Below are 144,179 nucleotides of genomic sequence, written 5' to 3' on the forward strand. Positions count from 1 at the left end.
CAGATCTGAACTGGAGTACCATGCACTACACTTCAGCCACATCCGCAGCACTTACAGATTTAATGCTAAACTTCAACCTCAGCCAGGTAATCGACCAGCCAACTCGCTCACAAGGCTCTCTACGAATAACATACGTGATCTCATACTCATAAGTAACCATTTCCCACTTCACGCAATTGAGATGGCAATAGTCGGTGGTATATCGGACCACGACATACCTAAATGTAAGCTCTCGCTTGAAGGCAACATAAAAAAGCTAAACCGAGAGCGTGCTGTACTTGATTTTCGTAGAGCAGCTCATGACTGTATTCTCACTCACCTGGCACACGAGTTTGATGCTTTTCTCCAAGCAGCTTCAGAAACGTGTTGTGACGTCAATACTTTGTGGCATCAATTTAAGTCAATCGTGCTACACTGCACAACAAACTTCATCCCGATGAAACGCTGCAAACCACAAAAGAAAAACCCATGGATATCACGTGAGGTCCTTCAAGCGAAGCGTAAAGTAAAAAGACTTAGGCACACTATTAAAAGAAAAGGGCCGACTCAATCTTTGAAAGACAATCTGACCTCCGCTCTCGCTGGCTTCAAAGGAAAGTTAAAAAATGCGAAACATCACTACTTCAGCACAACATTCCCCGACTACATTACCAACAATCCACACAGGTTTTGGAAATACTTTCGCCCGTGTTTAGGTATGTCACCCGAACGGTCTCTAGAAGAGAAAACGGCTCGAGCAAACACATTCAATAACTTTTTCTTCTCGGTTTTCACTTCAGATAATGGCTTACATGCCTCCCTACCCTGCCCACCTAAAACCATCGATTCATTAAGCATTACCAATGCCGGTATTTTTAATCTATTGCTTAATATCGACATCAAGAAAGCTAAAGGGCCAGACGATATCCCAAATGAATTCTTAAAAACGTATGCAGAATGGCGTAGCCAATACCTAGCCATTATATACCGCAAATAACTCGAGTCCGCGGAACTACCAGATGACTGGAAAAAAGCGAAGGTGATTCCAATACATAAATCCGGCGACAGCAACGAACCTTCTAGCTAAAGGCCAACGTCACTTATCAGCACATCTTGTAAAATATTGGAACATATTATCTGCAAATACATCACTATATTTCTCGAGCAAGAACACATATTAATACCTCAACAACACGGCTTTAGAAGTGGCCTCTCAACGGTCACACAACTAACCGAAGTGGTGCACGACCTTGAGCTCAACCTAAACAACCGAAGCCAGACAGACATGATCCTCCTCGACTTCAGTAAAGCGTTTCATTGTGTAAGCCATGTAAAATTAGTTGCAAAACTGGAGGCGGCGATCGGAGGCGGTCAGATTACTGCATGGATAAAAAACTTCTTATCACATCGAACACAATATGTTATTGTAGATAACACCCCTTCTAGGTCTGTAGCTGTCACCTCCGGTGTTCCCGAAGAGTCAGTATTGGGCCCATTACTATTTTTGATCTTTATTAACGACATTGCTGCTAACATTGAATGTGACATTAAGCTCTTTGCAGATGATTGTATTATTTATAAAGTAATTTTCACTTACGCAGACCACTTATTATTAAACAGAGCACTCGATTTGGTGTCCAATTGGTGTAAAGAATGGCAAATGTCAATTAACACCACTAAATCTGTAGCATGTCCTTTACAACAAAAAAGAAGCCTTCAGAATTTTCTTACGCCCTCGGTGGCACTTGCCTGAATAAAGTAAATAACCACCAATACCTAGGCTTCGCATTCTCTTCTGCCCTTTCATGGAACTTCCATATTGATAATATTACCTCAGTCGCATTACGCAAGCTTTTTTTCCTTAGACGCTGTTTACGCCTTGCACCGAAACACACCAGACTACTAGCCTATACAACTTTTGTTCGCCCCGTCTTAGAATACGCTAACATCATCTGGTTTCCACACACATCAACTAACATGTCAAAACTAGAAAAGGTGCAAAGAAAACCTGTGAGGTTCACTTTTAACAGATACAGTCCCTATGACTCTCCTACAAACCTCTTAGCTGATGCAGGTCTTAAAACACTATCTGTTAGGGCCAGACACGCCCGCTTAAAGTTCATCTACCAACTAATGCACGACTGTTATAAGATACACCGAACTAAGTACGTTACTTTGTCTACATCACGTCTGTCGCGAAAAAATCACCCATTTACATTAAACCAGTACAGTGTTCGCAATGACACGTTCAAGTTTTCACTTTTCCCACGTGCGATCAGCGAATGGAATCTCCTCCACTCAGACATAGTTTCCTCTCCGTCAGTTTCATCGTTCATCAACCTACTAGAGACATCAAACAGAGAAGACGCCAATTAACACACCCACATATCTTAAACTGTAATACTTATTTCTGTGCGTGGAATTTCTGCATTTCAACCCCCAAACTCGCCGCTTCTGCGCGGTTATCTGTTAGCTGTATACGTTCTCTGCTCACAGGGGTCATTCATTCGCTACTTTTTATATAAATTCTAGTAAAACAATATTGTTATATTGTTATACGAACTACATTGTTATATTGTTATTGCCATATTGTTATACCAACCAATAGTATTGTATCATAGGTAATTTCTGCAGTAGTTAAGGAAGCCTTTTCCTTTTTTCTTTCTTTCTCTTAATGTACCATGTAACATGACCTGTTTGTTTCTTTCTGTAAAATCTTGCCCACCTGCTTTGGTCTTAACTGAGACTGGCAGTATTGCAAATAAATAAAATAAATAAACAAACAAATAAATAAATAAATAAATAAGAGTTGTGCGACTGCCCAGGACATCCTTAACGAATGTTACATACCACATTATGAGGTTTTACTTGCCAGAACCACGATTTCATTTTCAGGCACGCCGTAGTGGAGGATTCGGGAATAATTTAGACCACTTGGTATTCTTTAACGTGCGCCTAACCCTAAGTACGCGGGTTTTCGCATTTCACACTCATTGAAATACGTCTGCCGCGGTTGGGATTCGATCCCGAAACCTTGTGATTAGCAGCCGAACCCAATAAAAGCTAAGCAACTTCGGAGAGGAAGGAATGTTGGCAGTTTGAGGAAGGTGACAGCTGGCAAGTAAGAATATTTGTTCCAACCCTCATTGCGCGAGAATCGGTACCAGCCGTCGAAGAATGACACCGTAGAATGCACTGTATTCAACGTGATGCAGTCCGCGTCCAATATTTCAGACCGGAATCATACTGTAACTACTGACGACCAGGCATCTCGCTAATACGTGCAGTCGCTTGACAGCTGCCGAGCGCTGGCGTCGGCCACAGGACCTACTTGACCTTTGTTCAACACTTCCCGACATTCTCGTCTTATTTCGCACCATTGCGTTTCAGCTGAACTGCTTCAATAGCCAATTTATTTGTCCCGAAATTTGGCCACCCTGTCAACGTTATGGTTTTTTATTTTTAAGTCATCTTTTATATTAAGGCTAATGCTGTCCTGAAATTGCCAGCGGTTTCACCTTTCCCAAAATGCCCGCATTTTCGTCGGCCTCTCTTCATATTTTGGAGGATTTTTAATAGACGTGGAAACCATTGCGTGGCCTCCTGACCAAGCTGCTCAAAAAGTCATTTTATATCCCTGAGGTCTTGTGCAAGCTTCTGCCTTCTTGCCGTTCATCAACCTCCTGATTTCCCTGTCAACTGTATCCCATTTTGACGACTCCAATCCCACGGAAGTTGGCAACGATATAAATTCCATGGGATTAAACTTTAAAGCCATTTAAATCAATTCTATTGTGGATACGACAGCCGCTTTTTCTCACTATGAATGGAAATATTGCCTTAATGAGCGCCATTCTTAAGCATTTAAATTGATAGTGAAAACATTATACGGATCCCATGTATGTGCGAATCGATGTAAGCAAAGCTTTCTGTGTTTGTTGTCATTGTCATACGTAATCTCCACAGAGTAGACAGGCACTCTATAATGAAATGCTGTCAATGTTTGCCTGAATGCGCCTGCCATTGTGATGCAAATAAACGTAACTTCAACTCATTTTCTCGGAAATAAACGCTGAATGAAATGCAGACGTCATCATAAACAAGATCAACAAGCGCCGCAGTGCTCGATCTTATGATCTCTCTATTCGTAAGCTTATATTAGTGATTTTTTTTTTTTGGGGGGGGGGGGGGCGATGTGCTCTTGTACCCTAGAAATGTCCCTCCGACGTCTCTCATGTGCTCGTTTTTATTCTCAAGTATCCAATGAAAATTCTCATCGCTGCAACGTCATGATGTCCTGGTGGCAGGCCACCATGGCTTGTCGCGCAAGTATGACCACGCTGATTCATTTGGGTTGACATATACTATTTTGTGCGTCATACTACGCCGCATTCATCTTTCAAACTATGCCGGAGCTCGAAAAGGGCGGCCAACTCACTACGTCCCTTTCCTCTGTTTACTTCCGTAAATTGTGTGTTTATCGCGGTGGTTACCAAATACGCCCAGCGGTATGCTACCACTCAAGCCTTTCTGACGGCTGAGCAACTCAAGTCGCAGGCTTTATTCAACATGTCGTCGACGTTCAATATGGCTATGCTCAATTACTTTTCGCGGACTTCGCTAACAGTCTTCTCCCCAGCGCATGTAGGCTTGCGGCTGCGTGCAGATTGTGGGTCGCCTTAGCTTTATTGCAAATTTGCTTTCACCGACTCTTTTCAGCTATAACTGAAACGTCGGACAAAAATGAGACGTACCGTTGATTATTTTTTTCTTGTTTTCTAGGTTTAAACCGAAAACGCTCATTTACACAAATAGTTATTTTTTTAAGAAATGGCATAAGCATACTATATTTGGAGGTCACGTCGTTGTGTCAATACGGGCCGGCACCACGTATCGACGAAAGGGCATCACAGTGCCGATGCACGCGGCAGTTACTGAATGAAGAAAACAGGAAACGACTGTTTTGCAGTTCTCGCAACATATTATACACAGAACACAAGGCACCCACCACCATGACATTTGATTTTTGACAACATCGACACACAGTGGCGGACTGATATACTTCCTAAAGGGGTTTAATTTTATTATTTCATCGCAGAACCGCAAGCACAGGTTGCGTCGCGCGTATACCGCAGCCACGTACTGTGGCCGCGCTCCTTTTCCTCTAACAATGTGGCCCCCGGCGGCTTCACGCGCTCCCGTAGGTGGCGAATTCGACTGTTACTCCAGAAGTTTAAATACATAACCTCTTTGCATAGAAATGACGGCATGATTGTTAACATATTGTTGGCTTGGATATGCTTGGCACGAGGCCCAAAACCCTGTCTTCTAACGCGTTCTTATGTTTGCGTTCGGGTCTCTGTCTTGAAGGCACGCGCACCCTAACATGCTGCAATGGTGCTTGCGTTGAGCGTATGTAAGGCGAAAAACGCGGTTCTAAAATGTTTGTTCACTAACTTGTGCAGTACACCTATGTTTATAGTATTCGCGCAGTATAGTAGTAGTATAGTAAGAGTCACGAGTATGGCATCCGTAACAGCAAGCGTCACGTTATGGTCGTAACTTGTCGGGACAGCGTAGTTGTAATCCACAGTAGTAAGTAATTGCGAAGATTGGTTTTCAGTAAGGGTTTGTTACCAAGAACGACGGGAGCTTATACTGCCGCAAAGGACGGATGCTGGTCGGTGGCTTTTAATAATTTACTCGACACATCACACATCTACACTGGAATTCAACTGGTTTCGCCAACTCTTGCTTTTATTCTCTCGCCCCTAAGCTGCGACTTCGCCTGCCACCCGGGCCCCAGCTTTTCGTCTTTGTCCCCCGCTTCTTTCCCAATCTGCTGAGACGTGCTTCCACTGATGCTTGCTCCTCCTTTTTCTCAATAAATGAAGGCATTCAGTCATGCATTCCTAAGTTACTGCAGAAAATAGCGTGTCTTTATCTCCATAACCACCCTGTCTCTCACCTGGACTCTTCCATCGCAAAACAAAGTTGCTGTGTTGCAAATGGCTGGGCGTGACATATACAATTTTCTAGCAATGGCCAGTAGCACGGTGGGCAATTTTCGGTGGGTGACGAGACAGTAGATAAAACATCTTCTCTGCCTTATCCACACTCAGTGCTCAGCTTAGTGAGCTACTATTAGCCGCTACGACAAAGTACGAAATGAAAGAAACCTAGCTGGGCTGGTCGCGGGCAGCTTTTTGGATTCGTGATGCGTCGACTTAAAATATATATATTTCTCATCTAAGCCTAAATGACAGCTATATAGGCGAGGTGAGTTACGATAGCTCGTTGGTTTGGACTAACGACGCCCTTCACGCAGCACTTTCGTCTTATGCGTGTTTGCGAACGGGAATGAAAGACAGGACGGTAACACGCCTTCCTGAAATGAAACATTCGGAACAACCCTTTGTTTGGTGGTTGGACATATGTCGAGGGTCCCCGATATGAACCACCTGCAAGTGTGTATCACCTTGCAAGGGGAACTCAGATGAAATGTCGACAAACGGATAGGCTTTTAATTATCATACGTATATCTTTATTGAAATTCCTTACCGTGAGGTGAAAGCCGGCTAATAAACATTTATATTTTCTGTGTTAAAAAAAATTAAATTATGGGTTTTTACGTGCCAAAACCACTTTCTGATTATGAGGCACGCCGTAGTGGAGGACTCCGGAAATTTCGACCACCTGGGGTTCTTTAACGTGCACCTAAATCTAAGTACACGGGTGTTTTCGCATTTCGCCTCCATCGAAATGCGGCCGCCCTGGCCGGGATTCGATCCCGCGACCTCGTGCTCAGCAGCCCAACACCATAGCCACTGAGCAACCACGGCGGGTAATTTTCTGTGTTATTAAAACATCCTGTTAATAAAAGGTTGATGTTCTTTACAGCCCCCTAAATGAAAAAGTAAGTTATGAAAAATAAATTGGTGCGGTAAATGTGTAAACGCAGACGCTAGAAAAGGCCTAGTCCGTTTCCCAGTATTCAATCAATGAAGATGGAGCACCTCTATACTCTCACGTTGTAGTAATGTCAAGAGCAAAACACTTGCAAAAGAGTCAGTCACGAATGTAACTCATTATAAGGTGAGCTTGCGCTGGAAAAGAAAATAACACTCAAACATAACGATCGCTGCGCGAAAAGTGCTTCCTCTTATTCCGATCTGCGGATCAAGGCGTCGGTTCGTCAGAGTGGAATGCTCGTACATTGCAGCGCAATCTCGGGTCGTCATATGTGATGAAGAATGTACGCCAGTATTCGCTTCACGCGCGCAATCTGATAAGATAACGCTCTTTCACTATTCAATCCGTGACAACATACTGGATATTAGAAACACATGCAGGCGCATCTTGAGCTAACTGATAACTTTAGAACTGTGGTTAGACGCTAAAGAAAGCCCCCCTCCCCCCATAAGAAAAAGAATACAGTTGCTTTCAATATTAGCTGAAACATAGTGTTTGTGGTTTAAAAAGGGCCGCCAACACTGCACAGCGGCGCCGACATACAGGAAACTCAAGACATAACCACTTTCCAATTGCTGGTATTTATCAAACCAGCATATCGTGGTTCAATGTAGCCCTGTAGTTCAGGGGCCAGTTACACCATGGGTACTGTATCGGAGCTCATATTTCATGTCAGCATTTATTGTAACAGAATCCCAGTATTTTTTTCTTTAGATCTTGTCATTAGACAGCTAAAATACATCCAGCGAAACCCTCACCTTATTATTTCAATACTTTTCGTTCTAACGTACATATGCGTGCTGATATATATGTTACAAAGCACTAAAAATGTACCCAATGCTTTCCTCCAGGAAGCTGTTTTTATTCCTTATGATGCCAGGAAACCGAGTCTGATGCCACCAACGCTCAGAAACCTAATCGGGAGCGCGCACAATGTTCTCGCACACCTTGTGGGATGTACTGTAGCGCTGAGGTGCTTCTTGTATGATGTATGAGAATCGGTTGTAAAGACAGACGTGCAAGGTTGGGCCACGTGCTTAAACTCATGAAGTTGATTTGTGCCAAGATGACCTGCCCAAGCTTTCACACTTACTTTATAAGAAGTCTACAGCACCATCAGTATGCCGGTGCTTTTAACTGCAGGAAACAAAACTATTGAAACGATACAAACAATGGCATCGCATGGCAAGAACTTCATTTTAGCCCAGAGAAACTAGGGTCCGAGGGCACAAGCCCCCAGGCTAAGTCGATGGCTCCGCCCACGTAGGCACCGGTAGGCTAAAGGCTTTCCCGATGTCGTGAGCTCTCCGGACGGCCAGGAGTCGATCTTGGAGGACTTCGCTGGATATGCGCCGACTCCAGTCCTCCTCACTGTTGAGATCCGAAGCCCTTTGGTTGGGGCACAGCCAGAACATATGATCAAATAGACATGGAGTGTGTCCACAACTTTTAGATTCCGCGGGATAATCCTGGTCAATTTTGTTAAGCACAAAAAGGTGTGGGATAAGATTTAGTTTGAATCATTCTTAATGTGACTGCCTGAGCTCGGTTGAGCTTCTGATGGGGGGGGAGGAAAAGACCTCCTGCCGTCCCTATAGTGTGAGGTGATCTCGTGAAAAGTAGTAAGTGGGTCTTTGTAGGAGCCGCAGTCATCCTGGAGCAGTTCCTGATCTGATGTGCGGCGTCTGAGATCTCGCACAACAGAGTGAGCTTGCTCATTAGGATTGCAGCCATTGGGGCTGACCGAGTGGCCCTGATGAGCCGGAAATTAGACTAGGCGTGAGCTATCCAGTTGGTCGTAATTAAGATTATTAATACTGTGTATAAGTAACTTGTGTGCTTCCACTGAGAAGGAGCCGGCTGAGTAATTCCTAATAGCTGCACGGGAATCGGAGAAAATCGTGGAGCCTCTCTTCATTGTAATTGCAAGTGCTATGCTTGCTTCTCCGGCGGCATGAATGGAGCTCGTTCTTAGTGACGCCGCGCTTATTAATTTACCGCTCTCATCGATCACGGCAATAGCGTAGCGGTTCCCGATCCATAACTAGTTACATCGACAAAAAGAGCTGAGCTGTGTTGTTGGTGCAGTTTACCCAGAATGCATTTGGCCCTTGCGTCCCTTCTGCCCTTGTTGTGGACAGGATGAATATTTCTAGGCATGGGGTCTACAACTAATTGTGTCTCCACCTCCTTGGGTATTTTGAACTAAGAGACGTCTCCTCCTCGAGGCAGTATTCCGGCTTCATCTAGAATTTTACACCCTGGCTTAGTGTTGGAGAGTCTTGCAATTTGTGACATCGAATGTGCCTCAATGCGCTCATCTATAGTGTTATGAAGTCCTAACTTGTTGAGGAGTTCGGTACTCGTTCCGTGCGGGAGTCCCAGAGCCCTTTTGAGTCCGGAACGTATAAGTGCGTTTAGCTTAGCCTTCTCTCCTTTACCCCCGTTCAGGTATGATGCAATGTACGTCACATGACTGATGAAAAATGCATGATATGCTTTGATGAGATTGTCCTCCTTGAGGCCTGCATTTCGATTTGAGACCCTGCCCAGGAGCTTTAAAAGTACTGTTGGCATGACCTGTGAGACGCTTCAGGGCCGTAGCTTTACAGCTCCTTGCGTCAATGAGAAGACCCAGAATTGTAATTTTCTCTACTCTGGGTATGACCCGTCCTGTGTTGTCTGTGATTTTAATTGGCAGAGTTTCTAAAGGCGCAAGGTTTCTAACACCTTGTCTCCCCTGTCTAAAGAGCAGCAGCTCAGATTTACTATGTGATAGCTTGAGTCCCTTAAGGAAGGATTCTGTGGTGTCTGCCGCTGCCTGTAGTGTCTGCTCTAGTGCTGCGAGTGACCCCCTTGGGACCCACACTGTGATATCGTCAGCGTATATGACGTGCCCCAAGCTCGGGATTTTGGGCAATTCCTCCGAGAGCCTGTGCATGGCAATGTTAAAGAGGAGTGGGGACAATACTGAACCTTGTGGTGTGCCGTTGTTGCCTAAATTGTATGGACCGCCTGTGACTGTCCCGAGTTTGACCCGAGCTGTCCGATTAGCTAGAAAGAACGTCACATAATTGTAAAAATTGCTTCCCAGGTTCAAGGTTGAGATTTCATGTAGGATATGCTTATGTGCAACCGTATCAAATGCTTTGATAAGATCCAGACCCAGGAGGCCCTTTACGTCCCTTCTAGGGTCGTCAATAATAGCCCGTTTGATCATGAGCATGGCGTCCTGTGTGGATAATGCCTTCCGAAAGCCTATGAGATTGTGCCTGAAAAGCTCCTTGTTTTCTATGTGTTCTATTATCTTGTTATGAATAGCATGTTCGGCTACTTTGCCAATACAGGATGTAAGTGATATGGGCCTGAGGTTCTCCTTTGTTAGTGGTTTGCCGGGTTTCGGTATAAACGTCACCTTGGCCTCCTTCCATTCCGGTGGGACAGTGCCGGATCTCCAGTGACTATTAATTTTGACCGTGATTATGTCTATGGCATCATCGTGCAGGTTTCGCAAAAGTTTGTTTGTGATGCCATCCGGAACCGGGGCAGATCTCCCATTTAAATTAAAAAGTACATGCCTTATCTCAGCTGCAGTGAAGTCACTGTCCAAGTCCGGTTGCGATATTCCGGAGTAAGGTTCGCTTATTTCTTCTTCGTTTTCATATTCATTTTTAAGTGGCAGGTACATGTGTGCGATGTCATTTGCGACCTCTCTGGCTGTCCGCCCTTTAGCTATCTGTTTATTGACGAGTCTCTTTATGGCGAGGTTTGTAGTACCTCTGGAGAGCTTGTCATTAAGGAGGCTCTTCAATAGATTCCATTTGCCTCCTCTGCGCAATCTACCGTCTGTTTCTGAGCAAGTTTCGTATCATAGTTGACGTGAAAGTTGAGCCGCGTATGTTTCGATATCACGATTAACTTGGGCGATCTTGGCTCTAAGTCTTCTATTGAGTCTGTGACTCTTCCATCTGGTTAGAAGGGAATTTTTCGCTTCCAGCATGTGAGCTAGCTTGGAGTCCATTTTTGGGACTTCGATTTCTGTCGAGACTGCTTTAGTAGCTTTCTTAATCGTTGCCTTTAGTTGATCTAAAAACTCCCCATAAGATTCGTCATCTATGCTGGTTTCCTTACGCAACTTACGAAAGAGATCCCAGTCCACGTACTCATATTTCCTTAGTGGTGGTGGTTGCGTCTGTAAGACGACTTCAATTATGTAATGATCACTTCCTAAATTCTCCTGCAGATTGTCCCATGAGCCTTCAATTCCCCGAAGGAATGTTAGATCCGGGGTTGTATCTCTGGTAGCGGAGGTACCAGTTCTCGTGGGGAAGTTAGCATCTGTAATAAGAGCAAATTTTAATTCACTTGCCGTGGTTGCTAAATTAGTACCCTTGACGCGCTGATGACCATAGCCCCATTCTTTGTTGGGAGCGTTGAAGTCCCCAGCCACTAAGAGTGGGGCTGTGTCTGCCTTACTTGAAATGCGGCCCAAGAGGGTCTTAAAATCCGTTTTCCTATCTTGCGGAGAACTATAAACGTTAGCTACATACACGTTAGCTGCTTTTTTGTTCTTCAGGATGAGTTCGATAATTTGTGCTTCTAGACCAACCTTGTACTTCGGAAGCTCGTGAGTTTCATAGGAGGTACCCTTTCGAACCAAAGTCGCTATTCCCCGACCCCCTGGAATGGTCAAGGTTTCGGAGTTGTAACCCGGTAGAGAGATATCCTCCTTAGCTAGTGTTTCCTGTAAGAGAATAACGTGCGGCTTAACTTCGGCCGAACTAATGAGCTGCTGCAGGGGAGCCTTGCGCCTTCGGAAACTCGCACAATTCCACTACCATATTTTAATGTTATTCTTGTCATTTGAAGCCATTATGATACCATTGGTTGACTACCCGCACCCCTAGAGTCCGCGCTCGGGCTACCGTTTGTGCCTCCGTGCGCTTCCGATGCAGCCGCTGCGCTTGCCTTTGCCTTAACTTTGGGCCTTTCTAGTTTACCCACTCGAGCATCTAGATTGGTGATGAGCCCCATGATTTTCGCCAGAGTCCTGTCTATTATGGCTAACCTTGCGGCTATTCTGACTTTTTTGTGTTTGGGGGGTGCCTCACTCTCTCCCATCTCCTCTGCCTCAGAGGTTTCTAAATCTTCCTCCTCTGTTTCGCTAATGGGAACAGGGTGGGGGCTTTACGTTTAGGTTTGCCGGCCAAGGGTTTTGGAGCCGTTGTCTCCATCTGACTACGGGGTGTTTCGGACCTTTCTTTAAAGGATTTGAAAGCCTCCCTGAGCCCAGACAGTTCTTGCCTTAATTTCCGATTTTCTGATGCTAATGCCAATATTCGGGGATTTGACTCACGTTCCGGCTGTGCCCTACTATTAGTACTCCTAGACCTTGCCCTTGTCGGTTGTCCTGTTTTCCCAAGGCCTCCGTTCTTGACTCGATCGGCCCAGGTTGCTCTTGGGGTCGACTGTGAACGGGACCTCGATCTTGCCCCAGGTACTCGGGGTTTCGGGTCGACACCAGAAGATTCTCCAGAGCTGGTTTGTCCTCTGGATCGAGAACGCCCCCTGGAGCGGGAGCGCCCTCGTGAGCTGGAGCGTCCTCTCGTGCGAGAGCGCAAGTTGGCGTCATTTTCTTGCATGATCCCTTTGCGCTGGGAATCGTCGCTGTCTTCAATGTCGTCGGCCACCTGTGTATAGCGTGCTTGCTGTCGTTGGCGCCTTCGACGCCTTTGTCTCACGATATAAGGCATCTGGAATCTTCGACTGCATTTTCGGTCCCCAGTTGGGTGTGTGCCACCGCAAATAGCGCACTTGGGATCACAATGATGATCTTCAGGTGGGGAAGTGATTCCACAGCTCCTACACTTCCTAACACTTGCCGGATCAGGACACACGTCGAATCTATGTCCGATTTCACCACAGCCGTAGCACACATCTATCTGTCGTCGGTAGAGATAACAGGGCATGAGTACGTTACCACAAATAACGTGGTTTGGCACTCTTTGTCCTTCAAAAAGTACCACCCCCATTGTACTTTGCTTGATCCGACGTACCTCGACGAGGCCCGGATTTCGGTGATTGACGAAAAGGGTTTTCAGTTCCGCGTCGCTAATGTCCAGGTCGATACCGCGAACAACACCCTTACATGTATCTTCTCCTGCTGCTGTGTAGGCCGCCACTTCGAAGGGTCCATCCCTCGCATGGATATTGCGTACCTTGGCGTAAGCTCTCGCGTTTTCTTCCCGCGGAGTCGATACCACCAAAATGTTTTGACAGCCGTTCGGACAGTACATGTCCTCCGTCGTGTGTTCCGGCGCTAAGGCTGCCGCCATGGCCAGCACTCTGGAGAGATGTTCCAGGCTGAACTTTTTAACGTCGAGGCCGCCACGGGGGCGGACAATTATCTTGATGTGATCCCTCGGTAGCATCGGGATCCTAGAGGCGGTAGCGACGCGCTTAAGCACGTTCTGCGATGTGGCCGTGCGGCGACTACCTTTCCCGCCATGGTTGGTATCCTTTATAGCCACGGATTTTCCGCCAGCGGCTAATGCGCGTCTCCTTCGGCGAGTGATGGCTGTTATCCATCCGATATCTTCCTCCGAGGTGATCTCCATGCCTTCAACAGCTAAGCCGGAGGCCATGCCTACACTCCGTCTGGCGTGTGAGGCCTAGGCCTACAGCGCGAGTTAGGGGCTGGCACCTTTTCTACGTGGCACGCAGAAAACAGTTTGCAAAGAGGCGAAAAATGAACCCACCGGCAAAAAATGGGCATCCACGTAATCCTTGTGATACGACACGTCGATCAACACCAGGTTCTCAGGGGTGGCACAAACATTCGGCGCAAAAACATTGATCGAAGCGGGAGCCGATGTTTGCACGACCGCACTAGTCGGCTTCTTCTGCTTCCTCCCCGATACAAACAATGGTAACATCATTTTATCATTCGTGTGTTCAGATTGGTAACCTCTAGATGCGGAGTAAGTTGAGAAGTTGTTTGAGTAATTAACAAAGCTACGTTAATTAAATTTTCAGTAATGGTTCTTACATGGCTAAAGAAAATGAGCAGTTTGGAGCCCGTCCTCGAGATTATGCAGCCAAGCGAAAGAATTTCGACTAAACGTGCTTCTGTAAGAGCCATGCGAACAAAAATTTTCCAAGTAAACACTCTTGGAAGACGTAACTGACGCAGAAAAAGAACATCTGTAAAGTCACAGAAAGAACAGCACTTCACGAGAGGTCACAAAGGAGGAACCACACACAAACTGCGCTAACTTTAAGCGCTGCTCTTTATGTGATAATGAAACAACTAGCCCGTCAGTCATTCCTTCCAAACCTGTAAAGTGAACCTGACCACATCTAGCCTTTTGTGATGCTGTCATCAATAGTATGGCCCAGTGAACATGTTCCCCATGGCCACATAGTCTCGTTCGAGTTCTATTCATGCTGCTTTCTCGAAAGCAAGCATTTTAAAGTTTTAGTGTCAATACGGCAGTGAACATGTGCCGCCGAAAGCTTCCTTGGTCGCAGAAGCGATGCATGACGGAATGATGGTGCAGATTTTGGGGCGTCGCTGGCATCAAGACAATGCGCTGCCGCCGAGGGAAGGAAGATAACGAAAGTGAACAGCTTGGTAGCTGCTCACGGAGCCGTGCCGACGGTGGCGGTGCTGTCATGACGAAATCTGAGGCGGTGATATTGACGGCTGGGGCGTCTTTTTTTCTTCTTTTATTCTTTTATTCCTTTTTTTCCCAGCGAAGTCGTTAGGAGGAAGCTTTAACTCAGGCCCAACTCCGACGCGGCCTATTCAAATAGATGTAAAACGCCGAAACGCTTTTCTGAGATAACCCCTGGGCCGATTTTAATGAACTTTGCTGGACTCAGGAGAGAAGGGTAAATTATAGTGACTATTGGAAGCGGAATTTCTATTTAGGGCTTGAATACTGGTAAAAGAATTTCAAAAATTTGAAAGTGCGAAAAATACAGAAGCACGAAGTTTACAAATTAATAACTCCGCATCAAGAACTGATATCGCGGTTCTGTGAACAGCATCCTTTAGACAATTTAAAGCGGACAAATCCAATATGCCGATTTATATCTTACGTGAAGTCGTTACATTGTGAACCAGGATGCATAATATATCGATTTTATCCGCTTCAGATGTGCTGTTAGATTCAATGTACAGAATTGTGATATCAGTTTTCATTGCCGAAAGTTAGAGTTGTAAACTTGATGGTGTCGTTTTCTGAAAACTTGCGATTTTTTCCAATTTTGAATAAACAAATGGTTACCTAAATCAAAAATTCTCAACGCACAGTCACTAGATTTTAAGTTTTCTTTTAAGTGCAACGAACCTTGTAAAATTTGATGCAGTGGTTGTGGAGAAAAACGAATTCTCCTTTTACATGTATTTAGATAGGACCACCAGATCTCGAGCTAAAGGTTCCTCTTAAAGGCTACATTCCCCACTATCGCGTCCGCGTGTAGAGCAAAATCCCGAAGATAGCGTAATACCGGCCTGACCCGCAGAGGAGGTGAAGCAAGCGTTCAGCTCTCCCCATACGTGGTGCTGATCCCGAATGTAACGCCATGCCAGGCCGACCTGTGGCGGAGGTGAAGCAGGCATTCACACTCCCCATACGTGGGCCGATCCCGAAGACAGTGCAATGCGGGGCCAACATACGGCGGAGGTGCAGTTCGCCATTAAGGGGCCCACATGCACAGTTTTGCTGGTCATCTTTCTTCACAGAGTGGGAGGGCACTGATATTTTTTTTATCAAACATCAGGTTATCGACGTCGAAACCAGGGCCACCAAAGCTGTCCTCGGGCTCGACCTAGAAAGCGCCTTCGACAAAGTGACGGACTCTGCCATCCTCCCGCAGGTATCCCATCTAAACCTAGGCGAGAGGCCGTACGAATATTTCAATGACTTCCTCACCGACAGAACGGCGGAGCTCAGAGCCGGCGACCTGAAGACGGACGAGAAGACATTAGGGAGCCAGGGCACTCCCCAGGGCTCCGTCATCTCACCCATGCTATTTACCTTTGTTATGATTCAAGTTGCCAAAGGACTGTGCCAGCTTGAAGGACTGAAGCACACGATATACGCGGACGACATCACGCTGTGGGTGGACGGGGGCAGTGATGCCCGCATAAAATCCGCACTACAGACGGCCGTCGTATCGATCGAGGAAAGCCTAGAAAGTAAGGGACTGCGCTGCTCCCCAAGTAAGTCGGAGCTCCTGCTCTACCAACCGATCAAAACGCACAGAATCAAGAAGCAAAGTAAACATGATAAGATCAAGATCCGCACCAGGTATAGTAACACAATACCGACGGTCAGCAAGATTCTAGTCCTGGGCATGACGATCGAAGCGCTCGGCAGGAACGGAGACGCCGTAACCCGCATCATGGGTAAGGCGGCCAACGCCCCCAGACTGCTCAAGCGTGTTACCACCAAGAAGGGAGTCATGAAGGAGGAAAACATCATCAGACTTATACACTCCTTCGTACTCTACCACATAGTGTACGTGGCAGCCTTCCACAAGAGGATGAAAAGCGAAAAGAACAAGCTAGACATCCTAATCCGGAGGGCTTACAAAAGACCCCTCGGTCTACACGAAACTACCAACACTCAGCGTCTCCTCCAGCGTGGCATGCACAACACGCTCGACGAGACCGCCGAAGCGCAAAGAGCCGCTCAGTTGGAAAGACTGTCATCAACAAAGATCGGCAGAAAGATCCTGTGCTGTCTAGGCATCGGTTATCACGAACAGCAGGGACCAAAATGCCCCGTCCCCGACCACGTACGAAGGAACGTGCGGGTTGACCCCTTGCCGAGGAACATGCACCGGAATTCAATGAAGGCAGAAGACGCGCTAGAGCCAAGACACTGACGGACCTGCACGCGGAAGACACTGGCACCAGATACGTGGATGCAGCCGAATATGCCGGCCGCAACGGCTTCGCGATCGCGGTGGTCGACTCCAGAGGCAACGTGCGGGCGACCGCCAGTACATCGAGCAAGCAAGTGGAGGAAGCAGAAGAAATAGCCATCGCCCTGGCCATCGTAGACCGAGAATGTCACATGATCCTCAGCGACTCCAGACAGGCGGTGAGAAACTGCGTCAAAGGAAGAATTGCCCCAACGGCGGCACGCGTCCTGCTCCGACAGGCAGACAGCGACAAGAGGACTCGAATCAAGTGGTTCCCGGCGCACGCAGGACAAGCGTCGGAGAAGCATGCCAATCACAACGAAACGGCACACGCCCGAGCGCGAGGACTAACCGACCGCGCCCAAGGCAACGGCTGCCCGCTGTGGTTCAGCGCCAAAGACCGGATGACCAGCTATAACGAACTGACCGAGGCTTTCGGCTGGCCTGCAGACTTCTCCCGCCGCCCTGCAAAGGGCTGAGTAGGTCGCAGGCCGTGCTATTCAGGCAATTACAAACGAGAACGCTTCCAAGCCCGGCGCTATTGCACAGGATGTACCCAGAATCGCACCCCCATGACAAGTGCAGAGCGTGCTGCAGGGAGACGGCCACATTCGAGCAGATGGTATGGGATTGCTCTAAACATCCAAGCGAAGCTAACTCAGGACGTATACCACCGCAGCTTGAGAAAGCAACGCGGAGCGACGGCCAAGAAAAACAACTCCAGGCCGTCCAGCAGGTCATCGAGGCGCTGGCTAGGCAGGAGCCTGGCGAGCCGGCAACGGCGAGCGGGGATCCTCGCAAGACCACCCACCATGATGACGACGTAGGCCATTTCCGAAGCGCGAATTCGCGCTTTACTGCAGGCTCAATAAACGTTTTCCCAATCCAATCCAATTACTTATCCGCGTTTGTACTGCATGCGTCTGCGATGAAAACAAGAAGCAGGTATGCATGGAAAATCTGAGGTGGCGGCGGCAGATGGTAGCGCAGAAGTTAGCATGCCCAGCCCCTGTACGTACTTATATCGGCATTGACATGGGCTCGTGGGAGTGATAGCGACCAAATCTCTACTTTTTCTGCGCGCTCTAGCCATTGTGAAACTAAGGATGTAGTTAGCATGCCCAGTGACTGAATGCAAATTGCAGCAGTTACGAGTGGTGGAATCCCGCTGGGGCTGATTGTGAAGAAGTGAAGAAAACTTCCTTTCTCTGTCCACTCTCGCGATGGTGAAGCTAAAATGAGGAGGAGGCCTGACGGACACAACGTTGATGGTCACCATAACAGAATGGATGGACGACCTGCGGAAAGGACAAAGCACACCAAGTTTTTAGCGCTTGTCCTAAAGTAAAGCGCTAAAATGGCTAGTATGCCCTCATGGGGATGGTAGACCGAACTGCTTCTCACTGCTAACACTGGACTGATACTAAGAATATATTCCGTTCGCAGACACCACGCTACACTGAAATTAGCAAAACAATCTCAGTTTATAACCTGATAGTGTCAATTATCTGGTGTCCTTCTTGTGTGTGTATAGGGCATAAAGGTCCTGGCAATGAAATGGTAGTATCTCTGTTTTTGCTGCAGTTGCACACAAACAAAATTCGTTGAAGTGATCGGACAGCGATCTACCAGCGGAGAAGACCAACCTGCAAATTAAAAATAATTGGTGGTTTCAGATCTTCCAATGTACTTTGCGCTTAGCTACTCTCTGTAATATTTTTTTTTCTCTTTGTGCTCTTATGAAGAGGAAAACTCCTCATTACTACAATATCAACAACACTAGACAATATAGGCTGGCTTTGAAGCTGTGACCACGTACCGCACTTTTGTAAATTCAGCACATGTAGTATTGGGGCAACAGGTTTGAGCAAATTGATTAGGTTTTCGGTCAAAGCACTGTGACAGGCGGGAAGAAATCGTTGTCATGCCCGGTCGAAACAATACCATCTGAAATCTTCTTTACTTATACATATTTTTTTGAAAAATCACTATAACCCTTAATACGTTTGCTTCGTATGAGTTATATACTAGCTTGCCTCGTCAATCTCAATAATGTATTCTCTTTGTGGGAGAAGGCTTTCGTGAAAAAAGACGCAACATAACAGTAAAACATCCAGCAAGCTTCCTATCCAGATGATTGGCGAAATTGTGCACTGAGAACGTGTCGACTAGCGTGCGATTGAAAGTTGAATTATGATCGTTGTAAGCTTGTTTTGCGTCTAGCACGAGCGAGTAGTGTTAGCAATGACATTGGTGTGGAAATGGTCAGCTCGGTCTGCGATAAGTTCTTGTGGATCTCCACATTGAACGTCGCAGTCGTCACGATGAGAGCACTCCTGTGACATTATTAGCTCAGTGGGCTGGGAAGGCTCGAGTGGTAGCTCACCTTGAGGGGTATTGGGTAACAATTATTAATATACGTACTTCGCGATGATACAAAATAGGTAGAAACACCACTGGTGTTGTCTAACTATTCGTAAACAGGCCCCCAGATTTCAATTGCCCCACCCCAAACATTAAGTAGGCCTACCCCCACATTTCAAGTTGGCACACACTCAAATTTAAATTGGCCCACCCCCAAATATAATGTCGGCCACGGCCGATTTTCTTTTTGCCCAACCTTAAGCTTCAAGTTGGCTCAATCCCAAATTTCAATTGGGCCACCCCTAATTTTCAAGCTAGTCTACGCACGAATTTCCATAAATCGTCCTCCAAATTTCGAGTCGACGAACCCCAAAATTTAGGTTGGCCCACCCCCATATCGCCCCCAAATTCAGATTGGCCGACCCCGAGATTGCCCTCACATTTAGGTAGGACCAACCGCATATCACCCCCAAATACACATTGGCCCGCCTCCACAATACCACCAAATTTAGGTTGGCCCACTCCAATACCACCTGCGAATCGAGGTTGACCCACCTCATATCCGCCCAAAACTAACGCTGCCCCACCCCTCGATCACCTCCAATTTAGGATGGCCCACCGCAAATCACCCACCAATTAAGGTTATTCCACCTGTAATAAGATGATTTATTATAAGGCACTAGGCACAGTCTAGTCGCACTGGCAGAAGGCGAACGCTGATCGCGCGCACAGCCGACACGAGAGCGCCTTCTTCGTCTTCCTCTTCACCACAATGGCCCCCGGGAGAGAAGAGGAGCCATCCTGGCGACTTACGGCGTAGGTAGGATGAGGGGGTCATAGTACGGCTTAAGTCGGTTGACATGAACCGTGTCACGCCCGCGATGCCTATGGTCGGGTGAAGGTGTCACAGGTTCTACAATGTAGGTGACAGCGGAGGTACGGTCTACGACGCGGTAGGGGCCATCATAGCATGCAAGGAGTTTGGTCGAAAGGCCAGGGCTGTGAGGCGGGACCCACAACCAAACAAGGGAACCAGTCGGGAAAACTGGTGTAAGCGCTCCACTGTCACGCCGCAGCTTTTGACGACCTTGAGCAGCGGTCGTAAGGGTTCGCGCGAGCTGCCTACAGTCCTCGGCGTATTTGGCGGCTTCAGACACAGGCGTGCATTCGGAAGCGTCGGGTCGGTATGGGAGCATTGTGTCCATAGTACACGAGGGCTCTCGTCCATACAGCAGAAAAAAGGGCGAAAAGCCAGTGGTAGCTTGTGTGGCCGTATTATAGGCATACGTGACGAACGGCAAAACAGTGTCCCAGTTACTGTGATCCGAGGCGACGTATATAGTCAACATGTCACCGAGTGTGCGGTTGAACCTCTCTGTCAAGCCGTTCGTTTGCGGGTTGTAGGCTGTAGACTTGCGGTGAACGATGCTGCATGCAGCAAGAAGGGCTTGGATGACTTCGGACAAGAAGACACGTCCCCTGTCGCTGAGCAGTTCGCGTGGTGCGCCATGTCGAAGAACGAAGTTCCGCAAGATGAAGAACGCAACTTCGCGCGCAGAGGCCGCCGGGAGTGCGGCAGTCTCGGCGTAGCGCGTCAAGTGGTCGACACCTACAATTATCCATCGGTTACCCGAGGAGCTGCAGGGAAGTGGCCCATATAGGTCTATGCCGACGCGATCGAAGGGCCGAGCCGGGCAGGGCAGCGGCTGTAGCTCACCAGCAGGGCGCTGTGGAATTTTACGCGGTTGGCACGCCGTGCAAGCGCGCACGTACTGGCGCACGAAGTGATACATGCCGTGCCAGTAGAAACGCTGCCTTAGCCGAGTATACGTTTTCAGAACACGGGCGTGACCATTATGAGGAGCAGCATGAAAATAAGCGCATATGTCAGAACGCATGTGTCGTGGTATCACCAGGAGCCATTTGCGACCATCAGGCAAATAATTTCTGCGGTAAAGAACGTTGTCGCGGACAGTAAAGTGAGCGGCTTGGCGACGAAGTGTTCGAGAAGAGGGTGTGGCGGATGGGTCGTGGAGGAAATTCAGCATAGTTGAAAGCAGGGGATCCTTACGCTGCTCGTCCGGCATATCAGCGACGTTGAAGGCTGACATGGATGCGAAGAGCGGAGACACTGAAGCCACATCACAAGGTAGCGGCGATCGGGAAAGCGCATCGGCGTCAGAGTGCTTTCTGCCTGATCGGTAGACAACGCGAATATCATATTCTTGTAAGCGGAGTGCCCATCGGCCTAGGCGACCTGACGGATCCTTCAACGAGGACAGCCAGCAAAGTGAATGGTGGTCGGTGACAATGTCAAAAGGGCGACCATATAGGTATGGACGAAATTTGACGAGCGCCCAAATAATGGCCAAGCACTCCTTTTCTGTTACTGAGTAGTTGGCTTCTGCCTTCTTTAAAGTGCGGCTCGCATATGCGACGACGTACTCGTCATAGCCGTCTTTCCGTTGTGCGAGGACTGCACCAAGTCCGATACCGCTGGCGTCCGTATGTACAGTCTTGGTCAAAAAACTTGAACCCGCTGTGAACGGCCGGGGAGCGGCTGCGCTCCGCTATCGCGGCGCTGCCGCCGCCGGCGCGCGCGGCTGCTCGCTTGCGCCGAGGATAAAGAGAACGAGGGCAGCATGTCTGTTACTCTCAAGCATCCTTTGATAACAGCGCTCGTGAAAAACTAGTGCGTCGTTCGTTCTGCAGCTGCGAGGTCGTCTTGTGGTACGGCGCTCCGTGTGAGTAAATGCTAGTAAATGCTGGGGTGACTAAGGTGCCTCGATGTCAGCGCCGTCTCCCGCCGCGCATCGAGGCACCCTAGTAAATGCGCTCGCCTGGGCAAAATTGACCGGCTTCCATGCAGCGCATTATACTATAAAAATGGTCCTAATCATCGAAATTACCCATTACAATTTTATTTTACACATTCAAAGGCGAGAGCCTTCGTATTATGCTTTTAGATAAACATTTCTAATGTGTTTCGGATTGCGATGAAAACAAAAGATAAAATATAAGATGACATCCCTCAGTGCTGTCTAGCGTTGTTCCAGGTTTTATTGTAATATGCGCGCCATTCAATAATCGTTCATTTAGAAAAGACCAGAAGCAGTAATTTCGACTACAAAGGCTCTCTACGGAAAGGGCCTGTAACCACCGTTACAATATTTCAAATACGTTGACCGCACTTCCCCACTAAGGAACGACCACAGAAGTGCGTTTGGCGTTGAAGTTCTTTAATTAAACCTACGATGAAATTATGAAAACTTCTCGGGACTAGAAGACGTTTGCCCTGCCTGAGTAGCCGATTGAGTTAGACCCAGTCCCTCGGCATTTTGGAAAATGCGCACTACCTCGCCTTTTTTTATATCTTCGTGCACAATGCCTCATTGTCATTAGGGTCCATTTTATGCACACATGAGTCCACTGTAAGTTCATTCAGTTTGCATTGGTCACTACGCGTTTGAATATTAGGATTATATATTATAGGCTATAGGATTATCGCATAGTAAAAGCGTCACACCGGCGGTGCTGTCGCTGTCACGGGTTCACTGGAAGTATCGTTCGTCTCTACGAGAAAGGGATTCACAGGCAGTTAAAAAAAAATGGGTTGCACGTAGCGTCCTTTCAACCAGAGACCTTGGCTAGTTTACAGTCAAGCACATGGGCAGGCTGTAATTGTTCGGGGCAACCACAGACCAAGCCACACTCGATGCCTTGAAGGCATGCTCCTCCTGTGATTTCGTCGAGGGATGCAGGTGACACCCTGAAGCGTACGCTTTCTTGATTAATTTGCCACTTGTGACTTTCGTGATTAAAAATACGAGATGCTATTGTGGTGCATTAATATATCATTCAGCTGCGGAAGTCAGATCTTAGCTACGATCCTCGCAAAGTGCCCGTGTTCGAGCATGCGCAGAACTATTCATAGCGTTGTTCCTTTAATTTGGTCCAGAACAACATTAACTGTTGATTACGATACTCGGAATTGCGAAATTTGAGCGTATCGCGTTTGACAGCGGCCGCCAGAGACCCCCGCCCGCTCATCCAGCACACGCTGCAAACGGCATGCTAGCCGGTACCGTCGCGTTCGCGCCGCGCTTGCCACACTAGTTTTTCACGAGCGCTGTTATCAAACGACGCTTAAGAGTAAGAAACATGCTTCCCTCGCCCTCTTTATCCTCGGCGCAAGCGAGCAGCGGCGCGCGCAGGCGGTGGCAGCGCCGCGATAGCGGAGCGCAGCTGCTCCCCGACCGTTCACAGCGGGTTCAAGTTTTTTGACCAAGACTGTACCTCTGTAGGCGCTGTGAGATCGTAGTGTCGAAGAATCGGTGGCGAAGTAAGTAGGCGACGTAGTTGCTGGAAGGCTTCGTCACAGGAAGTTGACCACGTGGAGATGCCGTTGGTAGCGGTAAGCAAATTGGTCAGTGGTGCGATGATAGTGGCGAAATTGCGCACAAAACGCCGAAAGTAAGAGCAGAGCCCTATAAAGCTGCGGAGCGCCTTAAGAGTAGTGGGCGTCGGAAACTCTGCGACCGCGCGAAGCTTGGCTGGGTCAGGAAGCACACCGTCCTTCGATACAACGTGACCCAATATTGTTAACTTGCGAGCAGCAAAACGGCACTTTTTGATGTTAAGTTGGAGGCCAACAGAGGTAAGGCAGGTCAGTATCTCACGCAAGCGAACGAGGTGCGTCGGGAAATCTGGCGAAAACACCACGATATCATCAAGGTAGCACAGACATGTTTTCCACTTGTAGTTGCGAAGGATGGTGTCCATCATACGTTCGAAAGTAGCGGGCGCGTTGCAGAGCCCGAATGGCATTACGGTAAATTCGTACAAGCCATCGGGCGTGATGAAAGCTGTCTTCTCACAGTCATCATCTGCCATCGGCACTTGCCAATATCCTCGAAGATCCAAAGATGATCCAAAGATGAGCGAAGATCCAAAGATGAGAAGTACTCCGCGCCTTGCAAGGAGTCGAGGGCGTCATCTATCAGAGGCAGCGGATAGACATCTTTACGAGTAATCTTATTGAGTCGACGGTAATCCACACAGAAGCGTATTGACCCGTCCTTCTTGCGTACTAATACTACAGGAGACGCCCAAGGACTGTGGGAAGGGCGAATGACGCCACGGTGCAGCATGTCGTCGACCTGCTCGTTAATGATCTGTCGCTCGGCTGTCGACACGCGGTATGGTCGCTGGCGTAAAGGAGGATGGGAACTAGTGTGTACGCTGTGAGTGAGGGTTGCCGTACGCCCCAGAGATAGTTGGTCACAGTCAAACGACGAGCGAAAATTCTGAAGAAGTGCGAGGACTTGCTGGCGATATGGAGGCGGCAAATCGGCGTCTACGACAGATTCAAGAACGTCTGACGACGACGACGACAATGATGATGATGTGCACGGCACGGGAGAAGTGAGGGCGTCGAGTTCATAACAGGCCGTGTCGTCGGAAACATCGAGAATGTGAAGCGGGTCAAGGGGCTGAACACGACCGAGTGATTCGCCGCGCAGTAACGTGACATGTTAGTGAGACGGGTTACACGCAAGCATTGAGGATAATCCAGACACAGTGGTGAGGACGGCAAATGGGAGAGGTAGGGCCTTGCGACGTAGAAAAATCGGCGACGGTGTAAAAAGTACTGTAGCGTCTGGCGCGGTAGAGCAAGAGACGGGCACAAGCACACACATGTCGGGTGGTATGCCCGTATCGGACATAATAGTGAGCTTGGAGGCTTTTTGTTCAGAGGGGTCAGGCAGTGGGGCATCGGCAAGCGGGAAGAGCGCCACTTCGGCCCGGGCACAGTCGATGATGGCACGATGGTGCGACAAGAAGTCCCAGCCGAGAATAATGTCATGTGAACATGATGACAACACGAAAAATTCAACAACATAGACAATGCCGTCGATGACCACCCTTGCAGTACATTGAGCAAGCGGGGCTATATGCTGCGCAGTCGCGGTGCTTAGAAGCATACCAGCTAACGGCGTTGGGACCTTATGGAGGCTGCGACAAAGCTTTTCGTCGATAACAGAAACTGCAGCCCCAGTATCAATAAGCGCAATTGCGGCGGTTCCTTCGACCAAAACGTCCAATAAATTCTGTGGCGACTGTGCAGGCCTTGTAGAAGTCGCGAAGCTTGCAGTTCGTGCCTGCGGAACTGCAGCAACTAGTTTCCCTCGCTAGGTGACTGGCGGCGACGTAAGGGAGAAAGTGAGCGACGACGTGGTGATGGCGAACGATGGGTGCCGACAGGGCGTCGAGGAGGCGGCGAAAACTCGTGGTCGGGAAGCATCGCATGCCCGGTAGTATCGTGGGAATAGGCATATCCAGGCGGTGCGACAGTAGCGTTAGCAGGTGGCATGCGACGATGGCAGAAGCGCGCAACGTGGCGAATGGGTCAACGTGGCAACGTGGCAATGGGTCAACGTGGAGCATATGGGTCGGTTGTCGCGTGTGCGCCAAGGGGTTTGAACTGGGCGTCGAGATGGAATGGGAGGCGACGCGAGAGGAGGTGCAGCTTGAAGTCGCATTGGCGCCGGAAACGAGAACGTCGGCGGCGCAGGTCGCACGGCGACTTTTGCATAGGTCAGAGGTGCAGCCACGGGAGGGCAGGGTTGGGCGAAAGGTAAAGACCCAGCAAGTTCCTCGCGAATGGCCCGCCTAATGGGAGCAGCCAGAGATGTGTCAGGCTGGGGAGGTCCATCGTTGAGAGGCAGCATAGACAATTGGCGCGCCACCTCCTCACGAATGAAATCCTTAATCTCAACAGAGAGCGATGCTGCTGGCGTGGTGTTTGAGCGAAGCGTGAGGCCCGCGAGAGAGTCGCCATGTGCGAGAGCGCTGCGCGCAAGGACCCTTTGTCGACGCAGCTCATCGAAGCTCTGGCAAAGAGTGACGACAGCTGCGACAGAAGTAGGGTTCCGCGCCAGGAGCATTTGAAATGCGTCGTCCTCGATGCCCTTGAGGATGTGCTTCACCTTGTCCTCTTCAGTCATGGTGGAATCGACACGGGCGCAAATATCAACGACATCCTCTATGTAACTAGTATAAGTCTCGCTGGGCTGTTGAGCGCGCTGGCGGAGGCGCTGTTCAGCACGGAGTTTTCGCAAGGCTGGGCGACCGAAGACTTCCGCGAATGCAGTTTTGAAAGCGGACCAGGTTTGCAGTTCCCGTTCGTGATTGTGGAACCAGAGGTTTGCAACGTCAGCAAGATAGAAGATGACGCTACGGAGCTTCGTCGGGTCATCCCACTTGTTGTGTTCACTGACGCGCTCGTAGGTAGAGAGCCAATCTTCTACGTCAGACTCACCTAATCCGCTAAAAACAGGAGGGTCCCGCTGCCGTTGCACGGTGCCGCACGACAGGAGCGGCAGATGCGCCAAGCGGATTGTTGGGAGCGTCGTTCATAGTAGCGGCTGGAGCAGATGTTAAAGTTCGGCTGCGAAGCTCCAGGGTGAGGTCGGGGAGTGCAGCACCTTCCACCAAATGTAATAAGATGATTTATTATAAGCCACTAGGCACAGTCTAGTCGCACTGGCAGTAGGCGAACGCTGATCGCGCGCACAGCCGACACGAGAGCGCCTTCTTCGTCTTCCTCTTCACCACACACCCATATATCACCCCCCAATTCAGCTTGGCCAGCCACACATCACCCCCTTGGTTAGGTTAGCCCGTCCCCATGTCACCCCCAAATTTAGGTTGGCCCACCCCCATATCATCCCCAAATGCAGGCTGGCCCACCCCCATATCAGCCCCAAACTTAGCCTGGCCCACCCCTCTATCACCTCAACTTCAGGACGGCACACCGCAAATCACTCCCAAATTTAGGTTCTCCCACCCCCGTATCACCCCAAATCCAGGCTACCCCACCCCCCATATTCCCCCAGGCTAGCACGAGAAGTGGGCCGGCTACTTGGTGGTCGCGCTGTTGCTTTTTTAGGGTGCCCGCAGGCGCTCAGGAGGTCAGAGTAGATAGTAATGAACAAGGTCCCCTAGGGGAACACCAGAAGAGCATCGCCGTCGCTAACAGAAAAAGGAGGAAAACACGGAAAAGAGCTCCCTATGCAATAGGCTGCATAAACATGCAGGGCGGCAGAAGAAAGAAAAAGTGGGCAGAGATTGAGGAGCAGTAAAACAAAGAACAAATAGGGGTGTATGCGTTTACAGAAACGCACCTTAGAAACTCAGAAGAGCCGCCAGTTATTGAGAATTATGTTTGGGAAGGGTGCAACAGAACTAAGTCGGAAAGAAAGGGAGAGGGAGTCGGAATGGTCATCCATCAGGGAGCCAAAGTAAATTCACAATGTCAAGAGCATCTTTGGTTATCAGGTAGAATGAGTGGGAAAGAAACTTGGCTGGGCGTTACGTATTTGTGGACCGGAAGAAATTGCACAGAGAAGAATAAAGAGTTAGTGGAATGCATAAGCGCTGATATTAAGGGTTTTGGGAGTGGTGCTGAAATAGTCCTATTAGGTGACATGAATGCCCACATACAGGATTTAGATGGCTATACCGACAATAACGGGAAGTCAATGCTGAACCTTTGTGAGCAACATAACCTCGTGATCGTTAACACAGGGCTCAAGTGTGAAGGACAGAACACGTGGGAAGTGGGAAACCGGCAATTGACCATTGATTACTGTCTGATGAAAGAAGGAATTCGTGATAAGTTGAGAGAAATGGTCATCGATGAGGAAGGGTTTAACAGCATAGGGATTGACCATAAACGCATCATTTTGAAAACGGGATATGTAGTTGGGAAAGAGAGCAAGGAGAGCAAAATGGCCAGTCCAAATTTGAACGTTGAACAAATAGCGAATACAGTCACGAGAGTTGAGGAAGAACTTGGCAAATGACCAAGTAAAGAGTGGGAATATGGTGAGCTTCTAAGTGTAATAACGACAGAAATACGGAAAGAGAAACAACATGGTTCGTTGAAAAGGAAAAAAAGAAACCGTAAAGCTGGTGGACCAAGGAGATACGAGAAGCGATCGCCAAACGACAGAAAGCATCTCGAGAACACAGGCAGGCAAAGAAGGCGCAGTTGTCACAGGTAGAAGTAACTAGTAAATGGGAAATATACCGGGAGAAAAAGTCTATGGTTCAAATGCTGGTGCAAGCAAAATTAGAAGGTGAAACTGAACGTTGGTGGTCAGAAATACGTGAGAAAAAGAAGGCCACACCTAGAATATTTTGGAACCATATAAAATTATTAGGCAGGAAGTCAAAAACAATACAACAACATATCCTAGACGAAGATCAAAACAGACTGGAAGGAGAAGCGGCAATAAATTACATCGGAAAAGCAACAGCCGAATCTTTCCAAAGCAATGACGAGGTTGTACTTGATGAAAAAAAGAGCATGAAAGAGACCCAAGTGGAAAAGGAGCTGGTGCTGACAAATTTAAACTGGAAGAAAGCGGAAGAGAAAATTCCTAAGCGCACAGCCACAGGACTAGACGAGGTTCCTGTTAGGCTAAATAATGAACTAGGACCAAAAAGAAAGGAAGCTCTGGTGAAGGCAGTGGAAAAAACTTTAAAAGATAGACGAATACCAGACAGTTGGCGACAAAGTAGAATGAACTTAATTTATAAAGGTAAGGGGGAGAAAGACAGAATTCACTCGCACAGACCGTTGACCATTACATCGGTAATATACAGGCTAGCAATGCAGGCAATCAAATTAAAGCTTTAAGCAAGGGCAGAGAATAATGGCAGTTTGGGAGAGCTTCAGAATGGCTTCAGAATTGGTAGGTGTTTGGATGATAACTTGTTTGTTCTTACTCAGTGTATTGAAATATCAAAAGCAGAAAGCAGACCGTTGTATGTGGCCTTTTTAGACATTACAGGAGCCTACGACAACGTAGACCGCAACATTTTGTGGTATAGTCTGGAAGGGGGAGGCTTAGGTAACGATTGTCTACAGCTATTGAGAGAGATTTACCTAGAAAATACCGTTTGCGTTGAACGGGAAGGGATGAGGAGCGAGGAGAAAATTCATATCAACAAGGGTCTGAGGCAGGGGTGCCCTTTATACCCGCTGCTCTTTATGATGTACATGGTGAGGATGGAGAGGGCGCTAAAAGGAAGTAATATCGGGTTTAGTCTCTCATACAAACAGGCGGGTACAGTAATAGAGCAGCAACTCCCAGGTTTTTTTTTATGCGGACGACATTGTGTTGCTAGCTAACAAGCAAAGTGATTTGCAACGTCTGGCTAATATCTGTGGACAGGAACGCAACAATTTAGGTTTGAAATTTAGTATTAGAAAATTAGGTGTTATGATATTCTATGAAAACAGTGCACAGACAGTGGAGGTACAGGGCCAAGAAATTTTTTATTTTATTTTTTATTTGATACATACTGCCGGCCTGAGTGTCAGGCCTTGGGCAGGAGTGGGTATATATGAAACAATACAGAATGAAGGAATACATTGGTACAAAAATTGCTTATCAGCACCATGCTAACATTGCGCGTAACAGCACTTGAGACTGCGCATAACAAAGTGAGCATTCGATATCACAGCTCACATATATAAAGCAAGAAAGAATACAAGTGAAACAATACAAAAAAAAAATACCTCGGGTAACAGAATATAAATACCTTGGTATATGGATAAACGGAGGCAATGGATATATGGAAACACAGGAAAGAACCATAACAGTAAAGGGAAAGAGAAATGCAGCCATAATGAAGCACTGAGCGCTATGGGGATACAATAGGTACAAGGTCCTCCGAGGTATGTGGAAAGGTGTAATGGTTCCAGGACTTACTTTAGGAAATGCGTTTGTTTGCTATAAAACAAGAGTACAATCAGGACTCGGCGGGAACCAAAGGTCAGTGGGTCGCTTCGCATTGGGCGCTCACGGGAAGACTACAAATGAAGCTGTGCAGGGTGATATTGGCTGGACTAGTTTTGAAGTGAGGGTAGCTCGCAGTAAAATTGAGTATGAAGAACGGCTGAGGAACATGGAAGAAAGTTATGGGCTGGGAGAGTGTTCGGGTATCTGTACAGGAAAAACATTGATTCACAGTGGAGGAAAAGAACTAGGAAGCTTACCAGCAAGTATGCGGCCTGTAGGGTGGACAACACAGCAACAAAGAAGGTCAAGCGGAAAATCAGAGAGGCTGAATTAATCTCATGGGTGGTGGCAATGGAAAAGAAACCTGCCATGAGTAACTACTTAAGAGGAAAAAACGAAATCAGGAAAGAAACCAGTTATGATAACTCAAAGCGAAGCTCATTACTTTTCGAAGCAAGATCGGGATGCCTTAGAACACGCACCTATAAAGCGAGATATAAGAAGGAAGAAGAAGCATGTGCTTGCTGCGGTAAAGCTAGGGAAACGACGGAGCATGTACTATTAGAATGTGAAGACGTCTACCCAGCGGTCGGTTTAGGCACCACTGGCCTTCTTGAAGCCCTTGGGTTCAGCGGGAGCAGGGGTAAAGCAAACAAAGCAAACATGTGCTCAGTAGACATTAGTAAGAGGCGATTGGAGGATTGATGGAAGAAAAGTAGGGAAACGACAAAAGACGCAGTCGTAAACTAGCACAGTTCGCAATAGGGCATCAGAAAATTTGGGCGTGGTAGTCCAGAGTGTTTTTTTTTTTTCTCATTGTTTAACCTGGGTAGGATATTACGCAGTATAGTAGCAAGAGCTTGGTGGCGCAACCCACCGCCCCGTTCCAAAGGGGACGCTCATAATATCGATCCATCCATCCATCCATCCAGTTAGGGTGCCTCGATGCGATTCAATATTTTGTTTACCCTCATCTGCATATTTACAGTAAGGTAAAAGAATGCAAAACAAAATTAAGAATAACTATGGAAGCACTGCTAAACAGAATACGGCCACAAAATAAAATAAAACGTTCACTGAAAGCGCATGCTATATACTCAAGCTAAACATAAAAATGCGCCAGAAATGGTTCATTTCGTACTATTAGTGTGTAATATCCCACAGAACAAATATAAATTACGTTTCGAACTACAATGAAGCAATAAAAGCGGCCCAGATGTATAGGCTCTTTAGTTATCGCGCTCGACTGCTGATCCTGAGGAGGTGGGAGACAATCAGCCGCGGCGGCCGAGTTTCTATAGAGGTTAAGCGCATGCTGCTATGTACTAGTTCGGTATCGGTGCATATGAATAAAACCTCACGTGGTCGAAATTTCGATGCCCTCTACCACGGATCCATCATACCCGATGCTACGAAATAAAGAAAGGCCGCGGATGTGATATTGGTTGAAATATGCGACGTTAAAAAATTCGCGAATGTCAGCACAGGTAAGACAGACAGGTAACACAGACACAAATAAAAAGCTGCCACATTCACTGCAGTTGCCGTGACCCCGAAACAACCATTCAACATTGGTAGAACATTACTCACACACGGCCTCGTTTCAACCGCAGAGTGGTTATTTGACTTTTTACGATCATTGGTTTCTACTCAGCGTTGCAGCATTCAGCCCGTAAATGGGCTAACTGCTGACTGATTCTAAAACAAGATGTGAAAGTAGGGTGTGCGATGACGATTATTCTTTTGTCCCGTGGCGGCACGCGGTTTATTAAACAAATTCGGGTTTTAACTGGCAGCCAAACGGTCTTTACGCTTTGGTTAAAGGCACGAAACTCACACACAGACACAGCGAAAGACGGCGGGACTCGTGCCTGCGTATGTTTCGTGCCTTTAACCAAGGTGAACAGTCACCAGCTAGCCCAACAAGACGTTCTTTTAAGGTCTGCGCGGCTGGCATGGACGGGAGCTTTCTGCTGCGAGCAAGTCCAGTAGGAAATTCCGCTATAAAAATTAAAATGACAGAATATTAAATTGATACCTTCACACTGCTGATGCGAAAATTTCGTGTTCTCGACATATCATTAAAGCAGCACACGCTATCAAAGCGAACTGTACATACAGCTGCGCGACGCCCGTTGACTGCCTACGGAGCGGGCATCATAATGGTGGACGCCGTAGCAGACGACGCGGTTGTCTTCACCCTCCACGGCGGCGGAGGGGAGCGCGCGCATCGAGGCGCCCTAGCGAGAGTTATGCCCCAACCACTGGCACGCGCCGAAAGCTTCGGCGCGCGCTGGCAAGCGAATGCGTCGCTTCGCTTCGGCTGGAGGGAAAGGGCGCGCAACCACTGGAGACAAGCTCCGACGCGTGCCGAAGCTCGCTCCTCGGCTGCGGCGCACTGTTGCTGGACTATTCTGTCTTCATCCGTCAAAGTCCGGCCTAAAACAGCCTGCTGTAAACTAAGCTTGAAACAATAAGTTAGTGATCTGTATGTGCTTTTAGATATAAAAAACACGTTTGAAGAATGAATATACACCTGCCGCAACAGTTTTTTATTTTTGAAGTAACAATAGTGTATAAAATATCGACATCAGCGCTCGCGCGTCGTCTGCCTGGAAGATCGCTTTGCAAACACCTGCACGACGATGCCATATATCAAAAACTGTTGCACCATTTCATTTTTTGGTAGCTTATTGCACAGCCAACTATGTAAGAATTAGGCGTGCAATGTATAACTGAAAAAAATCTGTGTTGGAAATATTGCCACGTAGTAGTGACGGTAAATAAATAGTGCCGGCTCAATCGCAACGATAGCGGCGAGCAATGTCGGCAATCGTAGAAAATCTCATCTGCGGGTCAAGCGCGTCGGTTTGCTTACGGCAGTCGTCGAAAGTTACAGCCTATTCGCTGGTGCCCGCGCGCCTTCCAGAAACTATAACACAATTCGTGTCGCGTATGCAATCAGATTAGCAAGGTTCGTCGACAACAGACAGAACCATCGATAACATTCGCGAAACTTCCGATACGTTCAGGCGCATCGTGCAGCAAGCGATAACGTTTAACATCTTTTAGCCGGTGAAATACGGTAACCGGACACAGATAAAGCATCCGTGTCAATATAATTATGCTTCTTGGTACATGAAAGAACCGTGAAAAAGTGGGTTCTGAGAAAATCAGCACAAACGAATTGAAACACCTGTAGCACTCACAGAAAAAAAAAACTAGAATAGCTAAAATGTATGTAATTCGTATCTTGTCTCCCCCCAATTCTTGATTCTGCCAAATCTAGCCCATGGAGCACCTCTATTATTCTAGGTTGTTTTGATGCATCAACACCGCATCCAGAGGCCTTCACATTGAGTGTGTTGCTACAAAACATTCTCACAGTGTAAGGGCCATGTTCCATTGTAACTGGTTTCCACATATCAAGTTTGCCTTTCTTTACATTAATGAAATGACATACCGTCAGATAATAAAAGCTTGAGAATTAGAGGGTTTTAATAGGAGTCTTTCGTTGCCCTTTGCCAAGTCGTACTATTGAAGCACTTATTCGAATGTATGGTAGCAGCTCATTTGCATAGTATAAGAAATATATAAACAGGTTATTTTCACAATTTATACACTTCGTCAACACAAAAAGAAAAATTGCAGTTTATTGTTTTCAGCCTGCTATGATGTTTTGACTGAGAAAGATATATTCAGTTTGTTCTGCGAGGCACGCAATAATTGCTGTGGCATACTATTTTTTTGCACAACACTGCATACAGTAGCCAGCCATTATTAAAACTCAGAAGAAATTAATAGCACAATGCATATGATCAGGCACATAGCATATTATTGCACTTTCTTAATTCATGCCAGAACGACGACCACAGGCGTCCTTCTCCAACAAGGTCAGCATCCATTGTGCCTCCTTACCATCGGGCTTCACACCCTCAGCACGTTCAACCTCAGCTTTGTGGTGTTTAAAGCAACCTCAAGTGCGTCTTACGGTTCCAGGGATAAGAAAGAAGACCGTCCTGCCTACCTTGGCCTTGAAGCAAGCAGCTCTGGATTATTTGCACACTTTCTACTTTGATCGAGTCCACATATATACGGATGGTTCTTCCACTCAGACCAGCTCCACCAGCGCAGTGGTTATACCATCATGATCACTAAGCATCCAATACAAGATTTCTCACTTGACAACATCGACTAGTTTGGAGCTTGTTGCCCTCCGAGGTGCTGTTGATTATATTAATAACCAACCGGCTAATCGGTGGGCAATATTCTGCGATTCAAAGGCGGCCTTACAACGTCTTCTGTCATCTCTTCGTCGCGGGTCATGTGAACAACTCGTGTCGAAGATACGAGAAATGCACCATCACGTGATCAAGAAAGGACACGACGTCGTGTTTCAGTGGCTGCCTGGTCATTGCGGTATCTCCGGCAATGACCTCGCTGACAAAGCTGCTAGGAAAGCCCACGAAGGAGCAACCCTTGTTTCTATACCTTTATCGCGGACCGACGCAGCCCAACACTTAGGCAAGCTAGCGCACTCTTTTGACATTGGAAAAGTGGCACACACGTGAATTCACTCAACATCGATTGCATTCCCTCGATCTCTCTATGCAACTGCGGCTGTTACCAGGTCTTCTGCGAAATGAGGAAACAGTGCTGTGCCGCTTACGTTTCTCACTCTCTTCTTAATTCATGCCCTTTTTTTAATTGCACGAAAGCTACTGCACTAAAATAGTATACTAGCACAAACTTAAAAAGCACAGTTTTATACTACGATAATAATCAATCATTCAAATTTTTATTGTAGTGCCCAGGAACAGCTAGAGAGCTTTTGTACTGGTGCACTTAACGAGCACTATGTGAGACAAAATGTAGAGAAAACATGAATGTAGTAGACAAAAAAATGGAAGATAGAGAAACAAATAGGGAAAAACGGAAATGCGGAAAAGTAAAAGGGAGTTAATCCTATGTGATTATCTACAGATACACAATACACAGGAAATGAACTCTGAAGTATGTTTTGGAGTCGAGTCTTATTAGCACCATCTTGTAACAAACCCAGGCAACGAATGTGGAATGCTACCTGTTATACTGTTGCGGCACAAACAAATGCATATAATCAAGAAGCTTTAAGGAATGTATAATGTCATGGACCACCTTATACAGGAACAAAAGGTGCGATTAATTAAGACTTGAATCTAGAGGTGCGAGTTGAAGTATATTTGAGAAGGCTCAACTGTGGTCGCCATAATGGCAAACGTGGTGCTTTAAAATAGATATCAATTTATTCTGGATGCGTTCAATGAGGTCAGAATTAGATTTGCTCATTGCACCCCCCTCCTACAGAGGCATACTCTAGTAGTTGGAGGCACACAGCAGAATTTCAGAAACACAACAGGTGAGTGGAAATCATGCAATATACGGCATGCAATTCCAAGAGCGTGAAGGGCATCTTGTGTAATTATCTATGTGAAGAGAAGCTTAGCATTTTGTCGAATTACACACCAAGATCTTTCATTTCATCGACCCTAAGGAGTGGAGCATCACGTAGGGTGTATCAAAATTTCACATGGTGCGTGTTGTGCATATAACTTAATGCCATAGTGTTGGAAGCATTTAAGAGTACTTATTGCTTCTGCACCAGTTTGAGAGTGAAAAAATGTCTTTTTGGAAGTCGATGCAGTGGTGAACACTGTTGACAGTCTGAAATAATCTGAAAGTCTGAAATGTCGGCACACAAAGTCATGCTGTTCATTTATTAAAATGCTCTTAGCACTAACAGAAAGCGAGGAATCCCATATCGATTCGAACACCTGACGCACTGAAGAGGATAGATATAGGTCGGCAGTTAGTAACTGCACATCTAGCACCTGATTTGTGCATGGGCAATGTTCATGCTACCTTCCGAGTGCTAGAAAAGGTACTAGACTTTAGGGAACTATTGAAGATGCTTGTGAGAACGAGGAACAAGTATGCTTCCATACGTCTTAACCCTTTCAGACACTACTTTATCCCGTTGATTGAAAAGTTGCTTTTACCCCATCTCTTGCATCCTCAGAATCGTAGAAAGTGTACAGCTGCAGCAAATATTAAGAATTTTCAATTGTTTAGCGAGTTTTGTCAAGTTTACAAAATTTCGACTCCATGCGAAAACTCACTACAGGAACACAAAATATGAAAACATGTACTATTTCGTGTTTTGAAAAGCTTGAAAAGCACTTATCCAGCCACTTGACAATTATGCCTGGTGCACGACATTGTAAAAAACAATGAAAGAAGTGAACCCGCTGCATACAACATACTGACACAGAGTAACAACACCCAGCCGTCTACCTTCCCACTCATTTTGTTAAAACATTCTGCACATTATTCAAAATTGCAGCACAGTTCCAATAATAAGTGTTTCAAGATGTATGAAACACATTTTAAATACCATTACTTTCATCAGTGCTTTTGCTATTGATGCACGCTCCTGCTGTGCCCAATTGTGTAGACAGCGTCTCAAAGGGTTAAGCTCTGTGGAGGAAATACCATCAACACCACAAGAAAGGGATAGTTTAAGGCACTTCATATACTTGGAAATGAGGTTTTCATTGTCTGTTAGGATACACTGCGCCAGACTGAGAAGGAAGGTTACTTGAAGCATATTTCACACCATATAGCAAACAGAAATCTTCTGCAAAGGCATCAGCAGTGTTCGATACAACACCACTATGTTCATGAAGAAGACGTACATCTTTGGCACTCCTTTTAGAAGAGAGAGCCCACAAAGCTCCAGAAATATTTTGAATTATGTGTCACGCTGGCTTCAACACAATCAATGTGGTCAAAGTGATGATTCTAATAATAATAATAATAATAATAATAATAATAATAATAATAATAATCTTAGTGGTAACTTGGCACACTAGACTAAAAAGAAGGCTGATGCCTGTATGTTAGAGCATCTGATAACCAGCCATCTAAAGCAGGAATTTGCAGGATGCAGAAGACACTTCCTTCCCCTCCACGTGCACACACACTTGCTCAATAACACAGCACGGCACACACGCACACATTCGACAGGTGCACAACACACAGGAGTGCCAATGAAGTCTGGTTCCAAGGAAGGAGAATCCAAATCGCCAGTGGGGTGGAGAGAAAGCTCTGCATGCCAGATATAATCATGGAGTTGTGGTGTCGGGCCATAGAGGCGTCATGAGGGCTCGGGCTGTGCTGACCACTTGTTCAGACGAACTGAAGAAAGATTAGTGCTGTCCAGAGAGACGTCAAACACCCTGCAGTATAGACTAGTGCAATGTTGCGTTGGTATTGCAGGGTGTGCTACTTGAGGGGTTTGAGGCAATCCTCGAAGGCTGGCATGAGCTTGTGACAACCAAAAAGACGGGAGTAAAGGGTGCGTATTGTCCGGCGCTGCACAAGCTTAAGCTTGTTAGCGTCGCGAGTTTGGTACGGGAACTATACTGATGAGCAGTACTCAAGTCGTGACAGAATGATAGAAGTGTAGAGTGCTCGGAAAACCTTAGGTCATCAGGGAAGGGAGACACGGGACACAAACCCAAGAAAGGGCCGGTGCTTACATACAGTGCTGGTGACATATGCGGAAAAGTTGAGAGAACAGCTAAATGCTACACCCAGAATGGGAAGGGACCGAACAGTCTTTATAGAAGTGCCTCCAAGGAAGAAGGTTGGACGTGCAGCACTTTCGTTGTAGCTGATACGCATGGCAGCACTTTTTACGGTGCTACTACAACGTTTGATATTGTAGGCCCAGTCGTTCACCTTTACGAAATGTATTTATTGTAAGCACGTATGCTGTGCATCGGCATATTGTTGTTGTGGAAGCGTTAACTTGTTAATCTAACACATTCTGCGCAGATGCATTAGTAACTTGGTTTTGAGTAGTTCTTTGTCCTGACTACAATTTATAGTATCGCAGCAAGAAACATTTTAGTAGAGGCTTAAGGCATTCCAGCAGTTTAAGCATACTGACTGCACAAAACACTGATGACACCTTTTCACGTTCCCCACAATGCACTCACACCATCTACACTTTCCATAAGCAAAAAGTGAGATAAAAAATCAATTACAGTTTCATTGACTCAGTACTTGCTGCTTCTGAAGCGGGCATCGAAGCAATCGTGGTATACGCTGCTACATGCATAGGTCTTGCATGATGCAGGTCCTGCTATGCACTGCACACAGGGCACACGTTGCAAACAGATAATTTCTCTTTGCAGTGCTCAACTATAACGACACACTGACTCAAACATGACTGCGTTGTCACGTATGCTTCAGTGCGTCAGTGTTCTTGATTGCTTCACGAGCGATTTATGCCCAACTAGCCCAAAAGACGGACGCACTAGAAAGAAGTGAGTGAATGAGTACAGTGAACTTGTACTGAACTGGATTCACATGCCGAATAGAAGAGCGCAGTGTCAGCTGAAACAGGCGGCACGGCTGATTATGTAAGTACTTCCAATAGTTCGGCTACTAGTGTATTTCGCTTTCGGAAGTTATCTTTACCACTGGAAACAGCGCAGAGCTTGCCCGTTAAACTTGAGTCAACCGACACCACACGAAACACGCCGCGGTTGACCAACCCAACTTCCACACGGTTCATTCACCACATCACAGGTCACACGAAGTCAAGAGTGCCATATTTTAAATCACTGCAGCACCAAACGGACCTGAAAATTCATTTCCTTCGACAGAGTTTCTCAGGTGAGTTCGTTCACTCGCCAGTTACGAACTCGATGGACGCGCTAGGCCTACGCGTAACGTAAACAACATCGGCGATAGGCGAGTGTTGATTATCCAGACTTCGGAGCTCGTAAACGTGTTTCCATTCGTTTTGAGCACAACAACATGCACATACAACAAGCACAGACGTTGCGGCAATCGTGATTCGGTTGGCTGTTTTAGCAGACGATCGTACCGAGCTCGGCGGAACCCAGTGGGCAGGTTGGATTAGTCGGCGTCGTTCGAAGTCGCTTCGGATCCACGTCGCACTGCCACAACCCACGGTCGTCGGTCGGTCGTGTCGTTGTCGGCCTACTATTACAACACTGTCTTTCAGGAATACTGTCGCGCGCGTCGTGCGGCCAAAAAACTCGGTCGATCGTCGGTGCCGGCGCCTTCACACGGTCGGCCATTACAGCCCTAGCAGCCGGAGGCTCCGCAGCCTCCGATTGGTTGACGCCTGCGAGGCGTCGCAGCCTCTCATTGGTGCACGCCGGCGCAGCTTCGCCGCGCGCCGGCAAACTTCTAGCATCGGCAGTAGACATAATCGCTGCGCGACGTTCCGCTTCAGCGAGTTCCCGACCGACGCTTTGACGCATTTGACCCTCCGGCGCGCGCCGAAGCTTTCCAGCGCGTGCCAGTGGTTGGGGCATTAGGGTGCCTTGATGTCCTCCTCGCCGCCGCTCCGTTCAGGGTGGAGACATTCTTTGACGGCACTGGTGCCGCCAGAATCGGTTCGTTCTAGCCACCGCTGCCATGTTGATGCCCACCGCGCGCTCTGCACGGTGCAGGCGGTATGACGTTGCTGCGACGAGTTCGCTGGGTGTCGTCGGCACAAAATGACCGGCTGCTGCGTACCGTTGTGCAGTAATCACTTAAGGTGTTTGTGTCAGCCAATTCTTCCACACACCGCCAACGACTAGCTACGATGTTGATGACTCACAGTACCTGATCGACCTGCTGTCGGCAGGTATGCAAAAAGAAGCGGCAGCCGAGATTGAAGCTATCGACGGTGCGGAGATCCCGTTCGTCGAAGAGCTAGCATCAGCTGAGTGCGAGATTTTGTTTCATATCGGTGGGTTTCTTATAAAAGGGATCCTCAAATCTATTGGCCACTGCGAGCAGTGCAAGCCTGCATTGTTAGGCTCAAGCAGCAGTGAGTATGCGTACTTGACGTCCCTCAAGGAGTACGTCTCTGAAGGCAGCAACCTTCATTACCCAAGCGATGCAGTCATGCTAATTCTCAAATCTAGCGAGAAACATTTTAATGGCATCACCACCTGGGTGGAAAGCGTTTTCACCATGAAATCTTCTTTGAAGGCTGTAACCGCAGACTTGACAAAGATGTTGTGGTGGGGCCTAAGGGGCGCCTGTCAGGAACACAAAGAAACAGTGGAAAAGCTCCCTGTGTCAAACTACGCGAGACTGAGGGTGCGTGTGCACATGCGTCAAGCCGCGGCAACGGGACTTGACGGGCATGCAAGCAAGACGTGTGCAGGAGTGAGCCTACAGTGAACACTGAAATTAAATTTTAATGCATATCGCCAGAGTTCAAAAACTCGTTTCATTTGTGTTACTCTCTTAATATAGCTTTCATCCATGTGTTTATTCTTACTTTGCTGTGCGTGCTGATTTTTCGCTTCAAGGGGAGTATGGTAGCGCGATTCAAAGACGGGACAAGAGAAGACACAAAGGGACACACACAGCGCTAACTTCCAACACTGTTTATTGTCGAAAACCAGGTCGTACTTATACACTCAGACCACATGAGTCACAGGCACGTGAACAGATTAACAATCAGAGCGATACATTTTGTGATATGCTAAGCCATGCGCAAAAATGTCAGTTCTTTTTCAGAGAGAGCCAATGATGGTTTGCTGATACATGCATCCCCTAGGGCATCAATCTGCTCGGCTTCTATTATAGGTCTAGTGAGTTCGCACTTGTTTCTACCGGTAATGATTGTTGATTCGAAGAGAGGGGAACACTTATGTTGCTTACAATGAAGGGAGAGAAACCCATCTGATACAAGTTTGTCGACTTTATTTTTGTGTTCGCGCAGTCTATCATTAATGCATCTGCCCGACTGTCCGACGTAATACTTCCCACACGATAAGGGTATACGATAAATAATTGAAGTCTTACATTCTCTGAACTTCTTCCTGTGTTTAACTTGGCAGCTAGGGGCACTTTCTTTCTTTTCTGGTCTTGTCTTCCTGCACAGGCTGATTAGTTTGTTGGGTGCTGAAAAAACCACATCAGTGTTACCTCGGTGGGCAATATTTTTTAGAACTTTTAGACTTGTACATGAAGTCGACATTTGTGCAAAGAAATGACATTGCGTACCTTCAAAAACAAGGGGTCTGTATAGGATCCTGCTTAGCGCCTGTTTTAAGCAACCTGTACTTAGCCAAGCTAGACAGAGACCTGTGCTCACGCATCAATGATACAAAAGTTGTTAAAATATTTCGATTTGTTGATGATTTTTTGGTGTTTGTGAATGTTCAGCCAGACAACTTTGACACAGAGTGTTCAGCTATCAGTAACATTATACGCGAGTGCCTTTGTCCTCTAGAAGTTACGTTCGAAGTGCCTATAGAACAAAAGATCAAATTTCTGGATATTAAATTTACCTTCGGTGATGAACTAACTTGCTGGTGTTACAGTCCCCGGACAAATAAACCGTTGTTGTCATATCATTCAGCCCATTCTAAACTGGTAAAAAGAGGAATTGCGAAAATGTGTTTCACTAACGCACTAACTAAATCATGCCATCATTGCACTGACGAAGCTTTCACACAACAAGCCATGCGGCTACATGAAGCAGGCTATCCCAATCATGTACTGACATCAGTTGCAGAGGGAATACTTCGGCAAGTGCAGCAATCAGGGACTGCTGAACGAGCGGAAAGAGATAGTACCCGAGAGAAAAAAAGACCAACAGTGATACCTTATATCCACCGGTTGTCGCACAACCTAAAGAAAATTGCCCACCGAGGTAACACTGATGTGGTTTTTTCAGCACCCAACAAACTAATCAGCCTGTGCAGGAAGACAAGACCAGAAAAGAAAGAAAGTGCCCCTAGCTGCCAAGTTAAACACAGGAAGAAGTTCAGAGAATGTAAGACTTCAATTATTTATCGTATACCCTTATCGTGTGGGAAGTATTACGTCGGACAGTCGGGCAGATGCATTAATGATAGACTGCGCGAACACAAAAATAAAGTCGACAAACTTGTATCAGATGGGTTTCTCTCCCTTCATTGTAAGCAACATAAGTGTTCCCCTCTCTTCGAATCAACAATCATTACCAGTAGAAACAAGTGCGAACTCACTAGACTTATAATAGAAGCCGAGCAGATTGATGCCCTAGGGGATGCATGTATCAGCAAACCATCATTGGCTCTCTCTGAAAAAGAACTGACATTTTTGCGCATGGCTTAGCATATCACAAAATGTATCGCTCTGATTCTTAATCTGTTCACGTGCCTGTGACTCATGTGGTCTGAGTGTATAAGTACGACCTGGTTTTCGACAATAAACAGTGTTGGAAGTTAGCGCTGTGTGTGTCCCTTTGTGTCTTCTCTTGTCCCGTCTTTGAATCGCGCTACCATACTCCCCTTGAAGATGCACTACCAACAAGCCCACATTGCAACCCTCGTGATTTTTCACCTTGTGTCTGTACAAGTTTACCGCTTTTTTTTCCAACTTATCGAGCTGAGCTGCAAACTGACATTCTAATTTATTTTGCTCAAGTTAATTCAAGGCTTCTTTGTAGTTTCTGGTCGTCGGTCTGAGATCTACGAAAGACCTGTGGCAATTGACACCTCCTGACAGCTCACCATAAAAACCTGCATGGCGACCCAAACGTTGTGGCCCAAATCATGTATCTACTCGTCACTTATTGACCTCTTTTCTTTACCACCGGCATCTTTTTATGCAATAGGAATTTCCAGGGCTGCATACCAACATGCTCACAAGCAACACAGGTTCACGGCGTAACTCTTCGCGAAGAACAGTAATGCTGGCAGCGTAGCAATTTTTGCATTCCTCTATGAACGCTTGTGTTAAACGCATCATTCCCACTGTGTGAGAGAGAGAGAGAGAGAGTAAACTTTAATGAACACCAGCAGTTCTGTCGGCTGGGCCTAGGCCTCCCACGATGGGACGTCGAGGTCTTGCCTCTTCGCCGCTTCGTAGGCCTGCTGGGTCGCCCAGAGTTGGTCGTCGAGATGGGAGCTGCGCAGGGCAGCGTGCCATCTCGACGAGAGGGTCACGGGATTAAGCTCTTGGTATTGATCTTTGCACTCCCATAGCATGTGGGGGAGTGTTGCCGATTCAGTTTTAGAGACCTTGCACGTCTGGCTCGGGTAGATGTCGGGGTATATAGTGTGATAGCGTGTGAGGCAGGGGTATGTATTCGTCTGTAGCAGGCGAAGGGTGGTTGCCTGTGCCCTGTTTAACTTGCGGTGAGGGGTGGGGAAGGTTCTTCTGGCGAGTTAAAATGACTTTACAAGGTCGTTGTATCTTGTAAGGCGGTCGCGCCCTGCGGGTGCGCCTGCACCGTCTCCGGCACGGTTGACTAGTCCTCGTGCTACGGAGTGTGTAACCTCGTTGAGGTTGGTGAGGTGCGGGTGGACAACGCCGGCGTGTGCTGGGATCCAGACGAGGGTGATTTGATTTTCAGACGAATGAGAGAGAGACAGAGAGAATAAACATTTTTATTGGGTGAATGCAGCTTTGGAGAGGCGTCCTCATTCCAAAATGCCTTGAGCTCGGGCCGCGTCCTGGGCGTTCGCAATCAGCCGTTGCTGATACTCGAGGTCGGAGCTGGCCAAAGCTCTCTCCCAAAGCTCGTTAGTGGGGTAAGGGTTCGCAGGATTTAACGGTGTCGCTCTGCAACCTCCTACTATGTGTCTGAGGGACCTGGGCTCTGCGCAGAAGCGGCATTGCGGAGAGAATTGTGTAGGTGCTATGAGGTGATTTCTGGTTGGGTGGGGGAATGTATTAACCTGTAGAGCTCGGAAGAATCGCTCCTGCTCTCTAGGTAGTGACCTGTGTGGGGGTGCATATGTTCTGCGGGTCAGCTTGTAGTGTTCTGTGATGTCTTGGTACGAGATTAAAGGGTGCATGCGCTCAGGTTCAGATTCCTCGGCGTCGGCTCGGTGGGTCAGTTCTCGAGCCACGTGGTTGGCGACCTCGTTGACAGGAATGCATAGATGAGCTGGCGCCCAGATGATCATGACTAATCTCGTTGGTGGCTTTTGATTGATGAACCGGAGCATAGTGGTATGAATTCTGCCGCTAGCAAAGTTGTGGCACGCCTGTTGGGAGTTGGTCACTATGACTTCAACCTCTGTTTGGGAGAGCGCGAGGGCTATGGCCGCTTCCTCGGCTTGGAGGGTATTGTATCGTGTTAGCGAAATGCTGGTCCGATGTTCCTTGTTGACGACTACGGTGGCTGTTGTGGCTGCGCGTCTGGGGTAACAAGCCGCGTCCGTGTTGGCTGTAGAGGGTAAAGTCCCGTATCGCTTGTGTATGGCCAGGGCGCGGGCCTACCTTCGCTCTGCGTGGTGCACTGGGTGCATATTTCGAGGTAGAGGACGTACGGTGATGTTGCTCCGGATGGCATGGGGTAAGCTCGCAGTCTGAGGCGGCGGATGGCTCAGAGGGGCAGAAAGCCCCAGGCGTACGACTGAACTGACTGGATAAATGTGCCGCTATCAGCTCCTCGGCCGTGTTGTGCACACCTAGTCGTAGTAGGCATTCTGTGGACGTACTGATTGGCAGGCCCATCGCATGCTTATATGCATTTCTGATCATTGTGTTGATTTTCTTGAGTTCCGTCGCGTTGAGAAGTGCGTATGGAATAGCGTAAGTTATTAGAGACACGACGAAGGCTTGGACAAGCCGAAGCGTGTCCGCCTCACCCATGCCTCTTGTCTTGGTTGTTATTCGCCGGATCATGTGGGTAACTTGGGCTGTTGTATTCTTAAGCTTTTGAATGATTATTGTATTGGTGCAATCCGATGTGAAAAACCATTCCCAATATCATTACGCTCTGAGACGGAACGGTGGTGCGTCCCTCCAGTTGTATGCTGATAGTGGGCGAGTCGGATGTGTGCTTCTTTCGCGCTGAGACCAGGAATGGCTCCGGCTTTTGGGGGGCGCAGCTGAGCCCGCATGACTTAGCATAGTCGCTCACCACGTCTGCAGCTTCCTGCAAGCGGTTCTCCATTTCCCTGATGGACCCTGTGGACGACCAGATGGTAATGTCGTCCGCATATAGGCCATGCCGGATTCCTGGGATGTTATCGAGGTGCGGCGGTAGGCCTATTAGGGCGATATTGAAAAGGAGCGGGGATAACACTGCGCCCTGTGGTGTGCCGCGCCCACCCAGTAGGAAGGGGTTGGGGGCTTTGTCCCCGACCTTTAGGATGGCTTTTCTATCTGAGAGGAAATCTCTCATGGTAGGAGTACGTCCTGGCCCCACAGCCCAGCGCGTTCAGCCTCTGCAAGATTGCTGTATGCTTGACGTTATCGAACGCCCCTTTAAGATCTAAGGCGAGGATAGCCGTGGGGGAGTTGCGTGTCGCTGGTAAAATCACCTCCTCTTTCAGCTGAAGTAGGATGTCTTGAGTTGAGAGGTGCGGACGGAATCCTATCATCGTTGTTGGAAGTTTCCCCGAGTCCTCCAGGAGTGGTTGTAACCGGTTGAGAACGATGTGCTCTAGGAGCTTTCCTACACACGAAGTAAGGGAGATCGGTCGTAGGTTCTGAATCGCTGGTGGCTTGCCTGGCCACAGTATCAGACGAACCTCGGCCATTTTGCAGTCCTCGGGAGGTTTCCTTCCCTCTATACTTTAAGATGAGCAGTAAGCTCTAGTAGCGAGGGGCTGTCAAGATTTACAAGTCCCTTATTGGTAATTTGGTCTATTCCCGGGGCTGTGTGGCGTCTCAAGCCCATTATCGCTGCTGTTACTTCATGTAAATGAATGTCCTCATCTAGGGGCTCGTAAGGGTGCCGGTGTAGGGTGGCAGAGGCTCCGATGGCTGTGTGGGGAAGTACTGGGCTTTGAGAGTCAAAAGGAGGTCCGCCTCGTTTCCAAAAAATTGGTGAATTACTCGGGTCATATTGTGGTAGGATTCCGTTTTGCTGCTGGCCGGCTTGCTTAAATACCTCAATAACTTCCATGTCTTGGAAGTACTCAGTCTTCCTCTCAAGCTGTCGCAGAGGGATAGCCAATTCTCTCGGCATAGCGTGGTAGCGTATTCCGCAGCCTCTTGTGTGAGTAGTGCTATTCGCCTCTTGAGCTTGCGATTTAATCTTTGCCTAACGCTTCAGCAGGCTACTCCGGGCTTCCCACGTGTGTAGCAAGCGAGCGTTGATGCTAGGAGTGGTGGGGGATGTTTCAAGCATTTTGGTCTGCACCTTCATATCCTGGTGAAGCTGCGTGATCCAGTTCTTAATTGACAGAAGCTGTTGGCTCTGTTCGTTCGCAGCTCTTTCTTCTCTTATCTCCCGCAGCTTGGTCCAATCCATGAGGCGAGCGGTGCCTATCCTGGCTTTGTATTCGAGCCCATGGAGAGTGGTGGCTAGCAGCGCGTGGTCGCTGCCTAGGTACTCCTCCAGATTGGTCCAGCAAGCTTGGGGGATACTTTTGATGAGGGTTAAGTCGGGGTTCGTGTCTCTTTGAACACTTGTGCCGAGCCTCGTGCTATTCCTTGGATCGTTGACGAGTGGGAGATCCATGTCCTCAATAACTTTGTGAAGCATGTTTCCCCTGGGGTTGGTGTACGTATAACCCCAGAGGGGGTGGGCTGCATTAAAGTCGCCGACCGTTAGAAGCGGATGGTTGCCTGCTGCGTGCGTGGCTTGCTCCAAAACCAGTTTGAGGACGGATGGCGCGCTTTTCGGCCGACAGTAGACATTTAGAAGAAACATGGAACCCTTCTTCTTTGTTGCCTGTGGGATGATTTCGAGCAGAATGGCTAGCGGTTCGGATTGCTGGAAATTGTGTTGAACGGCCACTAGCTTCTTACTGACCAGGGTGTGAAGGCTACCTGTCGCCTGTGTCGGTGTCATACGTGGCGTATCCGGGTAGGCGGACGTGTGTGTTCGTTTCTTGCAGGGCGATGATTTCAGGTGGCCTTGTTGATGTATCGATGTATTGTATCAGTGATCCATACTTGTTCTTGTAGCCCCGGCAATTCCACTGCCACACCGTGGTTTCGCCTGGGGAGTACCCGCGCTTACTGCATGTATGCTGAGGAGGAGCCATCTTGGTTATCAAGGGGTAGTGATGCGTGCACAAGATGGGGTTCTGGGGAGCCCAGAGAATCTGGCAATTCTGGTAGGGTGTGATGAGCTGTTTTCTTGGGGCGCCGGCTTTGACGAGCTTCCAGTGCTAGTATGCGCTCCTGTAGTCTCATGATGCGTTCCGCCAACTGAGTGTTAGAGTGTTGTTGTTGAGTTGCGAATTGTTCTTGTGCAGCTGACTGTTGTATAACTGAGTTGTTGCTGCATGGTAGCTTGTAGGGATGTCTGAAGGCTCTGAATTGCATTTGCTACTACCTCTTCTACCGTCTGAAGAGTGGCATATTGAACCGGTATGACTCCCTGCGGTGCTGTGGGTTGCGTGGTTGCTCGTTGCGGTGTCGATTTGAAGTGACTGTGTGAGTTCGCTGCTCTTCCCGTTTGCGCTTCTCTGGGGGGGGAGGTTGAAGTGTTTTGTGTAGTAGCGCTATTTCTTCCAAGCAGTTCATGTTTAAGTGCTACGAATTCTGCGTGTACGCTAGTGATTTCTGCTTTGAGTGTTGCGTTTTCTTCAGTAAGACGCCTAATCTGGGCGTGTGCCTGTGCCAGCTCTGTGTCAACAGGGGGGGGGGGGGGGGGACGAGCTTTGGAAGAAACAACCTGTGCCCAGCTCACCTGCTGCGTGACCTGCGCTGCTCTCTTGCTTCTCCTCCTGCCACTTGCGGAACGACCTCGGCTCGAGCTCCTGCCATGGAATGGCGTCCGTCGTCGCGATGAGCTCCTGCGCCTGGAACGGGAACGCGGCCTGGAACTGCTCCTGCCCTGGACGGCTCCGCGTCTTTTCGGGGACCGCGACTTGCGGGATGCTGAACGCTCGCTACGTGGCCTCGGAGACGGGGAGCCTGCTCTCAGGGCCGGCTGCGGTTTCCGGCGGTTGACGGGCGGCAGGAACCTGTTGGGGCAGGTTTTCGCTGCCGTCGGGTGATTCCCGCCGCACAGAGAGCACCGAGGGTGACACTCGTGCTGCTCCATTGCTAGCGAAGTGCCGCACTCTCTGCACTTGGGTGTGGCGGGGGGGCCGCGGGCAGACGTCCTCTCTGTCGCCTGTCTCGTTGCAGGTTCGGCAGTGTGGCATGGTTCTCTTGTAGAGGTAGCACCGCAGAAGAAGGCCGCAAAATTCGATGTAATATGGTACTGTTTTTCCCAGGAATGTGATCACCATGGTGGTTGTGTTTCCCAGTCTTCTACATGTTAGCGCCTCGTATCCGCGAGATTCAATGCGTTTAAGTAACATTTCGGGCGTGGTATCGTTATCAATGTTGTATACTACCCCTTTGCAAGAGTTATCGGGGGAAATTCCATGTGATGCAATATCATATGTTGTTGCATCAATTGTAACTTTTTGCATCTTGCTTAGTGCTTAGGCCGTAGCTTCTGAGGCAGTGCTCAGAACGAGGATGTTTTGGTCTTCATCGATGCGTATTTTGAATCCGGTGGAGCCAATTTGTAGCTTTGCCTCATTTGTGATGGCGTCTACTAACTACCCTGGGCTCACCTTGTTGAGCTGCAGGCCGTTCCGTGGACGAACCGCCAACTTGTAATCATCGGCAGGAAGGGGGGCTTGTCGGGGCTTGCGCATCGCCGGTCGGCTTTGGCGGAGAGCGGGCTTCGGTGACGTTCGGGTAAGTTTGGGCGTGGTCGAGCGTGTCTGCAGCCGACGACGACGGGCACGACTCGTAACATTGATCCAAGGCTCATTGTCTTCTTCGTTCTCCTCAGCGGCCGGAGGAAGTCCTTGGGATTCGCGAATCTCCATGCCCTCGTCCTCCAGGGCCCCGGTGGACGATTGGTGGGCTTTGTCGGCGTCGGCATTGAACAGCGCGTTCGCCATCTGCAGCGGTGCGGCGGCCGAAGCCTTTGCTAGGCCTCTCCACTAGCGAAGCGGGTTTAGCGGGGCGGCCCTGCTTGGAAATTTGATGTGGCCGTAAAATGCAAAATATAGCACTTACATCCTCAAGTTCGGTGTTGACGTGCTCTGGCTGACTTCAGGCACACGATGATTACGTAGAATCAGGATGCCGAGGTGATTTCGCTGAAAATGTAGCTTCTGTGCAGAGCAGATGTGGAGCCCATCCGACCCGTCGCCACACTTCGTCGTCTTCCATTTCCCCCTGTGAAACAAAGTGATTGTTCTGTATTTACAGTTAATAAACAAAACACGCCAGGCCAATGATCAGTGGTTGCAACGCATTTTACGAGGGTACTTCCAGACGACAGCATTAAAACGACACTAAATAGAAACAGGAATTAGAGCTGGCATAAAAGAGGGGCCTCAGGGAATGCGCACATATGTTTTCGGTGCAAAAATATTTCTTGATAGTAGAGAAATTCGTAATCCAAGTAATCGAAGTAATCAAAAAAGCGCATCGCTTCCATCCCTCATCCACACGCGCGCCAACAACGCGCCGCTCGCAGCGGGCAATAACATGGCAGACGCCGTAGCAGACGACGCACTTGTCTCCACCCTGAACGGAGCGGCGGGCGAGGAGGACATCGAGGCACCCTAGCGAGAGTTATTGCGCTACATGTAAACGGCGTTGCATCGCCTTTCCCAAATGCGCTTGGAAATGCGATGCGCCACTGTCGCATTCATGTAAACGGAGCTACGTATCCACTAAAGCTGGGTATGGTATAAGTGGCATCATCGCATCGTAGACTATGCGCTTCATAATCTGATGTTAGCACTGCGAATTTGTTAGCAATGATATAGGTGTCCGTTTTTAGGGCATAAATAGCTACTTCCTGGCCTCGTCGGTCAGTAAGATTTATAGAATGGTGGATGTAGCCATCTAAGTCAGGCTGATCTTTAGGTGCGTCACACTACGTCTCAGTTAACGTGATTATATAGAATGTACGTAAAAGAAAATTCGCTAACCAGCAAGGCGGAAGTTTTAACACTTATTAGCGAGAAAACGTGCATTCAAGTGAAGTACCGTGCCAACATTCTGCCTGTGCTGGTCGCACACCTTTACATTGTTAGGCGCTACATATTTATGGTAATACATTTTGTCTTGGGAGCACGTTTATCTCTAGGTTATTGCAGCAATGTCATCCGCGCACGAGATCAAAATGACCTCAGCGCCGCCAAATTTTCCTGCGATGATGCTGCAGTTTCGCTTTCAAGCAGACGGCCACTTGTAGTGGGGTTTTCTTCCGATGGCTGTGGGCAGCAGTCGCTTGAGGTTTGCGCGCAAATGCTCGTTGACAAACATCGGCATTTCATTAACAGGTCTGCTTCGCCGGTCGTCTCCCTCATGCCTACGGATCCATTCGTTATGCGCTTCTTAGCCTTCACAAAAAATGCGTCCCTTTTTTGATGACTTTTGAATTTATCGACTATGTTGCTCTGGCCTTCCTTGTGCATAGGTACATGGTGACATACCTCTTTATCCGAGTGACATACAGGTTCACGCAATATGTCTCCCAGCTTGGTTAAAGTTTCTGAAACATCGTCACCCTCTCTGTGTACAACGCCTTTAATTTCAATTTTACATATGCTGTAGTTCATTCCCAGCGTTACTGAAAAGGATGACGTCAACTTCAAAGCGAAGGTTATTGATATATTCGCCGTTGATCGCCACTTTTAATTCTTCTGAACGTGAGAGCTTGAATACTTCTAAGCACGGATTGGAGAGATTGGGCCTCCTTGACTGACCCCTTTCTTCATTAATATTTTCCCGCTTCTACGGAATTAAGGTAGCTGTGGAGTCTTTGTAGATATTTGCCAAGATATTCCCGTCTGCTCCTTGTACGCCCGTATTACACAATTCTCCTTACTTCCTTATTGGAGCGGTGATATACGGGGAAAGTCTCATACGTTGAGTGCAGTTCTGCCATCGCGTATTATCGAAATTCCTTACCGTGTTGGCACCAGAGACGACAACGTCGTGGAGGAACGTGAACATGTCTTTCAGGTCAGCGTTCTGGTTTCTCAGCAAGTGTTGCAGGATAGTGCTGCTCTGGTTGCTCCTTCTTCGTGTCTGAGCCGCGGCCACTGCCTCTTGAGTCATGCGGAAGAGCAGTCTGCGATAGTAGATAGGTGAATTGCGCTGTTGGGCGAAACATGGGGCTCTGTATTTCATTATGGCCTCGTTTCTGGTGCCTTTCCTGATGAGGAGAACTAGGGCAGCAAAAAACATACCCGACAGAAGCGAAGCAGAAGGCAAGCGCTAATTACAACTCTTCAATAGCGGGAAGGTCTTTACATGCGTATCCATGTTCTCACGCATGCGCACCATAAATATACAGCTGTATCACAGGATGAAGGATGTACATCACAGACCCACGCTCAAGAAATCATATTATGAGATGTGCGGTGCAATTGACGGCTTGTCTATGGCTCCCGTTCTGCAGTTGTTGCGCTAATGTCCCTCATGAGACATGCACGACCGACTAGCCCAACAATCATTTTGTCTTTCGCTTGAAGTAATTGTTCATCTTTCCACGTCATTGTCCCCCTTTATAATTAACGTACTATGAACTATCTGTAAGCACCAATCGCCCCACTTCAAGTATTTCAATTCCCTTTATTGTAACCACCTCATCAGGGTTACCATTAAACACTACTAAGCTGGATTTATTTCCACTGAACATAAAGCCTCAATCTTTGCCTTCATCTCCGGAAATATCGGCCAATAGTCGAATATATTCCAATGAAGCCATTCAAGAGAACAGCGTAGTCTTCCTAAATTGCACAGGAAGAACGTTGTTCCACCACCACACAGCCATCTTTATACGAGAAATCTTAATTTTTTAATCGTGTAGGCAATCAAAAGCAAGGAAAGCTTCGCTTTGTGGAGGTCTGCTAATAAGCACGCAACTTATTGTCCCCAAGCGCAGACCAAAACACGCAAACCGACCGATGCTGATCCATTGGCCGCAGATGGTTCCAGCTGGGTCCTGAAAACCCAATAGGTGCGTCGTACCTTTCTTTACATTCTTCGTGTTGTGCGCAACCCTGGGAACATACGATGCGCCTATTGTATTTTCTGCGCCACGAACGCTTGCTGGATTGTGCCGACGCATTTCGGGGCCTCCGAGGAAACCTGCCTGTGAAAAGAAGCACACCAAGGCATACGTCACATGCGCCGTTGGCGTTGTGTACGAGATCCCGCCTATGTGTGGAAAGGTATATATCGGACAAACCGGCAGATGCCTCGACGATCGGGCGCAGTAACATGAGCGCTCTGTAGCTAACAAAGTTTTTCATTTACCTATGCATTGTAGGTCCCGGAACGAATTCTTTCCGGTATTAGAATTCTAGGCAAGAGTCGCAATGCTTTCGCCAGAGAAATCATTGAGGCATACCATATGGTAAAGAAAGTGCCTGTATTAGGCGATACGTCGGTTGTTTTGCGTATCAAAGAAAAGCTGCTTTTAGAAATGATGCCTTAATCTATGCACTCCTTGATATGATGCATTCGTTGGCTTGGTGGGCCATGTGCTTGCGCGATCCTGGTCTGCTGTGTACTTAAGCAGGCGAAGTCTTCAGAATAATATTAAGTTACAAGTTAGCGCTTGTCCTGTGCTTCTGTGTCTATCTTGTGTCCCGTCTTGGAATTGCGCTTACCAGTATTCAGTCGTTAGGCATGAACCAACTAGCCCAGCAACAAATTTTGTTAAAGGACGTGTCTTGCGGCTTGAAGCTAAATATGAAGAGTGTAAGAATGTGGGGTTGTTAGGCGGCTGTGACCAACGCCATGTTGTTTGCCATGTGCTTGAGCAACAGAGAATATTCGCAACCGCAGAGTGAAGAGCATAGCCAGAATGTTCAGTCAAAGTGAGCTGTCTCCTTCAGCTTCAGCAGCTGTTGCTATAACGAACAACTGAGATTCAAATTTGACGAATTAATTGACTGGAGGGCCAGCTTTCTTTCTAACCGCTCACCGTTGGTCAGTTTTTAATTCCCCAGGATCGGCAAAAATTCGTTTCATCCGGTGTCCCCCAGGGTTAAGTTTTAGGTCCTCTGGTGTTCCTCAGCTATATAAATCATCATCATTATTATCATAAACCATTTCATGTCCTCTCCAGGACTAAGGCCTCTACGTGCGATCTCCAGTTACCCCTGTCCTCCGCCAAGTTATTGCAACTTGCCCCTGCTAATTTCCTAATTTCATCACCCCACCTAATTTTCCGCCGTCCTCGACTGCGCTTCCTTTCCCTTGGCAAGAATTCGTTCCAGGACTTACAATGCATAGGTAAATGAAAAACTTTGTTAGCTACAGAGTGCTCATGTTCCTGCGCCCGATCGTCGAGGTATCTGCCGGTTTGTCCGATATATACCTTTCCACACTTAGGCGGGATCTCGTACACAACGCCAACGGCGCATGTGACGTATGCCTTGGTGTGCTTCTTTTCACAGGCAGGTTTCCTCGGAGGCCCCGAAATGCGTCGGCAGTTTACTTCATCGTATCGTGTGAGAAGGACGCCTCGTCTCGCCAAACCAGTGTCTCCCAATACGCGACGTGCGGCAGACGCTGAACGCAAGCGGTGCTCAAGAGAGGCTGAGCGTATACGTCGCATGCATCAGGGCGGCGAGCCACTTCCGACACCACAGAGTCCAGGGACGCGACAGGCCAACGCAGGAGAGGCAATGCGTTTGAAGCGACTCGCTGCTTCACCGGGTACCAAGGTAAATGAAGCTCGGAAGCGCCATGACCGCCATCTTACCGCAACAAGGCCCGCAAGTACAAATAAATCCGTGATGGATGATGAGGATGGCCAACTACACCCTGACACCGCCATGGAAGACGCGTCTCCTCCTGATCCACAAACGGTGCTGCAACAGTTCCAGGCGGCCACAAACTACTTTAACAGACAGTTCGTCCAGAACGACATTGCAGCCTTTTAATAAACAAGCATTCACATAACAGTGTACGAGTTGTGTGCCTCCGTGGTGTTTCCGACGCAACTAATTGCCATTGGCAATGGTGTCAGGATTCCGAAGTTTCACACTTTAGTATCGACAAAGTGTCTTCCGTTTTTTAACTTGTTCTAGAGCTTCTTTGCCAACCTCCATATTTCTGCCCCATAATGTAACACCTGTAGAATACACTGATTGCACACCTTTCTCTTCAATGATAGCTGTAAGCTTCCACTCAGGATGTGGCAATCTCTGCCGTATGCACTTCAACCCATTTTAATTTTTCTGCAGATTCCCTTCTGATGATCAGGGTCGCCTGTGAGTAATTGACATAGGTAAGTGTACTCCTTCACAGACTCTAGAGGCTGACTGGCGATCTTGACCTCTTGTTCACTTGCCAGGCTATTGAGCATTATCTTTGTCTCCTGCATATTGACACAAAGATATGCGGCTCCCGCACCGCCGGACGGCGTGCGCAAAGCTCGGCGCCACGAAAGACGATGAAGTGCGTAAGCTTCATGCTCTGGTTCTGGCCCGCCATTAAAGAGAATGGTGCGACCTCACTGGGATCCATCCACAGGGATGCTTTTCTTGCAATTTACAATATTATTAGAGATAAAAAAAGAGTACCTTGCTGACTTTCCAAAATTATCAATATTTTCTATTATTTCATTTATTTACGTTAACTTATTTCATCAAAATTCTTAACAATACTTTCATCAGACGTCTAAATTACAGTTCAAGTCTCACGCTCCACAATTTAAATCTAGTTTGGCTTTACTTCTAAGCATACGAAAAACTGCCTGCTTCTTGGCCAATCCCCCATAGTGGGTATGCGCCACTGTCTGGGACACAAGACAAGACAAGGGAAGCGGCTATTTTGCAAGACTCCGTCTCCAATCTACGTTACATTTTTCTGGTGGAGGTGCGGGGTACATGCTACCACTCCCAGATCGAACACCGTCTACAAGCCCAGTACGAAGTCCGGTCGAGCTGACTCCTGTGCACGTACGAACAAGCCGCGGACTTCAAGGACTGCTGCTTGAGCACGAGCCTCTACGCAATCAAGTCAGCAGGATGAGTAAATCGGTTCCATCTTCTTCCTCGACCGCGCCAACTGAGGTCGTCCTCAACCCGCCACGAATCCCCACGTCCTTCATGGGGACACCTTCGAGGATGTAGAGGACTGGCTGAATCACTTTGAGCGTGTCGCAGAATTCAACGGCTGGACTCCAGAGCGCAAGCTACGCAACGCCTACTTTGCCCTCGAGGACTATGCGCGAACATGGTTTGAGAACCGTGAGGCGGCCCTATCGACATGGGACAAATTCCGACGGCAGCTAATCGGCATATACGCCAGCCTCGATCGCAAGGAGCTAGCTGAATCTGCAATTCAGGGGAGAGTACAGAGGCCGAACGAAAGCGTCGCAATGTTTGTCGAAGATATGTGCCGATTTTACCGACGCACGGATCCGTCCATGCCGCAAGAAAAGAAGATCAGGAACTTGATGCGCTGCGTCAAGCAAGAGTTATTCGGTGCCCTAATACGCAACCTACCAATGACCGTTGCAGAGTTTCTCGAGGAAGCCGTATGAATAGAAAAGGCACTGCAGCAGTGAACAAGGCAGTACAACCGCGACGTGTCGACCCTATCCCGTGACTCTCTCGCTATGCCCCTGGACAATACCGACGCCTTGCGGGAGCTCATTAGGCTTATCGTTCGAGCAGAGCTCCAAAAGCTTCAGGCGGCTACAGCATCGGTACAGCGACTGTCTCTGGCTTAGATCGTCCGGGAGGAAATCAGGTAGGCAGTCCAAGTCCCAGAGCGAAGCGAGACACCACAGCACGAGGTACGGCAGCCACAACCTCACATGTCGTATGCGGAAGCTGCGCGAAGTTCGTTGTCCACGATTTTTCGCGATGTGAGCGACATCCCGGACTTTCATGCTTTGCGCGTTATTGAACAAGCAACTGGCCATTTCAGGCCTCGCCGCACGCCATTCATGGCTGAAACACGACCACCCCGTAAGAGCGACGTATGGCGCACCGCAGACCGGAGGCCCTTGTGTTTTCATTTCGGTGAAGACGATCACCTCTACAGCCTGCTAGTAACAGCGCAAAATGTAGACAAGAGACGAGACAAGAATACACCACAAGCGCTGTAGCAGGATGGAAAACCACCAAGCCCAAGCTGCTATTCTAGCGAAATACACCTCTACAGAGTGTGTCCTTACCGTCGAGCTGGGCTCCGTGGATTTTAACTGAATGCGCCGTGCCCGCGAAATGGTGAACGCCTCTGGAGATTGAAGCATACCTCGTGAACGCCAGGACCTTGTTTGTCCCACGATTCCTTGAACCCCGGTCGCCGTCACCCACCCGAAACAGGTCTTCCAGCCCCCTATTCACGCCGAGAGCAACAAGGCATCGCTCACCCAGCCCAGCCTCCCGGGAAAACTGAGTCCAGCGACCTGCAGAGGTAAGGTCGTTGAAGTTGCGAACGCTGAAGATCCTCCACTACGGCGACCGCGATATAACGTAATGAGACGCAGGGAAAGGAGTGTAGTTCCGTGTCAGTATCCTGCGACGTACCAGTTACCACAGATAACCACGAAGTCACGGCGTTAATCGACACGGTGCGGACACGTCTGTTATGAACCAGAATATCGCGCGTATACTGAACAAAGTTTCGACGCAATGGACCGGAACTCAGATTAGTACTGCAGGAAGGTATCTCATAACTCCAATGGGCCGGTGCACGGCAAGAGTCAACATTCGGGGCTTCACGTACATCGGCGACTTCGTCATTCTTCCTGAATGTTCAAAGGACCTTATACTCGGCATGGATTTCCTTCAGGAGAGCACGTTGTTGGGCGAGTCTTTCGTACATACTTAAAGAAGGGAATTGCGCTAAAAAAGACACGGACGAGTAAGGACATGGACGGGCGCACCTTCAGGCGAACGGTGCCATCATCGACCTGCAAGGATCCAGAATTAGCTTCGCTACTATGCAAGCCATAGCGAACAGTAATGACAACGACTGTGACATCGCGCTTCGCGTAGCTGACGATAACGTCACGTTGCCACCCAGGAGCAGCGTGCTTACCCTTGTCCGATGCGACATGGAGGACGACGCCGAAGGATTGGCTGAGGCAAACGTGCCCCTGCTTCTTGAGCGCCACATTTGTATAGCCAGAGGGCTTCTTCAGGTGTGAAGCAAATGTTCAGTCGTTTTGCTAACAAACTTTAGCAACGAGTATCGGCATGTACCGCGAGGAACAACAATAGCATTCCTTCGCGAAATCACTGATGTTACTGACATTGCCACATTGCAAACCGCATCGTCTCAGCAATCTGGGTTACCCAGCCTAAAAGAACGGATTCACGTTAATGCCGCTCTGCCAGACCATCAGAAAGATCGTCTGCTGAGTCTCGTGAATGAATTTGCGGACTGCTTTCAACGTCATCCAAAGTGCGGCGCACGTCCATCACAAAACACCGCATTATTACGGACCAGTCCCCATGTCCTGTTCGTCAGCATCCTTACAGAGTGACTCCAGCGGAAAGGGAAGCGATCAAGCATCAGGTGAAAGAGATGCTCCAAGACGACGTGATCCAGCCGTCCACCAGCCCGTGGGCCTCCCCTATAGTGTTAGTCAGAAAGAAAGACAACACACTACGCTTCTGTGTAGATTACAGAAAGTTGAACCGTGTCACCAAGCGCGATGTTTATCCATTGCCACGTATCGACGACGCATTGGATCGTCTACAACATGCCAAGTCTTTTTTCTTCGTTGGAACTTAAATCAGGGTATTAGCAAATCGAAGTTGATGAATAGGATCGTAAAAAAACTGCGTTTGTAACACCTGACGGGCTTTATGGCAAACCTGCCTCGTATACTTGGACAAGGTCGTCGTGTTCTCGGTCTCTGTTCCGCACCTGCCACCTTTCAGAGCAAGATTGATACCGTGCTTGCTGAACTCAAATGGCAAACCTGCCTCGTATACTTGGACGAAGTCGTCGTGTTCTCGAGCATGTTTGACGAACATCTCGCACGACTCGAGAGTGTCCTCGCTGCGATCCATACTGCCGGCCTCACCATCAAGCCTGAAAAATGCTACTTCGGGTTCCAAGAGCTCAAATTTCTTGGCCATGCCGTGGGTCCTCAAGGCATCCGACCAGACCCCGACAAGTCAGCTGCCCTGGCCGAGTGTTCACCACCCACAGACAAGAAGGCTGTCCAACGCTTCCTTGGTTAGTGCGCATATTATAGGTGCTTCGTCGAGGGGTTCTCGAGAATCGCTGAGCCTCTGACACGGCTTACAAGCCACGATGCGCCTTTCATTTGGGCGGACGAGCAGCAGCAGTCGTTCAATGAATTGCGCAATCGTTTGCAAGAGGCCTCAATACTTTCTCATTTTGACAAAGACGCTGACACTGCATGTTGTATTCATATAGGAGGTTGTGGCCAAGTACTGCACCAGGATGGCCAATCCTGCTCTGGTGAGGGAGTGCGTTACCGGTTCTGGTCACCGGAATCAGGCCGCACTCCAGGCCTTGTTTATGCAATTTTATCAACACGCGGATGTTTTTCTTCTTTTTTTTCATCCGGTGGGAAATTGCGCGGCACCGGGATTCAAGCCACGGTCCTCTTGCACGCGAGGCAGATGCTCTACCTCTACGCCACCGCTGCACCTATTCATAACTGACGCCAGCAATGCGGGTCTCGGCGCAGTTCTTGTGCAGTGGCAAGCTGGTGCGGAACGCACCATTGCTTATGCAAGCCGCAGTCTCAACAACGCTGAGAAAAACTACTCAAGCACTGAAAAAGAATGCTTATCGGTTGTGTGGGCAATCGGTAAATTCCGACCCTACTTGTACGGTAGACCCTTTAAGGCTGTCAGCGATCACCACGCCCTGTTCTGGTTTTCCAACCTCAAGGATCCTTTAGACAGACTAGCCCGTTGGAGCCTACTCTTACAACAGTGCGATATTACGGTTGTCTACCGATCTGGAAGGAAGCACAGTGACGCTGACTGTTTGTCACGAGCACCACTCCATACGACGTCATCGGACCCTGACAATGACTTGCCCTTTGTCGGTGTTATCGACGCAATAAACATGGATGAGCACCAGCGCGCTGACGCTGAGCTGCTGCAGCTGATCGAGCATCTCCAAGGAGCTGAAAGTGTTTTACCCCGCTCGCTCCTGCGCGGCTTATCATCATACTACTTGCACAACAACGTCCTTTACAGGAAAAACGGCGGATGCGGTCCCAATACGTACCTCCTTCTCGTGCCGTCGGCGCTACGCCAAGACATCTTGCAAGCCTGCCATGATGAGCCATGCGCGGGACACCTGGGATTCGCTAAGACATTAGCAAGGATACAACAGAAGTATTACTGGCTCCGGATTTATTTTTCTGCGCAAAGGTACGTGAAGACCTGCCGCGATTGTCAGCGCCGCAAGAAACCACCATTTAAACCGGCTGGCTTTCTCCATCCTGTGGACCCTCCGGAAGCACCGTTCCAACAAATAGGAATGGATATACTTGGGCCATTCCCAGTGACGTCTTCGCGCAACAGATGGATAGTCGTCGCTAGCGACTACTAAACCCGGTACGCCGAAACCGAAGTTATTCCGCAAGCAAATTCGTATGAAGTGACCAAGTTCTTTGTACGCCACATCGTCCTACGACATGGTGCACCGTCTGTTCTCATCACTGACCGCGGTACAGCATTTACAGCGGAACTTAGGCAGGACATTCTCCAGCTGACGCATAGCTCTCACCGCAAGAGCACTGCGTATCACCCTCAAACCAATGGATTAACGGAACGTCTGAACAGAACGCTGGCTGATATGCTTTCCATGTATGTCGACGTCGAGCACAAGACGTGGGACGAGATTTTACCCTATGTGACTTTCGCGTATAACACTGCTGTACAGGAGACTACACAGTTCACGCCGTTCGAACTTGTATACGGGCGCCACGTCACGTCAACACTTGACGCCATGCTACCTCTGGCTGATAATAGCCCGACCAGCGAACACGTGGAAGAGTTCGTACAAACAGCCGAAGAGGCATGCCAGCTTGCTCGGCATCGTATCGGGAGCCAACAGCATATCGACACCCTTCGATACAACCAGGGTCGACGCGACGTCCATTACAATACCGGCGCCTGCATGTGGGTCTGGACGCCCGTCCGTCGCCGTGGACACTTGGAAAAGTTGATCCGCCGGTATTTTGATCCCTACAAGGTTACACGCCGCCTCAGTGACATGACCTACGAAGTCGTCCCCTGCAGTTCTGACCCCGGTTCACTCCGTCGTCGTCGTCGCGCTGAAGTTGTTCATGTAGTGAGCATGAAACCATACTATGCGCGTACGTGAACGCCAAGATGCACCTGAGGAGTTCCATTTCTTATGTCGCTGAAAAAACTTTTCGACGTGACCAAGCCGGTCGCTTTTCGCATTGAGGGTAATTGACACAAAGATGTGGGGCTCCCGCACCGCAGGACGGCTGGCGCAAAGGTCGGCGCCACGAAAGACGATGAAATGCGTAAGCTGCACGCTCTGGTTCTGGCCCGCTATTAAAGAAAAGCGGCTATTTTGCAAGACTCCGTCTCCAATCTACGTTACAATATTGTTGCAGGAAGAAAGCAGGCCTACGACTGTAAAATAATGTGTATATACAACTGAGGTTAATGGCGTTCAGACAACTGCCAGACTTCGTCTTCCTCTAGTCCAATCCAACTTCTTCCTTTCCTTCACCGTAACATCACCCTCCCGGCGGAGTAGCTCCATCCCGGTGCAAGCTATAGAGCCTCACTTAATGGGGGGACATAGGGCTTCAGCCTGGCGACGTGAACATCGCTGGTGCCGTTGGGAGGCACTGAAGGCTGACCGACTGGGGCGATCTCGCATGTCACGTCGGACAGTTGGCGTAAGATCTGGTACGGACCAGAATAACGGGAAAGTAATTTTTCTGACAAGCCGACGCGACGTGAAGGCGTCCAGAGAAGGACAAGGGAACCAGGTGAAAAATGGGAGTCTCGGTGCCGCAGGTCGTGGCGTCGCTTTTGAGAAGCTTGCGAGACTGTGAGGCGATGACGGGTGACTTCTCAGGCCTGGGCGGCTAAGTCAATAGCATCGCGAGCGTAACTAGTGCTGGGTGATTGTACTGAGGAAGGTAGCAACGTGTCGAAGGGCAAGGTGGGGCCGCGGCCATACAACAGGTAAAATGGTGAAAACCCGGCAGTGTCGTGACGGGACGAGTTGTATGCGAAAGTGATGTATGGTAAAGCGACGTCCCAGCCGCGGTGATCGTCGAAAACGTACATGGCCAGCATTTCAGTTAGCGTGCGGTTGAGTCGCTCGGTGAGGCCGTTCGTTTGAGCGTGGTACGCGGTAGCAATCTGGTGTTCTGTAGAACAGGAGCGGAGCAGATCATCGACGAGCTTCGATAGGAAGTAGCGGCAGCGATCCATCAGCAACTGGCGAGGGGCGCCGTGGTGCAGGATTATGTCGTATAGTAAGAAGTTGACGACATCTGTAGCGCAGCTGGTTGGTAGCGCTCGTGCGATGGCATATCTCGTGGCATAATCGGTTGCTACATCAATCCATTTGTTCCCTTTGATGGAAATTGGAAACGGGCCAAGGAGGTCTAGGCCAACACGGAAGAAGGGCTCTGTAGGGGCATCAATTGGTTGCAGCAAACCAGCGGGAGGCATAGCAGGTGTCTTCCGGCGCTGACACAGGTCGGGAAAAGCGACATTACGGCGCACAGAGCGATAAATGCCGGGCCAGAAGAAGCGGCGCCGCAGGCGGTCGTATGTACGGGTAATGCCCAGATGTCCAGCAATAGGAGCGTCGTGAAGTTGCTGGAGCGCGGCGAGTCGAAGGTGCTTGGGAACGACTAGGAGGAGCTCCGGGTCGTCAGGATGAACGCTGCGACGGTATAAAGTTCCATCGCGCAAGGTGAACATCCGCAGGGACGGGTCATTGGGCGAGGAGCTTAGGCGTTCCATAAGTGTTCGAAGAACAGGACCTCTTTGCGCTGCTCGTCGCCAATATGGAGGAAGCCGGAGAGGGATAGAACACTGATGGCCGAGTCTGCATCGGTATCGTCCGGTTGATCCACGGGATTGCGGGACAGGCAGTCAGCGTCTTTATGCAGGCGCCCTGACTTATACATAATAGAAAATGTAAATTCCTGTAGACGCAATGCCCAACGTGCAAGTCGTCCAGTTGGGTCCTTCAAAGAGGAGAGCCAGCAGAGGGCGTGATGATCGGTTACGACGCTGAAGCTTCGACTGAAAAGGTACGGCCGAAATTTCGCGACCGCCCATACGAGCGCGAGACATTCTTTCTCAGTAATGGAGTAATTTTGCTCGGGCGTGGAAAGAAGGCGGCTAGCGTAAGCGAGGACACGGTCTTGGCCCTGTTGACGCTGAGCGAGGACAGCGCCAATGCCATGACCACTCGCGTCAGTTTGTACTTCTGTGGGCGCAGAAGGGTCAAAGTGTGACAGAATTGGGGAAGTTGTAAGCCGATCAATCAGGGTAGAGAAGGCTTTCTCCTGCAGTGGTCCCGAAGAGAAAGATACATCTTTCTTAAGAAGGTCAGTGAGAGGGTGAGCGATATCGGCAAAATATTTCACAAATCGCCGGAAATAGTAGCATAAGCCGAGAAAACTACGGACATCGTTTGTTGAACAAGGTACAGGAAAATTTCGCACGGCGTACACTTTCTGTGGATCAGGTTGGATTCCGGTGGCGTTTACGATATGGCCGAGCATGTTAATTTCACGGCGACCGAAATGGCACTTGGAGGAGTTTAGCTGAAGGCCAGGCCTGCGAAACACGGAGAGTATGGTTGTGAGGCGCCGCAGATGGCTCTCAAAGTTCGGCGAAAACACAATCACATCGTCGAGGTAACAGAGGCATGTAGACCACTTCAAGCCGCGCAAGAGAGAGTCCATCATGCACTAGAATGTAGCTGGCTCATTCCATAATACAAAGGGCATGACTTTAAATTAGTACAGACAGTCCGGTATGACGAAGGCGGTTTTCTCGCGGTCCATCTCATCGACGCTTATCTGCCAATAGCCGGAGCGGAGGTCAATTGATGAAAAGTATTGGCATCCGTGAAGGCAGTCAAGAGCGTCATCAATGCGAGGCAGGGGATAAACATCCTTCTTTGTTAACCTGTTGAAGTGACGCTAGTCAACGCAGAAACGCCACGAGTTGTCTTTTTTCTTTACTAAGAGAACCGGTGATGCCCGCGTGCTACTGGAAGGTTCAATGATGTCCTTGTCCATCATCCTGTCTACCTCTTTCTGTATGTTTGCCTTTATATGTCGCGGAGACACGATATGACCGCCTATGAATGGGGCTGGCGTCACCGGTGCTGATGCGATGCGTGACAACAGATGTCTGGCCAAGTGGGCGGTCGTCCAAATCAAAGATGTCCCGATAAGATGACAGGAAGTGACGAAGAGCTGCTGTCTGCTCGGAAGGAAGGTCAGAGGCGATCATCTTAGAAACATCGTCCGCAGGCGTCGAGTAGGGTAGAGTGGGTGACAAAGGTCCGTTGGTACTGAGGAAGGACTGAGAGGTCAAAGAAGAAACCTCAAATTCTTCCAAAGGAGTGACATGTGCTATGGCGATACCATCTGGCAGCAAATGCGACGAAAATCCAAAATTGAGGATGTGCACGCGAGTGAGTTTTCGCGGATCCGGATTAACGTGCTGGGCAGGGCAATATTGCGCGACAAAACTACGTCAGTAAGTGGCAACACGACGTACTCGCCATCAGGTACGCGAGGACAGGGCGTCAGGAGGACATTTGTAGCCGCCTGTGGAGACAGCGTTGCAAACTCAGCAGAACATAAGCGGTGTGAAGCACAAGTTGTTGCGTCGGCAGGAAGCGGCAGATCCAACTGTACAACACCTGCGGAGCAGTCAATTTGGGCGGAGTGTTTAGAAAGGAAGTCGAGGCCGAGAATTAGATAGTGTGGACTGTGTTCAAGGACGATAAATAGAACAACGGTATAATGGCCCCCAATGGTCACACGTGCTGTGCACATTCCAAGAACAAGTGACGTACTCCCGTCGGCGACTCGCACAGTGCACAGCATGGCGGCTGTCAGAGCCTTTTTGAGCCTTTGCCGGAGAGCAGCGCTCATAACTGAAAGCTGCGCTCCTGTATCAACGAGAGATCTAACAGGAACGCCATCAACTTCAATGTTCAGTAGGTTTCGACATGTAGGCAGGGTCAACAGAGGATTTGTGGGCCGGGTCGGAGTTGCAGCTTCACCTCCGGGAGCTGCACCGCCTAGATTCCCGAAGCGACCGGTTGCAGAAGGGGACGAAGAGCGGTGAACGAGAGGCGAACGGGACCTACGACCTTGCGGAGACGGGGAGCGGCTGGATCTTGGTGGAGCACTGTCAGCGTTGATGTTCCTAGTCGGCGTATAGGGCGAGAAAGTACGATTGTCCGGTACTTGGCGGTAGTGACTCGGATACGACCACCGAGGAGGCGACGACCAGTGGTTGCGGCAATGACGGGCGATATGTCCAATACCGGAGCAATTAAAACAGATGGGTATATCATCCGCTGTGCGCCAGTCAGCTGGGTTGCGACGTAATGGTGGAAAGCTTTGCGTCTGGGAGCGAGCGGCCGGAGAAGGTAGGTGTTTCTATGGCGGTCCGAGCAGAGAGATGGAATGCCCAAACTTGCTATTTCCTCCCGAACGACCGCTTGTATAAGGGAGATAGCGGGCACGCTTTCCCGACAGTCGGGACGAACTGGAGCCGAAGCCATGGCCTCAAGCTCACGGCGAACGATGCGTGTGATATCTTCCGGTCCTGCAGGCTGAACGAACCGCGGCGGGTCTTCGCCAGAAGATGTCGCGGTGGTATTGGGCAATCGGTGGAAAGTTTGAGCGACGCGGCGGCCCTTCGCTTGTTCGAAGCGCCGGCACTCCTTTACAATTGCATCCACAGAGGCACAATCCTTACACATCAGGAGATTGAAGGCATCGTCTGCAATACCTTTCAGTATGTGGCCAATCTTGTCTGCCTCGGTCATGTTGTTATCAGCCTTGCGACAGAGGGCCAGCACATCCTGTATGTACATGACATAGGATTCTGTGGACGTCTGAGCGCGGCACGCAAGTTCTTTTTTGCTGCCAGCTGATGACCGATAGGTCTGCCAAACAGGTCTCGCATTTTATGCGAAGCATATTACTAGAGCTCAACCCAGCTCCTCAGGCGCGGCGGTGTCGCCTTCAATGACCTTTAGTGACCCCATGCCATACCACGTGACACCGTGACGTCACGACAGAGGAGAAACGGGGCTCCAACTCGCGCCGTCGCTCGCGGCGTCGCGGCGGTATATAAGCAGCTGCGCTTGTTTCTAGGTGGCTTTGGCTCAACTCTTGCAAGATGGGCTGGGTGGGAATCGAACCAGGGTCTCCGGAGTGTGAGACGGAGACGCTACCACTGAGCCACGAGTACGATGCTTCAAAGCGGTACAAAAGCGCCTCTAGTGAATGCGGTGTTGCCTTAGAAACGAGCTGTTTCTAAGGCTCAGGCGTGCGTCGCTTGCTCAGGCGCACATTTCGTTGCCGCGCCGAACGCTGCGTTGCTCGACGCTCACCGCGTCCAATGCGGGGCGCGTAGTCGCTGCGCCGTAGCCCATTGTCTTACACCCCTTGGCGGGTCGACGGGAACGCTCTCGCGTTCCACTCTTGAAGGCGCAGCAGAGTAACGCATGAGTTGTTTCTTCGTCTAGCAGAACCAAATATAGCCAAGCAACAGCAGTTCACCAGGCTAAACAGTGGTTCAACAACTAAAATAAAGGCTAGTATGCTTCGCATCCTGGGCTTAATCTTAGCTAAGCCACAGCCATTTTTTTTTCATTGCAGACATCCTAGCTCGTTATGTCAGCTTCGTGTGTGTCGTACCATTGCTTCGCAGTTCCTCTTAGACAAAATATCACGTTTGCTAGCATCATTGTTGGATCCCACCTGTTGTTGCCGCACACTCGCTAGTACATCGTAAGCCAGTCCTCGACGTCGGCGTTGTCCGTGCCACAAAATGTCCCTGGGTCCCGCGGATGAGTGAGGATGACCATTGGCACGGGATGCTGAGGCGTTGTCGCTTGCGTCGGTTGATTTGCCATTGTGGCGGCAGGTAGATGGCGTCCGCTGCGAAGTTCCGCGATTGTACCCCGCACCTCCACCAAAATGTTGCAGGAAGAAAGTAGGCCCACGAGTGTAAAATAATGTGTATTTACAACTGAGGTTAATGGCGTTCAGACAACTGCCAGACTTCGTCTTCCTCTAGCCCAATCCAACTTCTTCCTTTCCTTCACCGCAACAATATTACTCTTCAACCCAACTTTTACAGTATCTCTATTAAGGTCCTGAATCATTTGTCAAGATATCAAGTATGCTTCATGTGCTCCTTGATTACGCATTGTCTCTACAATTGTTGATATCACATGTAAGTGACTTGCCATATAACTTGCCCTCTATATTTCGCCTGTACGCCGACGACTATGTCCTTTAGGATGTAAGTGAAGCCCCCGAGGAGGACAACATACCCCTTAACAATTCATTCGCCCGGTATTCAGCCTGGTGTGAGACATGGCAAACGAACCGTAACTTTTCTAAAACCGTTGTTATCTCATTTACAAACAGGACTATACCTTAATTTTTTGACAATTCACACAATAACTCACATATAAACAGTGTATGCAACTATAAATATCTAGGTGCCATCTTCACAAGCACTTCATTATGCAAAAAAGGTGAGGCGTGCAGACAGGATACAAGAGAAAAGTGGACAACACGAACGCCGACTATCAACTGAAGGGAACACTGAGGCGAAAAAAGAAAGAAAACACAAAACTCATGTCCGTAAGCTCTGGAATGGTATCACCACATGTCAGTCGGGTACATGTGCCGGTCTGCGTGAGAGATAACTGTTAAGACACTTAATCTCATCCTTATGTAAATTAATCGAAGACTGACTCACGCACGCACTTCCACCATTATAGATATGCCATGCCTCTACCATAAGACGCGTATCTTCATTCTTGTGCCTGTTATCGCGCATTCATCTAACTCTGGCGTCCAGTTACAATCTTGGTATTGTAGGGAAAGATTAGAAGGCGATTCACCGGTTAACGACCTTTTATGTTCCATTAGCCTCTGATTAGCCTTCTGACGTAGAACTGGCCACAACTAAACGGAATTTTATAAACCACACCCACACGACAGTGAGTAAAACTATCGTTGTTATTGTGCTTCGCAGGACAAATATCTGTTCTTTTGTTGCCTTTTACCTGCTCTTTTTTCCTCTGCACGGCAGCGCATATCTTACCTAGCTTATTGGGAGCTGTGAAAGCAACATTAACATCATATCTACTTGTAACTTTCTTAAGCCTGTGCGATACTGTATGAATGTACGGAATAGCCACTACTCTTCTTTTCTTATATTGCTGCTTTCTGTAGTCACGTCCGTCCCCCTCGAAGCCGACTTCTTTAGGCGTTTAGCCACAGTGGCCACTGCTACGCTGGGATAACCTGCTTCTAATAAACGCTGGCCCTGTGCATTAAAACTGCTGCGGATTTTGTGCATGCAGGAACTGGTGAGAGAAGACTTAAGGCACGACATGGCAATGCCGTATTTTACTGCTTTGGAATGCTTGGACTGAAAGTTTAAGAACGGCTTCGAAGATTTTGTGGAGCACTGCGAACAAACGTGATTTTGTTCGTAGACCAAGGAAATGTCTAGAAACTGAATTACGCGTCGCTGAGGACATTCGTTGGTACACTTTAATCCTCCTCCACAAAGGTTAAATTGCTCACTTACTGAGGTAGCAGCGGAATCGAATTCTTCCCTATTGCAGGAAATCAAGTAATCATCAACGTAACGAAATATCTTGATAACGCTATCACCTAAGGCTTTCTCTAAGCAGCTGTCAACCATACTCAGGTACCTATCGCTAAGAGTAGGCGCAACTTTTGAGCCAATACAAATGCCTGATTTCTGCAGAAACGCGCCATCTCTCCACCCAATCAGCGTCGACTTTAAGTACATTGAAAGAATTTCTAGAAAAGCTCCCGTGGAAGCACCGCATCTGTCAATAATAGCTGACTCTTGCACTTCTTTAATGCACTCATTTACGGGATTTAGCAACTCGTCATGCGGCAAGAAGTAATACAGGTCTTCAATATCCATACTAAAAGCTGTATAATCACCAGGATTTTCCTCTCTCAAATACTGAACTAGTGCCTAAGAATTGCGCAGGCAAAAGGGGTCTGAAAAAACTAGTGAAGCTAAGCAGTTCCGTAGGTTACTAGCGACACAGACCTGCTACATCCCTTTCTCTGACAGCATAGCGCCAAAAGGCTTTTCTTGCTTATGGGTGTTCGCCGAGAAAAATAGTTCTAAGGTGAGGGATTTTGCTTTCTTGACATTAAAGGCAACCCTATCAAGATTATATCTTGACAGGAGGTCAACCGCACATTGCTTAACTGGAATTATTGAATGCGCTTTGTAGACGATCATAAGGAAGAAGACGGGACAGGCGCAAACAAACAAATGAGGTTTCTTCGAGGGAAACACTTAAATATGAGTTCATGCAAGTGCAGGCGCATCAAGGTATCAGCAGCAGATAAGAGGAGAAAAAACTCAAAATCAGAAAAAAACAATGGCGTGGCTCAGCTAATCATATTTTCTAGGAACCGTGCCTCCCTTGCGTAAAGTATGATCGATGTGTCGCTGATGCATGCTCGTCCATTATTTTTTATATAATATGCTTCTAGAAGTTGCCGTGCTTTTTCGTTATCGCACTTATTTATTTATTTATTTTCACAATACTGCGGACATCTGTCCAAGCAGGAGGGGGCTACGTGAGCAAACACAAAAGAAAAAGCAAACATACTAGTATATACAAGGGTTACAGTCAACAACATTCATCAAGTGGGTGGTTGTAACCAGTGGTAACTAGCGACACCCACTTGCGCAGGATCTTAACCTCGTTGAGCAGAGGCACGCATTAATGATCAAGGCAATGCATGGGTAAATTACGTTGCTCCCGGTTTTTTAATAGACCTTTCGTGTTCACGGATTCGCACGTTACTTGTCTCTGAGGTACTTGCCTCGGAGGTGAGATTTTTTCTTTCGCCTATTGTTATTCAAGTAAGACCCGATAGTCGGTGACAATGTTTACCTTGATTGCGAGAAAATTTGTGTAATGCATTTTTTTTTTTGTCAAATCAATATAGGTCTTGCAGGGTGTTAATATTGATTTTTCTGCATTACTCTTGTACCTCTTGGTGAGCAAGAACTACCGGACGTGATGCGCTGCACGAAACCCTCGAAGAACACCGGAGACACGAATGACAGCCAGGTGGTGCGCTCATTGCATAGGGACCCTACCCCACCTCCGCGCGGAAAAGCAGGAGGCTGCATGCACCACACAGTGCATGCAGTCGCAGCTCGAGTGTGGTGGGCGGCAGTGAAGTAGCGCACGCCGCTGCGAGCACAATGCTAACTTTTAGCCGCTGGAGGGGCGCATCAAAATTGGCGCCCTCACAAAGTGACGGAAATGCAAGAACGTCCTTCTTAGAACAGTGGCAGAGGCGACGGCAGCTCCGTGACCACGTATACGGCAACATACGCCGAAGAAATATCCCCTGCCTGCAGGCTTGTCAGGCGCACGCCAAGCACTTGGCAACAAGGCTCGAACCGGTACTGCACTTACACCGGATGTCCCTGGGCGCTGGCGCGCACATAGCTACCACCGGTGCAAACACAGTGGGCAGCGGCGCTGACCATACTGTGGCAGTGCGCCAAGTACGGTGCTAAGATGAAAGCACTCGGGCCAAGTCTTCGAGGAATGGATCTGTCGCTCAGCGGAGGCGTGCGACCGCTGTGCCATTTTGCTGCGGAACGGGGCATCCTTCACATACCGTGCGCGGGAGTATCCTTCGAAAGCTGCCGATACCTTCCGATTCCCAAACTCCGTTGTCCTTACAATACAGATGAGCCATCCACATCTTCTTTATCACCATCATTCCGATAATGTCACGAGCCCGTTGCGAAGCAGAAAGACAATATGTCCCACCATGTCGCGTTTTGAAGTGCAGGATTTTTTTCGCTCTAGGTCTTATGAAAGCCCGCGAATTAGCGCCACAAAACGTATCACGATTCCAACGCCGTGCTTGACACCTCAAAAGCTTTCTCGTTTTTTTTTCTGCTCGCGAAACTGCACGTAAACCTCACAGTCGCAATTCTGATGCGCTGCAACGAGTTTTCAGCAGTGCAAGTCGTGTACTGATTATTAGAGGTGTGCGGATATTCAACATTCCCAACACAAATCACTGTTATTCGATTAGCATTCGGTTCCAAAATTCACTAGTTGATGTTGTTGAATATTCGTTTCTCTCGAACACATAACGAATACTGAGGCGCGGATTCTCCGCTTTCCCACAACCTCGCCGTGGCGCTCTCCGTTGTCGCGTTTATGCTCCGCATAACATCACTCCCCGGCGCACGGAGAAACCCTCAAGGCGCAGATCCCTGTGGAGTGCTGGGACACATGTACCTGGTCCAATTATTTGCAATCAATTACGTTTTCATATTCTTTTTCTAATTCAACGATTACTTTGTTTGCTGAGTAACGCTCACTGTGATTCAATCGCTTTTTTCGGTAACCAATTACATTTACCCAGTTACATTTCGGCGAAACGAACCATAAAGCCGACGCTGCTTTGAGCACTTAAATTTTGCGGGGAGTACCATGCACTACTTACCAAGGAATGAAAGCATGTATACAAAGGTAATTTCTTATACATAAGTGACCTCCTTCCCAACATCAGCACCCTGCAGCTACGCCTTCATCACCTGAGCATGGTAGGCTTACCGACTTCCACACCCCTCTTCCGACCTCTGAGGTCTTTTTTTTCTTGTTATAATAAATTCCTCTCTCTCTCTCTCTCTCTCTCTCCTGGACGTGCTTTTAAGCAACCTTCATAGGGTAAGAGCTTCTGCCCACTTCCTTGCTTAGACGAAATAAAATTCAATGATAGTCAATGATATCGACAGACATTCTTGGCTGTTAAACACATATCTAAATCTGCTACATGACTCATATATACACATATTTGTGCGATTGTAGCATATGAAAATATTTTATACCTGAATAATATGCAGCTTTGTATTGAACTACATCCGAGACTTGGCCACTATTTCAAGAAACTAGAACGTTTACTGGAGTCTGCTTCAATCGAGTTTATTCTAGGTGCCTAACGAGTGATGGTTGCCGGGAGGAGGTCCACTAGATGGCTGAAAAGCGCGCTTCTATGGCTCCACATAGACTGGCACACTGATGCCAGGGAATCTACCGTAGATTATTTTTCAGTTTTTAACTGACCCTATTCAGAGTGCCTTCCCATAGCCCCGCCAACAATTGCGCACTGCGCTTAATAGCGGAGCTAGACTTGGGCATCGAGGCAACGACAACCTTGTGAGCAAGGTACGTTACAATACTGACCTTCTCTACAGCACGCACATCGCCTGAATTTTCATTGTCGGTGCCCCCAGAAATATTCACGAGAGAACAAGCAAAAATTACACACGAGAATTTTTAAAAGTAGTTCTTAATGAAGACAATGCGTAGAGGGCTGCAGAGGACTCATTGAAAGAAGCAAGCCAGCTCGTTGTACGTACTCTATTTGCAGAATAATATTAAAAGCAGAGAGGAAATTAACGTTAAAGTAATTGATCACATTTTACCAATTACTTTATTACTTTCGAGGGGCCGCAATTGGTGATTGCAATAGTCAATTACATTTTTCAATAAAGTAATTGCAGTTGTAATCGGTTACATTCATTTCTTTAACGTGTACTAGTCTGGTTAGCAGATATTTCGCAGCGCTCCCTTGGTTAGCGCTGCCAGTGGCGTTGCAGTAGTCGCATATCAGTCAGTCAGTCAGTCAATCAATCAATCAATCAATTTTATTTCGTCTAGTTTGCAAACAGACAGGAGCAGCGAATAAAAGCTTCCATTCGGCAGCTTGACAAGCCTGCTGCACCCATTACAAGGGCTCAAATCAGTACAGACATATTGATATATACAGATATACTGACACGTCCACGTATTTATCCTTTTCCCGGGGACTGCATTGCACCCACTAACAACTTAAAGTTATCGCTCAGCGCAAGACGCGCACGCATGATTGGAACATACGGGAATCTTATCGGTGGTTCTATGGGTTGTCTGTTGTCACCGAAGCTTCTGCAATCTGATTTTATGCGCGACGCGAATTGTGTAGTACTTTGTGGAAGACGCGCGGGCACCAGCGATTACTGCGATCGACGATCGCCGACTGTATTCGTCGCCATCGTTGTGCTTTAAGTTTAGCCTGTTTTTGCGAGCACAGGTACGCCCAATAAATAGTTAAGCTATGGGGAACCAGCACTGACCTGGAGGCGCTACGGGATTTTGAGTGTGTGACTAAAATATGCTGACATCGTCCGGTAGGGAGGCCACAAGGATGGCACGACAGATATAGCCATTCATGGTAAGGTTCGTAACAGCGCAGCACAAGACAAGGACAAAAGAAGGTATAAAACTGACGACACGGCGCTGTGTCGTCGTTTTATACCCGCTTTTGTCCTTGTGTTGCGCTGTAACGAACCTCACTATGAATCCCAAGGAACTCACCCGACTTGCCGTTTTGATGATATATGGCAATAACGGACGCGTGCCATTATCAATGTTTGCTGAGCCCAGCCAAGTTCTGTCCACGGCCATGCGGGTTGCGAAGAGCGCATGCGCTGTTGCGTTCTAGAACGTCGGTGCTTGGACAGATCAGTTGCTGGACGCTTCAAGATGAGCGGTGAATTTGGCGATGCAAAATCGTAGCATGTGCTACGATTTTGAATCAACTGTGCCCACCGCTTGCTACGCTGTGTGTTACGGCGCTGCAGTTGTCGCGCTAAATTTCAGCGCTGGTTACGCATTGGCACTTTTGCTGCTGTGTTCTTTTTCACCGTCACTACTACGAGACAATATTACAAAAGCATATAAAGAAGAATCACATCAAAATAGGTCACAGCGTTAAAGTAACAAGATTGCAAATATAATCACAATGCACAAAGTATGTATGCTACTAAATTATGCTCTCACATTTAAAACGTTTAAGCGCACTTTAAGCATCAGGAAACAAGTCTACATTAATATAATCATGGTGATGGTGCACGAGAGCCGATTGACGGGAAGCAGTGGGCGCTGGTCAACGTCCCGTGAAATATTAGATAACGTCAGGCTGTCGTTCACTGTTGTGTGCACACACACAACACCATAGAGCTAATGCGAGCAGCAGGAGGAGTACACTGCCCAGGCTCCACCACGGAAGTGATTAAGCTGGGGCAGCCTCCACTTAGCTTCATTTTTATAAAGCCACAGTTTCGCCCGAAAGCCGAAGCACCGATTCCAACAGCAAATTAGCAGATAGCTACACGAAGTAAGGATAGTAGTTTCGTCAGCCGTATCAAGTTGTAAACATTCGCTTACTAACTAAATTAACTATGATATAATGTGTAAGCTCGACTGAACGAGCGCATATAAAGAAACAGACAGACAGAGATAACGCTGCCTCTACTTGTCTGCTTCTTTCTGCGTCCTCGTTTAGTCGCGCTTGCACATTCTATCATGGATTCGAACCAACTAGCCTACCAGCGTGTTTTAACTAAACTAACAAGTACAGTGTCACGCGCGCACAGGTAAACATGAACGCATCTCGCTCGGTGAGCGCGGAAACTCGCGGTCGAAATGCTGCAGTGAGGAATCGCCGCAGCGAGCGAATTGGCCTTTGTGCATTGCTCGCTTCAACGCGAACGAAACGTCGAAAGCACAGCGCATACGAAGCTACCGGTACTACGCGCACTCTGCAAGCATCGCATGTCGCTTTGAAGAGGCCCGCGTCGGCGCGCACTTCGGCCACGTCGCAGATCGCTTTCTAGATAAGGCGCCCACACGACCGCGCCGTGCGCAGCTGCCGCCGGAGAAGAACGCCTTGACTCCCTCGCTTGACCCCCGTGCGCCTTCCTCGCTCGCGCACGGAGATAGAGCGCGTAGAGCCGCGTGCGCCGGCTCAGCCTGGCAAGCTTTTCACTCGCACATACGGCGCGCGGCGACGATTTTATCGCCCTTGGAATTCATACGGAAGCTCACGGCAACGCCGACAACAGGTATGCGCCTGGAGTGTCCATATAATTGCTATCTCAATAAAAAAAACAATGTTTAATGCGAAGCTATGCGAATTTAATGCGAATCTATCTATCTATCTATCTATCTATCTATCTATCTATCTATCTATCTATCTATCTATCTATCTAACCAGCTTCCTACGCCGGGATGCCTACTAACTTAAGTCACTCGTGTTTGCGATGCCGATGTGATCACTGCATCGTCCCCATTCGAGCTCTGTCACCCGCCCCTGATTCTTGACGAGCTGCCTACGCTCCTTGTGGCGCGCGTAAGACCCGGGCGCCTCGGCAATGGATCTGACCGAGCGGTGCTGGCCTCCGCACGATTAAGAAGCAAGTCTTCCAAAAGCGCCCATTTGCGCACACGTATGGCAGCGCACTGCTTCCTCGTTCCTCTTGACGCTCTCACCGGCATTCCACGGACCTGCTCGCCTCTACCAGGCCGCTTAATCGAACACCGGGGCCTCCTGTTTTCTGCGACTAGGACAATGCTGCGCCGAACTCTTCTACCATGGCTGCGTCATCACATCAACTCGGTTCAAGACCCCGTGCGTCCCAACCGGCCCCTGACGCTCACAAAGAATCTCTTGAAAGACGGCAGCTTGAGAGGCGCCGACTATGACGGGGCTCGAGAGACCTATCTCTCGCCCCCCTCACCCTGCCCCGAACTTTCCCGGAGGGGGCCAAGCCCCTCACCGGGCAACGCCGAAGCCCCCGCCCCTCGTCCCTGCCCTCCGCACTTTCCATTTGTCATTGACAGGCTCCTGTCGTCCAGATTTCAGGTGTCTTTTCAGTTCCTACCTTTTCGCTTGTTAATCTTTCAATTGACCTAAAGCTTGTTATAGTAGTGTTGTTGTGGGCGTCCACCGCTTTTTATTTATTCATATTCTCGCTTAATTACTGCGAATGCTGATAACAGGAGGAAAAGCTTGCTAAAGAGGAATTTATTAAAGTAAGGTAAACTTCTAATGGAATGGACAGCTTCTACATATCGAGAAAAACATGTTGCTAAATGTTCACCTCGTTTACGTCATTCCTGTGCAAACTCTTACGGCGAATCGGCTAGTCCGAGTAGAAGCGCTCGAAGACCTTATATGTGTGCATTAACGGTGTCTTGAAAAAACTTCATAATTCACGAAGTTGTGATTTTTAGCTTTATAAGACGCAAACGAGAAACACTATTTTGGCTGCGTCAATTTCTACAATGCCAAAAGACCTACTCCTACTGCGAGACGATGCTTTCTAAGCCAGAAAAGACGCAAGAATGAAACATAGGTGACAACGCTGCCTTGAAATTCCAGCACCAACTGGACCATGATGTCATGGATTTTGTTGGCATCTGCTCGAGCCTAGTTAGATTTTATTGGTAAACATGAACAACATTTTTTCCTAAATGAGCCAGAAATGATTTGAGAATTTTCTCGTTGTCAAAACAGCTCAGATGACGGGAAACACTTTGAAATCCGTGACATTCGACTGACATACCGGCCTTGGAGTTCCTGCGCGAAATAAAGGAAAAAGTTATCTTTGCTGTGCACTTGCTGTGCATTTGCTGTGGTACCGATATGTGGGCGCCGGTGGCACTGAGCAGACGTGCACAGGTATACCGTTCACGTCTACGTTGCTGAGGCTGTGATGTCCAGGTAGTGTGAGCAGAGGAATTTCGGGTAGGGTCGTCGCAGCAGGCTCGCCTTTAGGAGCTGCGCCCGACAGTTTTCAGATGAGCGGCGGGAGTATGAGGGAGAAGGAGAGCGACGACGGAGAGGTGAGTGGCGCAGGTGTCCAGATGGGGAGCGGTTTGATCTTGCTGGCGATGATGGCGGAGTGCGGTCGCCGTCATCAGCCACTCGGGAACTAGCACCTGGATGTTTCGATAGCTTGGCCAAGGCTGTGAGTTCTGAGCACAGCGACAGTGGCGGGAAATGTGTACAACGCGTCCACAACAAAAGCAGATCTGTCATCGGAAGTGCGCCATTCTGCGGAATTCAGATAACGAGGACCAACGGTGGGGTGTCGGTATAACCCAGTTGCAGTGGGCGGGCGGTAGTCAGGTTCGCTGACTGGGCAAAGCGTCTGTAATCCTGCGTTTGCTAATTCTTGACGCACAACGGCTTGGATAAGGGAAATGGTTGCACGGGACTCGTCGGGGTTACGCACCTGAAGGGGAACCGGGAAGGCAGCTTCAATCTCGCGGCGGAGGATGCGCACAATATTCTCGGATGCAGCAGGAACGGGTGGAACGGGTGCGAGACGGAGGTCCTCGCAGGTAGACATTGCAGTCGTCTTCGGAAGACCTCCGAAGTTGGGAGTAACGCGGCTAATTTTCGCTCCTTCATAGCGTCGGCATTCATTGATGATGTCTTGCACTGTGGATTAGTTATTAAAAACCAATAGTGTAAACGCGTCATCCGTGATACCTTTGAGGATATGTGGAACCTTTTCCGTTTCCAGCATTGTGTCATTGACTTTGCGACAAAGCACGAGCACTTCTTGGATGTACGTCACACAGGGCTCGGTGCAAGTGTGAGCTCGGCGTGCAAGTTCTTTCTGCGCAGCACGACGGCGTCTAATGTGCTTGCCGAACAGATCCATGAGGTTTTCCTTACATGCTTCGCAGCTCGTAAGTTCCTTTTCATGGTTCAGAAACCACACTTCTGCCGTGCCCGCCAGCTAAAATATGTTCGTTAGCAACAGTCAGGTCCCAGTTGTAGTTAGTGCCCACCCGTTCGTACAGTTGAAACCAATCTTCGATGTCAGTGTTGTCAGAGCCGGAAAAAAGTACTTGGGTGACGTGGTTGTGTGGAGACGACGGTGCGGTTGGCGGCGGATGGTTGAGGCAGGGTTGATGACCTGTTCGAAGCATTCTCGTCCCCGCCATGCGCTGGCATTGCAGATGCCGCCCAGAAGCGTCCACTAAGTAGGTCCGTCTTGAAACATGAAAAACCCGCACTCTCCACCAAATATTACGGGTACACAAGACGCGGGACAATATAATTACAAGATATATACAACGGGCCGAAGACAGGCATACAAGATGGAGCCCGCGCGCAGGGCTGTCGGCGATCGTCATCTTCGTCCGTCCTCTCATCATCGTTCGCTTCTGCCGCGCCTCGTGGCACTATATGCAAGGTGTCCAATAGGCGCCGGCTACGGGAGTGCTCCGGGCCCCCACCCCCGGTGATGCCGAAGCATACTATCCCTCCCCCCCCCAGACGCCCAAAATGTCATTACCAGAGTTTTGTCACCTACATCATTTTAGGTTTCTTTTCACTTGCCTCGACCTTTTCACTTGAAGTTTTATTCTGGCTAATAGATTACTGCATCATTGTTGGCGCGGACGTGCACGAATTTTAATTCTTTTTTTCGCTTGATTTCTGCAAATCCTGGCAATAGGAGGACAAGCACACTACAGGCATTAGCGGCGGTGGCTTCATCCGTAGTTTTTCACTTCAACATGCTTTGTTTTGAATTTCCACTGTAAACACCATACACATACACAGTATATTTAAATATAGACACCAGGACAAAGTTTACTATATTGTTTTTAAAGGGAGTCACTAATTAAATTTCTTTTCTAAGTGTATGCACAGGTTATGCCTAGAGAATGAATTTGTTGCTGTATGTTCACCTCGTTTCAAATTGCTTTGCGTGCTCTTTTGACCCTGGACTTGCAAGCATCGAACGAGCACGGATGCTGATCAATTTTTTTTTTAATCGCACAGATCGTGCTGTCGAGGACCGGATTCGTCAACGAAGGGCCTGAGCATGCGCTGAATCAGGCCCATCTGCTGCTACCTCCGGTTGTCTGCCCTGCTGGCTTCAGCGGACGAAACACGTCGCAAGAATCTATACCATGTGCACTGCACTGGGACGACCTGACCGGGACGGTGACGTCGACGGAGACATCATGACACTCGGATAAAAGCAGCAGCCCTTTCGACATACCCTTCAGTGGACTTGGAAGCACCGAACGAGCACGGATTTTGATCAAACTTTATCTGATCGCACAGGTTAGTGGCAAGCATTTAGTCTCTTCAGTTAGAGACAACGACGTAACATTGACGGTGCTCCCAAGTCCACAATGCTGTGTTGCTATTTTTCGGTATTCTTTTCATGATGTCCGCTTAATATTACTAACATACGGAGTCGTAAAAGAAAATTCAGGCCCTGACTCTGATCCGGATGAATGTTCGCAGCGGGAACTAATGAAACGCATTCTAAGAGAACAAAGGGAAACGAACAATACACTGAAACAACTGTCTTCAAATACACAGCACGTGTAGACAATAGTTGCAGATTTGCAAGAAAGAATGAGTTATTGAGAATGAAAGAGGAATATGGAAAGAATGCGAAGAAAAGGTAGTACACTGCGAAGAATCTTGCAAATATACCATGACGCAAGTCGAATTTCTGGCATCGAAGGTCCATGATTTAGAATATAGTAGTACGCGGAATAACCTAGTAATTTATGGATTAAGTGAGAGTTCTTATGAAGACGTTAAAATACTTGAAGCAAGAGTGCGAGACGGTATACTTAAGAAGATCCTAGGAATAGAAATTAAATCAATAGAACGAGTTCACAGAATCGGCACAAAGCAAAGCCAAAGGACACGCCCCGTTATTTTTAGGTTATTTAAATTCGCTGAGAAAAACAAAATATTATCAAGCTTCTTCAAGCTTAAAAACACCCAGATTTTATTATCGGAGGATTTGTCGAAGAAAGTACGTAACACACGCGCTAAATTATGCCGTTCTGCAGTAAGTGACAAGGCGAAAGGGGGCAAAGGTATCCATGACATTTGATAAACTAAAAATAAATTAGCAAAACCTTTATATGGAATGAGTATGAGGACTGAAGAATTGAGTTATCTAAACCGACAACTTCCCTACACGCTGGCCCAGCATTTCGTGAAGGCACGTGACAACAGCCTACTAAAATATCAGAGTGTTATCGCTGAAAGCGCGCAGCCTAGTCAATAAGTTCAGCCTACTTGAAAGCATAGTTGCAGCCCATCAACCGCACATCATAGTCACCACGGAAACCTGGCTTTACGAAGGCGCCCAGGATTGCGAAGTTTTTTATCGGCTCATACGGAAAGTCAGAGAATCGCGGGGGAGAGGTGTAGCTGTCAAAATTAAATATAACATGAAATTCACAATTTTAAACACTGCCATAGAAGCCATAGAGCAATTTTTTTCGCCATAAAAGCGTATGGTGTAAACTTATATTTAATGGAAAAAGCATATTTCTGGGTGGTGTGTACCGGCCTCCGAATTCGCCCCCCGAATATCTAGACGTTATGCACGATCACATTGCAGAACACACCAACGTTCCAATATTATCACAGCTGATTTCAATTTACCAGGAATCAATTGGACTAATCTTTCGCACAACAGCTCTGACACGAAAAGTGCTGAATCACTATTGTTTGTCATTTACTTTCTCTCTAGACCAGCTAGTTTGCGAACCGACTAGAAAAGCTGGTCCGTCGTGTTCTGTGCTTGATCTGATGTACGTAAGCAGTCTATTTCAAAATAACACATTAAACGTTGAAAATAGAAGTTAGGACCATAAAATGATTATATTCTCCTGCCCAATTTTAGGAAGCCGTGAACGCGTTAAGCCATCGATTGCTGTTATCAGGGATTGCACAAGAGCGGAAAACGATGCTATATCAGAATATTTGAACGCCTGCTTTCTACAGTTTTCATTACTTCATGACATAAATGAATTATGGTTACGTTTTAAGTGTATTGTACATTTCTCTGAAGAAAAGTATATTCCCTCCAGAAAGAAACGGGCGAACAGAGAACATCCTTAGGTATCGCGATAACAATAATAAACCTAAAAAGTAAAATTACAAGGAAGCGCAGAAAGAAAACCACCCGTGACCTTCAAGATCTCGTACGCTTGCTACAAGATAATATCCAAGCGGCTAAGGAGCGTTTTTTCACTGTCAGTCTGCCTTCTTACATGACGAATAAACCACAAAAATTCTTGCGCTACCCATCGAGGAAGCGGCACACCACATAACAGATTACTGTTACGAAGGAGACTGTTGTTCAGCCTGACATCATAGCAATTTTTTCAATCTGTATTTAACAGAACTACCTTTAACGGCCCCTCTCCACGTTATCAGTTTGACGACCCAATGCCCGAAATAGATATCGACGAAGAAGGAAATTTTCGACTCTTGCGAAAACTGGATGTAAACTCTGTGGCCCTGACCTTATTGCAAACGCATTTTTGCAAAAACACGCAGTTTGGACGTCAACTACTTATACGTAATTTACAGGCGATCTTTGGAAACTTCAGTGATACCTGACGACTGGCGAATGGCCAAAGTAATACCTGTGCACAAATCTGGCTCTAAACTCGACGTAAGTAACTATAGACCTGTTTCATTAACACAATGATGCAGTAAATTGTTCGAACATAATATTTACAAGGCCATAATAATGCACTTACAGAATAATAACCTACTCTACAGCCGTCAACAGTTAGCCGAGATAAGCCATGATATAGCTACCGCAATAAATAACAGAAGCCAAATATATGCCATTTTATTAGATTTTTGAAAGGCCTTTGATGTTGTTCCTCATCCAGATCTTATTACTAAACTAACTGCCATTGGTATACACGAGAAAACAGTATCATGGATAAAGAACTATCTCGAAAACAGAAAGCAATGCGTAGCTGTGAACGATATTATGTCTGATTACCTCAACGTTTTCCCCGGTGTACCACAAGGCTCGGTTCTTGTGTCCCTCCTATTCTTCATCTACATCAATGATATTCGTTAATGCGTTGAGACGCCTATTCAAATGCGCCTATTTGCCGATGATTGCGTAGTGTACACAACAGTGAATACCAGAGAAGATCAGGTAAAACTAAACTATTCGTTAGCTGCAATACAAAATTGGTACAACAAATGGTGGATGAAACTTAATGCAACAAAAACTACCAGTATCTCCTTCACACACAAGAATGCGCCTCAGTTTATATACACAATAAACAATATACGACTAAAAAATGCGATGAGGTCACATATCTCAGGGTCACTCTTACAACGAAACTAAATTGGGAAGCTCATATAAATAACATATATGACAAGGCGCTAGACCCGCTTTAGAGTATGCTAACATTATTTGGGCCCCGCACCAGAAGTATTTAAAAGGCAAACTAGAACGCATACAGAACTTAGCATTGAGATTCATATATTCGCAACATTCGCGTCAAACGAGCATTACGAACCTGCGCATCAAGGCTAACGTTCCGCCCACTAGCTATAGCGTAGAATTATTTCCAGATTAAAATTTCTATACTTCCTTTATCACAGCTCCTATCGAATACCACAAGCAACATACATTCAAGCACCATTCGGACTTTCTGCCCGAACGAATCATAATAAATCAATACGGCACCATCTCAGCCATAATAACACTCACAGGTACTCTTTATTCCCACAAGCCATTTCCCATTGGAACTTGCTACCCTCTGGAGCCGTAACTGCCCATCTGCCAATGCATTTATTGACAGTATTGAGAATCTAGAATTCGAATGGTGATAAAGTAACTGAAGTTATCTGTATTTCATATGCAGCCTCTTGTCACTGCATACTTATCGTAAACGTTGTTTTTCCTGCTTCTACGAACCGCTCACTTAAGTGGAGTGTATGTATTTATTGAATATGTACATTTTTGTGCGAAATAATGCTCTTTGTTTTGGATACAGTGGTTTCACTTTTTTATATTTCTTTTCATCGTTTTGTACTGTATTCCAGGTTGTAACCACTCCTGCATGGGCCCGAGGAGGGTCTGCAGTATTGTGAAATGAATAAATAAAATAAATAAAAACATGCTCACTTCAGTGACTCCTTCGGCAGAGTGTTTTATCAACTGCGTGTAAAATGCACGTGAATATGTCTCTGTATTGCTTCACTTTCCATTAAATAATGCTAACAACTCATGAAAACAAAAAGCTTTTCCCATAATTTATATTATTTACTAGGAATGTAAACATAGTCTCTTGCACGCACAGGTCATTAATATATACAGGATGTCCCGGTTAACTATCATGCACTTCATTTAACAAAGAAGAACAATTGCGTTACTCGAAGAAACCTAGTGCATATTGTTTCCGGTAGAGTAAAGTAGCTGCCAATATCTTTTTCACTACTGAGATTTATTTCGTCATCATCATCATCAGCAGCAGCTGCAGCTCATTTTATGTCCACTGCAGGATGAAAGCATATAGTTTCTCGCTATATTCCCTAGAGGGAAATCTGGCACTGCTGCCCTGTGGCATGCATGGGAAGGCCGGTATATTATTACTTCGGGTTGGCATCGTTGTCGAAGAGCCAGGACACCTTAAAGACGCGCCTGGCAAGCACTGTTCCGTCTGTCACAATGATTCATTTTCGACTAAAACAGCAGGTAAAAAGCTGTTTTAGCTTATTACACAAAAACATGTTTTGTTTACCTATGAGAACTTGTTATTGCATGTACGCAAAAAGTATCAGCAGGCCGCTAAAGTTGGAGGACAGACGACAAGATTCGTGCTCGCTTTGGAATAGTTCGTCGTCTGTTCTTGCTTTTCTTTCTTGGTTATGCATTGTAGGTGAGCAAACTTTACCGGAAGATGTAATATGCGTGAATAGAAACATTTTGTGAAGATTTTACTCTAAGAACGCGGTATTTGTGTAGCCATATCCACGTTTTAGACGAAGCCCCTTACAACACCAGCCAACAAAAGCATCGCAGACACATATACCTTCGTTCCCATGACGGCAGAGCGCCCCCTAGGAAACTCCCATAGACGGTGGAGCCAGTTTCCTCTAGGTGTTATAGTGAGAAACTCTATGCAACCAACACAAGCCTCGCAGACACACATACCGTCATTCCCATGACGGCACACCACCCCTTAGCGAACTCCCATGGATGGTGGCGCCAGATTGCTCTCTAGGCGTAATAGTGAGAAACTCTATGGATGAAAGCCTCTCCCTGTCCTGCGCCAACTGATTCCAACTTGCACGAAAGGGACGACGAAGTGTGTGCTGATTGAAACGCTGCCTTTTTGTCTCTGCGAGTTTCAAGCTACTTTGTGAGAGACGCCACTCCCTTAACTACGGCGATGGACGTGGAGTCACCTGGAGGAGTTCCGGGTCTTTCCACGCCAACAGCGGCCGCTCCAAGAAAGCAGTCTAGTCGCCCGAGTGACACCGACAGCGAGAATACTGTGATCTATTCAGCGACCAGAAATGAAACCTCGGATGACAGTGACTTCGTGCCCCTAGCAAAGCACAAGATAAAGAGAAGAATAGTCAGGGCATCTCCTTCCACAAGTAAGACAACTATGCTCCCGACGCGAAAGTCATCGGACCACACAATTTTATTTGTGCCTGTGGCTGCTTGCGACAATCTAAACCAGTTCAACCGCCAACCTGCATCTGTGTCGCTCGAGGCCCTTGTTCCGGGTTAGATCAAAGAAGTAAGAATCAACGCCCGTAAGAACATTCTCGCTATAGATGTCACCAACCGCAGCACCCTAGACGCTCTGAGCAGGTGCTGGATAGCATCAACGTACGCTGCTATAAACAAGATCATGACTCTACGGCCAGTGTTGTGTATCACGTAGATAATTCCATAAGCGATACTGACTGTCATATGCTCATCAAGCCGGCGATAGAGAGAATAGCCATATTGCAAGCCCGTAGCCCGGGAAATTCGCACTGTGTGAAGCTAACTTTTAAAGGAGACAGCCTACCGTCACACGTCTAGGTCTTTCATGTGCGGCACGTAGTACGGCCTGGATAGCATCAACAAAGGAGAATGTTGTTCCTCCTGACATCATAGCAATTTTTTCAATCTGTATTTAACAGAACTACCTTTAACGGCCTCTCTCCACGTTATCAGTTTGACGACCCAGCAGCAGTGGTCGCTTAATGTGGGGTGCGAAATTTACACCCGTGCTATAATCAGTCCATTTTCTTCTATAATCAGTCCCATCTTCTTCGATCACACGCCTACAAGACAGGGTTACGTGGACGAAATCCTTGAAGAAGTGGTGGATGAGTTCTCAGCAAAGTCCCGCTGTCACGTCTTCCTTTTCAGTGGTATCAGCAAGATGAAGCACCAGCACGCAGCAGCAGCCGAGCAAGATACTGGCTGGATGCAACTTTCCATGCGCAATAGATTGGAAGGCACCGGCTTGTAATTAGCCGGCTAGGTCACTTGACCTCTCTGCACTCGATTTCTTTCTTTGGGGTATTACGTTTGGCGTGTAACATCTTGGGCAAAAAAGATGCTCAAAGACCACGCCTAATCTAAACGGAGGATGGATCTCTAATTTGCTATAGTTGTCTGGAGTGATTGCTGGTCTGGCAGTCGCCCCGCAAAGGTGACTGGCCGCTTTGTCTGTGCGACTCTAGGGTAGAAAGGACCCTTTTCACAAACTGTGCGACTCCGGGGGAGCATCATTACCGCGAACCAAACAGGACCCGCAGGTTGCCGCTAGAGGAGGCAAGCTCGTGCAACGTCACCTTTAAGAAAAGATCAGCCGTCCATCCAAAGCCAGATTCCGTGGGTTGGCACCAGAGGAGGCAAGCACGTGAAAACGCCACCTGGGAAAGATCAGCCGCCCATCCCCGAACAGACTTCATGGGCTGCCGCCAGACGAGGCAAGCACGTGCCACGTCACCTGGGAGAAAGGATCAGCCACCCATCCCCGACCGGACTCAGTGCATATCACGCGACGTTAACGTGAGCAAGATCCCGCCTACGATTTTAGTGAGCCTATTTAAGGGGCCGCGCAATGTACTTTTTCAATTCATTCATTCTTTTCTTGTTATTCTTCACCCTGAATAAACAGTGCAAGTTTCGCACTATAAATCGAAGTCTGGTCCCTACCTGGTCGCCATGGTGTACCGGACGCCTGCAGCCCGCCGAGAACGCCACGCTACCCAATAGTAACACCGGTCGAGGTTCGAGAAACAGGCGTCGCAACAACTAGTTGACAGCGATGGGATACAATATCCTGGAGACCCCAACTTTGGATTAGATCTAAGAGATCGTCCCCTCTTCGTCCTGGTGACAACGTTCGGAAGGAAGGTGTCAGGATTCATGACTGCATATGGTAAGTGCATGGATTGTCTTCACTATGATATCACTCGGTTTTGCGTATATTTTGGGTAAGTACAAAGTAGCGATTTTTCTTTACCCGTTGACAGAAGTTTTGAGTAAGTAGAGGTCGTTAGAGAGTGTAGAGTTAGCAGCACTAAGGGCAGCCATGAACTTGATGGCACAAAAGAAGCTGGAATTGTTTAATTGAGCCTGAGAGTTGGGCCTCCAAATTGCCAAATCGAAGAGAAAGCCGCAGATCAATGAAGCGATCGAAGCGATCGGTAGCTCGAGAGGGTACTGTACACGTTCGACGTGGCGGGGTGAAAACGAGTTTCTCCCGTTGCCTTTCCTGTCATAGACGCGCCTGTCATCTATATACACGCTCTGAACCACGTTCCGACACGGTGCGCACGACAGCAGCAGCAGCAGCAGTCGGAAAGTCGCAGGAAGAGGCAAAGAAAGCTTTGAAAAGTTAAGAAAACACAAAACGCATCTCCCTATGCTCTAGAATGGCAGCACCACACGTCAACCTGACTTTCTGCCGCCCCCTGCTACGCTTCCCTTCTCTTGCTATCGACTTTTTACATACCGCACGTCTACACCCTGATTCCATAATGCCTCCATGACTGCTGAGGTTTCGACTGAATCAACCGCTTTCTCGTAATCAATGAAAGCTACATATAAGGGTTGGTTATATTCCGCCCATTTCTCTATCACGTGATTGATAGTGTGTATATGGTCTCTTGTTAAGCAGCCGTCACGAAATCCTGCCGCGTCCTTTGGTTGACAGAAGTGTAAGGTGGTCCTGATTCTATTTGCGATTACCTTAGTAAATACATTGTAAGCAACGGACAGTAAGCTGATCAGTCTATAATTTTTCAAGTCTTTGGCGTCCCCTATGTTATGGATTAGGATTGTGTTAGCGTTCTTCCAAGATTCCGGTACGCTCGATGACATGAGGCATTGCGTATACAGGGTGGCCAGTTTTTCTAGAACAGTCTGCCCACCATCCTTCAACAAATCTGCTGTTACCTAATCCTCCCCAGGTGCCTTCCCCATTTGCATAGCTCTCGAGGTTTTCTTTGCTTCTTCCGGCGTTACTTGTGGGATGTCAAATTTCACTAGACTATTCTCTCTTCTAGTATCGTCGTGGGTGCCACTGGTACTGTATACATCTCTATAGAACTCCTGAGCAACTTGAACTATCCGATCCATATTAGTAGGTGTATTGCCGGCTTTGTCTCTTAACGCATACACATATAGGAGGTTGTGGCCAAGTGCTGCACCACGGTGGCCAATCCTGCTCTGGTGAGAGAGTGCGTTACCGGTTCTGGTTACCGCGATCAGGCCGCACTCCAGGCCTGCTTATGCAATTTTATTGTTAGTAGCCAGCTATGTCCTTATTAATCAGGAATCCGACTCCTAGTTTTTGTCTCTCCGCTAAGGCCCGGTAGCACAAGACGTGCCCGCTTTTTAGCACTGTATGTGCTTTTTTTGTCCTCCTAACCTCACTGAGCCCTACTATATCCCATTTACTGTCCGCTAATTTTTTCAATAGCACTGCTAGACTAGCCTCGCTAGATAACGTTGTAGCGTTAAACGTTGCCAGGTTCAGATTCCAATGGCGACCTGTCCGGACCCAGGGATTCTTAGCACCCTCAGCTGCGTCACAGGTCTGACCGCCGCCGTAGTCAGTTGCTTCGCAGCTGCTGGAAACTGAGGGCCGGGGTTTGATTGTTGTATTCGTATAGGAGGTTGTGGCCAAGTACTGCACCAGGGTGGCCAATCCTGCTCTGATGAAGGAGTGCATTACCGGTTCTGGTCACCGGGATGAGGCCGCACTCCAGGCCTGTTTATGCAATTTTATCAACACGCGGATTTTTTTCTAATCCAGTGGAAAATTGCGCGGCACTGGGATTCGAACCACGGTCCTCTTGCACGCGAGGCGGATGCCCTACCTCTACGCCACCACTGTACCGTGAGAATTTCGCCGCTGCACAGTGAAATTCAGTAGTAGTTAAAAGCGAAAACGTCTATAATGTCCATGGCCATCGGTCTGTGCAACTTTTGCTTATGTTTTGGGGGAAGAAGCACCACCAGAAATTGTTAAAGACGGTGTAGCATATATGATATCTCAGCAACATTCAGTTCGCAGATGACATTGTCCTGTTCAGCAACACTAGGGACGAGTTACAACAGATTATTGAGGACCTTAACAGGGAGAGTGTAAGAGTGGAGTTGATGAATATTATCCAGAAGACAAAGATAATCATGAATAGCCGGGCAACGGAACACGAGTTCAGGATCACCAGTCAGCCTCTACAGTCTGAGAAGGAGTACGTTTATCTAGGCTAATTACTCACAGGGAACCCTGATCATGAGAATTAGATTCACAGAAGAATAAAAATGGGTTGGATTGCATACGGCAGACATTGTCAGCTCCTGACGGGAAACTTACCATTACCATTGAAAAGGAAGGTGTACAATAAGTGCATTTTACTAACGCTGACAAATGGGGCAGAGACTTGGAGACTGACAAGGAAGCTTGAGAACAATTTAGGTACCGCGCAAAGAGCGCTGGAAGGAAGAATGTAAGGCGCGACGTTAAGAGAGAGTAAGAGAGCGGTGTGGATCAGAGAGCAAACGAAGATAGCCGATATCCTAATTGACATTAAGAGAAAAAGATGTAGCTGGGCAGGTAAATGCGTAGGTCAGATAACCTGTGGACTATTCGAGCTACAGAATGGGAGCCAACAGAAGGGAAGCGCAGTCAAGAATGGCAAAAGACTAGGTGAGGTGAAGAAATATGAAAATTCGCAGACGCTAGCTGGAATCCGTCGGTGAGGACAGGGTTGATTAGAGATCGGAGGGAGAGACCTTCGTCCTGCGGTGGACATAAGATAGGTTGATTATTATAAGTATGACGATGATGATGATTACATTTGGACACACTTTATTTTATCATATTCTGTATATGATATCCATGCCTAGCTTAGATCAGCAACATCAGCTTAACTTATGCACACAGTTGAGTTGCTCCATGTGAGAAAAAGATCATTGCATAACAAATAGGAATTAGTCCTGTACAAAACATTATTTGTCTTTTTGTCTTGTTGTATAAGTTGTGCTGTTAATTTGATGCCCACAGTAACATGTAAACACAAATGTATGCGCACCTTGCATTTACGTGGAAGTATGTGTGAATAAAACAGCACAACTTCTAATATTAAGACATCTCACACCAACTAGACCCAATCAAAGATATTCTATAGGGTATTCAGCTGACCTTATTTAAATTTCATCATATGGTACAGTTACAACATTTCATACCTGTATGTAAGCCAATTTATGAACTTTATCCACTGCATGTAAGAATGCATATTTTAGACCAGTGCAGTGCCTGAGGCAGCAGCTTTTATTTAACCGTTGCCGTCGCTTATTATAAAGCTCTTATTAATTATTCCATCGAAACAACTCATATAATGGCTTGTGTTTAATATACCAGCACTGAAATACTGCATGCAACTACATTTATTCGTATACTAGTGAGATGAATTCGACCGCTCGTCGTTCTGTCACGTGTTCTTCTGCAGTCATAGATGGTGACTACATTCGGTGCCGTGAGTTCTACGCTCACTTTCACTTGGGCTTTGCGATGAAGAGAAATCTGTTTCTTCAACAGTCAATTTAGTGGAAAGCCACCACTGAACCAATAGCTCAAAGACAAATTCTTGCATGCTTTTGGCCAATCAGATTGTCAGCGCAAACTGTGTATGATACGTCGCTTCAGCTACACCAATAATCACACAGCTGAGCCCGCTACATGTAGTTAATTCATTAATATAGGCAGAGGAAGAAGTTCGAATGTCAGAGCGAGTATCATTATTACGCACTTTTTACGCTTCTGTCAGGCTATTGGTCAAAACACTGCATACAAATTTCTACTGAGTGTTAAAGTGCCACGTTATCATTGCTTCCAAAGCAAAGTGACTATATAAATTCACCTTTCTCGGGCATAGTTTATTTCGCCTGGGTACAACCGTCTGCGCCACGACATCTATACCTTTGCATCGGCCCCGATGACGTAAGTGACGTCTCGGAACAAAAATAGCAGCTGTTTCTAGAGAATAAGCCATCCCAGTTTCATGACAAAGCCCGATACGCTGGTGTGAGTCTCCATCAGTGATAATGGTAAGAGCAGCAACCCGTCGTTCAAAAATGACGTGTCGCTCTCCGGTTTGTTTTCGTAAAGGCGCCACTAACCAGCAGAAGGGTGATTGCAACGCTCACGCGATGCTTGCGACTTTTCAAGTGCCGGACGAGTGCGTTCTTTGCGTATGTTTCTGGCGCATGTCATCGAAAGGCTCGGACCTTTAAACCGCGACAGCTTTTCACAATCACTGTGGTGGCTGCAGAGAAAACGCGGACAATCAATCCGCTTTTAGCACGCACACTCTGAACCAAAACATACGTACTTACGAGAAAGGGGTTCCTATATTACCGGTGGTGACCACAGATCTACAAATTAGACCTTATTATCCCGACGTGTTGATGAGACGAACTCTGCTGCCTGTATTCCGTATTATGACAAAATATATAGTTTTAAAGGGTTAGTAGTCTATAGGTAAAGCAGGAAATTGAAGTCAGAGTCACATCAACTGTCATATATCATAAATTGCAAAAAACAAAACTGAAACTGTACATCATAATACTCGCAAACTCTGATGCATGCAATTCATTTCAATTTCTTATCTGTTCGAGGGTAAAAATATGTCGTTCTGGTGTTAAAAGCAGTATAATTTTGCAAAAATTTACAAGAATTTTCTCCTGCAACATGTGTTCCAATTGGTCATGCACATTTTTCTCCATCATAGATGTGGTCGAAGCATAACTAAGTCGGATTGTGAATCATTTTAAACTTAAACTGGCTCCTCCACATGTAGGGGAAATACAGTAGGTGCTTGAGAATGTAATAATACACAATCGTTGCATACACGGCTGTATGCATTAAATGAAAATCTGAAATATATTGCACGGCTTTGTCATTTGGCAGCACATTTCATCCACTGCATTTATAAAACGTAGCGCGTTCCATTTTTATTTTAGAACGTGAGTAAAAAAATACATAAACAATTTGTTTTGAAGACCATTTCACTAATGAAGACGAGAAACTTTCATGCAAAGACAAGATATGCATCTAAGATTCACAACTGATTGATTATTTCGGAAGGGAATACTGTCTTTGCTGTTAGTGCTTAGCTACGTGCCTTAAAGAATCCACATATATGCATCCCCGGGCAGGCCTAATTGGAGATCGCTGGGAAAGACCTTCGTCCTACAATGGACATAAAAATATGCTGCTGCTGCTGATGATGATGATGATGATGACGATGATGATGATGTATCGCCGGAGGGGACCGCCCTTTATCCACGAAATACTTCTTTACAGTTCAATAATTTATTGATTGACGCCATATGCACTCGAAGGCATCCCTGAAGGGAGTGGGTTGAGAAGGATAAAGGAATAATGCAATGATTAAAAATTAACTTGATCATCATATAATTTTACTGATTAATGGAAAAACGTAACTGTGCACCAGGAAGGCAGCTTTGCAGTTATTCAATATTACATGACATTGCAAAAAACATAAAGTAACATAATCAGTAATTAACAAATTGGGATTACACAACGTGCGCTAGTTCATGTTGCATGAAACTCGCGTTTATTGGAACTCTTTAGGATTTCTTTGGGGAGGCGATTCTATTCAGGGAATGTGTGATGCCAAAAAGAGCTTAAGGAAGTTAATGTGAGTAGATTTGATATCTACCTTATACAGCTGATCAAAACGATTCAATATGTGTTGCGGTTGAGATAGCAATTACGAAGTGGAAATTGAAGGTTAATTTTATTTGCCCTTACAGCAGCTATTCGTCATGAGTTGAACATATAAACCAGTGGAGTAAATTTGAGCATTTCCAATGAGGTGCCAAATGCAACTGCATTTCATACGGTGGATGCGTACTCTAATTTTGTTCGTATTAATGTTCTTTATAATGATAATTCCAGAGAGGGTGGTGGCATTATAAAAGTAGCGTGCCAAATAATCCAAAGTTCGATTAGCATTGTTAATAACGTCGATATAGGTTCACCAAGGGAGCTCAGCGGTAATATGAACGCGTAAGTACTTTTATGAATATACAGGTTCTAACCCACCATTCATAAGTCGAAGAGCTGTTTTAAATGAGAGTTGACCATATAATGTACCTGCTGCGTCTGATCTGCCGCAAAGCCAATTCACTTTCTTGTTTTTATTACTAATAGCTGTGATGTCATCACACCCGAGATACAATTTTTGCGGATGATTTTGTACTGTGTGCAGGTGCGTGTAATGGGACATTGTTTTCTGTTGTCAGCCAACCTGAAGCGCGTAGAAATATGGCGCGTCTATAATAGCATGTAACAAAGTGAGATATGAATTTTTCTTGAGTGGTCAAGGAATAAAAAATAATCCGTCAGTCAGATATTTAGGTGTTCTACTGTCAGAGGGTGGCTCTCGGTTAGAAGATTGTACCGGTTAGATTCTCCTAACCGCAGTTAGAAGCGTAGGGCATACACGTATCTTTATTGCGGTACGTAAAAGAAGCTGTGTATGAAGTGCGTGTTTTACCAGTTTTCGAGTACGTTTGCCCTGTGTGGTATCCGTTTTGTGATGCAGATAATAATGGATTAGAAAAATCGAATCCGTCACGGCAAGGTATGTCCTTGGGAGATATACGGCTGTTTTGTAAGTGTAACAGCAATGAAAAGGAACTTCATGTGATCCATTTGTTTGAACAACGAAGCAAGTTACGCCATAAACTCAGTCTACCATAATCATACGGGAATCTGCTCATCAGAAGGCCTCGTGTTATGTTTCCTCGCGTGTATTCCATCAACTTAAAGTTAGGCCGTACCTTTCCAGGTCTGACCGCATTGAATGTTCCTTTTTTTCTAACTGCTCTTGCTTAGAATTCGTTACCTGGGTGTACTACAATAATGTTGATGTCTGACGCGCGCAATACTGCCTTAATGACGCTGTGTTTATATATGAATAAATTATAAAGCTCAAGTAACCCGTGACGCACGCATAAATGTACATTGGTTGGCGTTTATTTCCATTAGCCATTTGTTGCCCCAATTAGTTACGGCGTCAAGGTCAGAGAGGACACTAACAATATATTGGGGATTGTTTAATTTCCCTATATATAAGTGAATCATCGGTGAACAGCTGAACGCTGAATAATTATTGCCTAATCAGACTGTGGTCCCGCGCTTACAAAATTCAAGCGAACTTACTTGAGCCGCGGAAGAACAAATCAAAATGAACGGATTCGTAAGGATTCATGACTCCGGAGTTTAAACTTGCCGTTAGCACTTACCACGTTTCGCCTATCCTAGTCTTATAGCTGTGCTCCTTTGTTTTTCAGATGAGAAACTGTTCACAGATATTTTAAATATAGAATAATTTTAAGCTTTAATCACGTGCTTATTCTATAGCGGCACAATTGGTGGATGCTGATGACATCAGCATAGAGAAAGAAATTAGCAGTTGCTTCCACACTGCACCTACTCAGCATTCTCTGGGGTAATTATGAGCTTTGCAGGTAGAGCGCAACAACCAGGTGAAACATTCACCTGTTATATCGAAGAGGTTCTCGACCTATGCAAACGTGCGGATGCTTCTGTGCCCGAAAATGGCAAATTTAAGCACATTTTGAAGGGCATCGCCGATGACATTTTCCAAACGTTGATCGCCAAGAGTCCGCGCACCGTAGCAGAGCTCATAAACTTCTACCAAAGCTACGCCGAGTTGAGGACGCAGAGCGATTTCACCAGGCGCCCCTCAATGGCTGACGAGGCCCTCTTCCATGACAGTCTTCTCTGATCGCTCTCCCTTGCTCACACAAATCTAAGCTTTCGTGTGTGGCCTCTCTTTCGGATCTCCTTTCTGGCTCGCCTGCATCTCCCATCTCCCACTCCCTGCGTCGCCAGGCTGCCCATTTTGCTGTCCGGGATAACTTCTTGTATTGACGCAACTACCACCCCGATGGTCGCAAAATGGCTTCTGGTTACCCCTAGGACTTTGCGTTCCGACATGTGCGCGTCTTTCCATACTGACCCACAATGTGCACACGCAGGCGTTTTGAAGACGTATGAGCGCCTGCGGCAACGCTACTACTGGCGAGGAATGTTTACTTTTGTCCAAACGTTTGTGAGCTCGTGCTAGCAATGGCAACGCCGACAATCTCCGCCTCACCCGGCCCACGGTTTATTACGGCCCCTTCCGTGCCCGGCTCGTGCCTTCGACCATGTGGGAATTGACCTGTAGGAGCGGCTATTGCTAATACCCGCTGGCAAACGATGGATTATTGTCGCAGTTGATCACCGTACACGCTATGCTGACACCGCCGCTGTACCTATTAGTGACGTAGCATCCTTTCTGCTCCATCGTTTCATTCTTCGTCATGGCCCACCTCGGGAGCTGCTGAGTGATTGGGGCCGTGTGTTTTTGTCGTAGGTGGTTGAAGCTCTGCTTGCTCAATGCCGCATAGTTCACCAAACCACCACGTAGTACTATCCTCAAACTAACGGGCTTACGGAGCGTTTCAATCACACTCTTGGTGATATGCTCGCCATGTACGTTGCATCGGAGCATACGAACTGGGACATCATCCTCCTATTGGTCACGTATACGCATATAATACGGCTACACAAAGTATTACAGGATTTTATCCATACTTTCTTCTCTACGGTCGCGATCCTTCCCATGCCATAGATACGGTTTCGCCTTATACACCAGACACGTCAGAGTACGCTCCAGTTTTAGCCGTCGCCGGGTACGCCGACGAATGCCGTCAATTATCCCGAAAGTTCACCTCCGCCGACCAACAACAACAAAAAGCCAAACGTGATGGCGAAGCTACAAATCCAAACTTTCTCCCGGCACACTTGTCTTGTTGTCCGTGCCTACTACCACGCCTGGACTTTCGACAAAACTTCTCTCACAGTATCATGAACCATACCGCATCGTCGAACGCACCTCTCCGGTCAACTGTCATACAGCCGCTTGCACCGACATTCGACAAGCGCCACTGTGGACGGGATGTTGTTCACGTTCACCGCCTGAAACAATTCTATGACCCGCTCGTCTCCACGTCGTAAGTCACCAGGATGGCTCCGCTTTTGCACGGGGAGTAATTGTAATGAAGAAGAGCACAAGGAGGAGACCAGCAGGATCGTCTGTTCCATGACTGCAGTGCAACCAATGGGCCAGCCGGATCGCCAGTGCATAGCACGAGTGTGAGCCGTTCGGGCAACCAACTGATCCTGCTCTGCGTCATCTGCTGCTGCTTACTCGGTTACGAACAGACGCTACCATCTGAGCTGTTCAATACACCCCATTACAATACATAATAAAATTACTGTGTTTATTACCTAGTAGCTGGCAAAAAATTTAGTCGAGGCTTCACTAAGCACAGCCCGCACAAGGACACCATTGAAAGAAATGCACACTCAAAACAGTGTTGTGTGTGTGTGTGTGCTTTTCTGTCATGGACCGTTTTGTGCACTATTCTTAGCCATGCATGAATCACAGACTCACCCACGCATCCACCATAGTAATTGAGGCTTTCTCCTTTTGCCTCCAGCCTCGAAGATGCTGCTCATATTTCATCACCCCTTTGGACTCTATTGTCTCTGGACGTACAAGTGAACAGTGAATGTGTCGCCACAGAGCGAGAATCCTCGCAAGGTATGTTTCTGAAGACTTCAACTAGAGCTGTGATTTGTTCACTAATTGGACAATCTTTTGTTTGACCATTCTTTGCTTTCATGTTGGTCATATGGCTTCGTGATTTCTCTTTTTAGGAAGGACAAATTAAGATTATTGGTTTGCAAGCTACCCATGCCAAGCCATAAGAAGCTTAACGGTCAGCATAATGACAACAGGTTCTTTTGAACTACGTGCCTCACCAAGAAATGATTGCAAGTGTACCAGATAGAGGGCTGTGAGCGCTATCAGGAAAGCAGCAGTCTACAGTTCTGTGTAGTACCGAGCCGGAATGCTAAACTTTGACATACAAGCTCAATTAATTTTAAGGGCGTTTTATGACAATTGGAGAAGTAACAAGTTGAGTCCTAACTGGTTTTTTTTCTCGTCATGTAGCAAGCTACTACGTCGTAATGCACAATCTGATTTGCAAATCAGATTGACGGGCATTACCAGCAAGTATCACATGCTCCCTCATAGCATTAATTTGTTACATCAAACTGCAAATAATTTTAAAGCCTTCGAAACCACTAAGTGCAACTTTGAGGAAATTATGCTTCATGCTCACTGAAACCCTGGTAGTCACACTTCAATTTATCATTCTATTTTTTTTTTTTATTTAAAGTACGCTCAGGGCCATATGCCATTAAAGAGCTGAGTGGGTACAAAGCAATAGAGTAAAACAAGCGAACAAGAGCAGTGAGTTCTGGTAATACAATGATTCGCCTGATTATACAATTTTAGCTAATGTTTTGCCAAAAAACGTTTGTTATCGGCGATGGCTACGATACTTGAGGGAAGGTGTTTCCATTCCTGAGATGTACGGGGGATGAAAGATTGCAAAATATACTTCGTGCAGCAAGAATCAATCCCTGCGTTGCTGCGACGATCGATGCACTTCGAAATGTACCTGAGGCCGCGGTATGAAGTCATCGTGCAGTGTGGTATGACGGAAAATTCTATAAAATAGTGAAACACGGTGACTGCGGCGATTAGCTAGGGGAATGAGTGCTCGTTAGTTTCATTAAGGTTATACTCACGGTACGGTTATAACTAGAAAGCATGAAATGAGCAGAGTTATTTTGTACTAGTTCAAGTTAAGTAATAAGACTAACGCGACTGGGATCCCATATTGCGGATGCAGATTCATGTTTTGAGCGTATTAGCGTCTTGTAAAGGTGTAGTTTTAAAGGTGCTTTTGCCAGTGCGTGCACGTGGATTTCTGCCAAATCATGTGCTAAGCACGCCCATGCGGCGCTTTTCAGCGCACGCGCATGCATTTGTGTCAAACCACTTGTTGAGCATGCACATGCATCTTTTGGTAGACGCGCACGTTGTTTTCTGCCAAACCACAAGTTAAGCATGCACATGCTGCTTTTGCCAGAGCGCGCACGTGGATTTCTGCTAAACGATATGCCAAATGTTTCATGTGCCACATGTACCACACAAATGTTTCATGGTGCCACATATTTTTCTAAGCTGGATCTAGCATCTGCTTATCACCAGCTGTTACTGGAAGAAGGTAGTAGAGATCTCACTACATTCATAACTCATGAAGGCTTATTCAGGTTCAAGCGTGTCTCTTTTGGCTTGGCATCCGCGCCAGCAGTGTTTCAGAAAATGATGTCACAAATTTTGCAGAGTTGTAAGAATGTTGTCTGTTACCTTGATGACATCTTGGTATGGGGTCGGACAAAACCTGAGCATGATGCTAACTTAAGAGAAGTCTTGCTTTGCATTTCAAACAGTGGTATGAAACTGAATGAAAAATGTGTCTTCTCTGTGAGAGAACTGAGTTTTCTGGGCCATAAAATTTCAGCTGAAGGCATTTCGCCTACAGAGAGCAAGGTGAAAGCAATCCTGAATGCGCCTGCTCCTACAGATATCAAGTCATTGCAATCCTTCTTAGGATTAGCTGGTTACTATGCCAAGTTCATTGATCATTATGCAGAACTTGTAGAACCGCTTCGCCTCATGCTCAGGCAAGGGCAAAATTTTGCTTGGTCTGATGATGCACAGCGCAGCTTCAATCAGTTGAAAGCTCGTCTTACATGTTCCCCTGTCATTAAGATTTTCAACCCTGAATTGCCTGTGGTAGTCACGACTGATGCATCTGATGTTGGTGTTGGTGCTGTGTTACAGCAACCGTATGGTTCTAAGCTAGAAACTGTAGCTTTTGCATCTAGAACTTTATCCGTAGCTGAACGAAAGTATTCTGTAGGAGAGCGTGAAGCGCTAGCATGTTTGTTCGCATGTGAAAAATGGCATGTTTACCTCTGGGGTAGACGGTTCACTCTTCGAACTGACTATCAAGCAGTAGTTGCATTACTGTCTGCTGGCGACTCAGGTCGTCGACCTCTTCGCATTTCGAGATGGTCGGCCAGGCTCCTGTATTACAACTTTCAGATTGAATATTGCAAAGGGTCAGAAAATTTAGTAACTGATGCCTTGTCTAGACTTCCAGTAAAGGATTCGCAGAATGTAGTTCAGGAGGAAGAAATAGCATCCTTAGTCACATCGGTCGTTGACAAGGAAACAGTGCAACTTGCTACGAGCACAGATGAAACTCTTCAGAAGGTCAATAAATGCCTACCAGAGGGTTGGCCTTCTAAGAAAAACATAGACAATGCTTTAATAGCTTACTTTCATGTAAATGAAGAATTGTCCTTTGTAGATGGATTACTCATGCGTGGTGATCGTGTCGTAATACCCAGTGTTCTAATACCGACATTTCTACAGCTGGCACATGAAAATCATCAGGGCATAGTACGTACTAAGCAGCTTCTTCGTGAACGCTATTGGTGGCCCCAGATGGATAGCACTGTTGAGCAGTATGTAAAGCATTGTCATGTATGTAAGCTGGCAGACAAGTCTGCAAAGCCTCGTGTAGCTCCATTGCAGCCAGTCGAATGGCCGAACGGGCCTTGGAAGAAATTGGGAATGGACATCATTGGTCCATTAAACACGTCCTACCCTAGGTATCTAGTCACTCTAGTTGATTACTACTCAAAGTGGCCAGAAGTACTTGGTACTAATTCCATCTCCACAGATGATGTCATTAAGCTTCTTGACTGGGCTTTCAGCCGTGAAGGGTTGCCAGACTCTATAGTTACAGACAATGGTCCCCAGTTTGTCTCAAAACAATTCCAAGATTACCTAAAGGAAAAGGGAATCGCTCATTTTTTCTCCTCCAACTATTATTCTCAGGGAAATGGTCAAATAGAAAGGTTCAACCGAGTCATTAAGGAACATCGCAGGTAGCAAGGCTTGAAGGTCGAGATGCTTCGAAAAGCATTTCAGAATTCTTGGGTTCCTATAGGATCCTATAGGTTCCTATAGGTTCCTTGGGTTCCTATGCTACAACGGGTCTCTCCCCAGCTTTCCTACTTCATGGTCGTCAACCTCGTTCGAAGATAGATATTAGCAACTTTAGGTTGCATAAGCACACAGCGGTTCAGAACAGTAAAGTTCGCGAGAGAGTCTCGCAGAAACAGCGGCAAACTAAACAGTATGTAGACAAACGGAGAGGTGCTCAGGCAACTCGTATCAAGGTGGGAGACACCGTCAAAGTAAAACTTGCCAAGAAAGGATTTTTTAAGTACAGTAAACCTCGTACAGTTAAGGCCCAGGTAGGACCATCCTCTTTTGTACTCAGTGATGGGAAGACGTGGAATGCGTCTAAGTTAACCACAGTAGTAGATAATTCAAAACATAGTACATTGTCCACAACTGATAAAGATTTTTCGTGCTCATATTCAAACCTGGATAGCCATTCCGATGACTCGTCTGTCGTGATGATGATGATGTATGGGGTTTTATGGCGCAAGGGCCAGGAATGGCCAAAGAGCGCCATGTCTGTGGTAGTAGGTGTGCAGTGTAACCATGATTACTATGAAATTGGTGTGACGTGGCTGTAAAGGGGCCTTAAAATATACGCTCTAAAGTGCGTAAAATCTGTGTAATAAAATTATGGCGATGACATATGACTTGTATTATGAACATTTCGATGCATTTAAAAAGAATGATACGATAGGTAAAATATATCAGATTATAAGAAATGCTAGAGCACTACTGCCTCCTTAGAGCCCATAAAAACACAAGGGCCAGGAGGCATGTGCTATGCAAAACAATTATCGCAGCGGCATCCTCTGGAGAGAGGAGGCGCTACGAATGCATGGGACTAATAACATGTAAGACCACATCTCTGAGAAAACCTAGGACTGTGTCTGTATTAAAAAGCGGTTCTGGACCAAGAAACATCGCAGGATGAAGGGGAATGTGCTGTCGGTATGCTAAGGAAAAATGTCTCTTTCTCTCAGATTCGGCTTCCCGACACTCCAGGAGGAGGTGGAGTACGGTCAGCCTCTCCCCGCATCTACCACAGGTTGGAGGCTCACTTCCGGTGAGTAGAAAATTATGGGTGCCAAATGTGTGTCCTATTCTTAGACGACAGAATAGTACATCTGTTCGGCGCGATTTTGTAGTAGAGGGCCAGAATCCTAACTGTGGCTTTATCAGGTAGAGCTTATTATCCGTTTCCGCGTCCCACATGTGTTTCCAGTGGGCTCGCAGCTTCCTTCGCAAGAAAGGCCTCAGATCTGTGACAGGCACCTCAGCGGTAGGGTTAGCAGCTCGCGATGCGACCGACGTGGCCATCTCGTCCGCCAGAACGTTGCCTTCAATTCCCCTATGGCCAGGTACCCAGCATATTATGATATGATGCTTAGATGAGTACGCTTTACACAAGACGGAATAGAGTTCATTAAATACGGGATTTTTATGTTTGCTGAATGTGATTAAGGCCTTCACAACGCTTAGGGAGTCTGTATAGATCGCTGCTTTTCGAAGTTTTGATTTTCTTATATGCTTCACAGCAGAGAGCAATGCGTAGGCCTCGGCCGTAAATATGCTTGTTTCCGGATGCAGTACATCGGATTCCGAGAAGGATCGGCCGATGGCTGCATAGTATACCGCGGCATTTGACTTCGAAGCGTCTGTGTAGAACTCTCCACAGGAATGCTTGTGCTGGAGTTCTAGGAAATGCATTCTGATTTCGGCCTCAGGAGCGTGCTTTGTAACTTGAATGAAAGATGTGTCGCATTGTATCAGCTGCCACTCCCAAGGAGGTAGCAGCTTGGCTGGATGCATTAGGCAAAGCTCGAGGAGTGGAACATGCATTTCTTCACTAAGCTCCCTAACACGCAGCGAGAAAGGCTGTCTTACGGAGGGACGATTGCGAAGGAGTGTAGCATATGTCATGTAATTAACGGTATTAGAACACGGATGTTGAGGATTTGAGTGGACTTTCAGAAAATATGTTTGGCTGATGTATGTTCTCTGCAGATGAAGTGACCACTCATTTGATTCTACATATAGACTTTGTATGGGACTCGTTCTGAAAGCACCAGTGGCCAGTCGGATTCCTAGATGGTGGACTGGGTCTAGCATCTTTAGCGCGCTCGGGGCGGCAGAGTTATATACTACAGCACCATAATCCAATCGAGACCGAATTAGGCTCTTGTATAGGTTCATTAAACACTTCCTGTCACTACCCCATGTAGTCTGGGATCGAAGTTTCATTAAGTTCATTGTTTTTAGACATTTTTCTTTCAGATATTTAATGTGTGGAATGAAAGTGAGTCTGTAGTCAAGTATGATACCTAGGAATTTGTGCTCTTTGCTGATAGGTATTCGTTGTCCACACAGTTCTAAGGAAGGATCCGGAACCAGGCCTCGCTTTCTTGTAAAAAGAACACAAGAGCTTTTGTTAGGATTGATCTTAAATCCATTCTTGTCTGCCCATATTGAGACTTTGTTCAGGCCATGCTGTACCTGTCTTTCGCACACTGCGAGGTTACAGGATTTGAAAGCTATTTGTATGTCGTCCACGTAGACAGAATAAAAGATTGCCGGTGGTAATGAAGCGCGAAGCGTGTTCATCTTCACGATGAAGAGTGTGCAGCTGAGCACGCCTCCTTGGGGTACACCAGTTTCTTGCGTAAAAGGACGCGAAGGTACATTACCGACTTTTACCCGGAAGGTACGACTGGACAGATAGCTTTCTATTAGGTTTAGCATATTACCATGGATGCCCATTTCTGACAAGTCTCTCAAGATTCCGTAACGCCACGTCGTATCGTACGCCTTCTGCATATCGAGGAATATGGATAAGAAGAATTGTTTGTGTACAAATGCGTCCCGGATATTTGCTTCTACACGTACAAGATGGTCAGTTGTGGAGCGCCCTTCTCGGAAGCCGCACTGATAGGGATCAAGGATTTTGCTCAGTTCAAGGAAATGAATGAGTCGCCGATTAATCATTTTTTCAAACACCTTACAAATGCAAATTGTGAGGGCTATCGGGCGGTAGCTTGCCACTGAGGAAGGGTCCTTGCCTTGTTTCAAAACAGGGACCACAATGGCTTCCTTCCATGCGGTTGGAAGGTACCCTGCATCCCAAATGGTGTTGAAAAGAGTGAGTAGTGTAAGCTGCGTGTCATTGTGTAAGTTTTTGAGCATTTCATACATGATTCTATCAGATCCTGGTGCGGAGCTGTTGCATGCGCTCAAGGCAGCTCTCAATTCGGCAATACAAAAAGGACGGTTGTAAGGCTCATTCTCTCGACCTTTTCTCGTTAATGGCTTACGTTCTTCTGTTTGTTTGCATTTGAGAAAGGATTGTGTATAAGTTGTTGGACTTGACACGCTCTCAAAATATTCCCCAAGTGAGTCTGCCTGGTCTTGCAGTGTATCGCCCTGTGTGTTTACCAGGGGGAGTGAATATGTTTGCCGCCCTCTAATCCTATTAACTCTGTTCCAGGCTTTGGCCTCATCCCTAAACGAGTTAATACTCGATAAAAACTTCTGCCAGCTTTCTCTTCTGGCCTGTCGGCGGGTTCACCTGCCTTGGGACTTTATTTTTTTATTAAAGTTCATAAGATTCTCTGCAGTGGGAGAAGCGCGTAGCAACCCCCACGCCTTGTTCTGATTCTTACGGGCGATCCTACATTCGCTGTTCCACCACGGTACACGTCGTTTGCATGCCAGACCACTCACTTTGGATATGCATTTTGATGCGGCATCTATTATGAATGATGCAAAATACTCCACAGCAGCATCAATTTCTAGAGAAGACATGTCGGCCCATGAGATGTTAGTGAGAGTTCGAAATTTCTCCCAGTCGGCTCTGTCTATCTTCCATCTAGGAGCTTGTGGAGGATATTCGTTTTCTTTAGATGTTCTTATCAGTATAGGGAAGTGGTCGCTCCCGTAAGGATTGTTCGTAACTTCCCATTCGAGTTCGGGCAGTATGGACAGGGAAGCTATGCTAAGATCTATTGAAGAAAAGGTTCTGTTTGCTAGGGAGTAATACGTGGGTTCCTTCTTATTCAGGAAGCACGCACCTGAAGAAAAATGAACTGTTCAACAAGACGACCTCGTGCGTCTGTACGAGAGTCGCCCCACAGGGAGCTGCAGTATGTGCGCATTGAAATCGCCAAGAACAACATAAGGTTCTGGCAATTCGTCTATAAATGACTGAAATTCATGTTTGTTTAATTTGAAGTGTGGGGGTACATAAAGCGAGCAAATGGTGACGAGTTTATTTAAAAGAATAGCTCGAACCGCCGCTGCTTCAAGGGGCGTTTCTAGCTGTAAACGCTGACAGGAAATACTTTTATGAACCAAAATGGCAACACCGCCTGATGATACGACAGCATCATCGCGATCTTTGCGAAACGTGACATACGGTCGGAGAATGTTTGTGTGTTGTGGTTTTAAGTGTGTTTCCTGTAGACACAGCACTTTTGGATTGTGTTTTTGGATAAGCTCTTGCACGTCATCAAGGTTCCTGAGAAGTCCTCTGACGTTCCATTGAATAATTGGTGTATCCATATTGGTAGTAAATAGGTGCTGTGTATACGGAAACAGAAGTATTAATTACAGAGATTTCAGAGCTTAGGTTCCAGAGCTCTTTCGAGGCCCTGTAACCGGGGTTTTACTCTTTTTGAAGCGTTCGAGGGAACCTCGCCGCTCCTTAGGCGCTTGGTGCGCCTTGAGGATAGGTGTTGTGCCCATTGCCTCTTGTGAGGCGCCGGACACGTGCTCTTGCGAGCGAGAAGGTTCCCGGGAAAGTCTCGCCTTGGAGGGCAAGACCCCTGCGCCCACCAGCCCGGAGGTCGATGGGGCTCCCTGAGGGATTTGGCTGCGCCGGCTGTTGACAGCGCTGGACGGGGCCGGGGACGTTGGGGCAGCCTCGGCTGCGCCCACCTTCGGGGTCGGTGGCCCCGTCTGCTGGGTTGACGGAGCAGCGCTAGCTGCCACCGCCGCGGGGGCAGATGGCGCAGGGTGTCTACCAACCGGGAAAACCGGGAAAACCGGGAATTCTCAGGGGTTTTGAGTAGTCTGGAAAAAGTCAGGGAAAACTCAGGGAATTTGGGCCTCTATCAGGGAAAATTAGCGGCAGTTTTATTGAAAGGGTCAAAAGTCGCGGTAATGCTGGCTCGAGCAACAGACAGGAATCGTAATGAATCGTGTTTGACGCGCTGTCGTCGGCTGGAGGAGTTGCCAGTGTGCAGTCAACGACCGACTTTCCGGATTCCCGATAATTTGGACGGCTTCGCGGCACCGCCACCTAACCCATAGAGTCTACGTATCAGAACGTGTGAAATTTCGGACGCAAGAACTCTTCGCCATCCGATTTCCCGGACGTTTTGCCGTGACCGCAGGTTCGACACGGCAATAATCAAAGGCACCACCGCGGCCGTTTTGATTACTTCGCCACCTCGAACCGGCACTCTCGCACGCAGATCCGCTAGCAGCCGTTGCCACCACTGCGGCAACGCTAGGCCTAGCTGCTTCGACGTTCGCTATGAAGCTTCTTACCGTTGGGTGCCGAGTTTTTTATTCAAAGGATTAGCTGCTGTCAGCAATGGCGCGGACTCCGAATTTGTGGTCCTCGCGATTGGCTTCGGAACTTAGAAAACGCGGTGCGTTGCATACTGCCAGTTCCTGAAAGTCAGCTTCGCCTCCATACAAAAGAGTTGCATGGTGAAGCATACGCAAAAGTATTGCAGCGAAGCATAACAAGCGTGGGAAGGGGCTATTGCCACGGAACACAGTATGCATTCCTTAATTATACACACGTGCACCCGGTATTTCCTGTCATAGTTCGAGCGCTGATATGCCTAATATGTGTACCGACAGGCCTTCAGAGCGTTTTCAAACGCGCCTGTCGCGGTTTGAGCCCCTAAGGGCAGTAAATGACACGCATTTATTTTTTTCCAACTGGCCGATTTTTCGAACGTTTTCCCGACCCCTAGGAAGTTCTAAAAATCGGTCGTGGACTGTGCAACTTACCAAGATTCTTCAAATGGTCCTTGGGGCGAACAAGTGGCAGGAGGAGGACAAGAAATGATGTACGCATTGAGGAATAAACGGGAAAGGAAGCTTGCTGCCGCCATTTTGAAGAAGTTTGAGCTCAAAAAACAAAATTTTGGCTGATGCCGAGATGCAGGTGTCCCTCATACAAACCAAAATAAACTCGTTAAAGCATTGAAACACAACACTCAGGCGTCGTGCGCGGGCTGAGAGTATGTCAGGACCGTTGAGGTTGACTTACGAGCGGTTGAGAGAAAATCTCAATTGTGACAGAGTTCGGGCCTCATGCCACTGGTCTTGCTATCAGTTGATAGAAATAGGTCATATTCGAATATATTTGCTTCTATGTGCATCTCTTTTTTATTCGTATTTGTGAATGTCCGACTTCATTTGAAATTTGTTTCGAAGACACTTTATTTGCTTTGCATTTTACTAACCCCTGCCTTCTATTCTCTTTTTGAATAACATAAACACTACTCCTTAGTATTCAAATTGGATTAAGTCGCTTTTTATCTTTTTCATGTGTTTACTAGAGAGTGACAGCATCAGGTGATATGGTTTCAGCCCGTCTTGACATAAAACATAGTTCTGCATAACTCAGGGAAATGTGCAAACGCACTCAGGGAAAACCTGGAAAACTCAGGGAATTTGAAAATGTCAACTTGGTAGACACCCTGTGGCGTGACTGCCGACTCACGGCTTGTGGGTCGGACAACCGCCGGAGGCCGTTGTGACGCTGCCCCCTGACGCGCCACTTTGGCAAAGCTGGCCTTAGGAAGGTATGCAACCCGCCTGCGTGCCTCTTTGAATGATATGTTTTCTTGTCTTGTCTTGTGTCCCAGACAATGGCGCATACCCACTATGGGGGATTGGCCAAGAAGCAGGCGGTTTTTCGTATGCTTAGAAGTAAAGCCAAACTAGATTTAAATAGTGGAGCGTGGGACTAGAACTGTAATTTAGACGTGTGATGAAAATATTGTTAAGAATTTGATAAAATAAATTAACGTAAATAAACGAAATAATAGAAAATATTGATAATTTTAGAAAGTCAGCAAGGTACTCTTTTTGTATCTCTAATAAAATTGTAAATTGCAAGAAAAGCATCCCTGTGGCTTGATCCCAGTGAGGTCGCACCAAAAGAAAGAATGGTTGATGAGGTTAGCGATAGCCCAAGTTTGTTGAATGAGTGTACTAATAATTTTCTTTGTCTAATAAAGCGGTGGCAGGAGAGAAAATAATGTTCGATCGTTTCAGGTGCACTGCAAAAAGAACATAGAGGGGACATAGCGAGACCAGACCTGTGTAAGTAATTTCTTTTACTTTGATTGTGACTATTTCTTTTTCTTTCTTCCAAGACGGGCATGACCGCGAGTATGCGGCATGCTCGCCATCACAGTTCACGCAGTGTGGAGCGTTTTCGCACGTTTCAGAGGCATGGTCACGGGAACTACATTTTGCACATGTCTGCCGGCTTCGGCAGTTCTGGGAACTGTGGCCGAAAGGCTGGCATTTGAAGCAGCGGAGAGGATTTGGAACATACGGCCTGACCCGTAGCATTACATAGCCGGCCTCGAGTGTCTCAGGCAGAATGCTTGAGGAGAAAGTCAAAACAAGATGCTTGGTTTTTATCTCCTTTCCGTCGCGCCTTAACATAATTCTTTTAACATTGACTACGTTTTGCTCACTCCAGCCTTCCAACAGTTCGGCTTCTGTGAGCTCCATCAAATCGTCGTCAGAAACAACACCACGGCTGGTGTTCATAGTTCGGTGTGGGGTTACTATTACTGGTATTTCCCCAAATGACTGAACTTTAGAAAGATTTTCAAGCTGTTTCGGATTGCGGAGTTCCAGAAGGAGATCGCCGCTAGCCATTTTCATTGCTTTATAGCCTGTACCAAGAGTTTCAGTTAGATACTTAGATACGAAGAAAGGAGAAATTCTCATGGTCTTTTCAGGATTGTTTGAATGAATTACATGAAATCGGGGGAAGTTTGGCTGCTTGTTCCCAAGAAATTGGAAAATATCTTCGGTGCGCCCTCGTTTCTGAGGGCGATCAGGTAGTCGGGGAAAAGAAGTGGCTATTAGGAGTATGGTTTTTTCGGCAGGGATGGCCGCCGCCCACCATGGAGCCCAACCAGGGGACGACACAGGACGGAAATATTCAGTCCTGCGCACGCCAGCGGTACAGCCCCGCTATAACCAAATACATATACCCAAGACTGGATATAGTGCACAATGTTAACCCTCGCCGCCTACGAAGCCGGAAGTAACACGAAAATAAAGAGAGGACAGGAAAGATTAAAAGTGAGAGAAAGACGAAGATTTGAGGGAAAAAGAGAAAGGAAAAGGCCACTACCGATTTCCCCCGGGTGGGTCAGTCCGAGGGTGCCGTCTATGTGAAGCAGAGGCCGAAGAGGTGTGTTGCCTCCGCCGGGGGGCCTTAAAGGTCCAAACACTCGGCATCGGCTGGACCCCCAGGATCCCCCTTTCCCCAGACACGGCTAAGCCGCGCGCGGTTACACGCGGCAGGGTCCAACCCTCGTGTGCTCGGGTACGTGGTGTCGCAACACACCAAACGCCTGCTGACGCAGACGCCCCTGCGGGGGACTCGTCTGTCGTGACGTCGTCCTTTCATAGGCATCAGTTAAGTAGTTCGTCTGACTGTATCACTTCCGAGTCGGCAATCGCTTCGGATTCCGTGGGGGAATCAGTAGCATCCCAGGACTTGTTGGGACGTCGAGAGGAGCTTCCTGGGCAACCCTCTCCAGCTTTGAGTGACAACCACATTCAATTTTCCAACCAGGGGGAGGGAAATAGTAGTGGGACGACTGGGTCTTCAAAGTCGACCAATACGCGTCGCAACCCCCAAAGTTCTTCTGAGGTACGCACGCGTCCTCAGCGTGACAGAAAACGGCCTCCGTGGCTCGATGATTATGTCTCTTGAATCTAGAGCGTATTGCAGCCTTCGAAATGCCACGGCTAGGGGCCTCGCTGTGACATTTAGGAAACAGTTCAGTTTTCGTTCTCACAGGTGTAAAATGTGTTCCTTGTTGTGGTGCAGCGAGTCTTGTGCCGTGTTCCTTGTCGGATTTTGTTTTGACTGACTGCCTGTGTTTTGGTGCCCAAGACTGGTGCGCGTGTATGTGAACTTGGGCGCGGACGGACTGAATTTGTTGTGGACTTAAGTGCGTGCTTTGTGTGCGACTGGTGCGCGTGTGTGAACGTGGGGGGGAACGAACTGAAATTGCCTTTGGACTTAAGTGCGCGTCTTGTGTGCGCGTTTCACTGTATGCCTGCTTTGTTTCCAGGGGGGGGATGATGTAGTATAGTGTCGCCCCCTGTCAGATCTCTGTTATCATACATTTATGTTTCATAGTAGTTTAGCTAGATGGCGCACCCCCTTCTGTCATGTGACGAGCTTGGACCAATCAGGAGGTGTCATCTGGCGTGTGAAGCCTTTATTAGTAATAAACGGCCGCGAGTCGGCTGAGTCTTCGTTCCGGTTTTCATCAGGAGCAGTTAGCTCCGTGTCATCCTTCTCTGCGTCGGCGCTCGCCGCGCGCTCGCTGGGCGTGGGCCCCCACTTGCCTGCCGCTGCCGACACAACACCAAGCTCACGCGTCAATGAGGTCTGTGGCGGAGCGCTGCATCGGCCTTATGAAGAGTCGGTTCCGCTGCTTGCAGCGTTATCGTGCGCTGCAGTACTGCCCTGCAGTAGCGGAAAAGATTGTCGTGGCTTGTGCAGCGCTGCATAACCTATGTCTCGACGCCAGCAAGCCGCTTCTTGGCGACGACAGCAACATTGCCGGTGAGGATGACGACGACGACCAGGAAGACGTCTTGCCAAGTGATGACGGCGGTCCGACCCGTGGCGGCAGAACGCTGTACGCAAGGGGAAAGGCCACACGGGACAGGCAGATAGCACTGTATGGCATCAATCGCAATGCACATTTGCTACACATTCAGCGAGCTCGCCGTCGAGCGCAACGTCACGCACTGGACAGCTAGAAAGTTATGCACAATGAGCTTACTTCCGGCACGGCGTCACATGTGCGTCACTGTGCTCCGTGTGGTGGAAATACACTTACTCCCAGTTTTTCTCCTTCACTGTGTTTGGGCTGCAGCTAGCAGTTTACTGCCTCTGAGACGCAACACCTGCGTGGCTGTGTGTCGTGCAGTGTGGGTACACGTACTCGCAGTTTTGCTAGCTTGTTGTGTTAGGGGCTGCAGCTAGCAGTTTACTGCCTCTGAGATGCAACACCTGTGTGGCGCTGTGTCGTTCAGTGTGGGCACACGTACTCGCAGTTTTGCTTGTGTGCTGTGTTTGGGCTGCAGCTAGCAGTTTACCGCCTCTGAGACGCAACACCTGTGTGGCTGTGTGTCGTGCAGTGTGGGTATGTGTAGCTGTAGTGTTCTCGCTTTCTGTTGGCAGTAGATGAATGTAATGCAACACCTGTGTGGCTGTGTGTCGTGCAGTGTGGGTATCTGTAGCTGTAGTGTTCTCGCTTTCTGTTGGCAGTAGATAAATGTAATGCACCGTGCCTCTTGCATGAACAGTGAGAAAAGAACAACAGTAAGAATGGTTTCACATCATTACAACGTTCCAGCATCATAGTTTAATGGCATTATAGCATGCCGTTGCGATGTTGCCAATACTTCATCCCCCTAATGCTGTTGTGATTTCTTTCTTGTCACTTCAACGTATTTGTGTCATGTTTAGTATCACTCTCACCGCCTTGCAATTGCATATCGTGCTGCTGTCCATGCCGTTGTCGTCGTACCGTAAAATCAGCTGTCATTATTTCATCAGTCATGCCGTTGCACTCATTGTGCCAGCATCTCCGAGTCAGAATTGCACAATACCATCTCCATCATTGGCTTTGATCTCATGATGACACCATTGTCATCCTGTTTTTGTCAGCATACCAGGTTCATGATTCCATCATCATGTCATCTCGCTGTGTGTGTTAGGCCATTGTCATCATATTTCCTACATAGCATTAATATTTCATGGTTGACGTGCAGTGGTCGTAATGCCATCATCACCACACCATCATGCACATCGTATGGTTTCTTTGTTGTCATTGATGCTTCATCCAGAACTGACATTCAATGGTTGCTGTACTGTCGGCCTTGTGACATTCCGGTAGTATCATAGCAGTGATATTATTCTTATTCAATTTATTCAAATTTTATTCTTACACCTTGTGTTATGATTATATCTTTCTCACCCTTGTGTTTCTTCTTTTCTTTTTTGAACAGTTGCGATACCGTTGTGCCTATCATTGTTTTTTATGCTTATTGGTTAGATATGATTTTTACTATGACCTGTTAGAGCGCATCTTTCTTTTTCTTCATTTGCTTCGCATGGTTCGCGATGCTCACTATTGTGTAAAGGACATATCTAAACAATGATGTACTACCTTTGTGCTCGCTGACGCCGCGCTAACGCCAATGCGGGGGCCTGCGGCTTCGTCAAGCTGTCCATGTGGCAGCTTTTTCTGCATGCTCCTCGCGTCAAGTACTGATGCAAAATCAACATCATTGTCATTGTCATTGATGTGGTAGTGGGTCCAGTCTCGCATTTCCCTTGACAGAATCTTCTCAACTTGGCATCAACTCTGTTGCACCACTGTAGAGCAAGGAGGTCTATTGCAAGTGCTCGTATGAGCCATTTAGTGTGCAATTGCTAATTTTCGAGGAGCAACAGCTTTCTTCAAAAACATAGACGAAAGGTTTGCGCGAAGCAATTTTAATGCATGAGACTGCAGAACAATTTTTGCCAAATGAAAGTGGGACTCATACGTTCATCGTATGTGGAGGAGCAGTATTTTCTTATGGATGTAATCTCACGTGATTGCTTCTTTCTAACACAAAGGCGTCACTTCGAGCTGAATGTGTAATATTTTCCTAACCTGCAATGTTGCAGAAGTTTCTAAACATGCGAAAGTGTTGCATACTTCCTTTTCTTTAAATAGTTGAAGCATTTTGTAGCCTCCACCATATATCTAATAGGAAGCTCCACCTCACGGCCAACTGAAAATGACCACTGAAAGGGCAGCTTTGGAAATTTTTCTATGTCCACTGACCTCGAAATTGAAATTTGTAGTATACATTCCCTCTTGTACTCTAATTGTTCATGCCATACGATGTGACTAAACATGAATTAGTTTTCCTTATCACGAACCTCAAATATTGGTTTCATGCTCCCGGGCCATGCCCACGGATGTATAACTCTGCATTTGGCGCCCCGTGTTTGTGATGTCGTACACTACACGACCACTTAGACCACAAAGAACGAAGCTAGGTCCCTTTTGCACGAGTCAATGGCCAGCAATCATCATTTTGAGATACGTCACAACCGGTGCTTTTCTTCATCTACTTGCAGCACACTGTGTTGTGTTTGGGCATGTCAGCTGCCTTGCACAGTGGCCAAAAAAATATCGATCCTGTAGTGCTAACTCTGTTTGAGCAATCGAAGGTTTATTCGCAATTTAAAATTAGGAATGAGCTTCTAAGCCAATTATGCCATCCCACTGGTAACAGTAATGTCAGTGTATCCAAACTGTACAAGTGGCTTGCCTGACATAACCGTCAAAGCAATCGCATTGAAATGTGTTGAACTTTAAAGAGAAATAAAAATTGCGGTCTTACAAGGAAAATGGCACCTGTGAGTAACATAGGGGCAAATTTTACTACAAATCCTCTAACAGGTAATTTCGGAAAGCTTCACTGAAAGAAGGTCGCCATGACGTGTAACATAACACGATTATATGTACATGAATGTGAATGACACCCAACAACGATCTTCAAACGTGGTACAGCGGACCATTGCTGCACATTCAGTACGCTTTATGATGTACAATATTAAATTGGCAGCATATTTCCAACACCTTTGCGGACTCGAACTATGGGGTTCATGTTAAAAAGTGGAACTTGCGCAATTGTTCCTCGTTTGAGTGGCTGATAAAATTTAAATTTCATTCCCTTCTTCTGTGTTGCACAACTGTGAAAATAAATTTACAACGGCAACTAAGCATTGTGTTAAAAGCAATGTGGGGCTGATCATACGAAGCTTTTTGTTTTTAGGTGCGTTTTACAATTCGCTGGTCACCTCATTTGGTTAAATGATATGTTACGAGCTATGTTGCATTATAATGTGTATCTCAAAGTGTCACCTGTATTGCTGTGACTGAGAAAGTCTAATTTTTGTTGCATGGCTGACAAAGACATGCTTCTTATTACCGTGTATTTCCATGTGCTCCTACGAGGTCATGTTCACTCATGACCGAAACCAAAAGTGCATGCAGTTCATATGCCAAGCCGTAGTTTCCAACTCCTTTATGTCCATGTGAATTATTTAACATACAGTTGAGGTTTCGACAGCATAAGCTGTAAAGGAACGCACTCGAACTTTTGTGGCAACAGTTTGTTGTTCTGTATGCAGTGGAAGACATGCTTGTTGCCTGTGCTGTTACCGTGCTTGCTCGAATGGCGTCGTGCGACAATTCTTTTAATAGAATTTGGCCTCTTTGAACGATCGGCCATGTTCATAATGTTCCCTTTAGTTTGTTGTTGAATACTTCCATATTGTTTCCTACGTGTGTTACATTGTTACACACATCGAGATTTATTTGTGCTGGAAGTTGTTCTCGCTGGTCTCGCCGTTCTCGCTGGTCTGAAGGGGCAAACCTGCCTCATCTACCTCGACGACGTGGTTGTTTTTTCGGCGACATTTGACGACCACCTGAAACGACTGCGGCAAGTTCTCGAAGCCATCCGATCGGCTAACCTCACCCTTAAGCCTCAGAAGTGTCACTTCGGCTACAAGGAGCTTGTGTTTCTGAGACATGTGGTCAGCGCGGAAGGCGTGAGCCCCGATCCCGCGAAAACTGCCGCTGTAGCCACGTTTCCGACACCGACCGACAAGAAAGGTGTCCGACGCTTCCTGGGCCTTTGCGCATACTACCGGCGTTTCATCGAAAATTTTTCGAAGATGGTGGAACCGCTGACTCGACCCACGAGGGACGATGTATCGTTTGTTTGGGCCTCAGAGCAAGAGACTGCTTTCACTGAGCTTCGACAGCGTCTGGTGTCAGCACCAGTTCTGGCCCACTTTGACGAGGAGGCGGACACGGAAGTTCATACAGACGTCACCCACGAAACACGGAAGCAGCTATTTGATGTCTAAAAGATGTCTTGAACGGCTAATTCAAAAGTCTAATAGCTGTCATGGTCAAGACCTTTTCTAGCCGTGGACGTCTACAGGTACTTCAGTAAGCCCTGCTAACGTTACGCTAAAAGTTGGCTAATAAACATCTCGACTAGAACAACTTCAAGAATTGTATTAGACGTTCCCAGGACTGTGTAGTAGTGGCTTCGAAAGCATTATATAAGCACGCTTTTATAAACATCTTGACAAGAACAAAATTAGAATTTAATTAGACGTTCCCAGAATTGCGTTATAATTCGGAAACAATACGCAGGCTTTTATAGGTGTACTTACAGGAGCATATGTAAACGGTTATCCTGAATTGGCATGGTAAAAAGCAAAATTATGACACGGCATCTTAATATATAGAACTGAAAAATAAATTGAAGCATTACATTGTTTATAATAACCTGCATAAAATTTTGTAACATATGTAATAAATGGGATTTTCGTGCAATGACTCATCCAAAGCAAATGTGCACAACATGCAGCAAAAAATGACCACCTGGTCTCATGACAAAGCGGCTTTATTGATTAATAAAATAAAGGACATGCAGACCTTACATAATTTAATAATACTATAGAAAAGGTGACCATATAAAATGATGATGTAGCTGCAGAATCCACAGCAATGGTCCCTTCCCTCTTGGATACCACTGCCCGCCCACAGATGTTTGCCCTGCTGCAGGCCTCACATGAAGGTTTGCTCTGCAATACAGCAGTGAAAAAGAAGCCACAAATTATTTACAATAAAGATGTGCAATTCGTATTTCGAATAGAAAAATATGTGCCGTTGTTTTGCTTCGGTCACATTTACTTTATAATTTTAAGCAATTGCTTCTCTCAAGATCCTATGCTACATGATGTTCAGCACTATTTTTCTGATATATCATGAAAAAGCAATTGTAGAGTGCAATTACACTGGCAAATTGTTTAATCCACACACAGACTTGCAGTACGTCATTAGCAGTGGTGATGGTTTGCAAACGTATCTGTTAGAACAGTTACTTTCATTTCAGTGGTGATGGTGGGTTGTATAAGTTGAAGCAACAGGCGTACTCCAGCCTGGCAATCAAGGAGAGCAATTGCTCCTTTCAAGTGTCTCTTACAACTATTATTACGGTATTGTACCACATGTCTATAAAACCACTCTTCCCAAAGGGGCCCGGAAACACTTTTCTAACTAAATATAGAATGGCCGTACTATGAAAAGACGTCATCACATGGCGTAAACATTTTTCGAATACTGCAACTATAAGCAGAGTAATCGCACCAATACCCAACTTACTATTTTCGTGTCTACTAGTGTACTGGAAGCTACACAGTGGAGAAGCCAAGAGAGCACAGCAAAGGTCAACAGTTGAGTGTCGTGGCACCCTGTTCTGACCCGTGATAGACTATGCAGCACGTTGCTGCCATCTCAGAGGCCACATGCAGACGATGCAGCTACGCCCAGTGCAAAGATGAAATTATTCTCTTTTTGAGGTTAGAGACATTTTTCATTTATTTAACTCAAATTAGGAATTATATATTACTGAGAATACTCTTGTGATCACGAAATTAGCCAATAGCATTGGTGGGCCAGCTGCTTTCAATGTGGCAACATTGCGGAAGCAATTTTTCATTGTGTTTGACATGCGATTGTAAATTCCCTGCTTCATGTAGTGCAGTAATATTCGGTTCATATGTCCACAGCAGCCTCTACGACAGATCAGCATTGTTTTCTCACTATGTTCAAGAAGTGTTTCAGGGCTGCTTTTAAGAATGCAACAAGATGTGAAGCTTGGAACCATGCGACTTACCTCGACTAGACAAAAACAACTGCAGCCAGCACGCCCCGTGGTTCCCTGAGAGTAAACGGAAGAGCTGCATAGAAATTAAAAGTAGTCAGTCCACAAAACAGTCAAGCTCTGGCTTGGAACCACGCGGCTTACCTAGACAAAAACAACTGCAGCCAGCACGCCTCGTGGTTCCGTGAGAGTAAACATAAGAGCTGCGTAGAAATTAAAAGTAGTCAGTCCACAAAACAGTCAAGCTCTGGCTTGGAACCATGCAGCTTACCTCAACTAGACAAAAACAACTGCAGCCAGCAATGCCTCGTGGTTCCGTGAGAGTAAACATAAGAGCTGCGTAGAAATTAGAAGTAGTCAGTCTACAAAAGAGTCAAGCTCTGGCTTGGAACCACGCGGCTTACCTCGACTAGACAAAAACAACTGCAGCCAGCACGCCTCGTGGTTCCGTGAGAGTAAACATAAGAGCTGCATAGAAATTAAAAGTAGTCATTCCACAAAACAGTCAAGCTCTGGCTTGGAACCATGCGGCTTACCTAGACAAAAACAACTGCAGCCAGCACGCCTCGTGGTTCCGTGAGAGTAAACATAAGAGCTGCATAGAAATTAAAAGTAGTCAGTCCACAAAACAGTCAAGCTCTGGCTTGGAACCACGCGGCTTACCTAGACAAAAACAACTGCAGCCAGCACGCCTCGTGGTTCAGTGAGAGTAAACATAAGAGCTGCGTAGAAATTAAAAGTAGTCAGTCCACAAAACAGTCAAGCTCTGGCTTGGAACCACGCGGTTTACCTCGACTAGACAAAAACAACTACAGCCAGCACGCCTCGTGGTTCCGTGAGAGTAAACATAAGAGCTGCGTAGAAATTAAAAGTAGTCAGTCCACAAAACAGTCAAGCTCTGGCTTGGAACCATGCGGCTTACCTCGACTAGACAAAAACAACTGCAGCCAGCACGACTCGTGGTTCCGTGAGAGTAAACATAAGAGCTGCGTAGAAATTAAAAGTAGTCAGTCCACAAAAGAGTCAAGCTCTGGCTTGGAACCACGCGGCTTACCTAGACAAAAACAACTGCAGCCAGCACGCCTCGTGGTTCCGTGAGAGTAAACATAAGAGCTGCGTAGAAATTAAAAGTAGTCAGTCCACAAAACAGTCAAGCTCTGGCTTGGAACCATGCGGCTTACCTAGACAAAAACAACTGCAGCCAGCACGCCTCGTGGTTCCGTGAGAGTAAACATAAGAGCTGCATAGAAATTAAAAGTAGTCAGTCCACAAAACAGTCAAGCTCTGGCTTGGAACCACGCGGCTTACCTAGACAAAAACAACCGCAGCCAGCACGCCTCGTGGTTCCGTGAGTAAACATAAGAGCTGCATAGAAATTAAAAGTAGTCAGTCCACAAAACAGTCAAGCTCTGGCTTGGAACCATGCGGCTTACCTAGACAAAAACAACTGCAGCCAGCACGCCTCGTGGTTCCGTGAGAGTAAACATAAGAGCTGCATAGAAATTAAAAGTAGTCAGTCCACAAAACAGTCAAGCTCTGGCTTGGAACCACGCGGCTTACCTAGACAAAAACAACTGCAGCCAGCACGCCTCGTGGTTCCGTGAGTAAACATAAGAGCTGCATAGAAATTAAAAGTAGTCAGTCCACAAAACAGTCAAGCTCTGGCTTGGAACCATGCGGCTTACCTAGACAAAAACAACTGCAGCCAGCACGCCTCGTGGTTCCGTGAGAGTAAACATAAGAGCTGCATAGAAATTAAAAGTAGTCAGTCCACAAAACAGTCAAGCTCTGGCTTGGAACCACGCGGCTTACCTAGACAAAAACAACTGCAGCCAGCACGCCTCGTGGTTCCGTGAGTAAACATAAGAGCTGCATAGAAATTAAAAGTAGTCAGTCCACAAAACAGTCAAGCTCTGGCTTAGAACCACGCGGCTTACCTAGACAAAAACAACTGCAGCCAGCACGCCTCGTGGTTCCGTGAGAGTAAACATAAGAGCTGCATAGAAATTAAAAGTATTCAGTCCACAAAACAGTCAAGCTCTGGCTTGGAACCACGCGGCTTACCTAGACAAAAACAACTGCAGCCAGCACGCCTCGTGGTTCAGTGAGAGTAAACATAAGAGCTGCGTAGAAATTAAAAGTAGTCAGTCCACAAAACAGTCAAGCTCTGGCTTGGAACCATGCGGCTTACCTCGACTAGACAAAAACAACTGCAGCCAGCACGCCTCGTGGTTCCGTGAGAGTAAACATAAGAGCTGCGTAGAAATTAAAAGTAGTCAGTCCACAAAAGAGTCAAGCTCTGGCTTGGAACCACGCGGCTTATCTCGACTAGACAAAAACAACTGCAGCCAGCACGCCTCGTGGTTCCGTGAGAGTAAACATAAGAGCTGCCCAGAAATTAAAAGTATTTAGTCCACAAAACAGTCAAGCTCTGGCTTGGAACCATGCGGCTTACCTCGACTAGACAAAAACAATGGCAACCAGCAGGCCTTGTGGTGTCGCGAATGAGTAAACGTAATAGCTGCATCAAAATTAAAAGAAGACAGTAAAAAAAAAAAAAGTCAATCCTAGCATGCTTCTATATGTTTACCTTAAGTTTGATTGGTGAGCACACAACTGCTTGAAAAATGTGGCTGCTTTGCCACCATTTAACTGTTTACTCATTGGTCCGTTTCAACATGTGCCCTACAGCAAGGTAAAAGAACTAATTTATAGCAAGATACAGACCTTGATAAGGATATATGGGCGACAAGAATGAGAAAATAACAATTCATGCCCTGCTTCACACTTAAGAAATGCTCAGCAGTCTGTAAAGTTGCAGCCTGATGTTTATTTTCCGTGTAATTAGGCACATTTATTTTTAACTGAACAAATCTTCATAATGCTATTGAACATATATCTGCTCTGGATATACAAAAGATGCGTCATGAAACACATTGTAATTATTGCATAAATTTCAGAACTGAAATGAATATGAAGGCATATTTAGGAATTTAGAAACTGCACTGTAGATTATTTCGTTTATTTTTCATGTCTGTATATCAGCCTATATTTCAAGAATGTCCTCGAGGTGAATATCAGCATGAGTGCCCTCGGGCCAGCACATATAGAAATAGTCTGACATGGACAAGCCTAAATTGAGGAGTTAAGACATGTGAATTTTTAAAAATAATGGATCAGATTACCGCTTCATGGCTGCATCAAGACGGGCTTGTGCATTCTTTAGCCATGCCATGATACCTGTACGGATCTCTGCATCTGAAGCAGATGCTGTTGCTGCATTTTTTCGTACAGACTCTGTAAAAAGCACTAAGTTATACAATGGGCATTCAACAAAACCACACAGGTCTCCAAATAACCATCTTTTGTATATTAAGTGACTGAATTAACGTTCTGAAAACTTAGCTAGTTATCTAATTGCCGATTTGTTTTACATACCACAGCTACTGCCACATTATGAAATACTGTGGTGGAGGGCTGCATACATATGGTTGGTATTCAAGCATTTGACAATGCGTTCAGTTCAATGCCATAGCCAGTAGGCCACTGCCAGAAGTGACCTACCCAGTGTGTTTAAACTGAGCTTGCATATGGCAAAACAATTTTTTAATGTTTCGTTACAGCTTACAGATCGCAAAATTACACATTGTGACTCGATGTGCAATTAAAGCAAGCCAATGCTGTAAATCTAGCATGCGACTTATTACAGTAGCTTGCAGACACTTGCACACCGCTTACCCAGAATTATGGGGCACAACTCTGTCTCAGCCAAGGCTCTTTTTCCTTTTTGCCCATGGAGACTGTACATGACAGCGACGGAATCGTGAAGTAAATATTTCAAGATGTTTGCAGTTGTTGAGCGCACTGTGTTGCCGCCAATGTGACCTAGGACTTTGCACTGTTGAAGAACAGCAAAATAATTATACTTATAAAACCAAGTTGTTGAATATTATTTACCAGTTGCCTGCGGGTGCTGCTGGAGCTTTTCAAATTACTTTCCAGATGGTCAATTTCATCAACCGTCCTTAGCGGGTATGTCTGTACAGGCTGCTCATCCATCTCGCACTCGCGGTTACTACCTAAGAGGTTCAAAATGGCCTCATTTTGCGTTTTTATGACAGCCATGTCTTTCAAAATGCTGCGAGTAGTGGCTGAAATGTGAAGATGAAATGTGAAGACAATAATACTACCTAATGGTTTGCAAATGCATTAATGTAAGCACATTTCTCAGTCAATATAAGAAATTGTATTCCACTACCACAAAGGCTTTTTTATGGATGGGATTAAACAGATTCTGGCAACATCTTAATAAATGAAGATAAATTACCTAATTGGAAAACTCAAACAGTGTATTGAACCCATGCACAGAAAAGGCTGTAAGTGGCATGCAGATATGTGCATTCATGTGAGCAGTGATGCATTTATTAGCATGTAAAAAGGTGGGAAATACTAAATTTCTCATTTACCAAATCAACTAAATTCCTTAAGTGCAATACCTGTGTAATACCCTTATTGATGAGCAAACTGTATGCAAAATAAAATTTATCAAAATGTGCTTACATGAGATCTCCTTCCTGATTGAAGCCAGCAGACTTAGGTCAGCTTGTTCTGTAGATTGGAAACAAATGTACAAGGATTTAAGATGTCTTTTGTAAAATTTATACAGCAGACAACTTTGCACTATCTTACAAACTTTTGTGGCTATGTTCTAACTGTTCTGCAATCCAGTGTGAGATTAAACATTAATTAAAATCGTACAAAGGCAGGTAGGTGCAATAATCAAGTTCATTGTACACACCTTCTTGAATGGAGAAATCACTCTGAGAATGGCTGGGTGCTTCACCTGTAAAACAATACATCATTTTACACACTTTCTTGAACTGCAATATCACTCTGTGAATGTCTGGAAACTGCACTTGTACAAAAAAGGTCTGGAGACTAAGAGCCATGAAGAATCAATTGCATTTACAGCAAAGCTCCGAGTATAACTAACATCCTCTTAAACCTCTTGAGCACCAGCTAATTAATCTCCATGCAACACTCCCTAATTCAATGTAGGATTTGTTGTGGTTACATCAAACAAGAACAAGAGGCAAAAGAACAGGGACACATGCTGCACTATTGGTCCCAGTCTCTACCTTTTTCATCATTTCATTATTTACTGTGCACTTCTTACACCAAACAGTGCATTACCCACTCTTTGCCCAAACAGCTACACTTGTGAAATGATTGATGAGGCAAATTTCCTATAATGCTACAAATTACCCCTGCATTTCCAACTCTCCTCACGCATTACACCCCACACTAACACTTTTGTTTCTCCAATAACAGTGTGGGCACATTGGCCCACACATGGACACTTTGCAGCTTCAAGCTAGCACTTATGTTGTTCCATGATTCTAGATGCGCTAACCTTGTAGAACAAAGAAAGGTTACATTGCTGTTGAGTGGTTCTCTTAGGACAAGAATAAAAGCTGCTACTAGTAGGAAGGAATACAACACTAGCAAAGAAGAGTAGCTCCTCCAAAGAAAGCGTGGTTGTCTACAGCTGCACATAAATGAAGGAGACACATACCTGGACACGAAATTCAAAGTTGGCATCTACAGACCATAGTTTCTGCAGTAATAATGCATAATTCTAGCAACACTCATTCTACTTTACTGAGCTAACTGGATTTTTTCAAGTACACCAGCACAAAGCTGCAACAACCATCAATCCTCAGCATTGTACAAACACCTTGTGAGTAAAATGTGATGTAAAATGTAATTTTGTACATTCGCAAAATGTACAAAATGAGGCTGTGCACTCTGTGCAGCTGTTGAGGTTAGTTCTGACAAATGAAGCCTTACCTTGGTGATGCAACTGTGACACTAACACTGGACAGTGGCTGCCTAGAAAAACAAGCAAACCAGATGATCACTCCGCAATACAGCTGTATTTTAATTGTTGACATTGTAACCAATCATGTGTTCATGTACCACGATGTGACAAATAATACAACTTGCCTTGAGAACTAGAAGCAGGCCACCGTGGCAGTTCTGCAAAAAATGTAGAGGAAACGTTTTCCACATTTATAGTAGCATTCTAAATACTAATAGACACGTCGTGTTAAATATTACCTAGGTGACAAGACTGCGTGGCGAATTCTGCATGTCCAATTCCTGAACAAGCAAGCGCAATTCCAAAATATACAATGGCATCAGTTAGTGCACATATATAAAGAAGCAAGGAATCCATGAATATTGCAAGATTCAGAAAAATAATGAATGAAATGTTATGAATGAAATGCTACAAGCTGAAAATCCCAGGAAACTTACCAGAATATGTCTGTGCAGCTGGTGCTTGTACTCCTAGACAACTTTCTGCAAAAAAGCAAAGCAAGATTGTTTTTTTTTATAACTGGCTGTAATGACATTTTGAATGTATATATGAGCTAGAAAAGTGTACCCCGCACAATGCACCTTGTGAATGTTGTGCAATCCATCGTGGAGAGTCTGCAGAAAAAGCAGAGTAATGTGCAATTGTGCATCATTCAACTGCTACACACATAGGTTTCAATTTTCAAATCAAATTTACCTAAATGCAACTCTGGGAATGGTATTCCTGGAAGGTTTCCTCTGAAAAACCCGCAGAATTCTCAAAACATTATCTGCTAAATTACTAGCTCTATGTAGCGGTAATCATGCATGTATGGAGAGCAAAACTCAATTCCACAACAAACCTTGGGAGCTTGGTGCCATCCAAATTGGAGAGTCTGCAGAAAGTTAAAATTTACAAATATGGTGGTGTCTTAAAAAAAAGCAGTAAAATTGCAGTGACAGATGAATTTCACCTGAACGAGACTGTGCAGCCGGTGCTCTCCGCCAGCCTCCTATAAAAAGAAGCGCAATATCTAAGAACGGGTCTCTCCTAGCTTGATCACACTTGTTGAGTTATGGAACACAGTCAATAGCAAAACGCACCTTGGGTACTGGAGATGGACCACTGTAATGGGCCTTGAGCAAATGCAGTGGAATAAATTAGGAAAATGATACGCATATATGCCAAAACATTACTTAGCAAGCCGACTGCCGAGGGTGCCAGCAAGGAAACTTACTTTCACGACGTGGCTGCAGAAATGGTGCCCTAGGCTGGTGTGCTAAAAAGAAACGAGCAATTTCACACAAGAACATGCATAACTATGCATGCATGTAGTAATCAGGAGCTGGCAACTCCCAGTGCAAAAAAGCAGAAAATATATTAAAATATGACATCACCTGGTTTTCTACTGTTATGAATGAAGCTTACCCGACTGAAATGACTGCACAGCACATTGAGCTTGCTGGCTGCCTGTCACAAAAAAGAAAGCACAAATGACTCAGTACTACAGCTCTAAACAAGCTCTACTCGTCAAATGGTCCTAGTATGTTCATGCATGACCAAATCAGTATTTCATGACATGCACTATATATTTACTAAACCAAGTGCAATGAGCAAGCAACAAAGGTAATATGAAATCAAATTATGTTACTGCACTGTTGGCTGAGTGTAAGAAGACAACTTGCAACAAAATTTACCTGGGGCTTGTGATTCGTTTAAGATGTCATTTTCACTCTCTGTAAAGGACAAGTACACTTTCACTAAACGTTTGATACAGCAGCCTTGCTTAGCCACATTAGTTTCAGCACTGTTCATACATACATAAAACCCAACAACGCATATCCACTAGAAACCTCTTTGTTCTTCCACCGTGGCTAGAAAAGAGAAAAAAAATTGAGTGAGCACATGCAGCAATGGCACATAGCTGCTTACTAGAAGAGAAAATCTTACATAGATGAGCTGTCTGCACAGATAAGTCTGCCTGCTGGGTTTCTGCAAAACAGAAATTTAATAAGTACCCAGGAGCAAAATTCAGCGGTGCTACAGTGCTTACGTAAAGACAAAAATCTTACTTTCAGAAGCTGTTTCAGTAAGCCTTTGTCTGGAAGCTGCAATCCAGTGCAAAATTTAATGCAGTGATACACATTCAAGCAATACCAGGAATTCAGCTTGCTGCTTATGGTGTAGTGCCTCAGTAAGTATGAATACCAGATTAAAGCTTACATTTGTTTAGCCCTCCCCAAGGTTTAGCTCACATTTATCACTTGCAATGCAAGCTGGTTCTACTGCTGACAAAAAGTAGCCATCACTTACTTGTTCTGCCATCATTACTGGCGCTTGAAGTGCTGCAATATGTGCACGGATGAGCATATTTTGAAAGAGTGCCTGAAAACAGCTACTACCTTTGAGAGAAGGGTGGTTCTGGAAGATTGAAATTGTCTTCCTCTTCCGAATCATCCGACGAGCTCAAAATGCGTGCGTATTTGCGCCGCTTACCACGTCCTTTTTCTGTAAATGTGAACTGTATAAGGATACTGAAAATGGAATTAGGAGAAGCCCTTACCTTGATCTGTTGTGTCGACATTGTCTGAATTTTCCGCTTGTGGCAACTTCTGCCGAGCTTCATCGTATGTTGCTGAAAAAATAAATCGCATAGTATATTTATTTATCTGTGTTATTCATGCTGAACAGCTTTTTTTTTCTGTATGCTTCCCCCAACTCCCTTATTCAACTACTGTACAGGCTGCCAATGGCTTTAAGAGTAACAGCAATCTCAAAATGATAAAACCAATTTGCAAAAAACTGTTTCATACCTGCAGTTTTGATCACCTTCACCTTGAAGTTAGGCGTTGTAGAAGGATTGAGATGGGCACGTCGTTTGACAGCTTTCGTCAATTCATGGGTGCCCAGCATAGTCGGCCACAAACACATCTTTTTATTCTTCAACAACCAGTTAGTTGGGACAACAGCAACACTGTTGTCATCGACAAACCTCAAGACAGCATACATAACCTAGTATTGTGAGCATGGAGAACAAAAAGAGAGCAGAAAATTTCTGACAAGTGTACAGGTCAACCCAATAGGCACAGCTTTGGTCTAGGACACCACAGATGTAAAAAACAAAGGCATAAAAAAAGCAATCCCCCAAAAAGGTAAAAATATTGAGGTGTGCTGTGTTTAAGCATTAAACCTTACACAAAATTTATTTGAGGAACAATTATGTAGTAGAGGCATAATCTAGTGTTCAGTGATTGTCAGTATTATTGCATGGTGTGCATTATTTACAGGTTTACATGCAAACATTTAAGTTTACCACATCACATAAGGTGCAAATACACAGTATTTTATATACACTATCCTTGTATGAGTAGTTTATCATTCTACTTTTCAATATATATTGGGAACAAATGTTTGCAGACCAATGGCATGTCACTTTGCTGAGTCACCCAGTGGCCAGGCCATCTGGCATGCTGGCCACACTTGGGACATCCACTTAGGCTGTCAGACATGGTGATTTTACGAGTGGTAATGTGCAGTCCATTCATTTGTCAGGTGCAGTGTAACAAGTGTAGTAGCTACGCTTACGTTTCTGTATGCTAACAAGTACTGCCATTGCCACTATGAGGAGATGTCATGTGCAATTTAGCTACTGATAGTGGCAGTTGGACAGTTCGCTGCAGCTGTTAACAGAGCCACATCTGCCAGTTCGAAATTAATGTCCCAAGTGCGACCTAGAAGCCAGATGGCTTAGTTGTAAGGTGGCTCAGCAAAGCTATTCAGCTTCATGAGGTCTATAGTGAAATAAAAATATCTGCAATCAACAAGCATGAACTATTCCACAGTTTCAGATTTTATATGTGCAGGGGGGGCAATACAGTTGAGTGTATTAGAGGCAACAGTGCATATTCGGAGGGGGAACACGCAAGAGGCAGCAGCACACACTTGGACATAACATCACAGAGCATCCTTGATGAAAGAGGACTGTCAACCTTTTTCACGATGACTATTCCAAGATGAGATGAAGGACAAGGTGTAGTGTAAAGGTCACCACAACATTCAAGGGCTTTCCCAATTAGCACTTTATTTCCCTGACTATCATGTGCAAAGTTTGATATCATGACAACAGTGGAATCTGCCATGGTACAGACATTGTTGCCTTCAGAAGTCCTTAAGGTAAATTGTGGAAAGCTAGCAATGTGGTACTGAGGCCCAATGCAACACTCTGCAAGTGGGCCACTGCTGTGAATCTGCGAACATTCTACTCCTTCCAAAGAAAGTTGTTTGATGACAAACAACGTACCTGAGGACAGTCGTTCTGCCATTCGGTTAACCAGCTGCTCTAGTGGTTTCTTTGAGTGCCTTACCAACTTCTTGAGGTGATGCATGAAATTTTCTGCTGGAAATGCACTGAAGCTGTCGAGAGGCCCGTATCTCAAGACATCATCAGCCAGATGAACCAATGAATGAACATTATAGGAAAGAGTGTGCTTTCCATAATGGGACTGGAATGATGAAACAAAACAAACGAGAAGCTCCTTTGCATAGCTGCAGTACTCGCGACAGAGAGAAGGGCTCGAAAGTATGGTGATTGCTGTGTGAAGAATCAGAAAGTGATTGTACAGATTTTTCGACAAAATACCTCTCAGAACACACGGACCTAAATACAAAAGGAAGCAGCGAAGCTCAGTTGCTTTCCAACGATCAATCTCTCTGAGAGATCGTGGCCTCCTGGCGAACTCCTCACAATGTGTCCGTGCTAGCGCCAACAGCCATTTTGACATCCTTTCAATAGATGTTGAAGGCAAACGATGTGGCAATGGGCCTCTCAACCAAAGAAGTATCAACTTTTTAGTGACCCCAATACATACTAGGTGCATGTAGTCTAAGGGAAACTGTGAAACAAGGCCAATTGGTAGTGCTGAAAGTGGCGTTTCAGAAACATGGTGTTCTTCCTGCACTCTTTGATCAAAGTCAGCATCTGTTCGCAATGGCGCCTGCGTTTCTGGAAAAACAACCCTTCCTTCTGCATATTCACCTTTTTGTTTGCACTTTCCACAGCCATAGTAGCCAGAATGTAACTTTGTGCCTAAAATAAATGCACGTGCAGGTGCATCACAAATGAAACCTTTCACACTAATGGTAACTGGCTTGCCGTGAACCTGCAGTCCATTATCAAGAAGATGAAGCAAATCTTTGACTAGAGGGCCAAGGAAGTCAGCCAGAGAAGATGGTTTCTGATTTCCATGATAGCATCCAACCAAAAACACACCACTTCCTGGAATGTCAGATGTGCTGGCTAGAATTGGCCAAAACTGGCTTAGTGAGCTTTTACTGAGTGGAAGCCCATCAATATAAAAAAACAGTGCAATGTTTTGCGACACTAGCGATAAATTCGTACTGTTCGCAAACATTGAATTAATGCTGTCTGCAATGCCAAAATGACAGTACGAGCCATTAGCACAGTCCTGAATCAAAGCCACTCGTGGAGTTCGAAGCAGCGTCCGTGCGTCAGATGGCAAGTCCGAAAGACAGGAGTGTGTTTTCAATACTCTGAGTAGTGCGGACACCGCCGTATGCATAACATTTTGCTCGCACGCCCAATTCCTCAAGTGGCGAGCCATCTCTGTCGAACCACGCTGTTCGGACGGACGAAACGCTGCCGCGCACTCAATTCGCTCACACGTATCACTTGGCAGCGATGTAGTAGAGCTTGAACTGTCCTGTTCGTCACGAAAAAACACAGCACTCGCTTCTTTGTCTCGCGCACCAATAGGTACTGACACAGTCCTCTCATGCGAGTCTCGCGACACTTCACTTGTAGAGCCGGAACTGTGCTCCGAGAGACCATCGTTTGACGCGACACTAACAGATGGAAAAGAAGCTGAATCCACTGTATGCACTTTGTCCGTATCGTCAGCTGAACGTGACTCTCGTTCGACACTTCCTGGCACGTGAAGATCGCAAACCAAGGGCTCGACTACAGCACTAAGTCGACGATATTTTTGCTGTCGAGATAAAGCCTCAAATGGCTTTTTCTTTCTTTCCATTGCCGTAGCTAGAATTTCTGGAATAATTCAACGAAATTATGCGAAATTTCAGCTTTGCCTCCCAGATAACAAGAGAACGTTCTACTACATAGGTGCATGCAAATGCATAAACAAGTCTAAACTTCACACCAGCACGTACGGGCGCGCCAAAACAAAAGTCGCGTGCAAGTTGAAGAAAGTAAACGTATACGTACCGTAAGAACTGCACCGCTTCTGCAGGCGCTGGTCAAGGCTTGAACGTGAGCAAAAGAACTATGAGCGGTGCACAAGCTAAAATATAAGCCCGATAGAACTTGGCAGGAGAACCATGAGCACCGGTGAGCGAAAGCTAAAGAATGAGCACGCGCCGAAATCAAAACTTTACCGAGAGACGTAGTCCCGAGGAAAGGAAAGATTGGCACTATCCACTGCTATCCACATGAAGTTATAGAGAGAGCTCGGCTCAACGACAATTACCTAAAACCCGAAAGTGCCTAAATTTCCTCTGGATGTTCTAAAAGTAGCGAAAGGCTTTCATCGCGCCGCCGTACCGGCCGTGCTACGCGGTTGGTGATGTTGATGCTATGTGGCTATCTACCTTTGAATCGGGCGGCAACTTCAGCGCGCCCCCTGGTGCTGTACAGGAGCAGATAGCATTTCGCCGTTCTCAAACGGAGTGCACGTTTGCGACCGCGCGCGGCAGATCTGCCGTTGACGACAGCCGATATCGCAATTGTGGATTCCTCACCGCTTGCTCACGCTAAGGGAAAGGAAGGCATGTGCTCTAGCTGATAGGGACGCTGAACGGGCGCGCATATGTGCGCCCGGCCGTTTTTGTTTTTTTTCTCTACACTGATTGTCGTTCGATCGCAGCTTATAACTATATATATATATGCAGACTCACCTTCGATCGTGCTACGCGCCTGGTGGAGTGAACGTTGGTGGCCGCTCGGAAAACACGTAGTTGTGGCGATCGAGGAATAATATCGGAATGGCATCAAAGAACCCTGCAGGCTTTTTCTGGTTGTTCACCCAAAGGGGGAAATTTAAGGATCGAAATTCTATGACGCGACATTAACTAACTGACCGGCCTGTTAAGTGTCACGGAATGAAACGCTGCGCGTCGGGCACGCGCATTTGAAATCTTTTTCGCGCGCGCACCTAAGCGTCGTCTTAATTTTCTGAAACAAACATCTAAAAAAGTTCTTGAGTTAGACGCTCTGAAGATGTTCACCAAAATATACTTCGTTGACGTCAGGCGTGGGCTGATACCACAGCTGAGACACAATAGTCTGTTTTATTCACTGTACTTGCGGCTACATAATGTTTCGAAGAACGTCTGTTTAACGTCTTCGTGTAGACCAAGACGTCTATAGCCGTTTGTAGCCGTTCCGAGAAGTTTTCAAGACGTTTTGTGTTTCGTGGGCAGTAACGTCGGTCTTGGTGCGGTGCTTGTACAACGGCAGCAAGGTATTCAAAGAGTGATTGCCTACGCAAGTCGCACACTATCGCGTGCAGAGACCAACTACACCACTACGGAGAAAGAGTGTATTGCCGTCGTATGGGCGCTGGCCAAATTTCGACCTTACCTCTACGGCCACCCATTCAAAGTTGTAACCGATCATCACTCGTTATGTTGGCTTGCAAATTTGTGGGACCCTTCTGGACGACTGGCACGGTGGAGTCTTCGTTTGCAGGAGTACGACGTGACCATCGTGTACAAGTCGGGCTGCATACACGAAGACGCTGACGCACTCTCGCGAGCCCCTATAGACACTACCGACCAAGACATTGAGGACGACGGCGTTTTCCTTGGGGCCGTAAGCGTTACTGATTTGTCCACACGGCAGCGCGCAGACGACTCACTACGACCTATATTCGAACATATGGAAGGACGAAACCCATCAATACCCCGACACATCGCTCGAGGATTGTCGTCTTTTTGTTTACGACATGGCGTCTTGTATAAGAACTCCACTGCCACCAACAAGACATACCTTTTGGTCGTTCCAGCAGAACTCTGTGCTGAAGTTTTATTCGCCTGTCATAACGAGCCTCCGTCTGGCCATTCGGGTTTTACGCGAACGCTTGATAGAGTGCGCAAATCCTACTACTGGCCGAAACTTGCCGAGTGTGTTAAGCGGTACGTGCGTCCAAGCCTGCCGTGAATGCCAGCGCCGAAAGTCGCCAGCTGTGAAGCCTGCGGGATTGCTGAATCCGATCGACCCACCTGGCAAACCTTTCGACCAGGTCTGCGTGGATCTTCTAGGCCCGTTTCCACTGTCATCTTCTGGCAACAGGTGGATAATCGTCGCCACAGACTATTTAACGCGGTATGCTGAGACAAAAGCGTTGCCTTGAGGCACAGCTTCCGAGGTTGCCCAGTTTTTCATACGGAGCATCGTCCTACGACATGGCGCCCTATCGCACGTCATCACAGACCGACGCAAAGCCTTTACAGCGCAGCTCATTGAAGACGTTTTTAAACTCAGCTGCACAACCCATCGAAGGACAACTGCCTATCATCCCCAGACAAATGGCTTGACCGAACGACTGAACAAAACGATGACTGACATGCTGTCTATGTACGTAGACGTACGGCACAAGACGTGGGACGAGATACTCCCATACGTAGTAACGTTTGCCTGTAATACTGCGACGCAAGAAACAACACGCTTCACGCAGTTTTACCTCGTTTACGGCCGTGAAGTGCAGACTATGTTAGAAGTAATGCTGCCATGTGAAAACATCGATCGCCTCGATCTCGCCCAAGATGCCGAACTCTTTCTGCAGCACGCGGAAGAAGCCCGTCAGCTTGCCCGAGTGCACATAAACAACAGAGCATCGATGCGCAACGTTACAATCTCCGCCATCGACAAATCGAGTTCCAACCTGGCGATCAAGTTTTGGTCTGGACTCCCGTGCGCCGAAAAGGACTATCCGAGAAGCTTTTGAGTCGCTACTTCGGACCGTACAAAGTGTTGAAGCGAATTAGTGACGTGAATAACGAAGTCCTTCCTGACGGAAGCCAGCCTCCCCGACGTCGACAACCGCAATCTGAGATTGTGCATGTTGTGCGGTTGAAACCGTACTATAGCCCCTAAAATTCGACGTTTTCAGCCGCTTAGGTTAGTTTTTGTTGTTGCTCGTCCCTCAGTGCCTTGTGACTACATCGCACACCACAGTGATTGTGACTATGGTCTATGTGTTCGTCCTAGGCCATCTCAGCGCTCTCACGTCAAGCCTATGTATGTTTTCATGCTTTTATTATTTTTTTGAAGAGGGGGTAGTGCCACATGGTGTGGCACAGCAAGGGGACTGAAGAGGAAGAGAACGAGGTTCGTCTCGGCATCGCGCGTCAACGGTTAGGTTTCGTGAAGTACAAGCGCCTGCATTCCCATTCAGCGTGTATACTTCGGCAGGGTATACGCGACAATATTGGTGTACACATAACAAATAATTGGACCAATATGGAGTACGTCATTAACAATACTTTTCACCTAGTCGGGTACTTACAGTGCAACTTTTCCAAGGCACTCGCTACTTTAATAACTCTTCTACGTGCGGCAAAGGATACCCATCAATGACAATTGCCTTATTCGGTTCCCGTAGGTCAACACAGAGCCGGATGGCTCCATCCTTTTTACGCACTACAACGAGTGGAGACACCCACTCAGAAGCCTCGACGCGCTCGATGACGTCGCAGTCCTCGAGACGTCGCAGTTCATTTGTAACCTGGTCACGGAGAGCCAGGGGTAGTCTGCGCAACTTTGAAGATACTGGTTTCATACCTTGCTGCCGATGTATTCGGTGCACGAAGTTTTTGACGAGTCCCAACTCGCCACTGAAGAGGTGATCAAAACCCGGAGGCACACCTGTGGGGCTCTGTACTGGAGGAAGCGAAGCCAGGCAGCATGTCAGTGACGTACCGTCGATTTGTATCCCCAAGCGCTGGATGGCGTCAAGACCCAACAGTGACGTTCCTGTAGACTTTACGTGGAACGTGACTGAGCACGACCTTTGAAGAAACTGGACAGTGGCTTGGAAAAGGCCTTGAATGTCGATGCGTTGCTTAGAGAAATTCCTCAAGTCCACTGCTGTTTTTGACAGTCTGTGCTGTCGACCAAAGTGCTTTCCAAAATCTTCGGCCGTCATCAATGACACAGACGCTCCTGTGTCCACGAGCAGCCGCATGGCGACGCCGTTAACCACGACCGGGACTTGTAAATCCTTTTTAGTTTCCAAAGTGCTCACCGTCATGACAGACGCGGACGGCTGTCCTGCGGAAGTTGACGAAGACCGCGTCTCTGCGGAAGAGACGCGCTGAACAGTACGGGTTTTTCGGCATACTGATGCAAAATGGCCCAACGTGTGGCAGGCGTTGCACCGCCGGTTCCTTGCTGGACAATTCCTGTACGTTGCAATATGTTTCGTGCTGCCACACCGGTCGCATGAACTACGGTCCAAATTAGGGTCCTTCTTCGCATCCTGTGCTTCATTGCGGGTCCCGGAGGAGCCTCGCGAAAAATGTCGCTCATCTGGGCGGCCTCCCGGAAGACGTCGGCCATCTTGGCGGCTCCTCGGAAGAAGTCGGCCCTCTTGGCGGCCTCTCGGAAGAATTCGGCCATCTTGGTGGCCTCTCGGAAGAAGTCGGTCACCTTTGCGGCTTCTCGAAAGAAGGCGGCCATCTTCATGGCCTGCCTGACTACGTCGGCCATCGTGGCTCGTCGACGGAGCGCCAAGTTGAGCTGCATCGATTCTTCGAGTTTTTTCGGAGTCGAACGCGCGGTTCGCTCGTTGCAGGGCTTCTAAAGAGCGTCCAATTTCTTCTGCCTTGTCCAGGGACAGGGTTTCGCCATGAGCTAACAGCTTTTCGCGAACGCTGACGTTCGCTACGCCATGTATTATTTGGTCTCGGACGCGCTCGTTGTAGGTTGTGCCGAAGTTGCACTGTACCGCCTTCTCCTTCAATGCGGTCACGAATTCCAGGAATCCTTCTCCCTTGAACTGCCTTCGACTGGTGAATTCGTGCCTCTCCGCCAGAACATTTGTTGACGCGGCGAACAGCCGGTCAAGCCGCTGCAAGAGTTTCTGTAACTCTGACGCTGGCGGGACCGCATCACTTGTCGATGACGCTGCGCCGGTCGACTGCCTTGCTGCTTCACTTGACGCTGACGCTGCGCCGGTTAACTGTCTTGCTGCTTCTTGCTCCTCGTCTGCAAAGTACTTCCGTTGTCCCTCACGCCCGAGAGCGCTGACGAGCGCGGACGCTCGTCGCGCGTCCGTCCAGTCGCCACCGCCGGCCGCTTCGAGGTGGGCCTGCAAATTTTTTTTCCATCGATGCCATGGAATTAACGGTGGCCCGGGCAATTCAAGAAAAACGGGAAGGTTCGCCGAAAAGGAAGCCATGCCCGGTAGCGTGCAGGAGACAGTGCAGAAAACAAGCCGGAGCTCGCAGCAGGAATGGGGCAAGGAAGAACAAAGGGGGGCGAGAAGGCCTAGGCTCGGAAGCCTCGCGACGCCAAGTGCGTCGGTGGCGTTTGCATGCCGTGCGGACACGGGAAGGGTCGCTTCACTTACGAAGCTCGTTGGTTTCCCGGGGCTTCGGTCGGAACCGCTGCGGGAATCCCATCCTTGTCGCCAAAAGATGTTGTGTCGGCAGCGGAAAGCAAGTGGGGGCCCACGCCCAGCGAACGCGCAGAAGGATGACATGGACCTAACTGCTCCTGATGAAAACCGGAACGAAGACTCAGCCGACTCGCGGCCGTTTATTACTAATAAAGGCTTCACACGCCAGATGACACCTCCTGATTGGTCCAAGCTCGTCACATGACAGAAGGGGGGGTGCGCCATCTAGCTAAACTACTATGAAACATAAGTGTATGATAACACAGAGATCTGACAGGGGGCGACACTATACTGCACTTGGTTAAAACGGCCCTCCGGAGACGATAGCGCGGGATGTCCCGGAACCGGCGTGATGACCCATGGCTCCAGTGGGCATGCACTGTCGTCTGCAGAATAAATGTAGCGAAGCAATTGCGCCGAATTCATTACAGATATTGGCTGTGGTTCATAAGCGCGTTTATATGCATTTCTGTACTCACCAAGGAGAAACTCTCCTCTGTGGACGATTTGGGTGTCGGCGAAAATGCTCCGCAGGGCTGAGCCACGCCATACGTACGCGTCGCGACACGAGCCCGCGAAGCGAGGGTCGATGGCCAGCACTCGCATGTTAGAGTCGCACACCTGTGAATTGTAGTATATCAGTAAATTAAGTCGCTGTCGCAAGTTGGGATTTTATATATATCATGAGTATACAGTGAACTCTCACTTGAGTGAACTTCAAGGGACCGAAGGAAATGTTCACTTAACTGAAAGTTCACTAAACTGAATATTCACTAGACCAACATAAGACATGACATACAGAGTCAAAAGTTTGAAGTGCAATTCATGAAGCAAAAGACATGGCATCCATAGTGTTAGAAATGTGTGAAATGGAATTTGTACATATCAACGAAAAATACGCCACGTGGGTCGTTTGTGTGCACACGCGGAACCGACGAGGCTGGAAAGAAAGACACGACGACCATTCCACGATTAGCCGGTCGGAAAAAAAACACACACCACGTGGTTTGTGGTGTGACAGATCGCCGCTTTGCTCTGGCGGCGTTGTAAGCGCCAGCGATGTTACTTTGTTCATGGCCTCCGAGATTATATTCTTGCTCGTTTTTTGCGGGCAATCTCGGAGGCCATGCCTCGTTGCCGTTCGTTTTCCCCGCGGTCGCTTTGCCCCAGGGGCGCTGTAGCGTCAGCGACGTTATATTGCCGCTGGAGCGGCGGTTTGATGAGGGTGGGCATCGGTTGCGCCTGCAGTGCAGTGCAGTGCAAGCTTTGGTCCTCTGAGCGAGTTCGTTAAACTGAAATATTGACTGTTCCGACATTCTTTTAAGTGAAGCATTTTTGCGTAGAATCTATAAAAAAACTGCCGGGGATTTTGAAAAAGTTCGTTATTCTGAAATATTCGGTAAACCGACGTTCGTACAACTGAGAGTTTACTGTATTAGGTAGGGCGTGCTTACCACCATGGTGTTCAGCGCGTAGTATCCCTTCCGACACCAGTACGTCTGCTTCTCGGCTGGGGGCAGGTCGGGGCCGGTTATCGCGATGTAGGTGCCGTCCACGCATCCTACGACGTTAAAGATGTTGCCGCTCCGCAAGAAACCTTGCTTGACGAGCGCTATCTCCGATCTTGTACGCGGAAACGACACCCAGCACTGTTCGGTGCCGACACGGACGATTGCTTCCGATACGGCGCGAACGCAGAGGCTGACAGACGGCTGGGAAAGCGATACGGTGGCTTCGCTACTGACAGCCGTTTGGAAGCCACCGGTAGCATAAAACCGAAGGGCGCAAATCACCTATCTTGAACGGTGAGCCCTTCTCTCTCGCGCGCCAGGTCGTCCGATAACTGCTCGCACAGCCACATCGCCGTCGTTTTCGAAAGTGCCTCCGAAATGACTCGTCGGACATGGCGAACGGGTCCCGTTGTTCTCGAAGTCGCCTCTCCATTATCAAAAAGCAAAAAAAAGCAGCCTCGCATCCATCGTAGTGCTGTGGTCTACTCCAATCAAAACAATCGTAGAAAGATCCGTTGATGCGCGGTGATTGATTGAATCACGCGTACGCGCCGAAGCATGTTCAGTTATCACACGAAACGTGAAGAGTAAGTGCAACACCACTGCAATGCCTCCTTTACTAGATGCCTGCCGCGTCGCTAGTCTTCCCATTGGAGCGGAGGTTCCTGTAGTTCAGGGTAGTCGCGGAGAGACGGCGCTCGCAGCCGACCCACTTCCTGTTGCGGAGGAAGTGACGATAACTAGGCTGGCACGCGCTCGACCAATGGCTTGACGAGAGACCGCGGGTCCTGCCTCCGGGATCGCAACAGACGCCGCTAAAATCTCGGAGACAGGGCTACGTAATTTAGGTTTGCAGCGGCCACCGCGGCTAGCGCTCGCAGCCGACCCGGGTTGACCCGGGTGGGGAAGAGTAAAGAGGAGAGGGGCAGGAACCAGCTTCTCGGCTCATGCGGAAGGCATCTAGTAAAGGAGGCATTGACCACTGGCGTTAGTCCAACGTTGGTTAGTCTGACCACAGAACACCTATACAAACTTAGAGAAGAGAAACTATACCTTCCACAGTGCAACGGAAATAAGCGTAGCGGTGGCGTTGTGAACTAAAGTATGCGACCACAGGTGGCGCCACGGAGGAAGGAAACTAAGGAGAGGCCCTACCGCCTCCGCGCGCTAGGAGAAAAGTGTGGCGGAAATGACGTATAGGTCCTCATTTTTTTTGCTGCTTTTTTTTTTTTTTTTGCTGTATGGCCACGCCTTTCGGGCCACAATGGCGGCGTTGTTATGGTTTTGAGTGCTCACACGTGTTGCTCTGGTAGGTTTCGTGCCATGGCAAAGGCACTGTGTGGGCGGGTTTGCGTTAGTCACCGTGTCTTGTTGCGCTGTGTTACCTGCACCGTGCTCTGCCGGATGTTGCTGTGGCCATGTGGGACAGGAGGAACTAAAGCTCGTGAAATGAACGCGCATATGTAACGCTGTACGCAATGTACCGCGCCACGGCACTGACAACGGACGAAGGAATATCCGCGGGAAATTTTGCCTCAACTTCAGCGGAATCATGCTAACGTGCCATCGCAGACCGAAACCGATGCGTTTCAGAATCTGTACAGTGAACGCCTTGCAGGTCAGTGATTCCTGCTTTTGACAGCGCATGTTGCACTTGCGGCACGAACGGTGTCACAGGGAAACCTGATAATGAAGAATCACGCGCATATGTATTAGATGATAACTTATACTGTGCGAATAAAATATTTTACTGTTATACTATAACTATAGAATTATTATCGCTATGTGAATGCGTGTATCATAAATTCTAGTTTTTCCTCCGATAAAACACCAACCACATAAGGAAATTTACTTACACGTGAAAAGATATGGGCGGTCCACTTTTCGGCGTGCGCGACTTTCATCGTGGCACACAACAACTAGGCATTGGATGAGCGGATACCTAGGCAAGCGTCCGCACAACTCGTGCGCGGAACGAAAACTGAAAAAACGGTGCCTTTCGCGCATCGCTCGCTGCGAAATAAACGCAGAAAAAGCAGTCATGGCCAGGTAGGCCGGTTCCACGCGCGTACTGTTCTGCATTGTGCGCCGGCTATCGCAAAACTTTGGTTCCGTGACGCTTCACTTACCGTGCGAAGAAGGCACCTCAAGCCGCAGTCAATGAACCTAAACGCGGAGTCAGAAATGACATTCTGCCTCCTCGCTGGCGCGCTGTCGAAGTGATGCGCGGCCACCCGAAGTTTGTTCAATAAAGCACGACGATTCCTCAAGCGAGAATGTGTTTGTGCTCATAAACTCCAAATGGATCGCAAATGGGTTGGTGTGTCGTACGTGTCTCCAGTGCGTTCTTGCAGTGCAGTAAGAATGCGCACACCTTTTTTCGCATCGCCAGACGTCTAGCTCGCAAGACCGTATGAGAGCCCCAGGAAGCCCAAGCAGAGAAAAGCAAGTAGAAGGCAGCGATAAAGGGGACCTTTTTTTAAAAAAAACAATCAAGAGCTGGGTAGCGGCCGGTACCTGCGGTTAATGAGAACAGTTCAGTTGGTTGGCCTTATATTTAAGGCATGTAAAAGCAGCCGATTCGACCTCACGGCCCAATTTGCGAAGTTCATTATGAACTTCTTTTAACATGGGTTCGGCAACGGCAACGCAATGAGACATCGCGATTGTTTAGTATTGCTGCGGAGCGAGCGCGGCGTGGTTTCGCGAAAGATGCAAAAAGAGAGGAGGGTGGCCCAAAAGGCGGAGCATCGCTATGAGCAACGCCAACTTCCGGCTTCACTTTTGCTTCTCAAAGAGTGACGTCAGGGCCTCTCCTTAGTTTCCTTCCTCCGTGGGTGGCGCTGTACAACAGGAAACGGAAACGGGGTTTTGCACAGTATGGCCGCAGGTGTTCTGTGGCTTTACTGGGGTTATAGTTAACTAGAATGTATTCTAGTGGCGCGAACGGCGACGCCCAGGCACGCCGTTTCGCACTGACGCCGCGAGGTGGCGCCACTGCAACCTTTTCTAGCAAAGGTTTCAATGCATTCCGGCTATTATCTGGCATATACCGATGTTTCTGTGCGCTTATTTAGTACGAAACGGCGATTCCTTCCTTATGGAGATTTATTTGGAGCTGCACCTACGTTAGAACCCGTTAAATTCGAAATTGAGCTTGCCTTCACGGCTGCACTAGCTGCGGAAGTGCTCACCCCTTGTAATTTACTGGCGTTAGCTGCGGCTGATATCGGACGAGTGATCGCACACTACAAAGCATCCTGGCCACGGCAGGTGCTACAGGCAGTGCATTCTGTCCAGCCGTGCAGGACCCGCTTTCTTAGAGGGCAAACTCAAGTATCAGCGAGAAACTGGCGCCGCGCGGAATGCCCCAACCACTGGCACGCGCCGAAAGCTTCGGCGCGCGCTGGCAAGCGAACGCGTCGCTTCGCTTCGGCTGGAGGGAAAGGGCGCGCAACCACTGGAGACAAGCTCCGACGCGCGCCGAAGCTCGCTCCTCGGCTGCGGCGCACTGTTGCTGGACTATTCCGTCTTCATCCGTCAAAGTCCGGCCTAAAACAGCCTGCTGTAAACTAAGCTTGAAACAATAAGTTAGTGATCTGTTTGTGCTTTTAGATATAAAAAACACGTTTGAATACTGAATATACACCTGCGCAACATTTTTTTCTTATTTTTGAAGTAACAATAGTGTACAAAATATCGACATCAGCGCTCGCGCGTCGTCTGTCTGCAAGATCGCTTTGCGAACACCTGCACGACGATGCCATATATCAAAAACTGTTGCACCATTTCATTTTTTGGTAGCTTATTGCACAGCCAACTATGTAAGAATTAGGCGTGCAATGTATAACTGAAAAAAATCTGTGTTGGAAATATTGCCCCGTAGTAGTGACGGTAAATAAATAGTGCCGGCTCAATCGCAACGATAGCGGCGAGCAATGTCGGCAATCGTAGAAAATCTCATCTGCGGGTGAAGCGCGTCGGTTTGCATACGGCAGTCGTCGAAAGTTACAGCCTATTCGCTGGTGCCTGCGCGCCTTCCAGAAACTACAACACAATTCGTGTCGCGTATGCAATCAGATTAGCAAGGTTCGTCGACAACAGACAGAACCATCGATAACATTCGCGAAACTTCCGATACGTTCAGGCGCATTCTGCACCGAGCGATAACGTTTAACATTTTTTAGCCGGTGAAATACGGTAACCGGATACAGATAAAGCATACGTGTCAATATAATTATGCTTGTTGGTGCATGAGAGAAACGTGAAAAAGTGGGTTCTGAGAAAATCAGCAAAACAGAATTGAAACACCTGTAGCACTCACAAAAAAAAAAAAAGAATAGCTAAAATGTATGTAATTCGTATCTTCTCTCCCCCCAATTCTTGATTCTGCCAAATCTAGCCCATGGAGCACCTCTATTATTCTAGATTGTTTTCATGCATCAACACCGCATCCGGAGGCCTCCACATTGAGTGTGTTGCTACAAAACATTTTCACAGTGTAAGGGCCATGTTCTATTGTAACTGGTTTCCACATATCAAGTTTGCATTTCTTTGCATTAATGAAATGACATACCGTCAGATAATACAAGCTTGAGAATTAGAGGGTTTTAATAGGAGTCTTTCGTTGCCCTTTGCCAAGTCGTACTATTGAAGCACTTATTCGAATGCATGGGAGCAGCTCATTTGCATAGTATAAGAAATATATAAACAGGTTATTTTCACAATTTATAGACTTCGTCACCACAAAAAGAAAAATTGCAGTTTATTGTTTTCAGCCTGCTATGATGTTTTGACTGAGAAAGATATATTCAATTTGTTCTGCGAGGCACGCAATAAACACCACAGGTGAGTGGAAATCATGCAATATACGGCATGCAATTCCAAGAGCGTGAAGGGCATCTTGTGTAATTATCTATATGAAGAAAAGCTTAGCATTTTGTCGAAGTACACACCTAGATCTTTCATTTCATCCATCCTAAGGAGTGGAGCATCACGTAGAGTGTATCAAAATTTCACATGGTGCATTTTGTGCATATAACTTCATGCCATAGTGTTGGAAGCATTTAAGAGTACTTATTGTTTCTGCACCAGTTTGAGAGTGAAAAAAATGTCTTTTTGGAAGTCGATGCAGTGGTGAACACTGTTGACAGTCTGAAATAGTTTTAAGTTGTCGGCACACAAAGTCATGCTGTTCATTTATTAAAATGCTCGCAGCACTAACAGAAAGCGAGGAATGAAATATCGATTCAAACACCTGACGCACTGAAGAGGATAGATATAGGTCGGCAGTTAGTAACTGCACATCTAGCACCTGATTTGTGCATGGGCAATGTTCATGCTACCTTCCGAGTACTAGAAAAGGTACTAGACTTTAGGGAACTATTGAAGATGCTTGTGAGAACGAGGAACAAGTATGCTTCCATACGTCTTAAACCCTTTCAGACACTACTTTATCCCGTTGACTGAAAAGTTGCTTTCACCACATCTCTTGCATCCTCAGAATCGTAGAAAGTGTACAGCTGCAGCAAATATTAAGAATTTTCAATTGTTTAGCGAGTTTTGTCAAGTTTACAAAATTTTGACTCCATGCGAAAACTCACTACAGGAACACAAAATATGAAAACATGTACTATTTCGTGTTTTGAAAAGCTTGAAAAGCACTTATCCAGCCACTTGACAATTATGCCTGGTGCACGACATTGTAAAAAACAATGAAAGAAGTGAACCCGCTACATACAACATACTGACACAGAGTAACAACACCCAGCCGTTTACCTTACCACTCATTTTGTTAAAACATTCTGCACACTATTCAAAGTTGCAGCACAGTTCCAATAATAAGTGTTTCAAGATGTATGAAACACATTTTAAATACCATTACTTTCATCAGTGCTCTTGCTATTGATGCACGCTCCTGCTGTGCCCAATTGTGTAGACAGCGTCTCAAAGGATTAAGCTCTGTGGAGGAAATACCATCAACACCACAAGAAAGGGAAAGTTTAAGGCACAGTTTAAGGCATTTCGTATACTTGGAAACGAGGTTTTCATTGACTGTTAGCATACACTATGCCAGACTGAGAAGGAAGGTTACTTGAAGCATATTTCACACCATATAGCAAACAAAAATGTTCTGCAAAGGCATCAGCAGTGTTCGAGACAACACCACTATTTTCATGAAGAAGACGTACACCTTTGGCACTCCTTTTAGAAGAAAGAGCCCACAAAGCTCCAGAAATATTTTGAATTATGTGTCACGCTGGCTTCAACACAATCAATGTGGTCAAAGTGATGATTCTAATAATAATAATAATAATAATAATCTTAGTGGTAACTTGGCACACTAGACTAAAAAGAAGGTTGATGCCTGTATGTTAGAGCATCTGATATCCAGCCATCTAAAGCAGGAATTTGCAGGATGCAGAAAACACTTCCTTCCCCTCCACGTGCACACACACTTGCTCAATAACACCGCACGGCACACACGCACACATTCGACAGGTGCACAACACACAGGAGTGCCAATGAAGTCTGTTTCCAAGGAAGGAGAATCCAAATCGCCAGGGGGGTGGAGAGAAAGCTCTGCATGCCAGATATAATCATGGAGTTGTGGTGTCGGGCCATAGAGGCGTGATGGGGGCTCAGGCTGTGCTGACCACTTGTTCAGACGAACTGAAGAAAGATTAGTGCTGTCCAGAGAGACGTCAAACACCCTGCAGTATAGACTAGTGCAATGTTGCGTTGGTATTGCAGGGTGTGCTACTTGAGGGGTTTGAGGCAATCCTTGAAGGCTGGCATGAGCTTGTGACAACCGAAAAGACGGGAGTAAAGGGTGCGTATTGTCCGGCGCTGAACAAGCTTAAGTTTGTTAGCGTCGCGAGTTTGGTACGGGAACTATACTGATGAGCAGTACTCAAGTCGTGACAGAATGACAGAAGTGTAGAGTGCTCGGAAAGCCTTATGCCCCAACCACTGGCACGCGCCGAAAGCTTCGGCGCGCGCTGGCAAGCGAACGCGTCGCTTCGCTTCGGCTGGAGGGAAAGGGCGCGCAACCACTGGAGACAAGCTCCGACGCACGCCGAAGCTCGCTCCTCGGCTGCGGCGCACTGTTGCTGGACTATTCCGTCTTCATCCGTCAAAGTCCGGCCTAAAACAGCCTGCTGTAAACTAAGCTTGAAAGAATAAATTAGTGATCTGTACGCGCTTTTAGATATAAAAAACACGTTTGAATAATGAATATACACCTGCCGTAACAGTTCGTTTTTATTTTTGAAGTAACAATAGTGTACAAAATATCGACATCAGCGCTCGCGCGTCGTCTGTCTGCAAGATCGCTTTGCAAACACCTGCACGACGATGCCATATATCAAAAACTGTTGCACCATTTCATTTTTTGGTAGCTTATTGCACAGCCAACTATGTAAGAATTAGGCGTGCAATGTATAACTGAAAAAAATCTGTGTTGGAAATATTGCCACGTAGTAGTGACGGTAAATAAATAGTGCCGGCTCAATCGCAACGATAGCGGCGTGCAATGTCGGCAATCGTAGAAAATCTCATCTGCGGGTCAAGCGCGTCGGTTTGCATACGTCAGTCGTCGAAAGTTACAGCCTATTCGCTGGTGCCCGCGCGCCTTCCAGAAACTACAACACAATTCGTGTCGCGTATGCAGTCAGATTAGCAAGGTTCGTCGCCAACAGACAGAACCATCGATAACATTCGCGAAACTTCCGATACGTTCAGGCGCATCCTGCACCGAGCGATAACGTTTAACATTTTTTAGCCGGTGAAATATGGTAACCGGATACAGATAAAGCATCCGTGTCAATATAATTATGCTTGTTGGTGCATGAGAGAAACGTGAACAAGTGGGTTCTGAGAAAATCAGCAAAACAGAATTGAAACACCTGTAGCACTCAAAAAAAAAAGGAAAAGAAAAACTAGAATAGCTAAAATGTATGCAATTCGTATCTTGTCTCCCCCCAATTCTTGATTCTGCCAAATCTAGCCCATGGAGCACCTCTATTATTCTAGGTTGTTTTGATGCATCAACACCGCATCTGGAGGCCTTCACATTGAGTGTATTGCTACAAAACATTTTCGCAGTGTAAGGGCCATGTTCTATTGTAACTGGTTTCCACATATCAAGTTTGCCTTTCTTTACATTAATCAATTGGCATACCTTCATATAATACAAGCTTGAGAATTAGAGGGTTTTAATAGGAGTCTTTCGTTGCCCTTTGCGAAGTCGTACTATTGAAGCACTTATTAGAATGTATGGGAGCAGCTCATTTCCATAGTATAAGAAATATATAAACAGGTTATTTTCACAATTTATACACTTCGTCACCACAAAAAGAAAAATTGCAGTTTATTGTTTTCAGCCTGCTATGATGTTTTGACTGAGAAAGATATATTCAATTTGTTCTGCGAGGCACGCAATAATTGCTGTGGCATATTATTTTATTGCACAACACTGCATACAGTAGCCAGCCATTATTAAAACTCAGAAGAAATGAATAGCACAATGCATATGATCAGGCACATAGCATATTATTGCACTTTCTTAATTCATGCCAGAACGACGACCACAGGCGTCCTTCTCCAACAAGGTCAGCATCCATCGTGCCTCCTTACCATCGGGCTTCACACCCTCAGCACGTTCAACCTCAGCTTTGTGGTGTTTAAAACAACCTCAAGTGCGTCTTACGGTTCCAGGGATAAGAAAGAAGACCGTCCTGCCTACCTTGGCCTTGAAGCAAGCAGCTCTGGATTGTTTGCACACTTTCTACTTTGATCGAGTCCACATATATACGGATGGTTCTTCCACTCAGACCAGCTCCACCAGCGCAGTGGTTATACCATCACGATCACTAAGCATCCAATACAAGATTTCTCACTTGACAACATCGACCGGTTCGGAGCTTGTTGTCCTCCGAGGTGCCGTTGACTATATTAATAACCAACCGGCTAATCGGTGGGCAATATTCTGCGATTCAAAGGCGGCCTTGCAATGTCTTCTGTCATCTCTCCGTCGCGGGTCATGTGAACAACTCGTGTCGGAGATACGAGAAATGCACCATCACATGATCATGAAAGGACACGACGTCGTGTTTCAGTGGCTGCCTGGTCATTGCGGTATCTCCGGCAACGACCTCACTGACGAAGCTGCTAGGAAAGCCCACGAAGGAGCAAACCTTATTTCTGTACCTTTATCGCGGACCGACACAGCCCAACACTTAGGCAAGCTAGCACACTCTTTTGACATTGGAAAACTGGCACACACCTGAATTCACTCAACATCGATTGCATTCCCTCGATCCCTCTATGCAACTGCGGCTGTTACCTCTCATTTATCATTTTCTCTCTCTCTTCTTAATTCATGCCCTTTTTTTAATTGCACGAAAGCTACTGCACTAAAATAGTATACTAGTACATACTTAAAAAGCAAAATTTTATACTACGATAATAGTCAATCATTCAAATTTTTATTGTAGTGCCCAGGAACAGCTAGAGAGCCTTTGTACTGGTGCACTTAACGAGCACTACGTGAGACAAAATGTAGAGAAAACATGAATGCAGTAGACAAAAAAATTGAAGATAGAGAAACAAATAGGGAAAAAAGGAAACGCGGAAAAGTAAAAGGGAGTTAATCCTACGTGATTATTTACAGATACACAAAACACAGGAAATGAACTCTGAAGTATGTTTTGGAGTCGAGTCTTATTAGCACAATCTTGTAACAAGCCCAGGCAACGAATGTGGAATGCTACCTGGTATACTGTTGCGGCACAAACAAATGCATATGATCAAGAAGCTTTAAGGAATGTATAATGTCATGGACCACCTTATACAGGAACAAAAGGTGCAGGAACAAAGGCTCAACTGTGGTCGCCAGAATGGCAAAAGTGGTGCTTGAAGATAGACATCAATTTATTCTGGATGGGTTCAATGAGGTCAGAATTAGATTTGCTCACTGCACCCCCCTCCTACAGAGGCATACTCTAGTAGTTGGAGGCACACAGCAGAATTTCAGAAACACAACAGGAGAGTGGAAATCATGCAATATACGTCATGCAATTCCAAGAGCGTGAAGGGCATCTTGTGTAATTGTCTATGTGAAGAGAAGCTTAGCATTTTGTCGAAGTACACACCAAAATCTTTCATTTCATCGACCCTAAGGAGTGGAGCATCACGTAGGGTGTATCAAAATTTCACATGGTGCGTTTTGTGCATATAACTTAATGCCATAGTGTTGGAAGCATTTAAGAGTACTTATTGTTTCTGCACCAGTTCGAGAGTGAAAAAATGTCTTTTTGGAAGTCGATGCAGTAGTGAACACTGTTGACAGTCTGAAATAGTCTGAAAGTCTGAAATGTCGGCACACAAAGTCATGCTGTTCATTTGTTAAAATGCTCTTAGCACTAACAGAAAGCGAGGAATCCCATATTGATTCAAACCCCTGACGCACTGAAGAGGATAGATATAGGTCGGCAGTTAGTAACTGCACATCTAGCACCTGATTTGTGCATGGGCAATGTTCATGCTACCTTCCGAGTGCTAGAAAAG

The 144,179-nt window shown here is 47.0% G+C and overlaps 2 protein-coding genes and 3 long non-coding RNA genes across 11 annotated transcripts; all 5 read right to left on the reverse strand.

The window, feature by feature from the left end:
- Positions 1-319: 319 nt before the first annotated feature.
- Positions 320-89,962, reverse strand: LOC140216015 (uncharacterized). The gene is made up of 2 exons (XR_011892658.1): positions 89,876-89,962; positions 320-444 (listed from the first exon to the last, which is right to left on the reverse strand). It is a non-coding gene; the product is annotated as an uncharacterized lncRNA (long non-coding RNA).
- Positions 89,963-113,304: 23,342 nt separating this feature from the next.
- Positions 113,305-118,727, reverse strand: LOC140216220 (uncharacterized). Of its 7 annotated transcripts, none has more exons than XR_011892918.1 (6): positions 118,543-118,727; positions 117,771-118,483; positions 117,041-117,270; positions 115,894-116,972; positions 114,598-114,661; positions 113,305-113,503 (listed from the first exon to the last, which is right to left on the reverse strand). It is a non-coding gene; the product is annotated as an uncharacterized lncRNA (long non-coding RNA). The 7 variants fall into 7 exon arrangements; XR_011892913.1 differs by lacking the exons at positions 115,894-116,972; positions 117,041-117,270; positions 117,771-118,483; positions 118,543-118,727 and adding exons at positions 114,730-114,788; positions 114,857-114,921; positions 114,990-115,307; positions 115,376-115,886; XR_011892914.1 differs by lacking the exons at positions 115,894-116,972; positions 117,041-117,270; positions 117,771-118,483; positions 118,543-118,727 and adding exons at positions 114,730-114,788; positions 114,857-114,921; positions 114,990-115,053; positions 115,122-115,886.
- Position 118,728: 1 nt separating this feature from the next.
- LOC140216221 (uncharacterized) lies at positions 118,729-120,485 on the reverse strand. The gene is made up of 3 exons (XR_011892919.1): positions 120,436-120,485; positions 119,384-119,428; positions 118,729-119,193 (listed from the first exon to the last, which is right to left on the reverse strand). It is a non-coding gene; the product is annotated as an uncharacterized lncRNA (long non-coding RNA).
- Positions 120,486-120,556: 71 nt separating this feature from the next.
- On the reverse strand, positions 120,557-123,099 carry LOC126539698 (uncharacterized). The gene is made up of 17 exons (XM_072286223.1): positions 123,009-123,099; positions 122,848-122,953; positions 122,759-122,790; positions 122,518-122,553; positions 122,396-122,437; positions 122,299-122,319; positions 122,143-122,181; positions 121,874-121,915; positions 121,683-121,724; positions 121,549-121,581; positions 121,419-121,457; positions 121,308-121,340; positions 121,163-121,201; positions 121,048-121,080; positions 120,904-120,948; positions 120,706-120,747; positions 120,557-120,624 (listed from the first exon to the last, which is right to left on the reverse strand). Exons 1-17 carry the CDS (start codon positions 123,097-123,099, stop codon positions 120,557-120,559), a joined length of 783 nt encoding a protein of 260 aa, XP_072142324.1.
- Positions 123,100-124,192: 1,093 nt separating this feature from the next.
- On the reverse strand, positions 124,193-125,877 carry LOC140216204 (uncharacterized). The gene is made up of 2 exons (XM_072286607.1): positions 124,649-125,877; positions 124,193-124,256 (listed from the first exon to the last, which is right to left on the reverse strand). Exons 1-2 carry the CDS (start codon positions 125,854-125,856, stop codon positions 124,193-124,195), a joined length of 1,272 nt encoding a protein of 423 aa, XP_072142708.1. The 5' UTR covers positions 125,857-125,877.
- Between the last annotated feature and the right edge of the window lie 18,302 nt (positions 125,878-144,179).

Source organism: Dermacentor andersoni, chromosome 2, assembly GCF_023375885.2.
Source record: "Dermacentor andersoni chromosome 2, qqDerAnde1_hic_scaffold, whole genome shotgun sequence".
Taxonomy (NCBI): domain Eukaryota; kingdom Metazoa; phylum Arthropoda; class Arachnida; order Ixodida; family Ixodidae; genus Dermacentor; species Dermacentor andersoni.

Coding starts and splice junctions, on each gene's coding strand:
- LOC126539698 (XM_072286223.1), bottom strand. CDS start 123,099: ATGCGATTTATTTTTTCAGCAACATACGATGAAGCTCGGCAGAAGTTG. Junction 121,202..121,307: donor GATGGCACCAAGCTCCCAAG/GTTTGTTGTGGA, acceptor GGTTTTTCAGAG/GAAACCTTCCAGGAATACCA. Junction 120,625..120,705: donor CACGCAGTCTTGTCACCTAG/GTAATATTTAAC, acceptor CATTTTTTGCAG/AACTGCCACGGTGGCCTGCT.
- LOC140216204 (XM_072286607.1), bottom strand. CDS start 125,856: ATGTTTGCGAACAGTACGAATTTATCGCTAGTGTCGCAAAACATTGCA. Junction 124,257..124,648: donor GAGTGTTGCATTGGGCCTCA/GTACCACATTGC, acceptor TGTTGATTGCAG/ATATTTTTATTTCACTATAG.